Consider the following 144,179-nt stretch of genomic DNA (forward strand, 5'->3'; position numbering starts at 1 on the left):
ACCTTCCACGCGGGTGATGCCAACACCCTTAGAAACTAAATGGATGCACAGTTGCACACATTAATACTCCATTAGACAGTGTAATACATCAACACGTCTCACACGTGTTTGTTTGTTTGCTTCGTGTGCCTTATTTCCAATCTAAATCCAAATATTAAAAATATCAATTATACTACTAATTGATGTTATTTGAAATAGAAATATGGTTACGTGTCAACTAATTAATTCATCTTATAAAAAACGTGATTTGCATTGCAAGGTTACAAACATGTGATTAGATAATATAATTGACATGCTTATATTGTTGTATATGCTTTTAAATAATTATTTAAAAAACGTACATCCAACATATAATATGACCAAGTGTTTATTTTCACTTATTTTAACATACAAGTATATAACATACGAGCATGGTACCCGCGCAATACGGCGACGATAATGGGTACGATGGTCTAGTATTGTCAGTAACGGTATTATTTCTGGTGGTGGTCTAGTTTCAAATGGTGCAAGTTGATGTATTTAAAAAGTTAATGGCTTAAATTATTACTTATTCAAATCAATGTCAAGAGCAATTATGATATTTCAAAGACATAAAATACCAAAAATAAAAAAGGTTATGTTGCTTTATAAAGGAGTAAAAATAAAGATATTGGTTTGATAAACATGGGTTTTTTTTATAGAAAAAATAATTAAAAAACTTTATATTAATCCTTATAGCATTATTAATGCCCACATGAATACATGCTAATACATGTGTCGTATCAATAAAAATTCTTCTCCATATATATCCATACAAATAATCTTTTCAAACATCTCTAATGCTATATTAAGACCCATCTTTAAATAATAATATACAATACAATTTGGTTAGATTAAGAAAAAAAAAATCAATACGTCCGTATTCTGTAACATTCCACCGTTGGCGGAAATATGAGGTGTCATGAAAAGTACAACACGACATGGAATTACATAGATACTGCTAAATGAAATAGAATATAATAAATATATTCCCAAAAACATGAGTTCAAAGTCATAACAGTGTTAAAATAGCTTATTACAACCAAGTCCATAAAAAGACAATCCAAGGCATGTAGCCTTAAAGTCTGACAATAAATAAAGGAGTACTAAACTCCGAAGTCCAAGCCTAGCATAGCAGTCTTTATCCCTGATTACCTGAAAAGTATACTAAAACGTGTCAACACAAAGGTTGGTGAGTTCGTAGGTTTTAGTCAAAAAGTCTAGTCAAAGAAATAAGTCTTTTGTCAATTCTTTTAAGTCTAAACAAGTAATAGTTCAATATATAACGAGCAGAGTTACGCCATAATAAGTCCAAAAGTCTCAAGTCTCAATGTCTCAAAGTCTGGTCTTACGGTACCTGCCTTAGTCCAAAGTCTCAAAGTCTCAAGTCTCCAATACACACAAAAAGCATGTCAGATAAGCACGACATAAAGCACAACAACACATAATCACACATATACAACAAGACAGAAGAACGTCAAATGACACAAGTAACTCTATATGCACAGGCTCAATATTGAACTTAAACAAAAATCGACAAAACTGTTTGAAATATCAGTATACTTTCCACCCCAAACTTGTAATAAAAAGGGGCTACGAAACTCACCTGAAAGCAGCACAGGTACAAGCACACTGGAATCAATGAACAAGAACACGAACAGTCAAGTACACCTGAAACACGTACACTATCTGTCCAAAAAGTCCTACACTGTCCACAAGTCACCCAATAAGTACTTACTTAATAGCACACGTCCAAATCCTATACTAATGTCTTAGGAAATGCCATTATGTCTTGTGTAATGTCGTATTATATATGTATATAATAGATTTGTTGGACTTGTAACCACTTGAAATGTCGATGGCTTAAAGTTTTATCCTTGACCACTGAAACAAGAACTTATACATACGTATATATATCGGAGAGTTTAACTTCTAACGAGTTTAGTCGAAAAAGTTTACGTTTTAGAGAGTTTAGTCTTTCAGAGTACTTAATAAACTCCATAGAACTTAAGTAGAGAGTTTAATTTAGAGAGTTTATAAGTTCTTCGTTAATTAAATATGACACGGAGTTTATATATTCAAAGAACTTAATCTTTTAAAGAATTTACTTTGAAGAACTTATTTCAGAGAACTTAATTTTAGAGAACTTATTTAAAGAACTTATTCCAGAGAGCTTAAACTCAAAGAACTTATGTCAGAGAAATTTATTCAGAGAAGTTATTGTGAAGAACTTGTTTAAAGAATTTATTTTGAAGAACTTGTGCATAGAATTTATTTGAAGAACTTAAATAGAGAATTTATTTTCCAGCGCTACTTATTCTTGGAGAACTTGTTCAGAGAGTTTATTTTAAGACTTTATGCAGAGAACTTGCATGGAGAATTTGTTTATATCATGGAGAGTTTATGGTTGTCGACTTTGCACAGAAGCAATATAACAGAGTTTATAGCAGAGAGTTTGTAACATAGAGTTTAAAACAGAGAGTTTAACTAGAGAACTTAAGTAGGGAATTTAATCAAAAACCATATTCATGAACGACTCAGGAAGGAAAAATCAACAAGGAGAATTTGTTTGGAGAATTTACTTGGAGAACTTATCCATAGAATTAACAAACCCCAATACAAACCCACAGCCAAAACTGAATTCAAGAAGAAAAACTTTGAATAATCCCGAGCCTCAATAACAAGTAAAATTGAATAGATCTTTAATAAAAAGAGCACATTCGGGTGATTTCTCCTATAAAAAATCAGTATATATATATAAATACATATATACATTCGTTTATATATATATACACACATAATCGTTTTCATATATATAAATATATCTATAATCGATTTTTCTTGTAAAATAGACATCTAAATGTTTAAATCAAATGATTACTTACCAAAACTTGAAGAAACAAGAAGGAATTGATGTTGTATGATGATGATCGAAATTGAGAGAAAAAGAGGCAAAAGTCACGGCCAAAAAGGAAGAAAGAAAAGGAAAAAATTTGTGAGAAGAGAACTTATTTTGGAGAACTTAGGGTTTATATAGTTCCCTCATAGCCTTGACCGAATTTTGACTTCTTTGACTTTTAATAAAACTCATTTGACTCGACAATTTAAGAAAGCCTAAGACTCATCAATTTACTTTATTGACATAATTATTTGTAACTTTTAAATAGCTTTCAAACGACTATAAGCACGACCACATTTGATAATTTAATCTTTAACTGTTTTAATTTTAAGTACTTCATCTAATTTGGCATTTCCACAAGACAACTAGTATTTCTCCTGTTCTCGAGTCCACGCATAATTTTTCCAAAGTCTAAATGCTTATAAAGCCCGAATCAAACATAAATTCATTTATTCCATGATAAAGTCTTAAGGTCTAACGACGTACTTAAACGAAACAAACTAAAAATGACTGGGAAAAGTACTTCAGGAAATACGCTCAGATGACAGTTGTCACATATTCTCCACTAGATTTGACTAGGGGTGAGTAAAAACCGAACCAGAAACCAAAAACCGAAAAAACCCGATAAAATCAAATCGAAAAAACCAAAAACCGAACGAAATCCATTGGTTTTGTTTTTATTTTCTAAAAACCGAACGGATCGGTTCGGGTTTCGGTTTTATATACCAAAAAACCGATTAAAAACCTAACCGAACTAAAGATATTTTAATTTATTTTATATTTATATCATATTACATTTATATTTATTACTTATAATTTATAAATATGTTAATATATTTAATCTTTTTATCTTTATAATGTACAAATTTATACAAATTGTATATTTTTAATAAAAAAGTGCAATAAAAACAATTCGTTTTATAAAAGTTATACAAATTTTAACACTTAAAAAATATAATTAGTTATTAAAAAGTTTCTTTGTATCAGAGTTTTTATATCATTTTTTTTTCTTAACAATTGAAAATTAAATTTATAATATAATACATAAAAAAAAATTTTAAAAAGTTTTGAAAAAAAACCGAAAAAAACCCGAAACCGATCTAAACCAAACCGGAAAACCGAGAAACCGAACCGAGCAAAAACCGAATCAAATGGTTTTGGTTTTATAAAAACCGAATGAATTAGTTCGAGTTTCGGTTTTAAGCAAAAACCGACCCATACTCACCCCTAGATTTGACCCAAAACACACATGTCTAAGTTCATTCTTATTCAACTTCAATACATGTCCGAGGCACTAGATGTTCATATAATCATATGTTTAATTGTTGTAAAATTTAAAAGAGAGCAACATATACATTTTATCCCTTAAAATCCCCTTGCACATATGACACACAACAAAATGAAAGCATGAGATGAAATGAGAAATATGAGTATGATTATTGACTACATATTGATATCTCTATGTATTAAAAGTTGAAGTAAATACAAATCGTAAAGATGATTTAAGAATACTCGGTAAGGTTAATCGAGTAAGACAATTTTGAAGAGAGCAACATTTATATTTTCAAAATGGAACATCAAACAATGATATATTTTAACCAACTTTAATATAAAAAAAATGTGGTCCAAAGTGAAAACTTAAAAACTTTAGGCATAAAGCATACAAGTAAACCAAACTTTAGGGACCATTACAACAATACATATCGTCGGTAGTTCCGTAACATCGACGAGACTATCCCTCCTAACTTGCTGACGTGGACAACACATCTTGTTACGGATTTCAAAACGGGGTTTCAATCCAGTTTTATTTTTATTTTTTAATTTAAATCTTAAAAATGAAATTTAATTGAAAATAAAATAATTATTAAATAAAATAAAAAGGCGGACTTGAAAATGGATTTCAATTCAATGATTTATTTATCTAGGAAACGAGTCACACCAAACAACAGCACCTCTTTAGCAAACACGAATCAACAATTGCCACGTGGATTGCAAATGGTACTCCTTAGTTTTCGAGGGTCCAGTTTTCTTGCCGCCCCCCGTACATAGCTCCGCCGCGTTTTTGGACGGCCTATTTTCTATATGAGAAAAATTGACTTATCTCCGATTACCAAATTAATTACAAGGGTTTTGCGTTTGAATTCTTGTGTTAATTTTAAGGAATGAAGAATCATGAATATTAATGAGATTGTACTATATAACTTAGTTGCCGAATAGATTTTTAATTTATAACCTCCGATTAGAAATTCTTATCACAACGAAATCTAAAAAAAACACCTTGAATATGTCTAGAATAATTCAAACTTGAGACATTTTATGAGGAAACAAACTCATTAGAAGTCTAAAATGATAATTTTCAAAAAAAAAAAAGGTCTAAAATGATATTCTTGTGTTATTAATATATATATATATATATATATATATATAAGGTAAAGTTATTTTGAAAACTCTTTTTTTTGCGAGAACCTTTGATAACTTTTCAAATCAAGTCCAACCGATAATTATTTTTTACATAAAAATTGTTTTTTTTTTATTGTTTATAAATAACTTATGTGTAATTTTGAAGTTTATAATTGTGTGGAGGCATGGATTATCATCCGTTATACAATTATGTGGAGATTTGAATTCTTTATCACATGTGCACGAATATTGCTATGATCACATGTATGCTAGTCGATCACATGTAATCATAGCAATATTCGTGCACATGTGATCTAATCCAAATCTCCACATAATTGTATAACGGATGATAATCCATGCATCCACACAATTATAAATTTCAAAATTACATATAAGTTATTCAGAAACAATCAAAAAACAATTTTCATGTAAAGAATAATCATCGGTTGGGCTTGATTTAAAAAGTTCTCAAATGTTCTCGCAAAAAAGGGTTATCAAAATAACTTTTCACTACATATATATATATATATATATATATGCTAGGTTTTTTACCCGTGCTAGTTAAAAAAGTTATTTTATGCATTAGTAAATAGTTATTCTATAGGTTTATTATGTAGAAATTGATTATGTTATAATTTACCTACTATAGTGATTAAATACCCCTCCTCATAACATTTAACCTAACATATTTTGATATCATGAAAAACATCATTTGTGTAGCCATAAATTGTGTATAAATTATTCAGTTGATAGATTAATACTATAACAACAACAATAGTGTCTAACTCGTACGTAAGTGGGGTCTTAGATCACTCGATAAATTAAGTATATACAATTATCTAATGATATAAGCAAATGAATTGTGCCAATGGGTTGGTGGCCTATTAGTAAGGTCTTTGACTTTGGAAAAAACCACCAGGGTTTGAATCTCATGTCCTACATTTGTAGGAGTGGATTATTTGGGGAGGGGGGGGGGTCGAGAGTCTTGGGTTTCATCCCAGACTTGCGTGGTTCGTGCACCGCATACTGCCTAATTGGATGTCACTGTGGTGTCTCGAATGCTAACCGCTAATTACTAACTACTAACTCGTTGTTAAAAAAAAGCAAATGAATTGAAATAAATTAGCGATCAATAATGTAGCATGCTATCTATTCGTCAACTGTAATTATATGTGCAAAACAAAAAACTAACATGACAACAATTTATTCATATAACATACACATAAATACAATACGAATAAGTAAAAGACCAACAAGATAAATAAGAGATAATCATTATAATTTTTACTTTCAATTATGCTGAAAGAGATGAAGAAAATACCTTATGTAGTGATGGGGAAAAAATAATCTCAAACACAATCAAGAAATAAAGTATTTTATCTCGGTCAATCAAAAACTCATTTATAAAACTCAATTAACTATTATTATCATTATATAATAGACTTTGTTTTGTGCTAGAATACATAACAACCAACTTTGGTTACTTTATTTTATATGTTTCGGCCAAGAAAACAAAGGACGGGAACAACAAAATTGTTTTGTTATATAATAATAATAATAATAATAATAATAATAATAATAATAATAATAATAATAATAATATTTTCAAATAATTGTTTTGTTATTTTTTTTTTCGTTTGGGAAACTTTGGAGTAAAAAATAGATTTAGATATAAATATTCATTTTTTCATATACGTGCTTCTTTATGATTTTTATAATCAATATAGAGGTATAAGATTTGATTTGATATTATTAATATTTTGTATTTTCCATGTACGGGATTTTCTTTTGAAATATAGGAGTATAAGATTTGATTCGTTATTATATTGTTTTTATTTAATATATTGTATTTAATTTATACAATTAATTAATTGATAAATATTGTCAAAAAATTATAGGGTTGCTACATAGGATAAATCCTACATGGTAATGTATAAAGATAGCTTTAGTTTTGATGAGTGCTTCAGAAAACTCGGTTAACTACTGTTTTAATATATATATATATATATAGATATATATATATATATATATATATAAACATGACTTATGGAATTTTTCACAAATATGTATAGGGTTAGTTTTTTTAAACGAGAAAATAACATAACTATCGCAAAATACGAAAAATATATCGATTTAATCAATTCATTTAGGCTTCTCATTAAATATTTAACAAGAATGAAAGCTATTTCTTGTGATTTTGAATATCTCAAAAATACTTGTGATTTCTAGATTCGTAGTGTGATTTTACAAAATTGTATGAAAAAACTTGCGGTTTTATAAGTATTTTATGAAACGTCTATATATAAATCGATAAAATTATTAAAATAAATTATTCTTTTTTGGTTCTTAATAAAATGAAAAATTATGAAATTCAATATTTTGATCGAAATATCTAACCTAAATGTTATCTTGTTAACACAAAGGATGTTTTATATAACCAAGTTAGTCGTGTTGAAACCATTTCGACACCATATGTACCATTCCAAAAAGCCCGAGTTGATCGATTTTTAAGGTGGCTCGCATTGAAGGTAGTCTTATGATCATTCATTTGATTTTGCTTATTTTGATACTAAAACGAGACCCGAGTAATGCGGCGTCGGTGGCGGCAATGCGAGTGTGGTGGTGGCGGCGGCTATTGGTGTAAGTATTTAAGTAAAATTAATTGATATAAACGGGTAATGAAGTTATTTTTGGTGATAAAAGGCTGACGGTATATATTAATTTATTAAGAATATAGTGGTTATTTTAATTTAACTTTTTTCAAAAGAGAGGTCACTACAAATATTTTAAGCAATTCGTAACTAACTTTTGTGCAACTTTTTTTTTAAAGTGTGAAAAACATTTTTAGTACTAAAGATAACAATAATAATGAGTAATAAATCTATAATTTATATATTCAATTGATGTGGATAATGGTGGGATAGCAAAGTATAATGTATTGGAGAATTGGGACACAATTAACCTCATTGTCTCCTTTAACCTATTGTTTATATGTTAATTAATTATTTTTTTTTTCAATTCATAAGTGGTTTATTGTAATTTGCTACTTTGTTGTATATATTATGTGTTTGAAGTTAAAATAAGTACTTAAAAATGTAACTAACTATAACCAAATGTCTATAGTATGAACGGACTAAGGTTTTAGACATTATATGTTAACAGCTTGATAAATTGTCCAAATTATGTAATATGACACACGTGACAACCCACATGAGCCGCCACATGCAAGTTTTTGATTGGTCAGCTCATGATTTCAACATTTTTACTAAGTTTTTAACATACAATATCCAATCTGATAGTTGGTTCCCACCATAGATATTTGATCATACTTAATTACATTTCGGCACACTTAACCTAAAAATTTAATAATAATATATCTAATTTTTGAATTTTACAATTTTGTAATTATAGTTTTTATTATAAACATTAATGATTTTTAAAATACATATACTTTTTTTCTCATACAGAAAAAAAATGTTATCAGAGAGTGGGGAGTGCATCCCTTCCCTCACCACCTTTTTACATTTTCTCTCCTCCTATCCCTTCTCCTCTCTCATGCAAGGAATGCCCATCCCTTCCCCTCCTTTCCCTTATACAAGGAATGCCTCTCACCTCCTTTCACTTCCATTTTGATGAAATCTGATCACTTTCATTCAATACTAAAATCACGACATAGACAGCGAGACCTCTATCCCCTTTCTTTTCCCCTCATCACGGTATCTATTACAAGGATTGGTGTTCACCTCCCCTCATCACGGTATCTCTCCCCTCATCGATGCACTCCCCACCCCCTCATACAATTATATTATACATCATACTTTTGTATGAGTATATATATATATATATATATATGTATGATGTAAAAAACAAGGACACGTATAGCTGTTAGTCATGGGTTTATTTCCTAACGGGCACATTATACATTTCACCGTATCAATCACTCATCAATAGCGTCACATTTAATCGTTGTTCTTATGAGATTGGACGCAAAACTCGTATACTAATAAACCTATTTCATATATATGATACTTTGTTTTGGCGGTTAAATATCAATATTTAGATTTATACTAGATTTTAGACCCGTGTCAAACATTGCACACGATGTTTACGATATTAAGAATATTAGATCTTTATACACTTAATTTATAAAACCTTATAATCTTGAAGATATACGGTTCTAAGTGTATATTTTGCAGGTTGTAATACAATAGTCACGGGTTCGTCACTGTCATTATTAGCTGAGACATATTGATGGAATTTGTCGTAGTCATCCCAGAAGGCACATGCTATAATAATTTCTCTATTATAGAAATTTTTGAAACTAGTTGTGCTCCTAATGTGATATTATTATGAAAGATAATTAAGAATTCGTGATCTTGTACTTGACATTCAAGTATATGTATTTGATCATGAAACAGACCCGTAACACGAATAAGTTTATTTTCAATCGCTTGTCGGTCCTATGTAGATTAGATAACAATTAGGATTGTTTTTCATATTCTTTTTGTCGTATTCAATCCAGAAGGCACATGCTATAATAATTTCTCTATTATATAAATTTTTGAAATCAGTTGTGCTCAAAATGTGATATTATTATGAAAGTTAATTAAGAATTAAAGTATAAAATACTCGTGATCCTGTACTTGACATCCAAGTATATGTATTTGATCATGAAACAAACCCATAACACGAATAGGTTTATTTTCAATCATTTGTCATATGTTAATTAGATAACAATTAGGATTGTTTTTCATATTCTTTGATAATACTTAGAACTCTTGATTTGAGTGACAATTATAACTTTAAACATTAATGCGCAAAATTAATATATAAAAAAGGAGAAAAGCATGTACCTTTTTTTTATTGTGAGATAGAATGAATATTGAATGAAGTTCATATTGATTTGAATTTAGTATTCAAGTAACCCTCTGTTGTAAATCGTGCTTTGTTCTTTAATCGGCCTATGCAGCCCATGTTGAAACTGATTCCTATTTTGAAATTGAGCGGAGCAATTCAATTAGTTAATATATCATTAGGTTTTGAAATAGTTTTTTATAGACAATATTTCATATGTTGAAATTATTTTAATTAATTAAATGATTGTAAATTTTAAAAAACTTTTCTCAGATGGCTTAAAAAAATATAACTTAAAAATTCCGGGCTAAAAAGTGTAAATAATTGATGAAAAACAAAAAAGTGTAAATTAATGAGACTTTTTCTACAAATTAATATAATAATATATTTGGATAATGATTATTAGGATTTTGAATTTACAGTTAATCTAAATGATGACATAAGCGAAAGTCAATAGCGATTTAATTGGTTAATAAGTCATTAGTTCAATTGTCTTATAATATATATTAAGATTAAGATTAAGATGCTCTTATGGAATTTGTTTTTTTTTTATAAAAAAAACTTACGAAAGGACTTATATATTTTTGATAAGTAGAATATAAATATGGCCAGCCTTTTTGTTTGGTTCTAAATATAAACTTGTAAACTAGGTCATACTTTAGTGGTCCTAGTCAAGAAAACTCTTCTATCTATCTATAAACCCTTATAAAGGGTATTGGGATTAAGTTTTAAGCACTTTTTTTTATTCCCATTATATCCTCCTTAATTACATTGTATTTTAAACATCCTTTTCCAAATTTCGAAATTACCCCTATCAAAATTTAAACAAAAAAAAAACCATATCAAAAAAAAAAAAACACATCACTTTTTCCAGTTGATCTCCCTATCGCAACCCTTGCCATCAATTCATCACCATCAACAACTAAATCACAACCCCTCTCTCTCTCCGGATTCACCGCCCCCAACCACCGTCGTCGGATTCCTCACCATCAACAAGGGTTTTTCTAATATTGACAGTTGTCTTCCAGCCGCCGCAACGCGCGGACACCAGGCTAGGACAATTATGTGTTGACATTTTTGAGTGTAACGAAATGCCACCAAATATAGAAATTTCTTAAATCATGGTAATTTACGTTTTCAATTGAGAATAGAACGGGTCTCTAACAAGTAACAATTGTAGTAATGGTTGATCTTCCCATCTACCAGTAAAAAAGATCAACTTTGAGGATTAGAACATATGTTCCAGTTAGTTGTATTGTAACCAAATCAAAGACAGCTTATTCACATTAGTTAAGATGATTCTACAACTAAGAGGTTGTGTATTGATCGATGTATTGTTGAAGAATGAAGACAAATGCGTAAATATTTGTTGATATTTGCAAATGCCGTTTATATAAACAGAGAGGGATCTCCGTTTCGAGTATCTAGATGAAATCAAGAATTTAGCACTAACATCTTAAATGTAGACGTCCTAACCGATATTCTTATGACTGTTTTCTAGACTTTTTCTTTAACTTCCAATGATGTTTATTCTGTGAGGTTCAGGACTTGTTTCTAAGTATGTTAGCCGCAACTATAAATGGAAAAGAAAGGAACACTACTACGAATTATTAAACCCTCCAAATCTTGTACATACATGCGATCATCCCCTCATGTCTCTTTAGTTTAGATCTCATTTGTTTAACATTAGATAGATATCGTTATCTCTAATTTGTTAGTTTAATGATCAAAGACCAAAAGTTTTCTGTTGGCCGGTTAACAACAATATGTTATGCTTAGTGCACTAAATTAATATATGACAAATTATGTTAAAAACCAATTCAACGGTCAATGATAATATAAACTAAAACAGATGTCTAATTTTAATATTAGAACTAAACGTGTCCTTAAAGCAGGCTAATTAAGAATGTTCCCAGTTTTGTTGCATGTCCCAATCTCATTGCACATTGATATGATATTTATTAATCCATCTAGGCAAAGTTATCATCTTAGCTGGCTTTTCATATTTATATTCATGTATAATAATAAAAAAATGATAAATCTTCATAAATTTAATTTAAAAATCATTCTAAAACTATAAGAATGTGACATGTGTTATTCATTAATTATTTTTTTTAATTTTACCCCTAACTTTGCCACATATATTCATCTAATAGTTAAAAGGATTTTTAGGCCATTATATTAGAAAAATTAATCATATCATTTTCCATAATAATAATAATACTATAGAATTGGGAATAAATTATTGAAAATACATTGTGTCTTCGTTCTCAACTACAATGGACATGGGTGATAGTGTAAAACCCAATTCCAGTTGACTTTGAAATATTCAGTCAATGGTTAGGCTTATAAGAAACATACTTTCTTAATTTTGGCTAACAATTATTTTCTATATGTAATTGTATTATTAGAGCATTTACCCACTTTTTTAACCTGCTAATATATCTATTTATATATATTATAAAAAAAAAATCCTTTTTGTTGAAAGTAAAATAAAAAAATTGTCTAAAATGCCCAAATATTAAGTTATACTATTAATCATTTATCTTTTAAAATATCTACATTAACTCTTTACATTAATTATTTTTACATCAATTATCTACACCACTTGTCGCCGCTTCTACCACCAACAGTCGCCCCATGCATCACCATACCGTCGTTGTCATAACCATCGCCGCATTGTGCGTGTGTCGTGCTAGTAGTTATGTAATGTTTAGATAAATTATTATATCTTTCACTCTTTCAGAGTGTATTATTTTAAAATGACAACTTATTATTAGTTTTTGTATGATGTGAATTACTCGTGAATATTAAAAAGTTTATCATACATTGTCATAACTGAGCCCTCATTAGAGTGTCCATTCGACGAATAGATCCTCAATTTATTTGCATTCATTTATGAATGACATATGTGTAGGATGATTTGTATGATGAAATAAAATGTTTTTTATTATTAACATTAACATGCAAACCCACAAAATATATGATGTTATATTTGTCTCGACCTCTACAATTCGGTAAAGCGGCTTCGCCTCCTCGCTTTTGTTCAATTATAAATAAATAACCACTTTAATGGAGATTTATAGCATCATTCAAGTAAATGTAGTTTACGAAGTGCTTGATTCCAAAGTTTAAGTCATCATAGCGTATTTCAACTGATTTAAACTTTGTTCGTTGTATGTGAATATTTTGTTTTTTTGTCGAATTTGTGTAGTGTTTTACCAAATATATAATTAGCTGGTTACGATATAATTTTTGTTATTGATTTTCCTAGGAAATTATGTTTCAAATTGTAATAAACCATGCTCAAGTATGCATTGTGTGTAATAAACTATATGCATAATGTTCATTGTGTGTGGAAACAACTGGGATTCAGTTCAGCCGGTTTATCATACCAATTAGTTAAAAATAGCATGCCTACAATGAACATTTATAGTTGGTTATACACTTGATTTTTATTTAAACTTTATTTCGAATAGTATTACGTTTATATACTTGATTTTTGTTTAAACTCTATTTTGAATGCTTTAAAGTTAAAACTCAATTTGGATTAAAACATCCTCTTTTATTGTTATGTGTAGACGTATATTGTATGGATGTGTAGAACTGTATGTAGATGTATATTGTATGGATGTGTAGAATTGTAGATTCCATATGAAACATATTAAAATTAGTATTAGTTTAATCTTATTTATGTTTCATTATATTAAAAGTAATACATTAATGGTCACCCAGTTACTTTAATAACAAAACATGAAAGCAAATCAGGCATGGGTAGACAATAATATAATTGCAAGATAAGGTTGAATAATATTTTGGACATCAAGAATTAGGTCATTCAAATTATATATGTTCCTATGAATCTAAATTTATGTCATGCCAACGTGCCCCAAACAACATGGTGTTATGGGTTACTTACTAAATTAGCTTAGGCCCAAGGACTTGAACCATAACGTAATATGTTACAAACATGTTGTCATGTTGATTTGATTTTGGAAGTTAAATTTGCATACATGTTGATAAATTCGCCTTAAAATGTTTTTATAAAATTTATCTAAGAAGAAGTTTCTTTTTTTTTTTAAACAAAAAAATAACCAAATGAGTAGATTAAAGAGACAATATATATTTTTAAGCTTTCTGTAAACATCAGAAAGTTGAATTGTGGCCATTGTTAGTTTTACTAATGACGTTTTTGTAATTGTTAATACATATACAAATTACATATGACATAGACAAAGTAAATCTATTTTTTTATATCAATAATGTTACAGGTTTCAAAACATAAATGTATAATATAGTTACATTACTTTCAAGCGTCTTGATGATGAAAAGATAAATTAAATCATGAGTAGGTAATTGTCAAAATCAACTTTCAATCTTTCATGTAATATCTTACAAAATGCATATTAACACAAGTTCCACTAAAAGACTGTTTTTCTAAGCTATGGGTTATCTTAAGAAAAAACAATCTTTTTAATACTCAATTGACCAACGAGACCTTAAATTTTTTGATTAACCAAACATAAAGACTTAATTTACATAAAGAAAATATTAATGACAACTCTATGGCCCCTCATTAATTGTTAATTAGTTGCATAAAAACTAATGCTTTATACATCAAACCCCCTTTAAATTTCCGCATATCAAAGTGCAAATTGTAGGATTATTCAGACGTTTATTGTGTGTGATAATATATAAAATTTATAACATGTTTAAATGATCATTTTATACATCATTTAAATGTCATGGAGATTAGACAATGTTAGTGATTTGTCACTGAATTGTAGCTATCATACAACATAAAAGTGGAAGAAATCGATTAGAAAACCCAAAAATTTACAACATACTACGTAATATTTAAAACCTGAAAACAATATATCCGAGTTTATATATTCTTTAAATACATGTATACGAAAAAGGTAAATAACATGGACTACCTATACGTAAAACTCTTACTTGTATCAATAATTTATATCGACATATAGATATTTAAATTTATCGGTAGAGATGGCTGTTAAAAAAAAAAATTAAAAAAAAGAAATTGAATACATAACCCAAAAAATAATAATTTTTTTTTTTTAGAAAGCTACATTTTAAAAAACTTATTTAAAATCAATTTACAAAAACTTAAACTCATTTTATAAAAAACTTATCTGCAACAAGTTGTTAGACAATTTATATAAATAAAATTAAGATTAAATATAATTATAAATATGCACAGTTTTTATTTAAGCCATATCTGATAGAAGGATTCAAAATTAAAAAATATATATGCAATGTAAAATATCACTATTATGAAAGATAATTCCAAAAATTATACAGTCGTTATTTTAACTTAACCATGTGTACAAATGAGATTAAAAATCTAACTATGTATCAAACATTTTGTTTATCTTTCAATTATTCGAGAATATTCCTATAATAACTTTTTATCTTATTCATATTCAACTATTTTACATTGATTGACATTTAGGGTAATTAAACGATTAAAAAGTAACTTGTGGTTTATACAAACTAAGTAAACACTTTCAATATGGTCCTATTACTAAAAAACATTACACTAAAAATGTAATTTGACGAAATAATATTACAAGACACTGGTTGTTCTAAACTTTGTAACGTTGATATAAAGTTGCATCAAAGTTATAGCCCATTTCATTCTTAGTTCACCTTTAGGTCCAAGGATTTAAGAAACTATCTATTTAAGACATTTTGGATCTAATATTGAGCTCATTATTCTCCAAAAGAAAAATTATTAGCCCGTTATCGGGTAGTGATAGCCTTATAATCCAAGTTTCTTCACGGCCCCTTCCCCCGTATATAAATTGTCCTATTAACTTTTTTATTTTATTTTTCTTTCTCAAAATATGTATATTAACTAGTTTTAATGCTCGTACGATGTACGGTAGCTATATAGATTGTATAACAAACAAATTTGAATATGTCTCATATATGATTCGTAAGTATTAAATAAATTGTGGTTAAAATAAATCGAAGATCGAAACTAAATTATAAGAATCTCACTTCCTACATTTGTAGGAGTGGATAATTAGGAGGGGGGTCGAGAGTCTTGGGTTCATCCCAGGCATGCGTGATTCATGCATCGCATACTGTCCAATTGGATGTTACTATGGTGTCTCGAATGCTAACTAATAATTACTAACTACTAACTCGTTGTTCAATAAATAAATAAATAAATAAAAATAAACAATAATGATAAATATAATATATGTTTAGTTAGAAAGGTTTAGATTTACCTTAAATTCTTATAACCACGTCAAAATCATAACTTGTAAGCATGAAGGATGATGCTAAATAGTCTTGTGATTTCGGAACGCGAATTCAAAATTTTGAAGTCTTTGTGTTAATAACTTATTATAATTAATAGAAGTAATAGAAGTTGAAGAATTGAGAAAGAAAAAGAGACAATTTATTAAAGAGAAAAACAATCAATAAAATAAGGTTATAATGTTTTTTGTATAAATAAGTCAAGAGTTATAGTTTAATTCTAAGTTTAATAAGAAATTTGAATTTATATACAACTAAAAAAATTAATTTAATAAAATAAATTAATTAAAATGACACGTGTCGATTATGGATCACACCACATGCCGCTTTAAGAACATGCCAATCATGTTTTAGTCTATTGGTAGATTAACATGATTGGTTGGGTCTTGACCCTCCTAGAGTCCTGGGTGTTTGACTTTCAAATGGTGAAATATATATATTTTTTTCTTCGGAGATAATAACTTTGTTAGTTATGTTTAAATTTTATTATAAATATAATAAATAAAATATTGATTAAAATCCAAACAAACCCACTTACAACCTAGATGATCACATTACCTTTTGTAAAATTTGATAATCTTTAAGAAAATCATACGATATAACATGATTATATTCGTATCAAAACTTTATATATATTGAAACACAACTGACCTAATAGCTTATTGACCAATCATAACTTTTGATTTTATCAAATTGAAAATTAATGATGTCATAATTAATAATTATTAAACTTAAAGGTATTTATATATTTAAGCCCAACTAAGGCTCAACTATTGAACAAAATAACGATTTACAGATATAAAATAATCAAGTGAATTACGGATGTATAAAATATACATGTACATAAATCTTAGGGCAAATGACATAAAAATTCGAATTTTTATCCATTTTTAAATCAACGTACTATTTTTATATTTTCTAATTAAAAGACAATTTTGTTTTTCTTTTTCTAAAAGGGACTTTCGTAAGTTATTAAGTTATTGACTGGTCAATCACAAAATTTATACGAAACGCTACATATTTTGAGCTCCTAATCATGGATTAGAAGTTATAAATATCCTCACACATGCAGGATACGAAGGGAGATTTCATAAATATCCCCAGATTGAGGATAACATAATTAGGAGACCATGTGATTGAATCGGAAGTGAACCTGGCAATAACACTGGGTCCAAAATTCGTATTGCAATAATGAAGCTAATAACTTCTAAAAGAATACCGTTCAGGTTTCATAGAAGACAATTCACGTTGGTGGTTTATTTCACAATGACAATTAACAAAAGTCAAGACCAATCTTTATCAATTGTTGATTTGTATTTATAACGTCCATTTTTCACCCAAGGACATTTGTATATTATGATAACTCGAGTTAAGTTGAAAAAGGGTTTCAATGTACTGATATATAACAAAGATGAGAAGATAAAAAACACTACAAAAATGGTGTTCATAAAAAAGTATTGTAATTAATGAAGGAAGAATCATGTTATTTAATGTTCAAACTATCGGCACAACTTTGTTTTTAATTTTAATTACATTTTTATAATTTGAACTTTTAGAATTGTTTGTTGCCTAAAATTTTCCTTTTAAATTTATAAGACTTTTATTCTTGCATATAATTAAATTTTGTTAATAATCCAATGTATATAATATCATAAACCTGTTTATTTGATATGGGTCTAAAATCTAGTTAAAGATTAAATGATTTAAAATTTATAACCTAATTTAACCTTATTCCTTTTCATTAATATTCGTAGTATATTGAGCTCTTGATTCTAATACTTGTAGAATTTTTTTTTTTTATATCTTATGTGAAATCTTTAGTAACATCTGTTACAAAATAACAACTTAATATCATTATTTAAATTACATCCGATATAATTGTTTGCCTGATTATATAATAAACATTTGTTATTATTATTTTATATTAAAAATAAATTATGTAGAAACTTTGTTTCACATAATTTTTAAATAATAAAAATAAAAAAATATAATAATTATTAAATTATATTAAATAGGCCCAATCAACATAGGGCCAAAGTTAACTTAATATTGTTGGTAGTTGTGATTGGGACCCACTTTCGATGGGTTCAAAGGAAGTGGAAAACATTGCACTTTCCACAACCTCTTCTTTTTATGTACTAAAAATTAAAGCCCTAATTCCCAATATAATTACAATTTTTTATATCCATGATAACAATCCATGCAAGTTTAATTTCTCAAAATTAACTTCCAATTCATGAAATTAATCAAGAGTTAAAGCTAATTGTTCGAAAAAGGTATTCAATTTGCTCTAATTTTAATAATTTTTTGTTTAATTATATGCATTTTAGTTTTCTATGCAGTTAATTATATTAATTCATTGATAAAGTTGTTCAATTTATAAATGCTAGTTGATTTAATTAAGTTTTGCATTAAAGTTAAAACTGGGTTTGTTGTTGTATCAGTTTTGAGATTTTATTTTATTTTATTTTTTTTACTTTTTAGTAGTCTTTTATACAGTAAAATATATTAATTTCTGATAAAGCTGTTAAATTTATAAATATTTGATTTAATGAGTTTTTGTGTTAAAATTATAACTGGGCTTTTTTGTTATTTTTGGAAAATTAAGAAAGAAGTTTAATTTAGAGCAGATCTTGAATAAAAAGGTTTAATTTGGGTGTTTTCTTTTTATATAATTAGAAGTGATTTGATTTTGTCTGATTGGGTAACTAACCAAATTTAACATACAAGTAAATATTTACGACATTGGTATGGTGCTGAAGTATCTCATTTTTTAATCCCAAAAAAATGTAAAAAAGGTAAAATAACTTACTGCTATATATGGTGAATGCTGAAAATTAGCTAATGAGAATCTGTAGTTAAAAAGGGTAAGTTTCTTTACTACATTTAGGAATAGGAAAATTGATGGAAGATGTGACAAAATATGTTTGTTTTGATTTTTAAAGTTGAAGTGTACTGAATCTAGCATTTTAACACAAAATGTGTATGCTTTATTTGAGCTTTATATTTATAAGTTCGAGTACGGCTCCAATAAAAGCTATTGTTTTATTAGTTTGAGGAGGTGAAAACTTAATATTTGTACGCGTGAAAGTTTGTTAAAATTTTTGGTCAGAATGAGCTCGTCGTGTTTGGTGAGTCGAAAGAGTAGAGTTTTAATGAGATAGAAAGCTCTATAGTAAGTTTTCTTATGATCATAAAATGAGGTATATGAGTTCGAGCTGTGAGATGAATTTATCAAGAATGAACTCGTACAGAAGCAACTTGAGCTAGAAAAATAGTTGGCTGAACCGCTGAACCTTTTTATAATAACTAAATGAGCATTGAGCTCAAGCTCGAACAACTTTGAAACGTTCAGGATCGATCTCAAACACATTTATGAAAAGTTGTCAGATAGGAGTTATTAAACGGATTGAGCCCAGATCATGCTACTTGATTCGACTTGTTAACTTTTCTAATTAGGGTCCCCTAGACTATTATAATGCTAAATAGTTTTCAGAATTTTTATAGCTGGAATTGATGTGATCACAGTTTTATTACTGTTTGGGTATTTAGGAAAGTTAGGATTTTTACTCTTTTTTCCAAGAAAATAACATGGAGCTTTAATGCAGGAGCTTTAATGCAGTAAATAAGACTGAGGCTATAACTATATGTTGGCTGTTTAGTCAGTTATGCTCTTCACTTCTTTAGAAGCTTTGTTGAGTATAAACTGATATAAAAAGCCAACGGAAACTGACCGTCATGTCTTACAATAAAGTAGAAGCTCTTCGAGAAAAATCAGACGCTGAAAAATTGATTCTTTCAAATGACTACATTTCTGCCAGAACAAAACTAAAGAAAGCCCAACAGCTTTTTCCTGCACTTGATCATGTTACTCCGATGCTAACTGTTTGTGAGATTCTATCTGCTTCCTCAACCATAATCCCGGGTTATAAAATCGATTACTATTGGGTTCTTCAGCTTATGCCTTCATCCACTTTCACTGATATTACTTGTCAATATCAGAAACTTATGTCCCTTTTACAACCGATTAAATATAAGTTCCCTGCCACTGAATTGGCTCTTAAGCTTCTACAAGAGGCATATTCTGTTCTCTCCGACAAGAAAAAGCGTGTGACATTTGATATCAAACGAGGTACAAGTTGGGCGAATTATGAATCTTTTGAAAGCAACACTGAAAATAATGGGATTCTTGGCCCTAGTGGGGTAGCTGATAACAATAATGAGAAAACTCCTGTCAATAACATGAGCTTACAAGAGTCAGGTTCTTCTTCTTCTGATGTAATTGAAGGGTATAAAGGTCAAGATGCAGATATTAACTCGGCATCAGGTGCGCATAAGCAGGATTTTTATGGTTTTGATAGTTTCAGGACTCCCGAGTGTATTGAAATAAAGGATATATGGGCAGTTCATTGTTATATAACTGACTCTTGCATTGGCGGAAAATATGCACAAATTTGCAATAAATCGGGAGGTGAAGTTGAAGTCACGTGGTTGAAACCGATTCCTGTTACCGAAGGTGAACGAAGATGGTTTGATGCGGGGTTACCTGTTGCGTGTGGATCTTTTTGTTTGGATACAGAAACAAGGGAACCGATTTCGTCGAAAGGGTTATTTTCATACAAATGCTCGTGGGACTCCGGAGTTACAGAAGAATTATTTGAGATTTACCCAAAAAAAGGTGAAGTTTGGGCGGTTTATGACAATTTTGATCTCGAAGAATGGTCTTACGACCCTGATATCATTAAAGGTTGTTCTTTCAGGCTTGTTGAAATCATCTCTGATTATTCCATTTATAACGGGGTAGAGTGTGGTCAATTGGTGAAAGTCAATGGATTCAATAGCATATTTGAGCGAGAAACCGGTGAAACCATTAATCTTGGTCCACGAGACTTGTACATGCTGGCTCACAATGTGCCGGCATATAGGTTCACGGGTGATGAGATTGATGGGGTTCATGATGGCATGTTTGAGCTTGATCAGTTGGCCCTAAGAAATCGGAGTCTAGAATCGGACAATCAAACAGTGGTTAAAGACCAAGAGAACGAAGCAGATGTCTTGGTTCCCATACTGAATCCAGGGCGTTCAGTTTTGGGGCCTAATTGGTCCCCAAATGACTTCACAACGGGCCAGGTCTGGGCTGCATACACCGGTAAAGACTCGATGCCTCGCCAATATGTTCTCATAAAAACCATGATCTCACCAACTCAATTATCTGCAACGTTCCTGGAACCTGAACCAATTACAGAGATAGAAACAAGCTGGAAAAACCAAAACTTTCCTATTGTATGCGGAATGTTCAGAGCAAAAGATGTCATAGTCAACATCGAGATAAGTCAATTCTCACATCCGGTAAACTGTTTTAAAAGTACCATCACTTCTGTCTACAAGATTTTCCCGCTAAAAGGTGAGGTTTGGGCAGTCTACAGAAACTGGAAATCGGGATGGAAGGGGGTCAACTATGATAACTACAAGTGTTGGTTAGTTGAGATTTTGTCCGACTTTTCTGATGGGGAAAAGATGATGGTTGCTAGACTGGTAGAAGTCAAGGGCTGTTTAACCTTTTTCCAACGCCTGCAAGGCGATGATGGGTTTGAAATGGTTCGTGGGTTTTCGAGGAGAGACATGTTGTGTTTTTCCCACCGGATCCCGGCTTTTCGAGTACCCGGAATCAGCGGGCACGGGATTCCTGAAAGTTCTTGGCATTTAGAGCCGGTTGCTTTGCCACCAAACAATGGATGGTGACCATTAACAGTAGGATAGTTTTTAGGGTTTTCGTCTTTAGTTTTTAAAGCAATTGTTGTAAACTTATTGTTGTATCAAGCTCAATAATAATTTAAAGATAGTACATAGTGAGGAACAATAAAGTTAAAACATTTGCAATTTGTAGGAATGAGCAAATAAACCATTATTGGTTAATTTGCTTCTATTTTAGTTTCGACTTCTTATATACATGTTTTCTTGTTGGTTCAATTCATATTCTTGGCTGCATTATTCAGTTCAGTATGTTTTTGGTTCGACCAAAACAGTTATCTTGATGCAGATTGTGATAGGTATGGGGATATGCTGCAAAAGTTTTGCTGGAAAATGACAAAGAGGGGCGTTAACTATCTCAAATCTTTATTAACAGTAGATGCCTGTATCAGTTCCTGCTTAGTATGGCGAGAGGTAAGATTTGAGTTTACCTTCCTACAGTATTTTGTAGAGCCATAAGATTTGCCGTCTCGTTTCATTTTGTGTTTGTATCTCGTATGCTTCACATGAATATTATAGACCAGATGATTGTCTATACCTTCATGCAAGAAATCCAAATTGGGATATTTCTGGTGGATAGTTTAACGGGTCAAAAATTGTTACTAAAGCTATATAAATAGTTAGGCAAGTAATAAGCATTAAGCAAAAGCTATAAAACACACAAATTTCATATTAGTATTATTTATAGCAAAATTAGCAATTTTTTTTGTGTGTGTTTAAAATACCTTTATTTAAGATTTGTTTTATGGGCAAAACATAATAATATAAACTTTTTTGGGTCAAACTCGTAATGGAAGAAATTTTTGAAGAAAAAACAAAGGACAGAGGTTTGAAGTTTTTAAAAGCGATGAAGTTATAGCAGCTCAATACAGTTTGGGCAAAGTTTGGTATTTGACCCGTTAAGCTGAAGCTAAGGTATTTTGTTTTACATATCTAAATGTTGGAGGTAAAGTATACAATAGTAGACCCACTGCTAGGTAAATGAATTGAGATTAGTTCTCTTATACATGATTTAGTTGATAGTCAATGAATCTTTAAGCTATGAGTAGTTTTTGTGTCAATAATCAAACAATCACTTGTAGAATATCAATGCAGAAATAGATAGTCGTCCCTAATGAGCATAAAACTGCATGCAAAGACTAGAACTTTATGTCTTTGTTTCATTACCACAATGGTCTAAAGAAAATTGAATTGAAATAGGAAGTTTACAAGAAAAATCTTCTATTCTCCACTGCCTTCTGTTATAATTTATCAACGATTTTCGTTAAGGCCTCCGAAATCTTGTTAAGAGCAGATATCAAGCTGTCATTGTAGTCTTTTCTTTTGTCCCTGTCCAACTGAGAATTTATGTTATCTGCTTCAAGTCGCGCGTTCAACATGTTGGTACTATTTGTAAGAACGTCAATTAACCGATCATCAAAGTTTTTGTCATGGTCTTCATTTGTGGATACCCTTCTCCTCTTACAGCCTTCCTGAGACATGCATTGTTTCCTTGAAGCAGCATTTGTCTGCGGTTCCTTTGTAGTACCTGCTAGAATTTAGCAAAATGCTATAGAATGTTAACCCTCACATTGGGTGTGGAAGTCACAAAACTGGGCAGGCTGGTTGAGTTTGGTAATGGGTCAAGATTGGACAATTTATCGGTACAAGTTTACATCTGGTTGAATTTAGATGCTTTTGACTTGTTTGACCCATTTCCCTCGAAGCTACCTTTTCATTTCACTTGTTAAAGATGAGACATAATCTCAATAGGCTCTTCCAAGAAAAATGAGTTTAAATTGCTGCCTCTAATTCGTTGATGTAGGAAATAGAAGTAGACAAATGACTAGCCCAGGTAACGGGTCAAAATGGGTAATCTTGTAATTCAGGAACAAGACGGGTTAATCCATCATGGCCTCTACTTTTTGTCCATCGTTCTTTGTTATAGTTGTTATAATAATAAAGCAATTTAGGAGGTTGTAAATATATGAGTATACTTTTGAAGACGTTTAATTGTTTCAGATTTAGCTGTTATTTGGCGTTGGAGAGAAAATACATCCCAAATTGACCCCTTTTTAGGTTAAATTATGTCAAAACTGCTACATGTGATAAAATGGTATGATAAAAGAAATTTGCCAAGATGTCGATGCTATTAATAATGTTTTACCTTGGGTGTACTCCAGGTGATATGGTTGATATCTCTTCTCTGTTAGACAAAGTCGGATATTAGCATTATACGTTTGTATAGTACCTTCTATAATTTCTAGATATATGTATGTAAAACGTCAGCACATGGAAAAAACACTACACAAATATTAAGCAAGGCCATAGATCATTATCACCTGATATAGGCATCGGGTCATGGATCTTTGTTGGATCATCATCATCACCATTGCCATTTTCATCCTCTTCCAATTTGTCAGAATCTTGAAAAAGACCATCATCTGACGTCGCATGCCGACCACTATCAAAAACAACATCCGGCTCCACAGCAGCATTCATGTCATCCTCTTCTTCCTCCTCAGCCACCACAACCACCTCATTTTCATCTTTTGTATCTGAACTTACTGTCACTAATGCCAGTTTATAAGCAGCCATTGTAACTGCTTTCCCATCTAACACATCAAATACTTCCCTATCGAAAAAACCAGGCAACTTATTTTCTTTCCTTAAATCATTCCTCATCACCCAATAAGAATCAGATTCATGTTTCACTTGTGACTCCCATGCTTTTATTTTCTTGAAATCACCCACGATATTACTCCATCTTTTTCTACACTGAACCGGTCCACGGTTCACAGCATGTTGTTTACAATACGATGCAACCGAATCCCATTTGGGTTCAATCTGGTCTGACCCAAAAACTGAACTGGATCTTCGTCCCCTTCGACCTCTATTCTCAGCAATTTTCTTGCCTTCTATAAGAGTAAGTGTTTCTTGCCTTGTCCAACGAGGATGTCGTGGCGATTTGTTCTTATCGTCCACGCCTTCAACTACTAACGATGGTGGTTGCTGATCATCAACCACCATCTTACTTGCCTCTTCCGTCTCTAAGGCCATGGAAAACTTACAAAAGTGATGAATATTTTTGGCCTAATTTGTATAGGTTCTTTTATTAGGTACCCAATGGAAGGTGCATTATACATTTAATAAAATATACATGTATCATTAAAGGTTTTGACCTTGTAAGTAATAATGTCATAACTTTCTTTGTTTTGGAATAGAATTAAATGGGCTTTTATGTCCATATTACATGGTACTTAAATGGCACTAATTGTATCTTTAAGGCGTATATATTGCCTTTATATGGGTAAGACATGATCTCCAATATCTCTTATATTTCTTTTTGAACATCAAAAGATAGAAATTTATTGAATGCTAAATGGGTCTTATTGGTGGTCAATATCTCAATTACCCTTTGTTGCCTTACGTTTTTGGGAGTAAAAGATTTGGTATTATAGGACAATATTTTCTGGTCTAACCTTGTGACTGTAGATAAGTGTAAGCTTCAATGTCTTACTATCTTCGTAGTAATTGGTAGTATTATTGAATGTTGAATTTGACAAAGAAAAATAGACACGAGGCTAAAGAGCCCGTTATTTTTTAGGGTTAAAATAAGCCTTTTCTTACATTAGTTTAGTTTAACATTCTGGTGCTTATTATTGAAGATGCACTTACGGCACATGTTAAGTGCATCTTGAGTGGTATCCTTTCCAAAGCTTCGACGACTCTATCACACAACGAACACTATATTATGTCTTGCGATTATCAATTGAGGTGCCAATATATCTAGCATACAAAAATTAGCACACACACAACATGTGAATATGTCATTGTTGTGAACCACTAATTATTGTAGTGAGAATGTTATTACTTTCGAATGATAGTCAACACGTTTTTTTTTTTTTTTTTTTTCCTTTCTTTTTTCTCTTTTGAAGAATAACCATGTGGTCCTTGTGATTATTATCACTAGTTGTAAAGAGGAGTTCATCGTGACGATCATATGATGTTTATGTGGGTTCTATCATTGTCGAGAGAGGGATTCCTGTGATGATATTCGAAGTCGAAGGAGAGAGAGGAAGGGGTAGATGGTGTTAGTCATTTTACCTTATTTTTTATTTTTAGATTTATATTGGTGACATAATTATTTTAGTGGTGCCAATTTAAGTATTTAAGATGCATTTAATTCAACTAGATTTTTGAAAAAGAACTTGAGAAATTACATTTAATTTGTATTTACGATATTTTTTTAGTGTTTGGAAGACATTAGTTGATAAAATCTTGAAAGAACATTTTGTTAACGTAGTTGAGAATACTAAATTGCATTTTGGCTAATCTTTAATGATAAAAGAGGAGCTCCTTACTTCATTGTGATGATGAATTGATGCATTTAGTTCAAATGTTCAAGATGCATTTAATTCAATTTTATTTAGAAAAATTAAAAAATTAAGAAATTGCATTGACAATGAAGGTTAGATCAATTATATTTGATTTTACTTTAGGTCATGAGTTCGATTCTATAGGGTGACATGTTCTCGAGGTTTTTCTTGAATCACCTATAACGACTTATGATCTACATCTTATAGTCTAAGGTATGTGCAGGGGTTCACCATTATACGGTGAGATGCCCCTGATGACGAATACCGACCGACTTATAGTCTACATCTTATGATTTGTCCAATTTCACTTTCATCTTATACCCATCAAACTTGTTTTTTTGTAAAGATGAAACAAACTGGAATTGGAATTTCAAATTTATTAGCATTTGATATAAATTGCATTTGTTTTGGAGATAAAATATACAACAAATACATAAATCATGATGTAATTTTTGATTAATTATATAGTTACGTTAAAGAACACTTCACTATATAAGAGTTCATTAACATTTTTAAGAAAAAATAACTCATAAACTTGTCACTCTATAAAATTAAATTCAAACTTTATGGTTAAAAATCATGGATAAACCAATTGATAATTGGGGAAAAGTTAAGTAAAACATACAGTACTTATCTTAGGTAAAACAGAGGGATTATGTAAAATTTAGGGGAAGTTATGTAAAATTTAGGGAGGAAGGGACTATGTATGTTTATCAAATTCAAAGGTTTAATTTGTAACTTTTTTTAAAGTGACAGTACCTAAGTTTAGGTAAAGTCTGCAGTACGGATCATTTTCCCTTGATAATTTTTATAAATATCTTCTAAAATGTTTAATTTTAGTTTCACTTAAAATTATAACATGGATAACTTTTCCTGGGATGAAATGCATTTTAACTTGGGTATATTACACTTTCCGTCCCTAAAATTTGCACGTCTTTCACTTTTTGTCCTTTAAGTGAAAAAGTATCAATTTGTTACTTTAAAGTCGGCAACATTTTGCAATCAAGGTCCTTCCCCTAGACAACGTTCGTTTTTGGTCGTTATCATATGCACATGCTAAACACGTGAGGGTATTAATGTCATTTACCCGTTAAACCCGAGGGACGAAAGGTTGAGAAACGTGTCAACTTCAGGGACGAAAAATGTAATTTACTTTATATTTTTGTTTTTATAATATATAAAAATTAAAATTAAAATAATAAATATATTTTTTTCTTCAATCTTTCCCTGCAATTTGAATCATCATTCCCAAAAACATAGATCTTATTTTACCTCAACACACACATATATATCATTTATATATATGTATATATGTATATGTATGACATTTGCAAGCTTTGTTTAACATAAGAATAAGAATAAAAATCAAACCTTTTTATTCTTTTAATCTACTATTTCTTAATCACCGCTCCACTATTCCGACCACCACTTATGCACAACTAGCCTGCCACCATAACTGCAACCACCAACTGACCGCCACCACGATTCTGACCACCATTCTTTTCAACATTCATTTCCAACATCTTCTCATTTACCATCAGGCCCGAAAATCCATTTCAGATTTGAAAACCCTTTGAAGACCAAGAAAGAATCCAGATTTGTCGGGTTTGAGTAACGATAGTAGTGGTGGTCGGTTTTTGTGTGCACATAGATACAAGAAATACCTAGTATTATTTAAGAACCCAGGTTTGATTTTTTCCTTTTATATTCTTTATGAAATTAATGTTAATTGTATATATATGTTTTTTGTATGAATTTTGTTGTTATTTGCTGATTTTTGAGGTTGTTTAATGGTGAATGAAGAAAAGGGTGTGTGAAGATTTTGATCAAGTGCATGAATGTGAACCAAAAAGAGCAAAAGTTCGAGACCTCGAATCGGATTCAAATTGCAAGGAAATATTGAATTTTTTTTTTTATTGTTTATATTTACTTTTATTTTATATATTTTTAATAAAAATGTAAAGTAAATTACATTTTTCGTCATTGAGATTGACACGTTTTTCACTTTTCGTCCCTCGGGTGCAACAAGCAAATGACATTAATACCCTCACGTGTTTAGCACGTGCATACGTTAACGGTCAATAACAAACGCCGTTTAAGGGAAGAACCTCGATTGCAAAATGTTTCCAACTTTGAAATAAAAATTTATATTTTAAACGAAAAACGTGTCAAACTTAAGATTTGAAAAATGTAATTTACTCTTTTGACTTTGAGTAATGTAATACTCAAACATTTTTAGGTAAACTTGACCGACTGACAAATAACAGTTTTGAGTTTAAACGATGTTTGCATATTCGATGGAATAAAAGAACAAAACTATAATACATCTTTGGCGCGAAATCCACCATTTCATTTACATCAAAACCTAGGGTTTGCTATCAAAATTCTTAGAACCCTAAAATATCAGCAGAAATTAAATTAAATTGAATCAAATCGAATCGAATGAATCCAATTGAAGACGGCGGTTACATCGGAAGCGAAGAGGACAGAGCAGAAGAAGATGAAGAAATCACTAATCATCTCCGTGATCGTTTTCGCCTTTCCACTATCTCAATTGCTCAATCTGAAGGTATATATACATATGTATATATATATAATTTTATTTATATTTAGTTGAATACATTTTGTTTTTTTTTTTTGAATAAAGTAATTGATTACTAATTGTGTGTGTGTGTGTGTTTGGATACAGCTAAACAGAATAACATGGAGATATCGCAATCGGTTATCATTTGCATATCGGATTTAGCCTTCAAGTTTGCCGGTATTGCTTCCTTTCGATCTTTTATTCTCTTTGTTTGATCAGACGCGTTACTTGTTGAAATGAGTTTGTATGAATTATCATTAGTTATGTGAAATGAAGTTTGTATTTATAGTTAGGAACAAAATTGTTTAGTGTTGCGATTGTACTAACTATATTGATTTGAGGTAGATTGGCGATGTATTAAATCGCAAATGTTAATGCTTATCGATCATTTCTTTGAAGATCGGAAGCAGTATTATATGAGCAGTATTTGGGGGTTATCGGTTTTGGTAGCTGCAAGAGAAATGAGCATTTCAAATCATTGTACTTTGCTCGTTTTATTACACATATGTTGGTTCATTTGACATGAGGTGTGGAAGAAAATGAAATAACTTATGAAAACCAAAAATAGATATTTGCCAAGTTATCCATTTAAAGTGGCATAATTGTCTTCTTTCTGTAGTTCTGTTTTATAGCATTAGGAATGTAGTTTCAGTTTGACTTGAAAAGTATGAATAGTTCTGTTTTATAGCGTTAGGAATGTAGTTTCAGTTTACTTAAAAAGTATGAACAATTAATCCCAGACCTGGAGTAACCATCATGAACAGTCTACTCATGACCAAAACTTGCTTCTAAGTTTACTTGTCAGGTTATTTAGTGTGTGGCAACAAATACTAAACCATACATTAGGCGGTTTACTCTTTTTCTCTGTGAATTGATAGCTTGTCGACTTGGCTGCTGGATATAAGTGATCTCAAGTGTTTTTGAAACCTTTTTGTTGTTTTTTCTTATTGTAATGTACTTTCTGATAGGATCGACAGAACTCCATCACTTTTATAAGGATTTTTTTAAACTGATATCCCTGAATTATGTGTCTACTTTTCGCATCAGTGTAGGCCCGATGAGTTTGTCTTTTTAAGTGATTAATATGTTAACCTGGGTAGACAAGAAATGATACATTGTGAGTTTTACCCTATTATTGTTTTCATATGAATGCATATGATCTTGTGCTGGAGGATCAATTTCCTGCTGTGTATATTTTGCGGTTACTTGTAACTTCATTAGTTATGGTTTTAACACTTAAGCTCATTAAAACCTTGTTCTGGTAATCTGTGATTAAGATAGCTTGAATGATGCATGAGAAATCCTGAAGTTATTGGAGTTCTATCGGCATCTGTATCTCTTACCAATTTATTACCAGGAATCCAGGATAGTATTTTAGGTGCAGGTAAAAATGGGTGGGTCAGTAATAGGTAATTTCGATAGGCCCCAAACTGGTCGGGTTGGGTTGACCCGTCAACATATGATTGTCCAAAATGGGCAGTTTGAGTGCCCACAGCTGGTTGGGTTGGCTTGCTTCAATTTTCCTGAATTTTATATATAATCAGTGTGCTCAATACTTCAAAAAATAAATTATGTTGTTAACGTATTAATAATTAATACCTTCTATATCTAATAGAGATCCAGCCGCTGTAAAATGCAAACCCGATCAGCCTATTTCTAAGTAAACACGCCACCTCATAGCTTTTACTCTTGATATTTGCTGTGAAAGATTAACAATGAGTGTTTTTCGTAACCACAGAACAGTTGGCAGAGGATCTTGAGCTGTTTGCACATCATGCTGGCCGAAAGTCTGTGAATATGAATGATGTCATAATTTCTGGTATGTCTATCAAATCTCTAAAGCCTTTAGTACATTTTTGTTTAATGGAACTCTAAATGCAGATTTAGTTTGACTGGAATTACATTATTTGTTTCCAGCACATAGGAACAAGCATTTGGCTGATTCGTTGAGGCTGTTTTCATGCAATCTAAAAGCTAAAGAACCCCAGTCCGAGAAGAAGAGGAAGAAAAGTTCCCACAAGGAAGACAGAGCTCCGCCTCCGGTACTTCACATTGATACATAACACCAGCAGGCAACAGCCATAGATCTCTACATCTTGGAATAGTGAATACTCTCTGCTTACATGAGATGCTTGTTCTGAGGCTTGACTTCTTGTTTTCAATGTCAATATGGAAGGCCTTTTAAAATTTCTCTAGTGAAGTAGATATTGATTACAGTTTTGTTGTTGACATGTGAACACAAACTAACCAGATCCTTCATAGATAAGACTACAAATGTCTGTCTCTACCAATTGATTGATCATAGATCAACTGGTTTCCCTTAGGTCCTCTATGTGAAGGCTTTAAGCGAGGGTTCAATTTTTGCGAGCCTCATACCTGGGGGATTTGTGGTAAGTAGGTGTTTCACTGGCACAGTAGCAATATGGATTGTGAGTAGGTGTCGTTAACATATGATCTGAGGGTCCCCTCCTACTTTTTTTCCTTCTCAAATGTCTCTCACATACCCACATTAAGGTGTGTGAGAACGAATGTGTTCTTTTTTACGACATTCAGTTAGTTTGATCAGTTATATATGCACTACGCCTAATGACATATTATACGAGATATTGTAAACAAATCCATGACATGATCATATAGACTTGCTGCAACAAGACTCGATCTCACTGGTGTGGTGTATCTAGAGGTATATATCTTTGCAAACGTATCATTATTGGCAAATGGCGAGCACATGAGTGATTTGAGAGTTTAAATCAAATTAATTTGGTAAAACATATTTGGGTAAAGTATCATTTCAAACCATACATACATTTTTGTTAACACAAATAGTTACAGTATTTCTATGTTATTGCCATATTAATATTATGTTATTACTATCAATTTCTATAAGGAGTAATGATCATAAAAAAATTGGTTGAAATCATCTAGAATGACACTCAAGTCGATAAAAGAAATATTGAATAGCAGAAACGATGTTTATGCTTTCTTTAGGTTCATCCGTGACCACTTCAGATAATGTTTATGCTTTTTTTAAGTTCATCCGTGACCACTTAAGATGCTCGTAAAGTGGATGGGTATTTTGAAAATATATAGATTTGTCAAGGGGGTTGCTAATTGAAAACTCCTCTTTGCGATTTTGCAAATTGACGAGTGGAAGTTTGTGAAAGATATTACAACCCGAGCAAAATATCGACTAAAATATTGTATTAAAATAAAAGCCATAAATAAAATGTAACGTACACAAAACACAGCCGCTGCAGTTTAACATACATACCCCAATAAATATAAGGTAAATAAGAAATCGCCACCAAACAAACAAACCAACCAATATCGGAAAACATGGATTCCGGCGATGAAAAAACAGATAGAGAGGAACAAGAAGAAGCATTGATAGCTTTGATCGAACATCGCGCCAAAGAAGTTGATCACCTCCGTACACGTGTCGCTTATTACACCTCTGAGGTTTTGTTACTCACTCTTCTCATCTTCATTTCCAATCATTTTTATTTATAATATGTATATGTAATCATTTCTATTTGTCTTATAGCTAGAAATTTGTTGTTAGTTATTAGTAGAAAAAAAATACAAAATAAATTGATGACGTTATAGTGGAATCTTGAGTGTAGGTTATAATCAAATTAGGAGGCTTTTTTGTTTCGGCTATAGATGAGACGGAAATATATGAGAATTCATGATTTTTTTTAGATGAAATCGTATAATTTTAGCTCATTGCAAATGGCTTATGCTCACTAGCTTAAAATCTTATTAAGCTTGTTTGAAAACTATTTTAAGTTTGGCTTCCCAAGTACGGGGTTTTTAGCCGAAAAAGCTAAAAGGCTATTGTCAACGAAAGGGCCTTATTGCATCTAGATAACACGTACCTAAAAAGTATATGCAAATACTAAGTGGACTTTAGGGTGTAGCTTAGTTGATTCCGGACATGGCAGCATTTGGAAAGTATTCCGGATTCAATCCCTATCAGATATTAACGATGATATCTGAAGAATTCTTTGGTGAAGGTGGATCGGGTAAAGCTTGATTTACCACTCATGTAATGGTTGCTTGGAGGTTGTTGGAAGATCAACCTTTTAAATAAATTAAGTTTCTTTTACCATTTTAGTAAGTGAATATTAATGGTTAAGTAGCTCTGGTATAATGTTGTACAAAAATGTTGTTCAACAAATAGTGTTGCACTAGACTTTTAGTGCTTTTTCTAAGTGAGAGACGACAGTAAACAGTGATGACATGCTTGTGGAAATTGTTAATGTAGTTTAATCAGGGAAAATAAAATCAACCTGTGAAATTTTCACATATTGGAAATAAATTTTTAAGAAGCTGTGTTTTGCTTGTTCAGGAAGTGAATTTCGATCATTATTTCGATGGTTAATTAGGTTTGTAAATTTTTGTAATTGCTATGTGATATCTTGCACTACACTTTGTGTTTCTTAGTATTACGTAGAACTCGAGTAGTGTATTGATATCCTTTATAATTATTTTTAGCTTAATATGCATATGGGTATGTCACATGGTTCCTAGATTAGACGGTAATCATAAGGAAATACTTCAACCTGTTAATGTGCAATAAATTTTATTTACTATGTTGGGGAATAAAACTATAAAAGCTAATATTTTTTTGGAGAAGGTATGCAGCTTAAAGAATCTGAAAAGAGATTAGAGGAAACACAACGAAAGTTGGCACGCCTTAGAGGTCGAGGCAATGCTGTAGAATCTACAAATGTATCCCAAAATGGTGTAAAAGTTAAAGAAGAGAGGAGATCTAGTAGTCCTGTAAGGATCAGTCAACATACTTTATCAAATCATGGCGAGAGAGATAGTGGGAACTCCTCGAAAAGCTACATACCAGATCATCATAGAAATGCAAAACACGAAAATCGACCAAAGCTTGTAATTCCTGCGATAAAACCAAAATCATCCGCACCTATCAAGATGGCAGAAAGCGGCAGTAAATCAGTTTCAAAATATGACAGAAGCATTGTGACAGAAAAAGGAAATAGAATTCCACCCGAACTGGAAAATGTTGATGCTCAATCCAGAGGAACAAAAAGGAAATTTGGTAATAGTTGCAACCTTATTTTATTGGTTTAGCATAGAGGGGCAAAATACGTGTGCTGGATGGGTTGAACAAATGGGTCAAAACAGGTTCAGGTTGAAACGAGTCGACCTGCAAACACTTTTCTTCCGTTTTTTTTATTTTGGTTCTTCATAAATAGTTGCTTTATTTATGATTTTGCAATAACATCATTATTTTTATAATTAATTATAAACCACATCTTTATATAAAATGGGATTAGGAGGATATATGCATTAAGAATAGATTTTGGATGACTTTATAACTGGCTTGACCCATTTGACCCTCTCTACTTTTAGCTAGATGACCCACTTAAGTCATTTGAGATAAAGACGATCCAAATCGTCTTATTCATAACTGGGTCGAATTTGTTACCTCTAGCACAATAATCTCATCCATCGGTGTAAAAAGGCTTGCATTTGCAGTAGCGTTCTGCTTGTGAATTCTGTCGTCGATCTATCATCTTTTTGCATACTTGTTTTGTTTACTGGAGGCTTACCTTATGCCAAAATAATTTATATTTTGCAGAGCAGCGAGAACATAAAGATCTAATTCAGATGGTATGTAATTCATCTTCATCACATACAATCAATTGCCAGACATCCAACCATATCCCATCTCAGCATAAGAGAAAGTTGAGAAGTCTTGCCTTGTGTCCTACAAATGACCAGCTTTTTGTAACTAGGTACTAAAAGTATAAATTATTTTTACTCTGTTATCGTTTTTCGTTAAAACATGAATCAGCCGAATGAAGATGGTAGCTTCGTTAATTTTATTTCAACCACTTTTGTCTAATTAATCCTCATCTTTATATACTTCACTCTCTGTGAAGTTTTAATTTCAGCTCTATTAAAACTTACACTGTATCGTTCTTAATTTGTTAGGTAACTTGGCTATATTCTTTTCAATTACAAATACTAGAGTGAAGTAACATTTGACATCGCATATCATGAAAAAATATACATCTTCTCTGATGAGAGATTCTACCTTGATTTACGATGATATATATTTAGTATGAAGTGTTCTTACACTATTTGCATTAAAGGATAGGATGTTGACTAAGCTTTGGAATGTTTTGCAGTGCTCTGGATGGACTGGTCAATCTATGGGAAATTAATGCTAGAGGGTATGTTTTATATCATGCATCAACGTCAAAATTTATTCCACATATGCGTTGTATTCTTGAAAAGCTTCCGATACTTTTTATACTTTTTATTTATCGAGATCAAAGTACATTCATGAATATATCAAGTGTTAATAAGAAACCACTATAAAATACTCTTTTTTGATGATATACTGATGCTAATATCATATTATAGTGCCCCTTTATGTAACAAAGATGATATGTAGACACTTTTTGATGGCCAAGTTGGTAAGGTGGATAAACTTTTCTTCTTGGTGTTTAAATCACCATAATTTTGTCCGAAAAAGAGAGATATTATGTCATAACCATAAAAAGCTGAGTGATTATACAGATCATGGACACAAAAAACAGATCTTATCATTTAGCGTTTAGTATAGCATTGTCTTATATGCATATATCTATGGTGCTTTAGGTAAAAGGAACCCAAATGTCGATCCTTTTTTGCTTCACTTAGGGTCGTTTTTGGGTTTTATTGTAATGCCTTCCAGAACTTTAGCTAGAGTTGTGATCACACATTGATGTTGTCGTATCTAGTTACTATTTGACCAAGCTATATATTCCTGTCATTATGATTTACCTAAATTTGTTCTTGTGTGTAACTTGGGGCAAATAACAACAGTATTTCAAGGGTATTTGCGTTACAAAATATAAACCCTATAATCTCATCATACCACAGTATTGCTATCCGACTCATTGAACAAATTCAAGCTGGCAGCGTTTAGTGTCTTTTGGGGATACTTGTAGCTTTTGCTTTTCTGGAACACTAGAAAACCATATAACTCTTCTATTTAGCAAAGTTTATAATTTGGGCCTTTTTGTTTCCATAGGGACAGATCAAGTGCAACTCTGCTTAGTACAGCTGATTGTGGATCTGATAAGAATAGAAGATGGCCAGAAGATATAGCCTGGCATCCTCATGGTGGCAGCTTGTTCTCTGTCTACAGTGCTGATGGTGGGGATTCTCAGATAGGAGTCCTTAACCTTAATAAAGGAAAAAAGGTAAAACTCATGGTTATTGCAAGTAGAGATGACAGAGGTGGGTTGGTTGGACTACGGATCAATATAGGTTCTGTTTAAAACAGGTCATTTTGGGGACGGGTCAAAGCTGTCGGGGAGGATTGGCCCACAAACCCTTTTTTTAACAACTTATATAATTGACCAATGCGTTAAACAATATTATTACGATAATTATCCAATTTCGGATAGATTATCTTATGTGTTTATATACAGTAGAAATAGATATTGACTGACTTTCATACCGTTCAACCCATATGACCCATTTTCCTCTTGGCTATATTTGTTGATCTGACCAAAATTCACCTTTTTGGGGTTAAACACTACTAAAGTTAACTTATCCATAAGTAAATGAGTCGAAATTTCCATTTATAATCGCAAGCTAGCTATATGTACTTTCTACCATTATTTCTAGATAGTTAATCATTTTATTACTTTGATTGCATCTACTCCAAAGAAAAATCGTGTAACTTTCCTTGAAGATAAACCACACATTAAGGGTATTATCAACAACATAGCGTTCATGCCGTGGGAAGATGTTTGTTTTGTTACTGGTGGAAGTGATCATGCTGTTGTTCAATGGACTGACAAACATGGTGAGGATTATTGGAAACCTAAAGTATTGCATAGAAGTATGCATTCTTCAGCTGTAATGGGAGTTGCCGGGATGCAGCAAAAGCAGATGGTGGTATCTGTTGGTGCAGACAAGAGGATTATTGGATTTGATCTACAAACTGGAAGAGCCGACTACAAGCATCAGATAGAAAGCAAGTGTATGAGTGTTCTACCAAATCCTTGTGACTTCAATCTTTTCATGGTCCAGACCAGGTAAAACACTGTTGGTCGTTTTATTTTATTACTAGGGTTCCTGGAGTTAATGTTTTCGTTAAGAGTAACTGTGTCGTTTCCATCTCCACATATCCATGTTTGGTCAAATTAGATTAAAGTATAAAACTATAAATATCTACAGCGACATGCAAGGGTAAAAATGAATAACATAGAGTAGCTTACCATCTACTGTCTTAAACTCCACAGATGTGGATAATCCTTGTTAAGCTACATCAAATATCTAGACACCCATATCAACATGTATAGATTGTATGTGTATTTATGTATAAATTGAGTAATTTTATTCTATATCACGTACTTTGTAACTTTTGTTTTAAAGAGAATAACTTCTCTGTACGCTCCTTTCAAATGTAAAAGGTGGACTCTTTTACTCAGAACAAAGGAGTATAATACAAAAAACTTACCAACTAATTAAAATTTTTTATTTGCAAGTCTTTTTTCGCTTTTACTCACCAACTCTGTTTAATATTTTGGCAATGTTATGTTATATTTGCAGCACTCCAGAAAGGCAACTCCGATTATTTGATATCAGATTAAGGCAGACAGAAATCCACGAGTTCGGTTGGAAGCAAGAAAGTAGCGAGTCGCAATCCGCCTTGATCAACCAGGCATGGTCGCCAGATGGTTTCTACCTGACCTCTGGTTCAGCAGATCCTATGTTTCACATTTTTGACATAAGGTTTAATGCTAACAAACCCTCCCAATCAATCAAAGCTCACCAAAAACGAGTGTTCAAAGCTGCGTGGCATCACACTCTCCCTCTTCTCATTTCCATATCCTCTGATCTTAACATTGGTCTGCACAAAATCGCATAAAACCAAAAGCCGATGCCCCTAATTTCATTTTGCTCCCCACATTCGTGATTTTTGACCACAAACTGCTCTGTTTTCTGCGGCTTTCCCATCTTCTTGCTAAGATGTTTGTTAGGACCTTGTGTTGTTGGTTCTTAACTGTTTAGTTAGGAAAGTTTTGGTTTCCAGAATGTTATTTTGAAGTAGTTTTGGTAGTGGAAGAGTGAAAAAATCCACATGTGACACGAGAAGAGCACATTTTTGTTATCTGAGCTTGTAAATGTTATGCTTGTGCTAAATGATGGCATTCACAACTGTCTGAGTGTTGTAGTATTCGAGCCAAAACCAAATGCTTACAGCATTTGCTGCACATATCATATGCAGTGTAGTATGTTGGATACTCTTAAATATGTTATCCGGCGCATGAATTACATAATTATCTTATTAATTTGATTCTAATCTGATTCTAAAATGACAAGCATATACCAATTTTGTACGACGTTTGGAACTCAAAAAGTTTGGGCGTGTACGCGACTATGCCTGAAGTATGTAAATGGGTGAACGGTGGAGATGTATTATCTTGAAATGTTGCCATGGTGACATGTGATCATCACATAGCTCCTCTCCTATTATAGCTCCTCCACTATTATGTAGGCGCCATAAATGACAGGCATTTCTTCTTTTGGTTATTTTGGGTCTGAGTGGGTGGGTCTTTGACTAATATGCATGTGGTCTAATCGGGATTTTCGAACTCAAAGTACTATAAAATCAACTTATGTTACGCAAGATTGACTCATCAGCTCTAGCTAAAGATTAACTTTTTGACACAACTTTTTGTATCAAAGTACTATAATATTAACTTATCTTACGCAAGTTTGACACATTAACACTAGTTAAAGATTTACAACATTGAAAAAACAAGCTTAAATTTACAAACGTTTGCAAAACAAAAGATCAATGACTAGTAATTTTTTTGAATTTTTTATTCTTATCTCTTTTGTGGATAGTAATTTATTTATTCTTTAACATTTTCAAAGAAGATTAGTAGTAGAAAAAAATGCAAAGATATGTACCGATGGGCGATGGAAGGAGTGAATATTGGAAAACACACGTTAAAAAAAAATAAATGAAAATAAAACATAAAACCAAATATAAGAATATGAAAAAAAAAAGTAAGACATTTCGGCAGGGAAAGCATGCCGAGAACATTAACGTGTTGCGTCCACAACCTCGTCACTGCAAGCTTTGACTTTTTCATTTTCATTTTCAAGCATCTTTTTGAAATTTGTATATATTCTATGTTTTTAAGATTACGATGGGTATATAGATAATAGGGAGGAAGATTCCTTTAAGTTTTCCAACTTGATTAGTCAAGTTGAGAAGATCTTTATTCTTGGATGAAAATCAAGGATGAAGATCCTTCCAACTTGACAAAGTTGGGGAAACTTGAGGGAATCTCATTTCAGATAACAGGGAGTTGGGTATTGTAAAACAAGTATTAAAGTAAAATAAATAAGACAAGATCTTGACCTTTAGATCATGGTTAAATTGATGCACAAAAATTCACGAAACAATCGATACACAATGATTTTCATGATGCACGGTAAATTTCAGTTAAAAGAAAACTATTGTTTTATTTGTTTTACATTAATACTTGTTTTATTTTACATAAAACCTAGATAATAGATTACTAAGAATTTTTATGTTTCGTATATCTTTTATGCATCGATAGATCGTCTATTAAAATTTTAAATATTATCCATATACGATTGATTGTATTACTATTACACGACCATTTTTGGTTATTTTTATTTTCTTACCTCTTTTATGATTTATTTTTCTTTACAAAGAAAGAAAAGAAAAAAATTGGTCACTGCCGCCTTTTGTGAGTTTTGAGCCCAATATCTCGATGATGTATGAAAGAGGTTAAGATGTAGACAGACTTTACCTCTATTTACGTAAAGAGGCCGCTTCTACGTTCTACCTAAATGGTAGAGTAAGATCTCTTGCCTTTGCATGGAATGATGATTTCACCCTTAACCATTGTCTTTAAAGACCAAAGTGTTTACTATTGATCCAAACCATACTGTTAACATAAGAGTAAATAATAACATTTTTATATAAAATGTGATACCTTAACCCTATAGTTTATTTTCATTTTAAATCTTATGCCTTTTGCCTAACATACAAATCAAAGATTCATTTTTCACTCATTACCGTACATACATACATAGGTATTAAAATTTACTAATTAATTAAGATACTAATTTTGATTGCGAGAGAAAAAAAGACTCGTTTAAGTTGAATTTTTTGCCGATGAATCAAATATGATTTATTGGAGATTCTGTAAAGCGCATAGTCCTACTTTTCATAATGTAATTGCTAATTTTCATAGAGGATCAAACGACTCGTGCAATGAATGTAATAATTACCTTTTATTTAAGTATTTATTTATATTTATTTTTAGAAAAGTTTAAAGACTTGTTTTGGAGATGAAACTTTAACAATATAATTTTTATGTTTCATAGAGTTCAAGAAAAGCAGAAACAATTGTCTTCTTAACCCGTTTGATATAAATTAGTCTCTTAACTTTTTCCTTTTATTAATCATGTTTTTTTTTAAAAGGTGAATTTCGTTTGAAACTTCATGTCATGATTCGACAACAGAAGATCTAACATACACTATTTTAACCGGGTTTGTGCTAAAGAGCTCCCTCGAAGTTGAAATACCTAATTCAAATACCCGATGGAAAAAAATGTCATACTAATCCACCCGAATACACGGCAGTTAATATGGGTAGATTCTGCCCCTCAAACTTGAACTCGGGTAAACTAACCCAAGCCAACTCTCATAGAGGGATGTTCACCTCAAGACTTAAACACAAAACCTCTTAAATGGGTGGAAGTCATTTCAATCACCGAACTAATGCTCAAGGACAATTATAGTATAATTAGTTAAATTCATAATAATTATTTGGGTTTATTTCATAACTTCTATGCATTTTTTATTTTGTTCCGTTCAAATTCTTCGAAATCTTATTTCTTTTAAGTAAATTAATTGGATTTTTTTTTTACATTAATTAGGTTTCTTTTACTGATCTTTTACATCTATCTTCTCCTCTTTGTTCTAAGGTTGACTGAATATATATATATATATATATGGAAAATAGAATATAAGGCTATCCGGCTCCTAAGCTTAGGTGTGGAACCCTTCACATATTAATATTTTATTATTTCTTGTTTAATGAATATATGCATGGGCCCCCATGATTTTTATGGATTTAAAAAACAATATGTGAGTGTTCCACATATAAGCTTAGATACCCGACAACCTTATATTCCCATCCCTTGTATATATATATATATATATGTACGTATATCATTGGAAAGCAGCCATGAAACATGATCTTTATTCGTTTCCTTAACCCAATAAGTATTCTCGGTCTTACCCTTAAAAAACAGAACCCTTCCCAGTCTAGCCAGAGACCGAACCAGACCGCCCAAGAGACTTTTGGGTCGGGCTGCAGTTCAACTTTTCTTGCCAACTCGGGCTTCGGGTCAAGCCAGGCCGGTCTGATTTTTTGATTCATGCTCATGTCTACTCTCTAACCATTAAAACTTTTTAAATTTAATCTTATTAACCAACACAATATTATCTTCACTTCTTTAGAAAAGGTGTGCATTCAAAAGTAATTAATCAGTCAGGTCCTTTTCTCAAAAAAATTTGATAATCAGTTGGATAATCTATATCTATACCCCTTGTAAAAGAAATTGGCACCCCCTCCTTAAACTTTTAATAACCTATATGTCTAATTTACTCTCTATCTTAATACATTCTTATTTTTATTCTATACACTGTGACTAAGATACTCTTACAAAAATTTCAGACTTTATCTCTCACTCACACACAAACACATAGCAAAAACTCTAATTGATAATTCGCCCCCGCTCGCTTCACATCCCACCTTGAAAGTTGTCACAACATCGGTGTAACGCGCGGACACCCATCTATAATAAAAAAATATAAAGTGACGTTTGTTTGATCAACAATAGAGATAGAGATGTGTCGACTAAAAATCAATTTTGAAAAGAATGAGATAAAACGGATGCTGAAAAAAAGTGACATAGTCCTAACTAAGAGTCAAACACCAAGTATACAAGTTAAGTCGAGTTTGACTTTTCATGGCATGTAGCATCGATCAGCTGCTTGCATGATCGAACATCTCTGTACACTTGTCAACTACACATACAGAATTAAGCCGTATTTTGTGACTCTTTCAAAGTCTTCTTTTTCACACTTATATATATATATATATATATAATATCATATAGTAATCACAATCATCATTATATCATCGATCATATAGATATAAACCTTAGTGTTAATGTATAGTCCAGTAACCAACTAATTCATTTATACATTATATATGTATATAGACTAATTAATTACAAACGTACGTAGATACAATGATGAAAAGTAATGTTGGTGGTGGAGGTGGGCGGTGGAGAATTGAAGGTCGTCGGCACCTTTTGAAAATGTGAATTCGAAACCATGAATAAGTCGCGCAGAGACATGTTTAGCTTCTCAGGTAAGTCATTATAATTAAATTTTTATTTTTATTTTTTTCCTCATTTATTCTATCTCAGCTCTTTCTTTCTTTATTAATTACTAATAACTTGCCTCTTCTTATTAATATTTTTATATCAAGAAATTTTTGCCATAAAATGCATGTGTAACGTCTACCTGAGTTTTCTTGCCGGGAAAAGTCATATTGTAATTTTTTGCATATTGCCTGCCGTCATATTGTTATTAGTTAATCAATTTATGAGATCTAATTAATAATTTCTCAATGTTACTTTGTCTTCGGACCATGTTTCATATACCTACTGTAATGCCGATCGATTACCTTACCGGCCGCCGGAGTGCTAATATATATAACAAACCATGCATAATGTTTCAAGTAATGGAAAATGATTAGCATATCATGAGACAAATTATACACCATGCGTACGTATGTGTGCACAATATGTTACGGTATATTAGTACCACCGCAACTTAACTATTGACTTTTTTTTTTTTTTCTAACTTTAAGCTAAAATAATTTTGTTTTTTTTATAAATGAGTAATAATATTTTTGTTGCAAATGTTTTGGGTAGGTAGCTTCCCGACGGATTTTGTCCGTCAAAATATCTCAATATTTTAGTAATGAAAATATATCAAAGGGAAATACTTTTTAAAGCTTAATCTATACATGTGTCTTACATTAAATATTATATAACATAAATAAAAATATTTATGATTAAAGTTGAATATGAAGATTCAACAAGTCAAGCTAAAACATTTAAAATGGATCGATCAAAAGTCTACGTTAAAAACTAGCTAGCAATAGTTCTTTGGTGGACATAGTAATGTTGTGACTTGTGAGGTAGAAATCTTTTCCTTTAAATAAAAATAGAGAGCGATAAGAGTGTAAGATACATATGTACGTTGATCTATGGTGAAAAAAAAAATTCGAACGAGAATACAATTATTTGATCAGGTTAATTAGGACATACACAAATATATGGGTGTTCACTTTTAAAAAAAATTCATATTTAACGGCTTATCTGCGAAGCTTAGTCACCTTCTACTTCACTCACGGTATAAAATTAATAATTAGGGTGTATTTGGTTCAAAAGAATGTTTTTTAAAGAAATAAAATCTATCAAAGAAATTAAATGTTAGAAAGAATAAAATTTGACGAAATGTTTTTATTTTTTTGAAAATTCAAGTAACGGAATGAATGAAATTCTCCATCCCCAAGGAATGGAAATGAAATACGGAATGAAATTCCTCTATCTTTAAACAACAAAATATACTAAAGAATTAATGAAATTCAGTTCCAACTCCATAGATCAAATTGTATCAAATTCTGTGAACCAAACGCGATCTAACTTCTTATTTGCTCCCAACGTAATATATCTCTAATTAAATATCCGTGTTTTTTTGTATATGTTGATATGTTCATAATATTGTTCTTGTCCGGCCAATTAATAGAGAGTGTTTTGCAGTGTGCATACTTAAAAAAGTGTAAAAGTTGAAAAATCCTTCAACCTACATAAGTACCTACGTTTCATTTCCTATATATTTACGTCTTTACGGGGATGAATGAAATGTTCATTTCGTGTGAACTTATAAATAGATCACAATGCTTACATACATGTATCGATCCCTTGTCAACATGAGTGAGCTACAATAATATTCTTCATTAATTCAAGAGGAGGCCGGGTTGTAGGAATACCTACTATACGTACCTACAAAGATAATTGATCGAACATAACAAGATTATGTGCCTTGCTAGTGGACTTTATTAAAAATTTACATTTTATTTTTAAATTACTTACTGATATAGAAAATTTATATGATACCATTTAATAAAACTTTATGCATTTTTATTTATAAGCGCATAAATTAGAGTGTATATACAAATAACTTAATTATATATAGGATCAAATGTCACGAAAAGATTATATAAGGCACGTACATTCATAATTACGAGTATATTAGAAGATAAATATTTATTACCACTACTAGCTATGATTGAAAAACAAAAGTCTGATCAAGCATTTACAATGATATATATTGCAAACATGTCTTCATCCAGTGAAGAAAATCATGAAATCAAAAAGTACGTAGTGATTAAAGTTTCACATACAAATATATAATAAATTAACTTGCTTGAAATACAATGAAACACCGGCCAGTTTAAATGAAAATTAACTTGGAAAATTCTCTTAATACTTTTAAGCAACTGATCATGATCTTCCACCATCTACTTAATTAATTAGATGCGCATATATATGATGATGATCATATCATACATATATAATACTAATATTGATCTCTTGAATAATCCTTTGGATCAAAATCTTGCCAATATTGTGACAGGTCATGAACACTTGATGAACTTCCCATATCACTCGAATTAGCTGATGAAGTAGTAGTATTCAAAACATTTGTACCGTGTTCATTAGCACCGTGAAGAAAATGCGTATAATCAAGAAGATTAGGGTACGTGCTTTGAGGGGGAGGTCGAGGAGGAGGAGGCGTGAGAGAATTATTTGGTACGAAATTACTAGTAGTAGTAGTAGACATTTGTAATTGGGGATGACTGAATAAATAACTCAACTCAGTTCTCCCTTGAACTCTTTCAGGAAAATTGAGCTTGGCTTTGGTTCCCTTAAATTTGAGAGCCGCCTCGTCGTAAGCAAGTGCAGCTGCCTCGGCCGTCTCAAAGGTACCGAGCCACACCCTTGCAGCCTTTTGTGGATCACGTATTTCCGCGGCCCATTTCCCCCATGGTCTTTGCCTCACTCCTCTATAATGTCTCCTCCTTTGGTTCATCATCCCTTTATCCAGCAATCAAATTCAAATCAGCTTAAATTTCATAGCAAATTAAGTACTTATTCAAGACTTACTTAAGATATCCTACTAGCTAGTGATTATGAACCTCAAATCAAGTCAAGATCATAATTAAAGTTGAATTGCTTAATTCTATGATTTCCAAATGCTTATACACTAGAATTAGTTAGCTAGATATATAGTACACATAATATATAGAACCATATATCTAAAGGCTTCCTCGATCTAACAATACTACGTACTTTGTTATAAAATTGTAAATCATCTGGCTTCCTTTATCATACTATCTTGATACAAGTTTTTGAAGATTGAAATATACATATATGAAAAGTCTTTTAAGTGATGCAAGTACGATCGATACAATTAGTTAATTACATACATACATACATACATACATACATACATACATACATACATACATACATACATACATACATGTGTAGTACGTAATAGGCCGGTACATAAATAAAAAAGATCGAAGAAAATAATGAATGAAGTTGTAATGTCTGATCACTGTATATAAGAAAGCAGGTTTTCTTGTAGTATTGTCTTCCTATATATATAGAACCCGGCCGGTTCATCTGGTCCATTATATCGATCCCTTGACAATTAGAACCCTAGCTAGCTTGCTACGTTTAAAAAGTGAGATGGTAGCTAACAAAATAATTAGATTTAATGTGTCACATATGTATGCTGTTAGCTAAAATGAGGCCGTGTTACCGATCTAGCTACCCAATCGGCCGGTCTAGACTATTGGAAACCCGACTTATTCCCAAACGACGTACCTTTCTTTACTATATATTCCATCCAAATAGAGTGGAAAAATTTCACTAGGGTTTGTACTTGATGATACTATGTTATCATATTATACAACCATATTTCCCCAAAAGTTGTAGATTATTGGCAGAGACATTCTTGACCTGGACTGGCCGGAGTAACTTTTTGGCACTAGCTAGCTAGCTAGCTTGCCATTATATATATTGTGTGCTTATTTGTATTTCAGGTGTGGGTATATATAGATCATATATATGTACGTACTAATTAGTTATATAGATCGATATAATATTATATATATATATATATACCTGGCTCTTGACGACTATGTGGTTGATTGCTAGGGGTGGAAGAAGAAGAAGTCGAAAAGGGAGTATCATTATTGCCCCCACCGGGGCTGGTGGTGCCGATAACTTGAGAAAGAGCGGACACGATTGCAGACATATCTTGTTGGGATCTAGGCGAGTAAACTGACGGGAATAATAATTGTTGTTCTAATTCATCATCTATATTATTAGCATTTTGTTGGTATAGTAGTTCTTCCGATTCTTCATCGGCTGGAAGGGCCCTCTTCCCATGTCTCCGGTGATCCATCTTGACCTACCTACCTAGCTTAATTATTCCTTGATTTAGAGAGAAATTAAGTTATATAAATGAGAAGACCAGCAGATTAAGTTCTCACTTTGAAAAAATGGGTGGAGAACATGCGCTTCTTGAGAGAGACAAAGAGAGAGAGAAATGTAAATATAGGGTTTTGGAACAATAATATATATATATATATATATATAGTCCTAGTTATGACCGAGACACATTTTTTCTACATAGCCTTTTCTATAAGTTAAAAATCTGCAATTTCACTCAATTATCTATAACACCTTGTAATGCAGAAGACTACCATTAAACATTCCATCTTTGAAATATTATTTTTACCCTTAAAATTATAGTTACTCATATCAAATGAGTATTGTTATACCAAAAATACCTTAATAAATTTTTCTTTAACTATATAAGGAAATATCATATACCATAATATTTTATTTTCACGAGTGTCTGTTCTCATTAACTATAATATTCTTTTAGATCACTTGTCTTTACATTAATAACCACACCATTAACGCCACAATCAGTCGTCGTCGCCGTTCTTCTGCCACATTACGCGGGTAACCCTCTCGTATATTAATATATATATATATATACACACATTGTTACACTAAGAATTCAATACATATTGTCTTTTTCAATATGTGAATTGAGCTTCCGAATACTCAATATTATTGTTGGACTTTATAACTAATTACTTCGGTTATTAGGTAATTAAAGCATCTTATTATTCTTTACTAATTATTTATTCACGTACATATAATTGTACTTACACATATATCTATATTTGTTTGATGAGATATAATGTACGTACGTGATATGATATAAATACATTTGGTATATAAATTCTTGACCAAGTACATATGTTAGTTAAAGCTAGCTAGCATTTTGATTGATAAAGTTAGATAGTCGTACACGATCGATGTTCACGCATGCACCTAACTTTACTTTACTAGTGGTTTCTTGTTCGATAAGAAGATCATTTTATCGATATATATCCGGCCAAACTAGAGGAACCAATAATGTGGTGTACGTACACTGTGATTAATTAATTTGTTGCGATTTAGTAATAATTCATCGACCAATTTTAATATCTAAAGAAACCAGCATACAAGACAAATAATAGAGACAAGGTTAAGTTTTGAATGATATAATTAAGCATGTACGTAAAAACTAAATTAATATCAAGTTTGTTTCCGTTTTAGGTTAAGATTTGAATGATACAGTTAACTTAATTAGCGAGTAATATAGTTCTATTTAATTTGATTTGATTTTATTTCATCTTTTAGAGTATCTACTATCTTTATATTTAATTAAGTAACTTTAATTAAATGTAGCTAAGATCATAAACTGAACCATTGAATGCCTTAGGTGGGGTTTAATTTGGCAGACCTAAACCTAGCTAGTTTAAAGGCATTATTTTACTAATTATCTAATTAATCTTTCCTATTGTAAAGAACTCATATGAGCCTCCCATTGTCAAATCACGACACGAAGTTTTCAGCGAAATTCACCTTTAAAGAAAAAGTTCAAAGGCAATTATCCATATGTACATGTTTATTAAGACTAATAATTATTTTGTTTAATCGTTAATGTTCATCTCCTAAATTGCTTCTTAATTCACAACCATTAACAACGTGTAAACCTTAACCATCTCTTTAAGGGTGAGGAACGTTCACGTTATAGCTTATATAATTGTACAAAATAAATATGAGTACGGGTTTGGATGTACAATAAATAAGTTTCTAGATACGTATTTAGAGGATCTTCAAGGGTGCATTAAGTGGCGGTGACCCTTTACGAGCGGACACCATAATATATCACAAATTAACGGGATATATACGTATTGGGATGGCGCCTAGTACTTGTTAAGTGTAGGTGTTTATAATTATATATTGAATTGAAATTCTCAAGGTGTATAGCCAACATGGCAACATCATGAAGCTCAAATTAATACAAGTTTATAATAGCATGAATCGATCGAGTATAATTATAATAAACATATTATACTAGCTAGCTAGTGCATATATCATATCCTCTCATATTTAAACGGCTTCGGCATTGTATACATACATACACATGCTTGGTTCATTGTTAAATGAAACCCTCTAAGTATTTGATGATGGAATAAACAAATTACAGTATATATATATATATAAGAACCTATAATCATGACATGAAAACTAAAGTGAAAAAAGTTGAGGGGCTTGGGATGGAGGATACATTGAATCATGTTGAATTTAACACATTGAATATCACCTGAAACTTTTGTGTGTGTGCAATTTTGATGACATGTTTGTTTTTTAATGCCTTATATTTTGTTTACCTTTTTGTGCGTGTTTTGTGTAACAAGATGGCTTTAAAGGTAATTAGACTCCTTATTCTTCCTGACTATAAAGTGTGCAGGATTAATCCACACAAATTGGCTTTAATTTACATTTTAATAAAAATTAAGATGGATATATTATATATAGATGGATTATATATAATGTTTGTACACTTGTACGGCACTTCTTTTACAACATTCTTGTTAATTAATTGATTATTTGATTTAATTAAGTACATGGTTTCAGACCTAAAAGGATCTAGCTAGGACACTCTATATATCTCAGGTGGCTACCTAGGTGATCGAGTTTGGGTCTAGCTAGATGACTAACATATATAATAATGAGGCTTTTTTTTTTTTTTTTTTTTTTTTTTTTGCCTTTTGACATTCTAAAGTGTATAAAATATGGTTTTTTCTTGTCCTTTAAGGTGTAAACATATGGAGTATATAATTGGTTTGCATATATGTTATTGTCTCTAACGCGTTTGTAATAGATGCTAAAGCCAAGAGTCACAATGGAACATTATGAGTTATTATGAATTATGATATAAGACAATCTTTATATACACCAATTATCGATCGATATGATTACATTTAACTCCTCGTGTTAAGATGGTATATTAATCATGATGAATTGAAGGAAAAGAGAGACGAAGGTTCCTAGATTTAACGTGGAGAGCATGAGACTAAGATAACTTTTTTGTGTGTGTATAAACTAAAGTAACAAGACATGACCCCTAAATGTAGGAATTAAGAAGCGTAATTAATCATTTAATCCTGCCAAACATTTTACTCCGTGTGTGTGTGTATGTCTCTTTAATACTTTAAAGCATGTGGTGATTTTAGTTTTATGGATAGCCTAACTACATTTATTGTAAGGATAAAAAAAGAAAGTTTGAGGAGCTAGAAGATGGTTTAGTATCAATTGAGAAATCAATGCAAACTATGACTAATATTGTATGATACCTAGAAGATGGTTTAGTTTTTTCCAAGTTCGTAATTAAGCGTCAATGTTTCAATTTGAAAATTTTCCAAAAAAAAGGCAAAACCTCGCACTTTTTTTTTTTTTTTTTTTTCTGAACTATATATTAGACTAAAGGCTCATTGCTTTACCAATTACTTATATATGCATCTATTTTTCATTTATTTCCATTTTCATCAACCTTTTCAATTTTTTACCCAGTGTACGTTGATAAATAGTGATGGGTGACAAGGAATGATTGGATCAATTTGGATCACTTGAAACAAGTCCAAAAAGGGACGGGTTGGAGTGTTATTGCACTTGAGTTTATTGTATCGAAAAATAATGTTTTTTTTTTTTTTTTTTTGGGGGGGGGGGGGGGGGGGGTTTCAATTTTTGAGTTTCTGAACTTATTATATAATATTAAAGATTTCGTTAACGTGCATTAAATAGTTGTACACTTACCATAAAAATCAGGGGGTGAGCTTTTGATATGAAAATATAAAACTTTTTTATGCACGTTAAATTAAGCCCTAAACATTTTTTCTATAATGTTTGATATAAGTTATACGAATTGATTGAGTTTTAAATGTATACTTTAGTTGTATAATTTTTATTAAAATAATATATAACACAAATCAAAATATTTAAGGTCAAAGTTTATAAAGAAAGACTTTGAAAATTCAAAATAGCACACATTTAATGGGACGGATCTAGTTAAAACTAAAATAACACGTATATACTATCTGACATTCCATGACAAAAATGAAATAATTAATACGTTTTCTTTTGTAAAAAAATTGTGTTATTTACAAATGGCTCATTGGCTCAATCGAGAAATCCAAATATTCGAACTTTTAAAGCTAATTTTAAGATTGGGTTGGGCTATATCTTAATATCAAGTTTGGCCCGTTTACGTGTAAAAAGCTTTTACAGTAATACACGGCCTTTAGTTTAGTCTCATTTTTTTAATGGAAAAAAAAAAAAAAGAATAAACAAAGCATTCCTCTGTCAAAAGGATCGAACACGGGTTTCTGCTCAGCAATCTCTAGCCATCAAATAAATTTCACGAATTGCCACTATAATAAAATAGGTATGTTATTTTATTATTACTAATTTACCGGAGTATTACTATAATTGTAACATAAAGCAAACATCATTTGTATATGTTTTTTTTTCGTATTTCTGACAGTCATACAAAGAGTGAGGTTCATTACAGGGTAGACGTTGTTGTCGTCCGGGAGTGGCTTCATTTTTCAGGTGTGTTCATTAGTTGGCCTTGCTTTCTGTATATATATGTTTAAATTACCAGTTACTATCGTGTGTTTTAATATGCAACTATGTTTCTTTAGGCCTCGTGATATGTGACATTTTACACAGTCTTTAAACTCAGAATAACATAACAAATGGGGGTTATAAAAGATGGGTCTATTTCTGGAATTTTACCAAGCAAAAGCAAGGTCTTTGCGGTTAACTATCCGGGTTACCCGTCGTCTATGGACCGTGCCCTGGTGACTCTCGGTGGACCCGAAAATATTGCCAAGGTATGCATATCCTGCATTTATTTGTATCGACAATTGCTGCTTATATATATGTGTATATATTGTTTATCTCATAAGTCTAGCATAGTCAATATTTGGTCATGTTCATTGATATCTTGTAGTAAGTAATTTACACATTTTAGGCAAATGACTTGTAGGCTAGAGAGACACCATCAAACAGTTTAGAACTTCGTTTCCGCCCTGAAGATCCATACTCACATCCTGTAGTAGGGAAGCTTTCACATTGTAATAGCTTTTTGTTAAAGATATCGAAACATGATAATACTAATGCAGCCCATGATACTGGCTGCTCTAATAATGCGGTTACTCGTTCAAGGGAAGACGAGGCACATATATCAGAAGAAGGATCTGAAGATAAGCTTTGCGCGGATATCGTTGGTCATGTATCGGAAGCATATTATTTTGATGGTTAGTAGGATTTCTAACCTCTTAAGAATCTATCTTCATCTTATACTGATAGCTAAACGTGACATTTCCGACCACTTAACTTATGGAAGGGTTGATAAATATAATTAGTAAAAAATGAAATGGGTCGGAAGTCATTCAAATGGTGTTTTAAATGCATGCATCATTACATCCTTCTAAATTTTCGGTATGGAAAAATATAGGCTATTATTATTGTGAGTTTGTGACAATTTAGTGCTGCTAATCATATTTAACACGCTAATGATTTATTAGAAGTTGATTTAAACAGAAATACTTTTTCAAAGCTTATAAAAGCTATATATATTGATGTGTAACCTATCCCACCCGTCCCTCCCGTTCACCATCTCTACTGATTTTATTTGGTTGGCTTCTTCTCCGCCATGGTTGTACTTTGGATCATACAGGAATGGTAGACTACCAGCACGTTCTTGCTGTTCATGCTGATGCTGCAAGGAAAAAAAAGAGAAATTGGGCAGACGTGGAACCTCTTTCTGGTTTGGTCCTCATTCCTCTGTGTGTGTGTGTGTTATAGTTTAATTAATCAAGCGTTGGATAACTTAGTTATGTTTATGCCATCCTGCAGAAAAACGTGGCCTTATCGATGCAGATCAAGAAGATTTGATGATATTGTTGCCACCCGTTTTCTCACTGAAGAACATACCGAAGAATTTGGTGTATGTTTATTTATACTATCACAAAATGTCTTGGTTTCATTTATATCCATTCTATGCCAAAAACTTGAAAATTTATCTTATGCATACAAGGTTGGCACCACCGACGTGTGACAGCCAGAAAAAGAAACAAGACGGAGTGGAACAACAGCATTCTGGGGTATGATCAGTCAGTTTCATCAATGTCTTTCTGATTTTGTTATGTTTATATTGTCAGCCGAGAGGCCCGTTTATAATTTTCTGATTTTTTTATGTTTATGTTATGTGTTAAAGCAGATGGATTTAGAGCCAAGCCTTCAAATCAATTTTGACATCAAAGATATCCTAATTGTTGATACCTTTACATGTGCCTATTTTACTCTCGTTATCTGCTTTCTACGGGTCATTCATATTTACCAATAGTTGGGCTTATTATGCTATAAACTGTCATACATTTTGAAATTCATTTAATATTGAACTAAATTTTGTCTGTAGTGTTTGGCTGCAAAGAGTAAAATTCGAAACAACCCTGGCGACCTACAGTGATGAATCTAAAAAACAGTTTATTAAACCCGATGATGGGTGTGCAGTTTTACATTTATCTTAAGTTTAAATGCACGTTGAACTGCATGCTTCCACTATTTATGGTATTTTTAGTTGTTCCTTAACATTCACACATGTTCCTAAGAAAGTAAACTGGGAAAGTTTCATAAAAGAAGGTACAGATGAATGGAAGTACCAAATGGCGATATGTAAGTTGTTTGATGAGCGTCCTGTATGGGTCAGACAGTCTTTATCTGAGCATTTGTCTAGTAAAGGTCTAAGACCTGGCAGCAGTATCTTTAAAAGGTGTGTTTACAAGCTCTATTGCATTTATTCATTTTCATATGCCCAGTAAAGACAGTTCCATTATTCAGGTTGAAAATATGTTCCCACTTTGTTTCATATTATTTTCGTTATTTTATGTTTGGATTTAACTTTATCAACTGTGGCCAAATCAGATTGAAATAGAAGTCTCAAGATGAATAACTGAGTTTGTTTTCACAGGATTCTCTCCAGGGCAGCTTATTATTTTTCAAAAGGGCCTTTTCAAAGGTTTTGGATCAGAAAAGGATATGATCCACGCAAAGATCCCGAATCTCGCATGTGAGAATCTTATTACACCAGACTCAAGCTATTTGTTGCTACATGTTAATGTCAATTCTTACTTTTTGGACTACAGGTTGGGTAATGAGCCAAAAGGGGCACCTTGTAGCCCACCCACACTTTTTTGTTCATTTTGTGTGTAGATACTTGATGTATTAATTTTATTGAAATAAAGTGATTTGCACATTTGAATACACATTAGGAAGCTTCTGATCTTTTCGACCTATTTGACCTTTTAAAATTCAAGTTAATTTTGTACATTTAATCTGTTACTTATAAACGCAGATTGACTTTTGTTCACATACAGGGCTTGCAATCGCCACATCTAGTATTTTTTTTTCTCACCTTTTTATACTCTATAGTTTGGATCTGTTTTGTGCTTGGTTTTTGTTTTACTTTTGTTGCACATTTCATCTCAAGATTAAATTTGTCAAAGAAGCTGAAAAGGATAACATTTCTTTCTTTTTCTAAAAAAAAAACTTATATGCATAGGTAGTGGCGTAAAAGCTGTCTTCTTTGTCAACTCTATCTCTGTGCTCACATATTGGAGTTTTGCTAACAGATATCAGAGGATCGACTTCAGAGTACCACGACCCTTACCAAACCCTACTGGCATAGTATCTGGGTAACACATTTCTAAAATTTCATCTTTTGTGTCTATCAACTGTTTACGATCTTCAGAGTACCACGACCCTTACCAAACCCTACTGATTATGTTGTGCACTTCATTACAAAATATAAAGAGGAATCTAGTTTACGATCTCAAAAGGAGTTTAAAACGATCTTTTCAGGGCATAATTACTAATACACAAAATATTTTTAGGAAATGTATTGGTAACATGGTGTCATTGACTTTATCTTAAAGTTATACTTCGAAACTGTATTTTTCATTCTTTTTCTATGCAGGTTGGAGCACAAATGGGATGATATATGTGCTTTTCGGGTTTTCCCATACCAAGGTCAAACTTCCCTTCAGCTTTTTGAACTTGCCGATGATTACATTCAACAAGAAATTAGAAAACCTACTACTCAAACGATTTGCACTGTAAGTTCTTCACAAAAAATAGCAAAATGGATGGGTCGGGCAGACTGGTCAATGGGTCAGGCTCTAAGGGGCAATTTTGCCACAGCTGAAGGAATTTTTGTTAAAAATGTTTTAACAATATAAAATATGGTCTTAGATATGAATTATGACAAGCAAAAATGCATTATTTTAATAATAATAATTTGTCTTCTGAATAAAATGATTTCATCATGTTTTTGTTATAAAAATAGATTTTGGGCAACATTTGACCAGTTTAGAGGTTTTCTTGTATGCTGTATACTTTTGTACCTGGTTGACATGTTAGAGATAAGCATAACCTAAACCTGCCCATTCTAATATTTCGGGATACCATCTTTGACGTGCTCACTTAGATTTACATATTTTAAAAGTAAAACACCTTTTTATCTGAAACTGTTATGTTGCAGTTAACAACAGGTTGGTTTCCTCCACACATTCATGAGATGTTTAGATTACATATCAAAATGAAGTTCCTATCAGTACATCCAAGCCCTGAGGCAGCATCGTTGGTTAAAAAAATAATATCAAGTTTTGAAAAGTTAAAAAGAACAAGAACAACAGTCCAAGAACATATAGTTACTCAAGATAAGCACCGAGTCAATGAAGGTGCAGATTTACCATTTCACATACTTCCACAGCCTGTTTTTGCAATCTTATATATTTATTTTGCAGTAAAAGTGTGAATAGTTTGACATTGACCATACTTAACCATGCACAGATGAGGTAAATATTGAAGAAAACGAGTCGAATAATGATGAAGATGATGGTGCTACTGATGACGAAGCCGAAGATGATATGGAGGATGAGGAATTTGATGCATACGAGGGATTGGATGATATGGTATGTGTTATTGTGTTCTCTAATTTGTGTGGTTTCCATAATGCATTTATTAACTTTCATCCATCCATGATTTCATCTGATGTTTCTTTTTTGTGTTTATTGTTTTCTAGGAACGTGACATGGCCAATTTTATACCAGAACCATCTTGTATCCTTGACATTATCAAAATTTCATTTCTGTTAACGTTTCTATGGGTATTGCATATTAATGGTATATATAAACATTTGATCCAATTTCTGCTTTGGCTTAAAAGCCATCAAACTTTGTATATATACCCAAGGTAATCTTAACGGGTTACGGGGTTACCTTATATGTAGGTAGCATGACCATACTAATTTACCTTGATTTCACCAGCTTTTTGTTTATTATGTTCTGAGATGAGATTTCCTATATGGTGTAAAGATATAAACCAAGATAATATTTCGAAGAACTACTTACAAGAACTCTTTGGTAGTTTTCCAAATAATGGAGGCAGCCAAGATGCTGAAAACAGCGATGGAGAGTATCAAATATACGATCAAGACAGTGATGATAACGACTCCGAAGATGACTATTAACGAATATTTTTCAGTCCATATGAATTTTCTTTGAGGTTTGAGTATTCCAACTATTACTCGTTTTCTTTTTCAATTGCAGTATCACATATTTCTTAGATTGGAAATTTTAAAGGTAATTCCATCTAGCATTATATTGGAGATCATGACTTTTATAACCTCATATTGCACCTTTTGTTTCAAATAAAACCATGTTGTGAAACGTAGGACGCTCGATAGTTGAGCCATAAATCATCAACTAAATGCTTTTTCATTTGCAGCCATATTTCGACAATCAGTTCAATAATATAATTTCATGCACACAGTGACAACTTTTAGCATTATCACAGATTTAATGATTAGTTTTCAACAAGTAACCAACAAATAGTTTCAACTTTCAAGCCAAGGTTGCAGTTTTCAACTTTTCATACATATATTCTGATATATAGTTCTTATTTTCGTAATAAAAAAGGGGATTTCAAATAAAAAGAAGATTATAAGAGAGTGCAGTCTCCACTCTTTTTTCTTTCTTTTTTTTTAACAAGTTAGTAATTAGTAGTTAATAGTTAGTATTCAAGACACTACAGTGACATCCAATTGGGCAGTATGCGATGCTCGAACCACGCATGCCTGGGATAAAACCTAGGACTCTTGAAAACCCCCCTAATAATCCACTCCTACAAATGTAGGAAGTGAGATTCGAACCCTGGTGGATTTACCAATACCTAGTGTTCATTTAGTCTCGGATAGGAAAATTAATGGTTGTCAAGTGAGCATTTCAAAGAAAGAACAAATACATCCTGAGATATTAAATTAAAGATACCATAATGATCCAATATATCTATAGGATCTTCAATTTTTCGGAACTTGAATTATGTTTAAGAATCTCAATAATAATCTTGTATGGACAAAACTGAGTGTGTGCATGCGTTGTCTTTTGTGTTTGTTTGCTTGCACGCTCTTAGTTCATGACTTACTTAAACACCTCTAAACATGAAGAGTTGTGGTAAGATTATAGTTGATTTGAATAAGTTAATCTATAACACTAGATCATTGTTGTATTGAATGTTGATAACCAACACAAAAGATCTGAAATTTAAGGAGAAATTTTAATAAACAAATACATTTACAAAAGTTACATGAACTATAAAAAATTCGAGCCAGATATTGATTACTTAAAGTTACATGAACTATAAAAGAACACCTTATCAAACAGAAACACAATCATTATATTCAAAGTCTCTTGTTGTGAGCTTCAAAACGTGAATCTCAACCTAGAGAATAGGAATTATATTCAAATATCCACACTTACAAAATACTAATAACTTGTGTGTATTTAAGAAAACAAAAACCACCAGAAAATCACGCCAAATTGCCAAAAGTATATCAAATGGTTTCCTCTCTTGCAAGTGCCCGAAACAGATTCACAAAAGCACATGGTCAACCACCTATGGCTTAAAATTGTGTTTGGGGTTAATGAATTGCAGATGCACCAACATTTTTCCATGTCGCCATTTGTATAACCATGATCTGCTTGGATTTGGTGGCATATTTATCATGGGCCCGCAAAACATGTTTAGATCACGGTGATACAAGATTAAGACATAAAAGGAAAGACACATGGTCCCATTTGGCACCATGGAATGTGATAGTGAGAGAAGATTGTACAAAAATACGAAGAGGAGTTAGTTTTACTATGTTGTTGCTAAATTCGTTTTTGGTTGAATGCCATTGTTTCTCATGTAGGTTAAGAATTGTGAAGGTAGTTCTGCCAAAAGCGATTGAACAACTGACATTTCTCCACCTGCAAATAAGAAAACCCTAATATTAAGCAAACTTGATATAATGGTTGTATTCAGGATCACATCTACATTACAGAATATGAGTTTGGTAAAGACCTGATACATAGCACAAACGGTTGACATAGTGAACCTATATGGCTATATGGGACCTGTGGCATAGCTTACTTCTTACAGAGGTGGAAAATCGGTGGATGGATGGGGTAATATGCCAAAACAGAGAGTTTCTAGTACACGGCGGGTTTGCTTGACCCAAAAAATTTTCTCCAAATGTTTTACGATATATAATTAAGACATGCTATGTACAATAAAGAGCAGAATTTCATATAATAATCTAACTTTGTAAGATAAAACGATTTAAAAGATTTATGCACTAAGAATACAACTTAGGCGACTTTCAACCCCACTGACTCGTTTCCTTTTATGCTAACTATATATTTTTGCGACATAACCCAAATCCGCCCATTTATAAGCAAATGCGTCAAAGTTGCCACCTCGACATGAATACATTAAAATTAGGATGCTCAAAAAAACTACTAGTACTCACGGAAACTCTCTCACACACGTAATGTGTTTGATATCAGAGCATGAAAAAAAGAGGCCACATATTACCTTGTACATCCCTAAATGGAACAAACTGGACAATATCACGTGATGCAACACGTCCAGTTGAACTTTGAAGTTTCACGCCTTTATCGGCATCCAAAATCTGCACACATACATAAACAAGCACATATTGATATTTGCAAAGCTTTGGTATCAAACTCATAAAGATCTAAGCCATACAAGAAGGTCATAAGAGCAACGTTGATACCTCCATCTCCTTGAAGTCGGCTCCACCAACACCAACAATGAGGATTGACAGTGGCAGATCCGATGCCTTCACAAGGGCATCCATTGTTTCTTGCAAATCAGTTATCACTCCATCCTGTGATGTTGCCAGTGAGTTGTAGCAATATGAGGATTAGTCAAAACACATTTTGTACAAAATTAAGAAATCTTTATTAATGTGTCAAATAATAAAACTTTATAATACATTTAACCGACTACAATCCAAAAGTTTTTGAAATTAATATAATATTAATTTCTTAATACATCACAACCATTCATCTACAGACACCTCATTACTTTTCAAACTCATTACTTTTAATTTCAACCATCTCCCAACTATTTACGCTTTCAACCTATATCACACATAATTTTAACACTATAAATAAAACAATTCACAAAACGAAACAAGTCTTGCCCGTCATTATTTGTTGTCAACCCACGAAGTGGTCCATCCCGCCACATTGCACGGCTACATGCTAGTGACTACAAAATCATATAACTCAAGAGTAATATAATCTTCTCAACAACATTATTTTGGAGGTTTTATACATTAAAATTACATTTTGGGACTTTTGACTCAATTCCTGGGTTTCACCCATTGAACCTGTTAAGAGGTAAAATATAACCTGAATGGAACCATTCATAAGTAGATAAGTACATGTGTCACAATTGACACATCTATCAATCAAACTTGCAGGAAGAAGGAAAAAACTTCTTTTTAAATCTGAAGTATATTGATGCATACCGTGATGATCAATAGAACAAAATACTTGTGTTCATTGGCTGCCACTGAATGGCTGGCTATATTTGCTGCAGCTGTAATTACAGGTCCAAATAGGGTTGGACCTGCAAGTGAAACATTAGAAAGGGCACTTTGGTATGCTGTCATAATCCCTTCAATCCCTGCAACCTGGCAAAGAAAAACGAAAGAATCAAATAACGGCATCACCAAAAACAGTCTAAAGGAAAACACAAACACAGAAGATACCATAAACTTTATCCCATAAATGAAAAATTCATTTGGTATCTTTAGCACCAGTACTATTTATAGATGACAATGCAAACCTTATATAATATGTTTGCTGGTTGACATGGCTCATTTTGACACGTACTAAAAATTTAGCCTTTCTGACCTTAACGGCTTAACCCCAGCCTGACTGAACCGTTCATTATTTTATCTCTAATTTGACTAAACTTTATAAGTCCAGTTTGACTTTGGTTTTAAAGTTAATAGTTGAGTAAACTTATAGTTGTAAGAAATTTAAAAGAGAAAGCTAGAGGCTTTGGAAAACTATAAAATCATTAGTGTGGTAAAAAAAAATCACCGTTGGGTTGTAGCCGCTACTTCCATTTAGATTGAAACAATGATTGACAGGACCATCAATCGGCCGTGCTCCAAATCCCCATGCAGGAAACTGCTTGTCATGATCATAAAACTGCAGTACCTCTCCGACCTCTTGTATTGCCTAAAAGAAGGGGAACACAATTAGCATGTCTTTTAGAAGTGTAAATAAGAAATAACAAGCTTGCTTCTCACTTTCTGATATGCATTTGGACGTCCAGAATAGTCAATATAATGTAACGAATCCGGCAGCCGGGGATTTCCATTTGAAGCTACATACAGAATTTAAAGGTTAACCAGAATAAGTTTTTTTTCCTAATTACAAGATATAAAGAGAGAGGCAGACAAACATGATGATAGCACCACATATTTAAATACATGATAACATACCCATGACAAAGTATATCCAGATACCTGTAAAATCTATGGCTACCATGAAGTTCAACTCACATCCACCAAAGAAATAGTCCAGGAAGGTATGATGAACACTTTCAGAATACTTTTCCACAAAAAGTTGACTCTTCAATATCTGTATAATATTCATACTTAAGGGTAACAATATACAAGACAAAAGGTAACACGATGGGCACGTTGGGTGAGGTTCAATTGTTCAAAACAGGTTCGAGTTTATAACGGATCAAGTTCTGCTGTGAATCGGAATAGGCAGGGTCAGATTGGGTAAAACCAGAAACACTTTTTGACATTTTATAACTTTTCTATAGCTAAATATTTGTACCTACTGAAATTACACAAAAGAAAACTATTGGAATAGTGATCTTAATGAATGAGAAAAATAAGAGGTTGTATACATTAAATAAACTCGGGACGTCTGATAAACTTTTTATGTTTAGAAAGGCAACTACACAATCCACATAAATTCTACACATGTACAAAGTGTCCACCATGGGACGTGGACCCACAACCTATAGGTTGATGGGTCATCACACATACCACAAGAGCCGACCTATAGATATATCAACCTATTTGACCCATTCCCACCTAGCAATTTATTTGTTTTCGCTTGTTTGAGATTAAAAAAACTGCCAAATCAACCCGTTTAAAGGTAAATAGGTAAAATTGCTACCAGTAGTTCATAAGAATACATGCATGGAGATATGGAAGTGCAGTTAGGACCTTTGTTTGATGGTCTTTCCCAACAATAATGGGTTTGAAAAAGTTCTCTCCCTGCCTAATAGAAGATAAATTTTCTAACTCGGCAAGTGACTTTTGAACTTTTCTGAACGAATACAAAAAAAAATGGATTAGATATGTAAAGCCAAATTCAACAATTAGTATTAAAATAAAACGACATCCAAGATAACAGTGCAGTCTTACCCAAGCAAATCATGCTTTCCACTGCTATTAAAATTAAAGCACTCAATAATCAGAGGGCTATCCTGCATAAATTCAATTAATGATCAGGATGACTTTAGTGTTCGATCTTGATATGAGACTGCAAGATATAATGTTTGTACCTTGCTACCAACTTGTGAAAGGTTTAAAACTATTGGTTTCCACTCAGGTTTTAGATTGTTTTTCAAAACCTCCGTTCTGCAAATTGGAACAGTAGCCCCACTCTCTACAACTTTTGAAATTAGCAGAAAAGGGTCCTACAAAAAAGATTCAAAATGAGTCAATGTATTTGTAATAACCCAAAAAAAGAATAAGTGATCAGACGGTCCTTACACTTTTGGAGAAAAAATCTTTATTATCTAAATCTGAACACCTAAATGTTAACTCTGCTGCAGTCTTGGAGACAATTTCTACTTCAGCATGAACAGTGAGCTGTCCAAGTTTTTTTAGACCACTTGCCTCTGTAGAATCTGCAATCCTCACGAGATTTGTGGTCCATAAGCGCTTTGGATCAGCGACTATCTGCATGGATACATAATCGTTCCCTAAAGTTTAACTACAGTATTCAGAATGTTTAAAATAAATGATTTAGAAGTTTGTACACATCAGAAGTAGACTGACGACTTTCATAAAACCAATTTGTGATTACACAATTCTAAATCCGCCATCCATTAGTCAGTTTTAAATTGGTGATTCTTAACCTATAATTATTGTTCTAGTGAATTATTCAAACCAAGACATGGGGACTGTAAAATCAGTAGCAGATTCAAGCCAATCTTCCAACCGAAAATTGGACAAACTCATTGACAATAAACAATAAACAAACATAATTGTAAGCTTTCAAAAGATGCTTTCACGCAAAACCTAATGACCCAATATCTTTTATAGCTGAGCAAACTTTCCATAAACAGCCATTACTAACATATAGAGTTGTAAAGAAGGCAATTATAACCACTTACTCTATGAACAGATTGATTTAGTTATATGTTATATTTAAAAGGTCAAAGGCATAGAAGAGAAATAGCATACAAGGATACAGGTGAAAGTGTAATTCTTAGGAATAAAGCCTCCTCTTTAAAAAGATTATTCCGTAAGTTATTATTGACCAACTATTTTAGGTGAATCACTTTTGACGCATTTATTATTTATAAAAACAATGGATCAAGTTTGTATCGGTCAACACAACCCGTATAAAAAATCACCCATTCTGACCCACACCCGTTTTGACTAATTAACCAGCCTGCCCAACCTGCCCATTTTACAACCAGTAATCATCATTTACAACGAAACTGACAAGGATAGCAGATAGAAACTCAATACCTGAGACAGCTTACAAGTACACTCGCCTAAATATTGCTGATCATCCAGCTTAAGTGCCTGTAGGACAAACAAATATAAATCTCATTACAGTACTAGAAGACAAACTGCGTAGATGTTTTGTGTTCAGTTAAACAAGTAACATTTACTCTGTACACCCATTAAGTTGAACACAGAAACTTAATCTGCATTCTATAAATATTTCTAAATGATATTCCTATCCTTTTTTGGTAGGCGCCAAAATAATTATACAAATCATATGAAAAACAGTTAGACAGGCATACTAGATCCGAGCATAACAATGGGGTCGATGATAAACAGTAACATTCAACTTTTAGTGGTTCATTGTGAGGTATTTAGCTAGAAGTGACTAGGCTGTTCGGAGTACCCTCATTTTAGTAGGCACCAAAAACAACCATTCAAATCATATGAAAGACATGCATATTAGACGAGGGCAAAAATATCCAGTCAACAATAAATCGTGCCTTTCTCAACAACTACAAGTGATTCATTGTAAGGTACAAAACTTGAAGTGACTGGGTTTTTTGGCAGTTCTGCCAGTAAATGGACGCTCACTTAGAGAAAGATCTATGGTAAGCACAAGCATGTTGTGTAAGTTGAAACCTTCATCTAACCTAAAAATGGATTGTAAGTTTGTAGCATATACTTTCACTCAAAGCTAAAGCTGCTAAACTATCACTGAATGTGGTTAAGTACAGTGCAAAAGAACTTGCCAAGTAACAATTCACTTATTAATTAACTCCCACAGTTGAATTCAAAATAACCATATCGTTCTGGCCTATCAACTATTCAGATTAACATTACCTACTGATCCGGAGTTTCAAGTACATAATAAACTGATGTAACTGACATATTATGTGGCATACCTTCAGTTCTGGGCCATGCAATTGAGTATCAACATCATACACACGAAACCTGTGATGTGAGATAAATTAAATTGAATTGATACAAGGATGTTTGTCTATATGAGAATATACATATAGATGTATATGAATATATAACCTACTAGCACTTACACTAGTGTCTGAACTGTCTCAAAAAAGTAAGCAACTTTTACTTTCGTAATCCACTGAGGATTTAATGAATTCATAACAACTTCTGTGCGGCCAAGCTCCTGCAACGAACCATCCTTTCCTTTGGTATATACAACTGCCATGGGATCACTCTTCAAAAACAGAGCACACATGTAAGATACTGGGATATCAACCGGCAAAAGAAAAGGCAAAAAACTTGATCTCCTCAAAAGCATTGGAATTGAGCCACATTAACACATGACATGAATACAGAACATGACAAAAATAATATCAATAATTCCAAAATCTACCACAAGTATGTAGGCATCTTTGTAGAATCTCACTGAACAGTTGTGTCAAATTTATTTCATTTCTTCTCTTTCGGTTTGATTGTGTTTATAAAACAAAGTTTTTCTCAAAAAGTGGTATTAAAGCCACCTTAGTGTTTTGAACTCATAGGATAAACTATACAGTGAAAATGTTGTCTTCATCTAACACACAATATGATGCGGAGAAATTCAGAGATGATCTAGTTTCAGTTTGTGGAGATTAGGATAAGACCGTATGTTGTTTTATAAGGGACTAGGGAGGTGGTTCATGAGGATGACTTTACAAGAGACTGTTCAAAGTTAATAGAGACAAAAGGAAGACTTCAGCGTTTTGTCAAGCATTATCATGACATTGTATCAAAGTGCATAAATATAAAAAAAAAAATATCTTCACATGATAATCCACCTAATATGATGACAATGGTGATCTCAGATAACAAGTCTAGGCACGGAGTAGACTTGCTTAGTGCAAGAAACACTCAAAAGGTACCCTTGTGAGGGCTCTAAAGCAGACAGAGTAGTAACATTCTTGCTGATGAGTAGAAACCAAGAAACTAAGGGACAGGTAAGTTTTTTTGCCTTAACACATGAAATTAGGTGAATTAAAGAACGTAATGCAATGGAGTGATTATAAAAAATTATTCTGTGAAGCCGATTGTAGGCTAGTTTGGTTTGAAAACATTTTGGGTTGTTTTACAGTACTGCAAATTGTAAACGGGGTTTGTTTATTAGTTCATTTCATCTCAATTCACAGTGATATCTCTCTCCACTCCTGCCAACTACGGGCCAAGACATAGGCATCTTGGCTGAATCCCACTGAATCCATACATAAACACTTCCCTCCCTCTCTTCTTTTATGTGTGAAATGTGAATGTGTATTTAACAAAACAACTATCTCAACACATGTGTCAAGTAAGAAGGTCCAAAATTACCATGGTGACAACCAGTATAGAGACAATAAAACTTACCTTGGAAAGCACATCCCTGTCACGCAAGTTCGAAGCAGATAAAGATAGCTGCAAAGAATTTGTTATCAAATCAGTGTGATGAAGGCTTATTAATCAACTACATTAAGATTACAACATTCTAAAAACGTAATACTACTTAACATGAAGATAGAGATAAGGGGCCATGATTACAAATTTTACCATTCAATTAAATTACGATGGATGATGATAATCTATTTAGCTAGACAATCTGTAAATCTAGTGATGCTAAGCAACAACTAAAAGACAGCTAACTAAAGCTATCTCACTAGAAGGGGGCAGGGCATATTTGTAAGAAAGAAGTAAAGAGTACGTTTAGCTGCTACTGGAAGCAGTACACTTGTATCTCCTCGATACACAAGGCCTCCGGCTATTAACAAAACAGCCAGAATTTTAAAATCAATTTTGAAATATGGTCAAAATATATCAGTCTGTTGCCTGGACCAAGTATAAAACTCCTGATGCTGCAAGCCTTCCATAACATGCATAACCTGATTGTTCTCTTAGACCATTTGTAATGAAGTGGTGGACATCCGGGACCACCTACGGGGGACTCAGTGATGGGTTACGGGACCTAGGTGGTGGTCGGTAATGAGAGCTTCGGTGGAAGCCATCACAGATTTAGGTCAACAATATGTTCTATTATTGATAAAGCATGTCACACCAAAACACCATTCTAGTACTGGTAACTAATGTCAATATGCATTTGGTCCCACAATGACATGCAACATAAAAGCGGACATCAACGGTTCAAATCTCATCCCATGTTCCTTTAACCATAGTGTTACGCGATTTACCTGCCTCGCGTTTGTCACTCGGCCGTTGGACGGGTCGGTGAAGGACAGATAATGGGTTGGTTATCCATCAACAAGCATTCGGAATTCTTATCTACTAATGAACCAAGATCCAAATCATTCTTTCAGAGTTTCGGGATAAATGATAAATCTGATTGTGCAACCGTGTAAGATCTCCCCAATGCCTAGTTATTGAGTGCTAACAGTTACCCTTAGCAATTTCACCACATATTCCTATGAAAATGTTTACTTCAATTGAAGTGTATGAAAATATATCTAATTTCTCACGTATTACGATTATGTGTCATATTTTCAAAACCTCTTCAGTATCCATTGAAACATTTTCCTTTCTATTATATGTTCTAAACCGAAGAGGGATCCGTATTCAGGCTATCCACAGTATGTATGACGAGCCTTTGACTCTATTGAACGTGGCCTAATCGGCATTCCCATGGCTATTTCTATTATATGACTATAAAGGCATATCAGCGTACAGGGGCTGCCATGTCAGCAAACCGAAACTTACAAAAATTTATAAAATTACCGGTTACTACAATAGCAAAAACTTAAAAGCAGCCTGATAGATTAATGACAACAAACTTAACATGCATACAAAACAAAATTCAAATATAACCAACAATAATAAACAAATCCACTGGCATTAGTTTAGTGATAAATATATTATTAACTATTAATGAAAAAATAAAAAAACAACTAAAATATTCAGCTAACAAATTTATCTTAATATTAACAAAGACAATTGTCCTAAAAGTCAATGAGACTATGATTTTTTAACTAACCAATTAAAAGCTTAGTTTACCTAAAAGTAACTCAACAATTTGTTGAACTTAAATTAAAACCAATTTGCCAAAATTTGGAATTCCGTATCTGAAATATATCTACAGCTCATTAGATTAGATTTAACTTATATAAAATTAAAATAAGATTGAACAGAATATGGATATAACAATTTTTATTTAAGTCTTTAGATATAGTAACTTGGAAAGCTTTAAAAAAACAACAGCTAAAATCTAGGAAAAACACATTTTACAGCACTAGAAATTTACTAAGTAATGTCAATATGCAAAATATGCATCAGAAAATCATGTGACAATCTGAATTGCGATATTAAAAATTCTGTAATAATCGTAGAACACAAAATAGATAAAAATACAGATATATAGATATAGGACCTCGATCTGATAAAAGAGGCCTTGATAGCCACGAGATTTGAAGAAATTGTCAACAGCCTCGTTAGCGCCACGAGTATCGGGGACAGCAGAAGTACCGCCGACGGCTAAGTGGCCGGCGCCGGGGCCGGAGAAGCAATTGCCCATGGAATTCGCCGGAGACAAGTGGAAGTAGTAGTTGATTGACAGAGAAGGAAATTGAATTGAAACTGCGAAGAGTCAAAGAGTGTGAGTTGTTTTTTGTTTGCTGTGTGTGTGAGAGAGAAAGAAGGGGATATTAATGAGCGGGGCCCAGAATATGCGAAGATACAGGTAATCTATTATACAGGTTGTACATCATACTAGACCCCAAAATAAAAATCTTTACCAATGTTTTAAATACCGGTAAATACCGGCCGGCGATATTTACAGGTATTACTAGTACTGGAGACTATGCCGGTATTTTAAATCCGGTATTTTTTCGGTATTTTTACTATTCAATACCGGCCGGTATGGTATTTTCAAAAAATAAATTTTGATTTTAAAAAAAAATTATTTTTATGATACTTTAATGTTATTTTTTGTTACTTGTGAACTTTAAACCTATATTTTGTTATGAAATACATATTTGGTATTATTTTTGAGTAAATTATAATTGCATTCTGACTATTTTTGTTAAATTGTAATAAGTTTTGTAAGATTTTTACACAAAAAAATATAATAAATTAAAAATAGTCGTACCGTCCGGTATTACCGATAATACCGGTAATACCGAAAAATTTTTCCACGCCGGTATAACTAAAATACCAGTTTTTAAAACATTGATCTTCACACATGTCCTTCGGTCTTCAAAATCGAGCCGCTACGAACGGTGTGTCACAGCGTCACGGTGTAATATTCTTGGTAGCGTCGTGTCATGAAATAAGATTTCTTTTTGAAAAACAAGCGAAAGACGAAGTCAAAATTATCTCTGATCTTTTATTTTGTTTTTGTGTTTGTGTTTCAAATGCTTTTTTTTTTAAAGGTGAATTTCGCTTGAGAACTTCGTGTCGCGATTCGACAGCGGGAGGTCTAACATACGTTGTCTTAACCGGGTCCGCATTAGAGAGCTCCCTCAAAGTAGAAATGTCTATTTCAAATACCCGATGGGGGAAAAAACCCCTACTAATCCGCCCAAAAGCACGACGATCAATAGAGGTAAACTCTGACTCCTCAGACTTGAACCTGGGTATAGCCAAGTCAAACCTTCATAGAAAGACTTCCTATGTACTTCTTAAGTCTTGAACCCAAAACCTCCTGCTTATAAGGCAGGTGCTCAACTACTTAAGCTAACTAAGAAGTACTTCAAATGCTTCTTTTTAACAATATTATTTTTATACTATGATATTATTTGTGCAATTCAAAATGCTCATTTGTTCGTTTGTAGAGTTGACAAAACACTGTCATATTATTTATCTCAATATTGATATATACATCTCATGCATATATCTCCATATATAGTTTGTCTCATCTAATATATTTTAATGATATCTGTAGTTATTTTTTTTTAAAGAGTTCTAGTACAAAATTTACTACAATGTTTAAAAAAAAACAAACAAACTCAATCACCCATTAATAATATGTGGACAAACATACTTGAAACTTCGTTTTCATCACCTGCTAATTCTTCATTTGCAGTTTTGCACCACAAACAAGTAACTCATCGCCAAGCGGTTTTGCGTCTTTCTCAATGTAATGTTTTTTTTAATTAATGTAATGTATTGTTTTTTAATAACATGTTTATGTTTTATTTGTATGTTTCATTTAATTAAAAATAATGAAATATTGAGGAAGAACTAAAAAAGTAAGGAAGAAATGAAGAAGAGATATTGTTAGCAAGATTCTGTCATGAGATTGAATTGTAACAAATAGATAACATGACGAGGATGTGACTACAAGAAAAAAAGTAAGAAGAAGTTCACTGTTGAAAAATTTCTAATGAATCACTAGCCTCTTGTCATTAAAGATTAGATCCTTTCTTTTCAAAAACAAAATTAAGGTTCGATCCTCATTTTTATGGTAAGTACTAAGTAAGTTCAATGGTGACAAAGTTTGATATTGGTTTGTTACTGTCATGTCGATGGTGTTGGTAGATGGTAGTAACACTAATGTTGGTAGATAGTCGTGACACTAAGGTCGAAGTAAAAAAAAAGTAAAACATTTATCCATGCTAAAATTTTCGAATTAAAGAAAGAACATAAACAAGTAAACAACCGTCGTCAAATATGGTGGATCACGACCCTATTTCACTTGATTCGTGCATTGGAACATAATATGGTCGAATGACTTGAGGAAATTGATTAGGTGACCTTTTAAATAGGATACGATTAGAGAGTTTGTTAGCAAAATGTAAAGATAATGTAATCACAACAATTAAAACTAATGATATACTTGTTTTTAGACGCTATGACTATAATCTTCGTAAATTAGAAGGGATAGTTAAACGAAAAGGACAAATCAACCTATTAAGCTTTGTTTATTGGGTAATTACGTGATTATGAGATCCCTTTTTAAGTACAAGTCAATTGTCCCTTAAAAGTATCAAATGAATTATTGACCATTTGTATCGTTTGTGTAAGTTTTGTCTATTCACGCATTAGGAAAATTTGGATTATGATCTCTCTTTGTCTATGTAGTTAAATGGTGAAAGGGCATCCCTCCATTCAAGAAATCTTGTGTTCAAGCTTTGAGAAAGACCATAGAAAGTTCCTTTATGGGGTTTAGTTTGGTATACCCGACCAGTTTCAAGTATGAGGGTCAGAGCTTACCCCTATTAATAGTTGTGCCTTCAAACAGGTTAGTATGGGGTTTTCCCTCCATCGGGTATTTGAAATAGGCATTTCTACTTCAAGGGAGTTCTCTAGCGAGTTTGCTTTTATTTATTTCATAAATTACTTATATGTCAAATACAGTTATAAAAGTCATAAATATGAACCGATTCAACTATTTTTAAAACATATTTTCTAACGGTCTAACAATAACTGTTTGTACAGCCAATTGAGGTTTACAGAAAAGCGGTGATTGGTGGTTTAATAATGATTCCCTGTTGGTAGGAGATGACTCCTTTGTACGCCGATCGAGGGATGATTCTAGTTGTTTTTAGGGTTTTTTCCTTGTTTTTCTCCTTTTTTTTTTCATTTATATAGCAAATTTCCTTGGAGGATAAGCTTTGGAGACGCAGTTAGGTCTTCCGCAATCTTGGCAATGATTCCTTTATTTAAGGAATAGATATTGTCATATACTATTTGTGCTTATCTCTTTTGGACGAAAGCTTCCTGTAATATGCGTGGCATCCTGGGGGTCGTCTCCGTTTGAAGTCCTCCATGGGGTTATCTCCGTTTAGGATTCTTATGCGTAGTGGTAGATACATCATCACGCCCCCCAGACTAATGATATGAGCTGCCAAGATCATGTCATTAGTCTTCTTTTAAAATTATTCTTGCGTGTCCCTAGAGGTGAGCTATCTTCTGGAAGGTCTTGAAAGGGGTAAAAGTGACTATAATACATATTCATCGGGCCTTCTTGTAAATTAATAATAATTGCTCTCGTATCTCGATATAATTGAATGGTAGATCTGGCTTTTGTTGTTGAAGACCTATCTTTATATTAGCCGCTTTCTTAACTTTCCTTTGAAGTTTTTGATTCATTTCTAATGAAGTGGGGCCATTATAAAAAAAAAGGGTACCTTTTGTAAGCATAGACGAATAAACACTATCGGCCAGAAATTCAAGATCTGGTTCATACTTTGATATGATAAAAATACGTCGCTTGGAATCAGATCTGAAGGCGTTGAGGCAGCGTTTTAAAGATGTCAATCGTCTCCAAGATCCTGTAGTTGAGTCGGGTGTGTAGAGCTATTTTTCTCATCTTCGAAAAATTTGAGGGTTGTCTTGTAATTAAAGATATATAATTGCAGGTAGTTCGAGATGGTATGTTGGAGAGAGAAAATCACTTGCAGTTGCTTCGTTCTAAGTTGTCTCTTCTTCAAGCTAAGTATAGAAAAGTACTAACCGATGTAATTCCTTTTGTCCATCTAACTGTTGTGAATCCTCGAGCAGGTAAATCTCTTGTTGATCAAGCTGCTAGGGAAGATTTTGCTATTGATAAATTGCGCCCGAATTCTTCATCCAGGCGTTAAATTCATCCGGACGTTAAATATTGGCTATTATCGGTGTTGCATGATTGTTGTTGTGTTGTTTGTATATATATATATATGGGTTGGGTATAGTGAAACAAGTATTAAAGTAAAACAAATAGGACAAGATCTTGACCCTTAGATTATGATTAAATTGATGCACGAAGATTCACGAAGCAATTGCACGATGATTTTCATGATATACGGTGACTTTCAGTAAAAGAAAACCTATTGTTTATTTGTTTTTTTTTTACTTTAATACTTGTTTTATTTTACCTAAAACCTTTATATATATATATATATATATTATGGGAAATGATAATGACAGCCCTTAACAACTTATTACATGCTTAAAAACTTGTACATTATATATTAAAAACCGCCCCCTGATTTTCCTAACAGCAAGGTACAAATTTTAATGCACCCAATTAGTTTTTACTGACAACCCTAAGGGCTGTCACTAACAAATCCCATATATTATTTTAGAAGTTGTGTTTTACTATTCACGTCTTAACCTGAAGGAATTAATTTCAACTTTAAAATAAAGCAACATGACCATGTTGTTTAATGACCCCACTACCCCTCATCATTCAATTCATTGCCATATAAAAACCCTTCATACACCCCGTTTATTTGTTGATCGAGTGTGTGTGAAAACTAGATTGATACACAATTAAGATGATGAACAAAGCTAGCCTTGCCCTTCTTACTCTTGCATTTGGCCTTCTTGGTATAGTACATATACTACCTCTCTTGTTTGTACAGCCAATTGAGGTTTACAGAAAATGGGTGATTGGTGGTTTGATGGCGATTCCCTGATGGTAAGAGATGACTCCTTGATCGAGGGATGATTCAAGTTGTTTTAGCGTTTTTTCCTTGTTTTTCTCTTCCTCCCCTTTTTTCCTTTATATAGCAAATTTCCTTAGAGGATAAGCTTTGGAGACGCGGTTAGGTCTTCCGCAATCTTGGCAACGATTCCTTTATTTAAGGAAAAGATATGGTCATATGCTATTTGTGCTTATCTCTTTTGGACGGAAGCTTCGTGTAGTCTGTGTGGCATCCTGAGAGTCGTCTCCATTTGAGGTCCTCCTGGGGGTTATCTCCCTCTAAGATTCTTTTGCGTAGTGGTGGGTACGTCATCAATAACTATAAAAGATATGTCAGCTATGTGTATGAATACAACAAGATTCAATTCATGACCATTGAGTTGTAAGGTGGAGTCCTGTTGTCTTGTTGATACGGCACGCATAGCTAATGCCGGTTGGTGACAACTAAAGTACGTTAAACAGCTTCTAAATCGAGTTGTCTGGCTAAACATTTAAGTTTTATCTAACAACTTTCATGTAATACTATTTATCTCAGTAATTGATCGTAATTATTGAAAGATAGCAACTTCGTACAAATCCAAGCATTCATCCATCATTATCATAAAAAAACTATGAAATTATAGTTCATTGGTAGCAACTAAAAAACATGATTTCATATTTTCAAACTTGCTCTATTCACTTGTAACCTTGCATAAAATAAGAGATTTACCTTTTATACAGGGAAACTTGGTTTTTAGTTACAGGAGGAGATGAGCCCAATGGGAGGAAGGACTTCAAGGAGTGTGTATTCACTTTCCCGTAGGCTCTTGTTTTAGGTATGAGAGTGATGGATTGTTTTCCCCTTGTTGGTTTGTGGTGTTTGGTACTGGTTCCTAATGGAAGAAGTTCTTTTGGTCCGAATGGGCTCTCAGGTTGTTGGCGTATACGTTTCTTTTTCAGTAGTTCCCATAGCAATTTGTCCTCTTTAGTTTGATCCTCCGGAGGTGTTAATAACTGGATCAGGGGCGAACAATGATTAATAAATGAAAATCAATATACATCAAAGGTGACATGTTCGACTCATTTACCTAAAGATGATTCGATTTGGGTTTATAAAAGGTCAAGTGGGTCTAAAGAGTCGAAGGTACAAGTATTTGAAAATGCTTATAAACTCATAAATTACTAATTAAAATAAGATAGCTATTTATATACTATAGTTCTGTTACTATCTTTAACACGTCAACTATATTTGCAAAAATTTGAAAAGAAAAACATTATTCAACAAGTTCTGAAAATTTACTGGTTACCATGTGAACTATGAGATTGTTATGCAGAAATTCAGATTCCAAATCTCTACCTTTTGGCTACTTTGTTTTTCTTAGGTTCTCTAATGCTGATTGGTAAGCAGATACTGGTAGCAGTAAGGATTGGGTCAAGCTATAGGGAAGAATTGATCAAGGGTGACAGTTAACTCTATCGATAAAAGTATAAAGTGAGCATAAACGAAAGTGGCAAAATGTAGGACTCACTTTGTTCTCGGCAGAATGAGTAGCAGATTCCTTTTTGTCATTGATGAACAAATTCAAGTACTGTTTCATTTTCTTTATGCGTTCTTCTGATTCTTTCAGCATGCTCAATGCTTCAAGCTTCCTTTCTTCTGCAACTTTAACTTGTTTTCTTGCTTGTTCCAATTCCACTCTCCCATCCCTTGCCACTCCTCTCATATCCTCCAATGCAACCAATAAACGAGGGCATGTGCCAGTTGTCATTTCAGACTTAAAGGTTTTAACATACTCAATCATCGGCTGACACATTTGTTCAGTTAACTTGTTGATGAGATTGTCCACCCCACCCTCCACCGAGCTGAGAACGTTACAGACATGATCATAAATAGCTTTTAGGACCTTAAGTGTAATATTAAACGCTTGACCATCATGGCTTGATTGTTGAATAACAGATACATAAGTGACAACTTGTTTAAAAAAAGTGTGGATATGGTCCCTGTGGTCATCAATGGTCTGAAACATGTTTTTCTGACTTGAATTGACACAACTCTCAACTTGTTTGAGAAGCTGAACTAGTTGTATAAGCTGTGATTTTTGTTTGAGGATGAGCTCTTTCCCTGCCATGAGCGCACTATTTGCATAGTCTTCCTGCAGCTTTCAGACAATAATTCATATACATAGAACATTATGGTCAACTAAAGAAAAAAACGATAGCAGAGCATTAAGATGCAAAAGCAGTAAAACGCCTTAAGAAAGAAAAGAAAACATTTTAATAAATGCATTTCAGGATGTCTGCTTGCCAAATGATACAGATCATAACAAAACAGGCACTCATAACAAAATCTTTCGAGAGACCATTTTTTAAAGAAAAAGCAAGGAATTAGAAAAAAATATCTACTAAGTTTAAAATCTAAAATGGGTGTATAATTGCCTAGACGTCAACTGACTCCATAATCTGCAATAGATTCTACTCTGGTATGTTCCATATCACCATCAACAATTCATTCTTCTGGAAAATTTTCAAGCCATGCTAATGTACGTTCATTATCATTACTACAATTTATGAGTTGTATTAGATTAGGGCCAGAAACGTACTCCTACCTTTCATTTCTTACGAATATATTTACATATTCGAATAAAAGACAACACACATTCCAACCATCGCAAACTTTAGTGTGTGCTGTGGATAAGTACAGGTCAATAAAGTTATGCACAGATTACAACCTTTTGCTGGTAACTCCCTAAAATCAATAGCATGAAAACAGACCTTTCTGGGAGTAACCTGGGTTCGAATCTTGCCAGAGGCAAAAATTGAATTTAAGTAGTTGAATTACCTTGACACTATCCTTGCCGGGGGTTATGCGGGTACCAATTCGGTACACGGGATCAAGCGGTTCCTATCAATCTACTGTTTAAAAACAGACCTATCGCAGTATGTCACATATCAATCTATGTTGAAGTAGAAAGAATAGCAACTGAATGCATATAGAAGAAAAAGACAGGCGACACTTAGGGTGTTAATCCCTACTTCCCTCGACAGGAGTTCACCTTACAATCTAGAAATAACTTTAAACTCGTTTTTGCTTTGCAGCGTTTTACATATAACTCCAAACACCATCAACAAGAAATCTAAAATGAATTAAACTATTATAGTTCACCCATATTCCATTAGTATTATTAATGAGATGCTGACAAAAATCAGGATGTGCAACATAACACAATTCTGAATCAGATTTGAGTAGTAAGAATTGAACAAAGGTACCTCCAATCTACGAATATCAGATTCCCTCTCAGCAGGTGACAATGACGTACGCATGTCCACTCTAGTCATATCTTCAAATTCACTCTATATGATCCACAAGAAACAACAATGCAATTAACATAAAAATTTCTGATATACACACATCAATACAATAATGAGAAAGTGAAACGCAACTTCAATATACATCTAATCCTGATAACAACACCTCTATAATCTTAGGATCACTCCCACAACACCTCTATAATCTTAGGATCACTCCCACAACATCAATTATATAGCTCATCATAGATCAATACGAGGCAAAACACAATTGCAGAGTTTTACAAATTCTGACAGCATCCCCTGAATAAACTTGGACTTACTCTCACAAAATGAATTATACAGCTGATCATATATCAACAAAAAGATAGTACTCGAAACACCAATTTGCAGAAGGATACTAATACTGATTGTAGCACCTCAATAAACTCAGGCTAACTCACACAAAACAAATAATATAACTCATCATGCATGGACACATTATTGTCAAATGCACTACTTAAGCATATGCAAAATTAATAGTAACAAAATGATTATATAACTCGTCATCCCAAAACGCATACATAAATTATTGTCACAATTGTCAATTTTTACAAATCCTGATTGTACACCTAGGCTCAAAAAACTTAGGTTGGCTAACACGAAACAGACTATACAACTCAGCATACTGAAACACATACACTTCATACCTGTTATATACATTACTTTTTTTTGACAAGTTGTTATATACATTACTTAAGCATGAAAACAGAGTTAATGACTGCAGTACCTCAATTAAGCTAGGCTAACTTACACAAAACAAAGTGTATAACTCCAACATATCCAAATACATACATTATTGCCAAATGCATTACTTAAGAATGGATAATAACACAATAACAAAGTCCTATCAATCCTGATTGCAAAACAACTCAATCAATCTAAATTGAACTCTTGCAAAACGAATCATATCACATATGAAAACACACTTGTAAAGTGATTCCAACGCCTCGTTAAACGTAGATTAAACTCTCATGAAACAAGTTATTAACTCATAATACCGAAACACGTACACTTATTACTGTCACACTCATTACTCAAGCATGGAACACAACTAGATCAGCTAATTCTAATTACAGCACCTAAATAAACCTAGAGTAAAACTCACGGAAATGATTATTATATATACATACATTTTGAATAAACACAAACAGGTAGCAAATTGAAAAACATTACTTGAGGCGGCGAGCTGATCTTCATACAAATAGTGCTTGATCGTCCTTCTTCCGCCATTTCAGCGGTTTTCAAACCTACTAGTTTTATCAACGGAACCGCCAACGAACTGAATACATCTTCAGCCTAGTAATTAAAATATCAAAAGTTAGTGAAGGATCTTTTAGGTATCTGAAATCTTATTGAATTAATATTATATATAATACACACACACACACACACACACATATAGGTATTACCTCGAGTAAACCGAATTTGATTTGAGATTTGAGGTGATTGAATGAAATTTTGAGCTGATCTTGACGAGAAATGATGCGTGCGAGCTTCAACTGAAGTTTCGCCATTGACGGATGAAGGTTTTGAGATCTGGTGGTTTTGGAACTACGATGATAAGTCATGTTTTTGATTATCCGTTGTGGCGGGAAATGGTGGAAATTGTGTGCATCTCTACTCATCCATGGAGTAACATTTTATCATTGTCTCTGATTTTTTTTTTAAAATTTGTCATAAGAAAATTACCACCTTCCGTTTTCACCTACTATTATCATGAGCATATACGAGTGCATATCATCCCAAATCTATATTTTTTTCTTTTGGATAATATTTTTTCCGTCAATGTCATATTTTAATATTTTGAGTCTCTCTTGTTTATTTTTGACTATCAATAATTTTGTTATGGTGTATAACAGTTGATGTAAAAAATATAAATGGATAGAATTTTAAATGTATTCTATATTAACTAGTCTGGTGTCCACGTGTTGCAGCGGAACCCGTTAAAAAGCAGTTGTTAAAAGCGATGACTGGGTTATGTGTTTTTTATGATGTGTGTGTTTTTGTTTGTAAATATGTGTTTCTAGGATGTGTGAGTTTTTCGTTTGTGTGGAAGGGTAATTTTGAATTTTCAAGGATAAGGTAAGGGTATTTTGAGGGGAAAAAAATATGTTTAATGTCTTAATATTATCCTCTTTATAAGGAGTATAGATATAAGAAAACTATTTACGATTAAAGTTGTGAAAGAAAGACTTAACAAGTTAAAATATGATATTTAAATTAGGACAAAGAGAGTAGTTTTTAAACAGACCGTGGTGGAAATAATATACCAAAAAACTTATAATTTTATCATAAACTTTGAGGTGGTCTTTTAATATAAAAAATACAATTTCTTTATCCACGTTAACATCAGTTTTTTCATATGAAAAAGTATAATATTTTTATATACGCTAATGTCTAGTTAGGATTTGCCTTAAATTATTAACAAACTAAAATAAAATATTTATTTTATCAGAGGTAACAATCTAACCTCAAAAACTATTTATATAACATCATCGTCATAGTCCATAAACCATGATCTTAATCTCAAGTCGAAACCATCTAGAGTCACTCTAGCTACTTGTCATGACAACATATTAGAAATTAAAAACTTGAGTTAAATATAATATTTCCCTCAACTTTACACAAAAAAGTAAAAAGGCATTATGAAAACCAACACGGTAAAAGTTTACAAGAAAATAAAATGAAGGTTACTCACATTGTTAGTAAATGGGTAAATGGATAAGATAATAAATGAGATTTTTCCTTTTCAGTTACTCGGATAAGATGAGTCTTTTGACTCAAATGTAATCAACATAACAAGGAGTAGGGTTGTGAAAATCAATCGACATAGCCAGTTTCTCGGAATTGGATCGTGTATGGGCCAGGTCACGATCCAAGTTTGTTTTATTCGGACTAAAAATTGGTCAGCATTGAGGCTTGGTCAACTCTGGTCAAGAATTGAGTGTATAGGATCGGGTCAATATAAAGTCAAACTTTTCTTTTTAAGTTTTGATGAGTTATGTTATTATATCTATACAATTATGTTTAAGTTAAAGGATTAGGTTATGTTTATGTTTGAAGTTTTATATATATTTTTAATTTTATATTATCTATTACATATAATTTCAGAATTACATATCCATAAAAAAACCCGACACTACTTTTTTTGCCCAATCCGATTCGATTTTAAAGGAATCCTCATTTCCTCCCTCGCCGATTTGATCCCGATTTCCGAGTTCCGCAAACTTGAGAAGGAGAATTTTTTCCAAGACGTATTACTAAGGTTGTCAGACCAACATTGTCAATCTTTTTCTTACAACAGTTAAATACTACACCAAACATATTCTACTCTTAAAACTACCTCAAAACTCTCTACCAAAATACCACATTGGCAACATTGTCGATCTTTGATCTAAAACAAAGTCACAGACCACAAACGTTGTCCTATCTGCAACAATAAGACAAACCACCAATATTCATAGTACTACATATACACAAGTTCTATAGACATTCAGAATATCAGATAAATCAAAAACATTTATCCGGATCGACTAACATGAGAACGTGATAGCGGACGCATATCAACTTCATCAATAGATCAAAAACTATACTTTGAACATTAAATAGAAAGATTGAATGTTACATTGCATAGCTATACATATTGTAGGTAATTCTAACACATGTAGTTATTCTTGAAGAACAAAAGAACCTTCTATCCCTTTACCTATAGAAAGAGGGGGGAAATTTAAAGGAGATACTATATCAACAGAAGTAGATGCAGGTCCAGGCCCAGGTGCAGGCTTGAATTCATAAGGACCATTCTTCACTCCCCAAACCTGCAATCTGATATATTAGGGCACTTTCCACTTATTTATGTAAAAACTCATCAATTCAGATTGTATTATACTGAAACGAGATCAAACGGTTTAAAACTTACATGTGGTAAAAGTAACAACCTTCTATTAAAAAACTGAGTTGTTTTAACTTCTAAGCATTTTGTGTAGTCTTATAATAGATATTGAACAAGTATAACCTGGAAAATATATATAACAAGTGTTGGCAGGTCAACCCATTTCAACCCGCCCTAAAAGTTTACCCCGTTGGCACAAAACCGTACTTAACTCATTATACATTGCCCCATTTTGACCAAGCATATCATAAATTGCATAACACTCCGTAATTTGTTCAAACTATAAGAAAATATTTGTCTGCAAGGCATTACAATAGTATCGCAAACTCACCTGTTTTCCTTCCTCGTCATACCCCCTATCCCATGTATGGATCTCATTATTCTTCAAGACAGCAAGTTCCGAGGTACAATACGACGCACCATTCTGCTAAGGAGAATTTTAAACATCTTTACAGACGGAAAAACGCTTATACTTTAACACATAATAGAATATACAGGTATATGAATATGCTGCTCGGTTTGAAACTTTAAGATCATCAGATATTTAGTAATTACAAATTTTTAGTAATCTACAGAATCGACAAATACAACGTCCCAAAATTTTCAAAAAATACACATTATGTGAAATAGAATCGAAATTCCAATTTGGGTTAGAAGAAAGAGTAAAGGGATATTTTACGGTTAGATAATCAGCCTTGTTGCAGCTGGTACAAAACTTAATATCCCAAAATTGACTGAGATCATAATCACTTCCAAAACGCAAACCCAAACAACCCATATGTTGAAGAGAAAACAAAAAGGAATATATAATTAAGTACCCATGAATTTGGGAAGCCATCAGGTGGTGTTGAACCCTCATACAGACACCGTTTCCCTCGTTCACAGCGCTTGAGGTATATGGTGGTTAGGTGTTCCGCTACATCCTGCATTGTTAATAAGATTATGAGCTAACAGAACATACATCTATATTCATATAGTAGCTCACTCTTTGACATAGCAGCTAGTTTAGGCTCCAATTTAGAATAAAATAAGAATAAATAATTAAAGAAAATGTCTACGATTGTAAAACAAAAAATTAAGTAGTGTTCTTTTAAATTTCCAGGTATCTTTTTGATGGTTGTTTTTAAACCTGCATCCCCTTTTCATTTAAACTTCATTCATAACCTCCAATTGTCACCTGACACTGAATTTTTATGCTATCTACTTTTAGTCATAAGATTTTATCTGGTCCATAAAATTTAACGATTCTGCCATTATCAAATAATAATTTTGACATTTAAAAGCTTTATTAACATGACCATTTTCCTACCTAGAATTGCCTGCTTCAGTGCTTCTGAAACCAACGAAAGCAATCTCACAAAATTCAGTGAACCTAAACTTTGGAGGAAAGATGACAACGCCATTGGGGATATGATACATTCCATAGTGGTATTCATTTCCCGGAATGGAGAAGAGCAGACCAAAGTAACATCAATCATTAGTTCTAAATTATAATAACCAGCCCATTTTTATTGCCAAACCACTACTGGAGTTACAACTAAATCACAGAAGTACCCTCATATCTCCTAGAATCCCATAAATAAGTTCCTAAAATGACGCCTGGTGTTTCAAAAATATACGAAAGGGCAATAGATCTGAACTGAAACTTACCCCTATTACTTCTTCAGGTTGCGGACGCTGGTTCCTAGGGCGATCACAGAAGTTTTTATACTCCTCTGCATCTCGAATGGCATATGTACTCAACTGTACAGAATATACAATAGTTGATGGCTGTTAGCATCAAAATTTAAGACCTTTCAAAAGCAACATCTTTGTGCTTATCTCATACAAGGTTTTCAAAATTTCATTATACTACAGGAGTAAAAAAAAATTAAGTGCTAACAGAGTTGGAGAATTTAAGGCATAAGAGGTTAGGTTATAAGCTCTACAACCAAACTTTGTAACTATGCCTACATTGGACAATCAAGTATCAACAATCTAAGTAAGAACATACTTATATGTATCACCTTTGATAGTCTAATGTTAAACTAGTAGTCATATATCTAAAATACCCTCAATAATGACACCATGTGAGCTAAAATAATGACTTATAAAGAAAGAGTAAACTTTCAACTGAGACACTTTCTAACAAGCTAAGTTTAGCATTTAACCTTATTAAAATTTTCTGAAATTAGCACTACATAACCATGTTAACCCGTGATTAAGTTATATTCCACTTCGCCAGAAACAGAAATCTTGTATTTATAATGAGCATCCTAGACAAGAAACACTTAATTTTGGAACAAAGCTAACTGTGAGGAACTAAAAAGAAAATATTGAATACCTCAACATCACATTTCATCTCCTTCGGGCAAGGCTTCACCATAGAAAACCTCTGCAATGAGACAGCTGAAAGATATTAACACTAGCAGAGATCTATATCCAGATACACATTATGTACTTTCATTCAGGTAAGAATTTCTTTTGTGCTAGCATACAATTCATAGAAAATGAAGCATGAAACAAAGAACATGACAACAAAATGAAAACATGGATCCTGTTACAAACTCTAAATAAAAATCGGTGCTTGGTGTAAGTGTCACTTTTAACAGCTGTCTCAACTTAGATGAGAACCGATAACCTATTCGTTGACGGGTCACACATACTAATTTTCTAGTGCAATTAAAATTACTCCTAGTCTTAAAAATGCATATATATGACGGACGAAAAACATATTCTCTTGCAACATATTCTTTGTTTAGGTACATATTATTAATTTGATTTTATATTATATTATCTTGAGTTCTTGACAACAGAAAATGTGATAAACAAACATGTCAGACAAGCAGCATAGTTGTCTGAACCTAATGGCACAACGATAACAAAATCTAGTAGGAATTCGATCAATAATGTACCTGTCTAAATGGCTTATGAGGAGTTCTCCAAAATGCCTGAAAGAAAGCAAATGAAGACAATCAAATATTGTATGCAGAAAAGTTAAATAAACTTTCAGAAAAGACATATGCAGTAAATGATGTGTAAAACACTAACTTGCTCGAAATATAGAACTTTCGATCCATCTACCATATCCGCAGCCGGACAAGAAAGCCATCTAACAAAATCCATTAAAGTAAACCACATTAATAATAATCTTTCGACTTTCCAAACAATTTTCCAGCAACCTCAACAGTCTCATGCCAGACCGACATAGGTAAATGAAACTCAATTAGCAGTCCATTCTGATGGTGGCCTGATACAAATTCTGATCTATTAATATCTAATGACCAAAGACCCAGAATTATGCATGTGTATTCTAGAAGGAACCAGAAGGGAACTCAGGAAGTTGGCTATTAATTTACTTTAATGAAGTGAGAGAGAGTGAGGTGTATAAAATGGAATGGGTAGGGACATTGTAGACAGGTTAAATATTTTCTCTATGTATTGGCTCTTAGCTTTGCTTTGAGAGAGGGATTCATCCCTGGGACCTTTTGGTTTTCCTATTATCTTCATTAATAAAAAACCTTCCCTATTTCATCTCTATTTCTTCCTTTTACTATTTGTTTTTGGTTCTGAATCTCCATCATTGGTCCGACCTGCCGTTTTTCTTCTTGTTTATTTGTTTACAATGGAAACTCGATCTGTTCAAAGCCGTTTGGAACAACAGGAGGAACAAATTCAACGTCTTCAATCTGATGTTGTAGAAATCAAGTTATCACTGAAAACCTTAGAGAATGATAAGGCTGAATCCGCTGAATTTCGTAAGGTAATGTTGGGATGGATGAAAAAACAGGGCAAACCGCCCCCATCTAAGGATGGAAGTGGTGGATCTGGATTTAGTTATGTTGTCAATTCTAGTGAGGATATCCTCCCAAATCTGGTGAAGATGAGGGGTTTCTTGATGGTGGGCCTACTCCTCCCAACTCTTCCGCGGGATTGCCTTGGGCAGTCAAAAAAATCAAATTACCAGATTTTTATGGATTCGATCCTCAGGGTTGGATTCAAAAAGCAAAACTGTATTTTGCCATCCATGGTACGTCTTCTCATTTACGTATCCATTTGGCTCAACTTAGTATGACTGGTGTTGCTCAACACTGGTTCTCTGTTTTACAACAAGTCCATGATTCATTAACTTGGGATCAATTTGAATTAGAGTTGTTACAGAGATTTAGTGGGCTAGAGATCCAAAATCCTTATAAACAGTTGGCTACAATTAAACAAACTTCATCAATTCATGTTTATCGATGATTTTGAATACCTTTTGTCGCTAGTTCCTCGTTTACCTGAATCTCAGGCGTTAGGCTATTTTGTTGCTGGTCTACATGATGAGGTTAAGCGTTGGGTTCGATTACATAGACCTTCTTCTCGTTTGGATGCCATGTATTTGGCCAAGGATGTGGAGGAGATGCTCCGTCCTTCATCCGCCGGTATTTCTCAGTTTCGTTTTCGTTATCAACAACAGGGGGGTCGCCTAATTTTCATTATGTTGATCGTTTACTGGGTCACAATGAGTCTCGTGGGCCGCTGTCGCCTAAAATGGGAACTGGGCCTGTTCGGATGGAGCCCAATCGTGCCCTCAACCCTCGTCCACAAGGTTCTAACTCTGTTAAGATCTCAAATGTCCTTAGTCGTGATCGGGGAGTTAGATCACTTACACGAACAGAATGGGAGGAACGTAGAAAAAAGGGTTTGTGTTTCCGCTGTGGACAGCAATTTGGTCCTGCACACAAATGTCCAGAGGGTAAATTACGAGTTCTACTGTTGGGTGATGATGAGTACAATGACGATAGTGGCACTCAGTATCACGTAGAAGAGGTTCAAGTTCGGGCAGAGTTGTTGGAATCACCTCAAATTGCTCAAGGGTCCTGTTCGGTGTTGGAGTATTTTGGGGCTCATGTTTCAGTTTCTGGTGGAAAGACATTAAAGCTTGAGGGCTTTGTGGCTCACATTCTGGTGTTGATTTTGGTTGACAGTGGTGCCACCCACAACTTTATCTCACGCAAACTGGTCCATTCATTAGGACTGCGTATTACATCATTCCAAGGTATTCACATTTAACTTGGAGATGGTTATAAAGTTTTAATTACGCAGCAGTGTTGCAATGTTTTAGTTTCGGTGGGAACTTGTTCCTTTTTCATTAATGCGTTAGTATTTGACACTGGAGATCTGGATGTGGTGTTGGGTATGGATTGGTTGAAGTCATTAGGGGAAGTGACTCACAATTGGCAGGATTTGTGGATGCGTTTTGTACATAATGGTGAATGGGTTACTCTTAATGGAGTTGGTTCTTCCCTTCATCAAGTTGCTTTCCATCAATGGTTATCTTGTCCTGATCAGGTTCATTCAGGCAGTTTCTCTCACTCTTTGTTGACAGCTGTGTCGGTTGGGTTGTCGTTATCACAAGAGCAAGAATTACAAAATGTTTGAATAGTTGCAGGGCTGTTTTCAAGGCGTTGTCAGGAATGCCCCCAATTCGTTCTCATGATCATAGTATTGTACTTTTGAATCCTAATGAACCCATTTGTGTGCGCCCATATCGGTATCCTCATGCTCAAAAGGCCGAGATTGAGAACAAGTTCAGGAGCTTCTTTCTTTGGGCATGATTCGTCCCAGCAAAAGTGCTTTTTCTAGTCCTGTAATTTTGGTTCGAAAGAAAGATCAAACTTGGAGGATGTGCGTTGATTATCGAGCTCTTAACAAAGCTACCGTTCCTGATAAATTTCCAATTCCAGTGGTGGAGGAACTTTTAGACGAGTTACACGGAGCACGATTTTTCTCTAAGTTAGACCTGAAATCAGGTTCTAATCAGATTCGTATGCACCCTGAAAGCATTGAGAGAATTGCGTTTCGTACACATGATGGCCGCTATGAATACTTAGTAATGCCTTTTGGACTTATGAACGCACCTGCTACATTCCAAGCTGTTATGAATGATATCTTTCGTCCATTGTTACGTCAAAAGGTAGTCATCTTCTTCGATGATATCTTAATTTACAGCCCGAGTTGGGAAACCCATCTGAAAGATTTGCAGCAGGTTCTTGAAATTTTATTACAACATCAATTCGTGGTTAATCAAAAGAAGTGTTATTTCGGTCAGACTTCGGTGGAATACCTTGGTCACATAATTTCTGAGGACCGGGTGTCAATGGATTCAAGTAAAGTTACTGCAGTTATGGATTGGCCTGTTCCGAAACAAATTAAAGAACTTCGTGGCTTTCTTGGTCTTAGGGGATACTATCGAAAATTTGTGAAAAATTATGGTAGTATTGCCCGACCATTAACTGATTTAACAAAAAAAGATGTTTTCCATTGGAATGATGACGCTCAACAAGCCTTTGAGGCTTTAAAACAAGCCTTGAGTTCAGCCCCTGTTTTGGCTTTACCAGATTTCAGTCTTCCTTTTGTTGTTGAATGTGATGCATCGGGCCGTGGAATTGGAGTTGTTTTAATGCAACACGGAAAACCTATTGCTTATTATAGTAAAGCTTTAAGTGACCAGAACCTTACTAAATCGGCTTATGAACGGGAGATAATGGCATTGGTCTTGGCGGTGCAACACTGGCGTTCATATTTGTTGGGCACCACATTTGTGGTATATACCGATTATAAAAGCTTAAAGTATTTGTTACAGCAGCGAATTACTACCCCAGACCAACAGAATTGGGTAGCAAAGTTGCTTGGCTACAACTTTGACATTCTCTATAAGCCAGGAAGGGAAAATAGGGTAGCGGATACGTTATCACGCAAAGCAGATTCTGGGGAATTTTCAACACTTGTGTCAGAACCTTTATGGTTGCAAGGAGCCCAAATGGTGGAAGAAGCCCAGAAGGATGCAGAGATTGAAACACTTATGCAGGCCTGTTTGGAAGGAACTAAGGTACCTCTTGGTTTCTCGCTACATCAGGGGGTCTTATATTATAAGAATAGATTGGTAATTGCTCGTACTTCTAAATTTATTCCTGCTTTGTTGCGAGAGTTTCATACTTGCTTCGGGAGGACATTCTGGCTATTACCGCACTTATCGAAGGCTAGCAGCCAATCTCTATTGGCCAGGAATGTTAAAGGATGTCAAGAAATTTGTGCGGAAATGTGACATATGTCAACGTTGCAAAACAAGTTCCACCGCTCCTGGTGGGCTTTTACAACCCTTAGACATCCCAGAAGCAATTTGGGAGCATCTTTCTATGGATTTTATTTTGGGGCTGCCTAAGTCAAAGGGGTACGATGCTTTGTTAGTAGTGGTTGATAGACTTTCAAAGTATAGCCATTTTGTGTTGCTTAAACATCCGTACACAGCAAAGACAGTGGCTGAAATTTTCGTGAAAGAAATTGTGCGTCACCATGGAATTCCCAAGTCGATAATTAGTGATCGTGACCCATTGTTTATCAGTAGATTTTGGCAAGAGATCTTTCGTGCCCAGGGAACAGAGTTACACATGAGTTCTGCTTATCATCCGGAAACGGATGGTCAAACTGAGGTGATTAATCATTGTTTAGAGACATACTTAAGATGCTTTGCTACTGACCATCCCCGTAATTGGTCAGCTTGGATCACTTGGGCATAGTTCTGGTATAATTCAACATTTCATGGTTCTACCGGAGTAACCCCTTTTGAAATCGTGTATGGACGGAAACCCCCATCTGTTATACATTTTATTCCGGGAGAGGTACGAGTTCAGACAGTTGCTCAAGAGTTGCAAGACCGGGATGAAGCTTTAAAGCAATTAAAGCAACATCTCTTGCATGCTCAATCTACAATGAAAGCACAGGCTGATAAGAAGAGGAGAGATGTCAATTTTTGGTTGGGAATGGGTTTATGTTAAGCTGAAACCTTATCGCCAAACTTCTGTTGCAAGTCGCATTCATCAGAAGCTATCTGCTAAGTTTTTTGGCCCTTTCAAGATCATAGACAAGCTTGGACCCGTGGCTTACAAGTTGGATCTTCCTCCCACATCGAAAATTCATCCCGTCTTCCATGTATCACTTCTTAAGAAGGCTATCTCCGTACCTGTTGAACAGAGTCTACCACCAGAATTGGAGTTGGGTGCTTCTGATCTGTTGACTCCTTTGGCAGTTTTAGCACGACGTTCTATCAAGACTTTTCAAGAACCAATGGAGCAGTGGTTAATTCATTGGAAGGGACAATCAAAAGAAGAAGCTACTTGGGAAGATGCTACAACTATTAAGAGTCAATTTCCTAATGCAAGTCTTGAGGACAAGACTTTGTTAGAAGGCGGGAGTAATGATACAAATTCTGATCTATTAGTATCTAATGACCAAAGACCCAGAATTATGCATGTGTATTCTAGAAGGAACCAGAAGGGAACTCAGGAAGTTGGCTATTAATTTACTTTAATGAAGTGAGAGAGAGTGAGGTGTATAAAATGGAATGGGTAGGGACATTGTAGACAGGTTAAATATTTTCTCTATGTATTGGCTCTTAGCTTTGCTTTGAGAGAGGGATTCATCCCTGGGACCTTTTGGTTTTCCTATTATCTTCATTAATAAAAAACCTTCCCTATTTCATCTCTATTTCTTCCTTTTACTATTTGTTTTTGGTTCTGAATCTCCATCATGGCCCAAACTACCTATCCAGTTTCACCGACTGTTGAATCAAGTTCTGGGACTTGCCCCATAACTCTTATCAAATGCCCACATCTCCAAAACTAACTCTCCACAATGGGGGCGCCTAGTTTCTCATTTACGTTTCGTTTAACACTTTAACTTAAGTTGTTACTTACTCAATTTAGCATAATGGTATTCAACACAGTTTCCCAAAGATATACAACTATAATGAGGAGGTTTTCCCTGTTCAAATTATAGGGATATGTATGTAGCCTAACCAATTAAAAAGTCAAAATAACAAAGTAATAATACCTTAAATTAAAGAAATTATCAGGATCTCTAGATGCTTGTTCCTTTGAAAACTGCATAATTAATTAAGCACAAAAAATTCACAAAAACTAAAAAACCAAAATATATAGCAAAATTTCAGCTAAGCATAAAATATAAATAAAAATTCCCAAAAATGTGATAACTTTTGCACCTTTTCGCCTGTGAGGGATTGAGAAACGATACGAGCATGGTCCCAACGAGTGGTTGACTTGGTCAAACGTTTAATCAAAAGAGCACCACCGATTAAAATCAGTGTTTTTACTACTAATCCTCGAGCTATGCTCCACCCATTTGGTGGTCCCATACACATACCACTAGTGTGTATGTATATGTGTATATATGTGTGTGTGCAGTAGTGGTGAATGTTTTTAGGGTTTGAATAGGGGGATTAGATTGAATTTGCAGGCGTGTGGATTTGTTTATTTATTTTCTGAGTTGCTTTCCGTGTTCAGATTTTTTTACTTGTGTGTGTGTGAGTAAATAGTCTGGTTTTCTGATAGCTTCCAAAAATTAGTGTGAACTTTCGGGAAAAGGTTTTACACTTTTATCAATCCTTTCATTTTTATTCGTTTTTTCCTCTAATTTATCAGAACAAAATAAAAACTTATCTTAGGTGTTTTTAGTATTTGGGTAGTATTTTCCGATGATGATGTATTTTGCTGCGTTTTATGAAAAAAACATAGTTGTTGGTATATGCCAAATTAGGTATCTAGTATATACTATAAGACAGTTATACTAATGACTTATTAACCAATCAAATCGCTCAATTTCATAAAATTGGCTCTCGTTTATGTCATTACTTAGATTAACTATAAATTAAAAATCCTAATAATCATTATCTAAATATATTATTATATTGTATTTTTATTAATATTTGTATAAAAAGTCTCATAATTTAAAGTTTTTTGTTTTCCAATAATAATTTACACTTTTTACCCTTTAATTAATTTTTTTTTTTTTTGCCATCAACTTGAGATGAATTTTTTTTAAAATTTTAATCATTTATCTAATAAAAAATATTTCGACGTATGAAATATTGTTCACAAAAAATTATTTCAAAGATGAAATACAATATATGTTTTCAATGTTCTAGAAATATATATTTTTTTAAATTTGTTTATATAACTCAAATTAAAAGTCCTAATTGTTATCAAATAATATGAAAACAAACCTAATTGTTATTTAATTACCATATGACAGATGATTGAAAATAAATTTATTCATGTTATGGGCCAACATCATGATTAAAGACATATACTTGAATGTCAATTACAATATCACAAGTATGTTTATATTTTAGTTCTTAATTATCTTTCAAAATAATAACACATTATGAGTACAATTAGTTTCAAAATATTCTATAGTAATGGAATTATTGTAGCATGTGCCTTGTGAAATGACTAAGGCAAACAATGTAACAACCGTCTTAGAAATGTAGTAAATAAGTTTCTCAAATTTTATCTAAGTTCTTGACATGTTTTAGACTTAAGATATGTGCTCACATGAAGGTCAATTTGATCTTAAACCTTGAATTATAAGACTAGTTTATGGTTTATTATGATAAAATACTAGGTTTCGAGTCATAAACGATCGTATTTATGAAAGTTCTAGTCCGAAAATATTCACAAATAGTCCCTACATTTATTAAGTTCATTTAATATTGAAAAACTATAAATAGAATAACTTAGAGAGAGAAACTCATTCCTTCATATTCTTCATCTCACCTCTCTCTCTCTAAAACACACACTTGCAGCCACCATAAACACACACAAAAATCACCTTTTGATTTTGGGTTGTTAAACCAAAATTATTGATACTTTTAGCTTCCTTGTGATAATCAAAACATATTTCTAGCATCAAATTTCAGGTAACAACAACAAATTTTGAGTTTTTTTTTTTATCAAATTAAAAGTGTACGTTTTCAAGTTTATGTTCTTGATGATTTGGTCCAATTTTGATATGAAAAACGTGTTAATAGTTAATGGGTTTATGTCTAAATGTGTTTAGTAACATTTTTATGAACAAATTTGGGTCATAACATGCTTTGATCTACAAAACCCATTTTTGAAAATGAGGGAAAACTTGTTCTTGATGTGCCACACCTTGTTCATGTTATAGATGGTCTTGAAATCGTTAAAAGTGTTAATGGTTAGTGTTATTATGTATATATGTGCTAGTTTGATGTTCTAACAAGTCCCGGAATCGATCTAGACCTTCGTATTATGATCATTTGTTGTTTCAGCCCGTCTTGTATGTGGGACGATCTCAGTGGGACGATCTTGGTCCCCAAGATCGTCCTGGGCAGCCTATTGATACCATGAGTTTGCTCGTTCGATCTTGTGTGGTGTTGTGATGTATTGGAACGTTTAATGGGTAATCGATCCTTTGGATTGGTTTAGCTCAAACACTTGTTCATAAAACGATCTTGTATACTTGTCCTCATACTTGGAAGCTAGGACGGTATTGGCTAGGGTCTGCTAGGACGACCTTGAGTTCTTAAGCCCTAATACGATCTTGGATCCTTGATACACTTGAAACGATCTAGACGTAGAGACACCTAGGACGATCTTGTACATCAAAACAATGAGACGATTTTGACCTAGCCTAAGGTTAGTAGGACGGTCTTGAACTAGGGTCTGCTAGGACGATCTTGTAGCTTAAGGCTAGGACGATCTTGCACCAGAAACAATAGGACGATCTTGAAGCTCATCCAAAGGGACGATCTTGAAACCCTAACCCTAAAATGACTTTGTGAAATTCAAAAACAACACGAACTAGTTCTCGAACATACTACACTTAATCATTTAACACCAAACCAAGTTCATAACATCATTATCTTCCGATTAAAAACATTAAAGGCTACTTATTAACATCGAGCTAGTTCAAGAGTCGATCTAAAACAACGTACAAAGTGCAAACCCTAATTGAGTACGCTTAAGGCAATGTTCTATCTAAATCATTAAAGTACGAATTCAATAAACAACTAAATTAAGTTCTAAGGCTAAAGTTCATTACTAAAGTCATGTTCAACTCATTAACACGATAAGTATTTAGGTGTGAGTTCAAAGACGTTCATTTCGAGTCTAGTTCATGTATTTAAAGTGCATTTAAAACACTTTTGAGTCAAGATGTTCAAAGAATCTTCAACGGACCAAATCATCAGTTCATCAAGGACAAGTCAGTGAATAAGTAATCACAAGAACTAATACATGTATTCATCTATGCTCAATGACTTGTGATTAGGTTGACATCAAGACATACTTGGATTCAAATAGATATATCTTACTTATATCTGTGCTTGTTCTATGTGCTTGTAAACTACGCTGTACCGGACCACTGTGAGTCTTCGTAGCCCCTTTTTCTATTATTTATGTTTTGGGGTGAAAGGAATACTACATATGCTTTTATGTATGCCATAACTGTTTCATTATGCTATGGTTGTTTGACTACTTTGTGACATATTAGCCGGTCATGTGGATGACTGTGAGTGCTCGATTGATACATATTAGCCGGTCATGTGGATGACTGTGAGTGCTCGATTGATACATATTAGCCGGTCATGTGGATGAATGTGAGTGCTATTACTTTTGCAAACTGATATGTAATTCATTAACAACTACGGAATTTGCAAATTTCATACGAAACTATGAAAGGAGAAAAATCTGCCTTTTCAGAAAGATTTATAAGGTATAGCTTTATGTATAGTTTTAGATATTAGATATTACATTATTTACTGATATTCTTATATTATTAGTTTGAAGATCTAAATTAATATATTACTATATTAATAATATTATAAATATACGGGAGTAATAGTTAAAATTTGGTTGCCAAAATTTGGGATTTGTATACATATGCAATTGATATAATACCCATGATATAAAAAAATTGATTTAATATTGCTATTTTAATATTTCATAGATTGTTACTTTGATCAAAAATATGCACATTAGACTATTATTATATTGATATTTTATAATAGTTTTTATTAGTATATATAAATGATAATAAAAAATAAATATTGTGAGGAAAAACATGGAGATGTCACATAGAAAAAATCATATGTGGCAATGTTTAATAATAGTTTTGAAGTGAAGTGGATGTCTTTAAAACGTCAGGATAATAAGATATATATATATATATATAACAGACTATACAAATTAGTAATGTATTAGTTGTGATAAAATATCAAAACAAATGGTACAATTATTATTTCCCTATAGAAAAATAATCATGTCATTATAGAAAAACGAATCAAAATCCTTTAAATTGAAATTTATAGAATTGTTAATCATCAATCACAAAGTAGTAAATGCAAATTTGGATCCACGGCTAACCGAAAATAATAACACGTTATTTTCTTTCACCTCACAATCTTTTGGATTCAACAAATTGATATAACTTTAGAAAATCTTCTTAGAAAATTTATTTCTCATACGACATTTGATCCCAAAACAATCATTTTCTCTAACTACCCAAGATGTTTACGTAAGAAAGTTTCTGAATTGAAACTTTTTATTAGCAAACATGATGTTTACCATTAAGTCATTTTGGCATTGGTTCTCTAATTAACTCCTTAAATATGTTTTTTTTTCATTTATCAATGACAGAAATCTAGATTCTATAAATGATAAAATATGATGCTAATCACATAAACTCAATGGTTGATCAATTAAGGTTCTATATATGACATTTGATATATGTATGTGGAGTCAAATGAGGAAATATGATATTAATTAAACATTAGTTCATGTTGAATCTTACACCATTAGGCATTTGAATTTTATGTCGCCAACAATGTGACATGATATATGAACAAACTTTCAAACATCAGACTATGCCTATATCAATCATAAAATAGAATCAAGAGTATTAATATGTAAATGTCTTGGCCGTATCCAATCAATTTCTCTACACCATTTATACATACGTGGATCGTTTGAAGCTTCTATCAAATTCAAATTTATTTTATCTCTTATAAAGCATATTATTTTTTCTCCACATTTTAGCACGAGTAATCAAAATGTCTAAATTACCCGGTATCATACCCTAGACCTACTGCTTAAAAAGAGTACAATAACTAACTCTTCCAATAAGTAGTTTTTGCTCTTTTTTCCTTCATTAATCTCTATAGGTTATACGAAAACTGTCTGTAAGATGTAAACATAAAAACAATACAAACAATAATGTCTATAATTAAAAACCTCCTATTAATTTATTGATCCATTTCATAATAACTAAAATGTATGACTATTGTTTTAAGACTATGCGATTGATCTAGAGGCTCTGCATTATTTTCCTCAAATGCTAGATTTCACTTTTCCAATGGTATGATTATAATATCTTAATTTAATTGATTCATTTCATAAAAACTGAAATGTATAACTATAATTCGAGGACTATGCTATTGATTTAGAGGCTTTAGTTTCCCCAGAAACCAGATTTTACTTTTCTAATAGTGCGATTATAAGATCTCAATTCAGGGTATAAGAATTTTAGGTTGTAATGTATTATACTAAGTGAACAACCCCATATAGACTTGACCATTTTATATATATATATATATATATATACTTGGAAGATATAGACCATTTTCCGCTCAAAAATCAAAGTTTACCATTTTGAAAAGTAATAAATGCAACATTATTAATATGTTGATATAAGTCTGATGTATGATTTTCAGGTTCCAAAAAAATCTAACGAAGTCTCAACAAAAAGTTAGTGAAAATGACAGAAGCTGACGGTCGTTGTGTCTGCAAATACCGTTAACATCGACCATCAAGTTGGCAAAGACCATTAACATCAATTTCGTATATTTTAACACTTTAAACAATCATTAACTCTAAACGATTTGGGCGTGGACCGTTAGGCTAACCGCCCACTCTTGGCCTAAGGGTGAGGCACTCCCCCCACCCCTCCCTGCTTTTGCTCATCCTCCTCGCCCGCTTCCTAATTGCACGGAATGCTTCCCCGCCACTCCCCGCCCCTCTTTATTTATTTATGTATTTTAAAACTATTTTTCATTAAATTAAATTAGAAGTAAAAAATATTTTTTCATAAAATTAAATTAAAAGTTAATACAAATTACTAAATTAAAAAAAGACCAAAATTAAAACCTTTAAACCAATCTAAAGTAGTTGTAATACTACAAATAACTATAATAATAATAGTAATACTAATTTATACAAAACAAAAAGAAAAAAACCAACTAATTTAATAAATAGTTTAAACTTCGGGGTGTAAAATTTAAATATATAACACTTTTTATCTTTTTGAAATATTGGGCGGCTGCTTCTTCTTCAACACACACACCTGCACCACTTTTATCTCTAATATTTATTAAAACAGAAATTTTAAATAGCAACATAAAATAATCTTGACCCTCCATTAAATTTTCATCTTTATTTACCGCTTTTAGATCATATTGCTTAAGTCATATTTGAGTAAGCTTTTAAACAAAGACAATATTAGTCCTCCAGCTTAAGATAAATTGCTTAAAATAAAACACAATATTAATTATACTTTTTTTCTATCTATCTAACTTTTTATTTATCAAATTTTTTTCAGAATGATAATATTCATCTTATTGTATTCTTAACAATTCGATTCTTTTTCTTAAGCCTTTTCAATCGTGAGCTCATGTCACAAAAGTATCTTCAAAAGTATATTTACAGATGAGAATTTTTATAGTTTGGAGATTGATATTCTAAAACTATATAGTTTTGTGTATGATGATTGGATAATGTTATGAAAGTTGTCAATAGAATCATGATCTCGTGTTATATATAAATTTTGTATATATGTTACTTAGTGTAATTTGCTCCAAGGATTGACTAATATATATTTACTTTATAATATTAAAATACAAGATATTTACAAATTTTTTTGAAAACTATGTTACATATATACTTGAAGGTGATCAAAGAAAAATTATAATGTTGATGGAATTTATCTTTACTGCATTATAAAACATTTGTTTCCTCCAAATTTTCTCAACTTTTCAACAATTCACATCTACTAATGCATAATGTACAATACATCTATATACATCTCAATCACTCATTTTTTCCTCTCTTCAAATTTCAACCACTCATTTTTTTTCTGTTCACCATAAATCATTTTATTCTTTTAATTCATTCAAAATCTTTTATTCCAAAAACCGTACATCAATAAATTATAAAAATTATATAGGTATTATTAAAATTTCATGTTTTTTCATTAGAGATGTCATTCGCTATATTTTTGACGAATTTTTAAATCCGAGGGCGGAGCACGTAGGCTAAAACATTTGGCTATCACAATCTATGACATATCACCTTCTATAATCTATCACACTCTATGACCTATCACCCCACCATCTTACCGCTGCAACGCGCGAGTACATTGTCTCGTAGTTTTTTCAAAGCAAATGAAGATGTAGAAAGATATTTATGTTTTCATTATTAGTTTGTGTAATTGTTTTTATTTTATTTTTTTCCAATTTTTTAAACCTCTAATATTTTTTTCTATTATGTCAAATTTTTATATTTATAAATATATATTTTTATATGGTTCTCTCGCGTTTTACACGTGTTATAATCTAGTGTATATATATAAAATAATATATATATATATATATATATATATCAATGCAATGCAAAAATTATTAAAAGAAAAAAGAAAAAACCACAGTAACGGTCGAAAAACGGATAGTTAGGTGGTGAGAGACCCGGGGACGACCTTTCCTACTCTTCTTCCCACCCAACTGGTACTTATTCGCTACTTATGACACTCTGTACACCCTAAATTATGTTGACGATATATTAACTTAAAAAAATACATTTGTGTAAAATAATGATAGATATTCATTAAATTCTAAGATTGCTATTTATAGGGTAAAAATATAAAAATTGTAATTGTTGTTGTGTATACACAAATCGGGTAGAAACAAGGTTCGTGGTGAACACGTGAAACAAGATTATTCTTATTGGAGTGAATTTTACCCTAAATAAATAAATCTGACCGTCGATCTTAAATTTCACTGCAAACCAAATCGAGCCATGACATACAATCCTACGTGTCATTTTTCCATTGGCTATCTCAACGTGTCGCTCGATTTAATTGGTCACACCAACTCAACACAACTTCTTTCTCTCAGATCTCAATATATATCCCATCCATAAATTCAAGTTTAAAAGCACACAAACACAGTCTCCTTTTCTCTCATTTTTTTAGATGCTTCTCCTCTAGATCAACCAATCGATACATACACAGATCGATAGATACCGATTAAGCCTATAGATACAGATAGAAGCATCATGAAGATGAGTTCGTTGAATTTATGTTGTTTTCTGCTGATCGGCTGTTTGATTTCACAGATTTATGCTTCTTCTGACGCTGTAAGTTAACCTAATTTGGTTTTGTATTATAGATCTGTAATTATATCTGAATTTTAAGTTTAATTTGTAACTGATGTATATATATATATATACATATATATTGTGTAGATATTTTATGAGTCGTTTGATGAACCGTTCGAGGGGAGCTGGATCGTGTCCGAGAAGGAGGAATATTCCGGTATGATCTGTTAATTCCGATCTGTTTATTTTCTGTATGTATTTTTTTGTATCTATAGGTTTTAGTTAGGGTTTAAGTGGACATTTGAACTGGTTTGAATTTAATATGACTTCTAGCTTGTTGTTTAGGAGGTGCAGCTTTGTACTTTACATTAGCACTAAGCACTTGCTTGTAATTTTAGGTTTGACTTATATATTATAATGTATGTATATATATATGTGTGTATATATATATACATACACACACAGGCACACAGTTACACACATGTGTATTATATATTGTGTTTATTTTATATACATATACGTAGATGTCTATATGTCTAGAAAATCGACTAGTGTATTGGCTTTGCAGTGGTTTTAATGTTTTTGGCTTAGCTTTGAGATTGATGCGAAGTTGATTCAGTTTTGTTGCTAAGTTTACTAACGAATGCTTTGACATTGTATGATATTAGTTGTATGATCAATGAATGATTAATCGTTGTATTTAATGGCGATTTGTTTGATGGTGAACTTAAATTGGTGTTACTGAGACGTGTCATACAGTTATTTTCCTTCTTAGACTTTAGTTTGATGCGGCTAACGTTTTAGGAAGATATAGTTTTATTTGAACAACTATTAATTGACCCCAGACCATCAATATTGTGGATACTTAAAATATATTTTTTCAACAAATAAAGTATCACGAACATCACCCATGGTATGGTGGTTCTCCTGATCCTGGCTTGCATTCTTGCGGATATATTATATTTCACGTAACAAACATATGCCTTCACTTTTGTACTAATAAGTTTTTATTTTTGAAGTTTACAGCTGAATGCATGCATGCTTTTATGTAGTCTTGCAATTATACTGGGCTTTGCAAATCTATGCGTTTTCTTGAGTATGACTCATATATGTCTCAGGATAATCTTCTATATCTCTTTGTATTGTACTATTGTATGTATTTGCCATGGAATGACTAATTGTATGGAAACTGTGAATGTTTTTCTGTGCTGAAATTGTCTGATTAAGAAGATTTCTGAGGCGTAATTAAATCATTTGTGGTCTTTAGGTGTATGGAAACACTCAAAGAGCGAGGGACATGAAGATTTTGGGCTTCTTGTGAGCGAGAAGGCTAGAAAGCACGCAATTGTCAAGGAGCTAGAAAAACCTGTTGTGCTCAAGGATGGCACAATTGTTCTCCAATTTGAAGTTCGTCTTCAGAATGGTCTTGAGTGTGGTGGTGCATATTTGAAATATCTTCGACCACAAGAGGCTGGCTGGACTGCCAAGGGATTTGATAACGACTCACCTTACTCCATTATGTTTGGCCCTGACAAATGTGGTGCTACAAACAAGGTTCACTTTATCTTCAAACACAAGAACCCGAAAAGTGGAGAGTATGTTGAGCACCATCTCAAATTCCCCCCATCTGTACCTTCAGATAAATTGACTCATGTGTACACTGCCATTTTAAAGCCAGACAATGAGGTCATCATAATGGTTGATGGTGAAGAGAAAAAGAAGGCTAATTTCTTATCCTCTGATGACTTTGAACCAGCACTTATCCCTCCAAAAACTATTCCCGACCCAGAAGATCAAAAACCCGAAGATTGGGATGAGCGTGCTCAAATCCCTGACCCAGAAGCCAAAAAGCCTGAGGATTGGGATGAGGATGCACCTATGGAGATCTTGGATGAGGAAGCTGAGAAACCTGAAGGCTGGCTAGAAGATGAGCCTGAGGAAGTTGATGACCCTGAGGCAGTGAAGCCTGAGGATTGGGATGATGAAGAGGATGGTGAATGGGAAGCTCCTAAAATCGACAACCCAAAATGCGAGTCTGCACCTGGCTGTGGAGAATGGAGGAGACCATTGAAAAGGAACCCAGCTTACAAGGGTAAATGGAGTGCTCCTCTTATTGAAAACCCGGCTTACAAGGGTATCTGGGAGCCACGCCAGATCCCTAACCCTGATTACTTTGAACTCGAGAGCCCCGACTTCGAGCCAATCGCGGCTATTGGTATTGAGATCTGGACAATGCAAGATGGTATCTTGTTTGACAACATTTTGATAACAAATGACGAGAAAACAGCATTGACCATCAGGGAGACTACATGGAAGCCAAAGTTTAAGTTGGAAGAAGATAAACAAAAGGCAGAAGAACAGTCAGCTGGTTTAGATGGTCTCAAGGGAATCCAGGTACTTGCTGTAATAAGAGAAATACCGTAATGTTCTTTTCCCTGGCTCCAGTAGAATTTTCTAATTGTATTACTTGATATTTTTGCAGAAAGCTGTGTTTGATGTCCTTTACAAGATTGCGAATCTACCTTTCTTGGGCGACCACCAGGAAAAGATCATGGTAAATCATTGTACATTACAATAGTTAAATCCAAAGAAAAGTGTTGTATTGTTCTCTTATGTATTAAAAACTTGTTTGCTGTTATCATAGGAACTTATTGAGAAGGCGGAAAAGCAACCAAACATCACAATTGGCGTCATAGTTTCTATTGCTGTTGTGATCTTTAGCATTTTGTTGAAGTTGCTGTTTGGTGGGAAGAAAGCGGTAAGTAGCAAACCATGCCTAATTCTTTCCTCCTTAGAGCTGGCAAGATAAACTAGATTGCTTGTCTATACGAGTGTGTTATACTAGTCTGTTTATACAGATCCGGGACGGGTTGCCCTCCAAAACACGTTTTTTGTCAAAAAAATTTAAATAATTGATGCATTAATTATGATTTCAGTAATAACTTGATTTGTTGAATAAAACAATTATAGGAGGTTGTCTAAGTTTGATATATATTTGATGCAAATGTATAAAATTGAGCTGGTCGGTATAAAATCAGCCTGGTTCAATCTCAATACATCAATTTGATAAAATCTCAATATACGTCACATTTCTGAAACTTGTTAATGATTTTACAGAAGAAGGCGGTGACTGTGGCTCCACAAAAGGAGGACGAAGGTGAGGCCTCCAACACCGCGGCAGCAGCAGAAGGTGAAGAGGAAGAAAAGAAAGAAGAGCAGAATGACCCCCCACGTAGAAGGACAAGACGTGACAACTGATTGTTGAAGATTAAGGAGTGCAATTGTTGAAGTCGGTGAGATTAGGTTCATATCTGGTAAAATCTAGTGTTTAGTGGTTATTCTCATCTAATTACATGTTTCTATATCTTCTTTTTTTTGGTTAAAATACATTTGAAGTTTTTGTCGTTTAGAACGAAACGAAAAGCTTGTATGACGTTGTAAATGAGAGATTTTTAATCTAGAGCCAGGGTGTGTTCCAGTTTGGTTTTCCTTGTCTCTGTTGTAGTGAATGATCTATTTCTTCTTATTATTGGTTGCATGTAAAAAAGTATGGCTATAAGAATGGGACATCAAATGTGTAACTTCAGTTTAGTGCTACATTACATGCCAAACGCTAATCGGCGAAGGGTCAGGCGGATTTGAGTATGTTAAAACTTACCGCATATGGTTTTGTTTTATCATTTATTGTCTATAATTATAACAGAGGCGGGCTATCATCTCATAGCATAGGTTTGCGTTTCCCAGAAATATAAATTTTATTGAATTCAAAGTACCAAGTGCCCAGTGTGGAACTTTTGCGTTGTCGTTGCATTGTCCAAAACACACCTCCCTCTATCGTGTGCAAACTTAGACTTATCTTTCCTCTCTACATATGGATAAAAGTTGATGGACATGAATCAATTCTATCCAAAGCCTCTCGGGAAGGAGCAAAGCCAATCCCAAGATAGTGTGCTTTACAGGGTCTTCTTGTCCAGGTGTGGTTACATACTTCTAAAATAATAGATGACAATGACCTCCCCTGAGCACTGAGCAAGGCACACTTTTCATTGGTCTGATAGAAACATTGATGCGCTCCTGGGTCGGGATATATATAAAAATCCCTCCCCTTTTCATTCGCCCTTCGTCCTTTTTTGTCCGTTACTCCTAAGACACCGTCAGGTCACCATTTTTTAGATTAGTTCAACTATTCCCATGGATATGGTAAATGAAAGTGATAGAACCTTAAACCATTTTTTTTTTTAATATCAACTTTTATTCACAAAACCCACCGCCAAGTGTAGGCCGTTCAAAAAACTATACATCATTTAAGTTACATCAATCTATCCAAGCAATATTGTTATCTCTTGATCTATTTCTATACCAAAGGAACCCAGGCGTCTAAATGTCTTGCATGATTTTTTCGGTTCAAACATCCTTTCCTGTGAATCTTTTATTATTTCTTGCTTTCCAAATTTCCCAACTAGCCATCCCTATTATTCCTTTTATGATCTTCTGCACTTTGCTTCCTAATCTCGTGTGAGCTTCCATCAGCCCTTGAACAGAGAAGCAGCAAGTCTCGCACCACTCACTGAACCTTTGCCAAATTACTGTCCTGTTTGGGAAGGGTGGTCTCCAAGTACAAGGTATAAAACCCCAAAGAGATGATAATAATTTAATATTCACCCTCCGAAACTAAAATAGAAGATATAAATAAACTTCAATAGCTACAGCAATTGTCCCTAAATTACAGCTACTGATTTACCCACTAGCCGTGTCTTTCGGTAACTGTTTTGACACAGCCTTGGAATCGCATCAGAAAGGCCAGATTCATTTAACTTATCTACCTGCTGTGATAAAAGACTGAAGAAAACTACAACATGAGAGATATTTGGATCAAAGTTTAACCCAAACATTCTTAACATACAAAAGCAGACAAAAAAAAATCCGACTTGGACCTAACGATGATTCAAAGACGTGCTATACATGAGTGACAAGTTACGTCGTTTCTTCAAGTTCAACCCTTTATACATCATTATCAGTTTGTCACCTACAACTTAGCAAAGATTACATGCACGAATACATGCATATTTGGTCAATTTTGGAAATGCAACTCCCCAAACAACTCAGTCTGTTACTGTAGTTATAGATCCATAATACCGGGCAGAACGATGGATGGACAAAATTAAAATTTCAAGGCATAAATCAAACTCAAAAATGATATTCAAAAACTTCATCCACGAATGGCGTGATGACCGTTGGTTTCATCAACCGCAAGTCCGCAACTATGAAAAAATATGAAAAATTGAAAACTTTTAGATAGAAGGCTAAATTAGTCATTTTAGTGTTCTTAAAAATTCAAAATCTAAGAGAACCTTCAAATGCTTCATAAATGAGTATCGAACTACCAATATAGATATAGATATAGATACATATAGCATCAAAAGAGACCTAGATATGGGACATGTAGCAACAAAGCTAAACTCCCCGCTACAACAAGCACAAAGGAATAGACACACAGAATATGATACATTAACCTTTAAGAATCCTTGGAGGAATCATTGCCTTGGGTGGATTTGGGATCGCATCATCTGGACCAAGATTGTCTATAGGTGGTCGCTGTTTATGATGATTGGTGACACTTTGGTATGCCATAGTCAATGCCAGCGCCTACAATATCAACAACGTCGTTAGTTTTTTTATCAGTGTAGCACGTACACATCCGTATATATTTTTTTACACTATTCTGTGGTAGATCAGCACACTCCATAACCTAGATCATAGACTTTATAAGTAAATGGGTTGGTACTGAGACAACTGCTTATTACAGAATTGGTAAAAATAAGAAAATGATGACCACTCAGACCAACCTCTTCCCTTCATTGGTTTAGACTTCAGAAATAATAAGTGAATATGTTTTTTTTTGAGAAATAGTTGGATTCCATTGTTTGAAGATGAAACTCAACAAGCAATTGAAAATCAAAAAAGGCATAGAGAACTTACTATGTGATCATGGTCAGGAGGAGCATAAATGCCTGTTGTCACAGTAGTCTTTCTTCGAGTGTCATTGGTAGGTGGATCCTGGATCTTTTTAAAACCAACAGGAACAACCATTACTGGCATCCCAACAAGATTACCGACACAAACTTTTTCCCAATCTGTTACGTTTCCCACGAATGCATCGACCGTAAAACCATCCCCTACTTCTTGAATTAGCTTTCCACGTGCTCTTTGCGCCTTTTTACCATTGGTCATGGATATTAGGTACAAACAACATATATGAAAGATGAGTTCATGGATAATGGGTCAATTCATGTTCTACCATATTGCTAACGGGTCAACTGGGTAAATATAAAAAGACACATAAAACGACAATGAGTTGCACGGTCATACAGTTCTTTTAAACATCTTTCAAGTCGTTAAGCCATTTTTTTTTAACTTAGGAAACAAATAAAGTAACTGTTTGCAACGTAGCCCAACCCGATAAGTCTTACTCTTGACCCACAATTAAACATCTAACTTTTACATAAACCCATTTTGACCTGTCACTCGACCTGCCCATTTTGCCACTTCTAGTAGATGATGTACCTGCACGTAATCTACAGCTGGTATGATGCGTGCACGATGAAGTTCTGTCGGCCACTGATCTTGGGCCTCAAACTCATCGTCTTTCCCAGACCTTTGCCAGTTGTCAAAGTGAGCAAGCATGTCAACATCCATTGTGAAATTTAATATACCTTGAGCAGATTTGACAGTATAATTGAGCTTAAACGGTACCATTTTAACACCCTTAGATATAAGAACATCAACAACCTATCAATCCAACATTACCAAAAACCCATCATTTGCAACTCATTTTAGTGTTATTGATGCAAAGACTATTAGAAACAGAAAGAAGTAACATCGAATACTACTCTTCTATATGTCAATACTCTCACCTCCATCTCAGCATCATCAAGATATCCAACAGTAAGTTTCGTGATGTCCACAGAAAACGGGTCTTCAACAAAAATCTTTCTTGATGCCATGTCATCTGGATCCTTACCACGTATTAGGTCTAGAACAATCGCACAATCAACAGCACTTCTACATAAAGGACCAAGTTTGTCCTTTTCAAGATGTAAATATCTCATCAGTGATGGAACATATAGGTGAAAATTTTGACCCATTTAGGGGTCAATGAGTATACTTAGGGTTTACTCTATTTTTTTTTTCCCTTTTTACTCGGTAAACCAGTGTTTCTTCACAGTTTTACTATATCTAAAATGATAACGGGTAAAACAATTCGAATTCAAAAGCTTCCGAATTCATTTATAGTTGAGGTTACGCATTTTAATTTTTATATTATCATAAACGGAAACTCGGAAAGACAAGAAAACTCTCAATATTTATCCCACACCAACACACATCTACCTGCTCTTAAATTTGCCTACCCGTTTTGCCTTGTTATTGCAATCAACATCCCCCATTCGTCCACATATAACAAAATATAAAGCTACAAGAAAAAAGAATCACTACTACCAAGCTCTCAGACAAGCTCAGTACACCGGTTCGACCAACAGCTCCAAAAGTTGGCCTTAATGCAGTCACACCACATCGTGCAGCGGGATAAGTTATTGAACCAGCTGTTTCAGAGCCAATTGCAAAAGGAACCAAACCTGCCGAGGTGCAGGCAGCAGGACCAGCAGATGATCCAGTAGTAAACTCCTCAATGTTCCATGGGTTTCTGGTTCGACCCCCGAACCAGATATCATCATATGCCAATGACCCTGTAACCAGTTTCCCCACCAGAACTGCCCCTGCAGACTTCAACCTGCATGCACATATACACCAAAGACAGCAACTCGGATCATGTACGACAAAATAAAACACCATGTGGTACAATTGAGCCCCTACCTTTTATAAACCCAAGCCTCGATGTCAAGGACTTGATTTTTAAATGTAGTCGAACCCCAAGTGGTTTTATATTCAGGAACCGAAATGATGTCCTTTAGCCCATATGGTATTCCATGAAGAGGACCTGTCCTTTGAAAACAAACTTGTTCAAAACCTAGTTCTCAGAAATGATAAAAGTATACATATTGAATCCCTTTAACTTTGAAGTAGTTGATTCACATTACGTTTCATCTCCAATGGGTCGGGCAATAGTTACTACATTAAGCCTTCTAAGCAATAATATTCCATAACATTACTAATACTAATTATACTACATATAATTATTCAATTCATATTCGACACACTGGTATCTAAAAAAAACTGGGTAAAAGTTTGGACTAGAACTCTCTCATGTAATGGTGACCCAACGAGAAAAAAATCACACGAAAAATTACTGAGTTTGACCCGTTAAATAAGCCACCGTTTTTCATATCCAACAAATGATACTAGAATTTTTTTCCCACAGTGCACATTGTAGCAAGTCTTTTTGGTCATTTTGTGCTGTACCTAAGTCGACACCTTGTGCAAGTAGTTGATCAGCCTGTTCTGCCTGCTTGTGCGCAAGATCTTCAGTGATGGTAATAACCGCTTCCAACACTGGATTGTACCTGATGGATTATCAAAGCACAAATGAAGCAGTATTTTCCCAATGCGAGTTCAGTTTGATAACTATTCGGATGTTCTACTGCGTGAAATTACCTTTTTAGCCTCTTTAAAAAGATCTCAACAAGCTCCACTGAAGAGACTTGTTTTGTTCTTATAAGGTGGCCTAGTTCAAGAATCTACCATCCCACAAATTCCACAAAACCAGAAATGAGAAACACGCTTAGCATCATATAATGCAGCCAAATGGATATACTAAAGTGATGAGAAACTTACAGACATGAAAGCAATATCTTCTTCATTTTTAGGCCTCGTAACATCAGTAGCTGAGGGATAACTAAATCTCTTAGTGTCATCCTGTGCTTCTTCGTGTTTCCACTTGGAATGAAAAACTAATGGAGAATGGTAACGTAATCCCCCATTGATGGTAGCGACTGCTTTCCTATTCGCTTTCATAATAGGAATATTGAGCTCTTCGGCACCCTTCTTGATTTCAAGCATCTGAATTCGACAAAATAGTAGATGTTTTATATAAGAAATAACTAGAAAATCTATATAACATAGACTAATCCACCAACTGACTTTAACAGAACGATATAATTACCTTCGAGTCATTGAAGAATCCTGCATCCAACATACTGAAAGCACGTTTAAGACGTGAAGCATCATCTGCTTTTTTGGAGCTTTTCTCATGATGGCTAGACAAATCAGGACTCACACTGTCCTGATTGAAAGATGAGCACATTTAGAGAGACGTGTAAAAATAATATTATAACTGCAGTCAGTCAGCGTTGTAGCCACCTACTGGATTTATTTGTTACCTGGACATAATGGTCCTAGAAAGACTTGGAACTTTCGGAAACAACATTTTTCCGGTTTTATTATATGTACTCACCTGCTTTGCAAACGTTAGAGTAGAGTAACGCATCTTGTTTCAAAACCAAAATAAATGTTGTATAAAGATAGGCATACACGTTCTTTTTTCTACCAAAAACTGGTCATTTTCAGCAAAAATATCTTAGCGAGACAAAGGACACTGCATATATGTGGCTAATTCACTGACAAACGGTACATTGCAAACTCTACAAGATCAAATCCAACACCATCACACGAAATGTAATACTGTATAATACTATAACAAAACCATTGATTTACATTACACGGTTCACAATACATGATATTTAGTGATGTTGATGCACTGAAAAAAGAGTATAAAATAACTAATCTGATTGATCTAATCAGTATCTCTGTAACTACTAAACTTGTTGATGCACTTAAAGGTGCCAATCACTTTTATCCGATATGTAATTGTAAAACCTACTTTAAAATCCCTAAAACTATCCTTTCAAGTAGTCTAAGGGGTGAGTTAGAGAATATGGAGGATGGAGAAAACAACTCCTCCCTTAGATGCCTTTTGTTTTAACTAGTAAATTTTGAGTCCCGCAACAATTTTCGCTTTGAAATGGTTGTGTTGTTTTCTATGTAGTCAATTTCGGTGGTATACCAGTGGTATACCGGTGGTATTTCAGTTTTCGGTCCTCCACTTATACCAGTAAAGATTTTTGTCAAAAATTTCGGTACCGAGATTTTCGGTGAAATTTACCGAAATCTCACCGAAATCGGTGAAATTTCGGTCCAAATTTCGGTGGTATACCAGTTTTTCAGATTTTTTTATATTTTTTATTAAATTATTTTTGTCTAAACTGACAAACAACATAAGAAACACTAAATTTTTCAAGCATTAACACTAATCTATCAAAAATTGACACTTTTAAGCTTGACTTTGATATTTAGATTGAGTATTAACTTAATATAATTGCTATTTGTGTGTATAATTGCAATCTTTTTGGTATATATATAATTAGATATAATATTTTTTATAATATTATGATTACCGAAATACCACTGAAATAATCGATATTTCAAATACCAGTCCTTGACCGAAACACCGAAATTTTGGTCCTTAACTACTTAGGTTGTTTTATGTACTTGCGTTAAACCTCCAACCGCCTAATTAAAAATCATTCTGTCACGGATAAACTTTTTTCAAATGTATATTCATTTAATGTCAAAACCACATTAGCTTCCGTCTGAGCATTCCGAAGTTTCAAATATTGTGATTAAATTTTGTTACTTATGATATGTAGTTATACATGTTAGCTTCAAACTTTTTGCATATGAAATAGATACTTATTTAAAGCAATACCACAAACGCATCTAAAAGTTTATAGTATGGAATACATATATTTAATATGCACAAAGAAAAAGGTCGAATGAAAGTTTTCAATATATCAGTCAAAACCACATATAAGAAAGTGTGCAAAAACCAAATAAGGTACATAACATTATGGGATATGACCATCAAAAAATTGTGATATACTCTTTGGAAAACTCAAACAGAAAAAAAATGTGAAAAAAACCAATAAGTAGCCCGTAATAGAAAGCTCAAACATGATGCGATGTGACAAACTCCAAATAATGGTAATGATACGGGATATAGCCACAAAAAAGTTGCAATATATTGTTTGAGAACTCAAAAGGAAAAAAAAGTATGCAAAAAACCAATAAATAACCCGTAATAAAAAGATCGGACGGGATACGATTTGGCAAAATTTTACAGGCTGTTACGTGGACGAATAGTAACTCGCCACGCAGGCGAGTACTTTTCATCCGTTCATTCCCCTTAATATTATGTATAATAGGAAACTAGAGACTTTAAGGTTTAGTTATTTGGGTCATGGACTTTCCATGTTTGGGCCTAAATAAAGCCCATGATTCAATAAGGCTCGGGTCATGTTTATGTTTGGACTTTGTCAGAAGCCTTCATGGAGCAGAAGTGCTCAAGTTAGGAGGCTTCGTCATAGGAACCTCTATGGAGCAGCCGTTCTAAAGTCCAAAGACTTCATGAGGAGCCTCCATTGACCAGCAATGCTCAAGTCCGGAGGCTATATGAGGGATGGAGCCTAGTAGCCTCCACAAGGTAGAATAGATATATTAATCCTAAGCGATTAGGGAGGTGCTACACCACTAAGCCTCCCAACTTAGCGTTGCATTGCGAGTAATGGAGCATTAGGCTTTTAGGTTATCTCTCCATTCAAATCCAGGATGCTTCGTCAAGACCCTCCATGGAGGGTCTATGTTCAATTCTGGAGGGAGCCTACTTGAAGTAGTTGTACGTATTCAAGTCAGGAGGCTACGTTAGGAGCTTCCATGCACCATTTATGTTTAACTTCGAAGTCTTATGTAAGAAGCAGCCTCAATTGTATTCAACTATGGAGGCTTCGTCAGTGATGGAGCCTTGTAGCCTCCATCGGGTAGGAAAAATGTTACTATTCCTAAGTCATTAGAAAGGTGGTACACTATTACTAAGTTAATGTAATAAAGGGACAAAGTCACTAGACTTATAAACAGGTTTAGAGGTAACGGAGTATAAACCGCGATATCTTGCACCCAAATTGTAGGCTTAAAGGTTGTGGTTCATAATATTGAAGCCCAGGCAGCCAATAACCACAATCGTTGAGTCACCCCATAACATATATATGAGTGAGTTCCCACATCCCACATTAAACCCACAGTTATCAACTTTTGTCAAAAACTAGGCGGTTTTAAATGTGGCTTAGTAGCACAAAAAAAAAATTTAACAAGTCTTGTAACCGTGGGACTTATTATTATAAGAGAAGCAAAACTCATGACATCTACCGACCCAAAAGATTTATATAGATATATATTATACGGTAAAAGTTAATTTATGGACACTTCTCAATCATTCATTTTTCACCATCTCCGAGCACCACCACCACCACCCTCATCTCCGACCACAACCATGATCCTCCGGCGACGTCGACTACTGCCACCACGACTTACACATGTGTAAGTTATACAACCACCATCACCATCAACACCACCACCACCATCATCATCTCCGACCACCACCATGATCTTCCGACGACGCCACCACCGACACCACGAATTACAGATGTGTAACTTACATGTCCCTAATAATCCCTAATTTTAAGATGTCCTTAAATTAACCCACCCTATATTATAAAGTATATTATACGGAGTGTATATATATATATATGTTGAAAAAGAGAAATGTAAGCTTACCATGTTACTCCTTGAGTACAGTCGAAGGACGATATATTATGTTGTTGTTGTGGAGTAGTAGTAAAAGATGATGATGGACTACACACCAAAAACATACTACTTATGATGACGATGACAAACAACAACCCAGATACGCCACGTGTCCACCGGTAACGACACCTAAGGGCCATGTTTCCCTGCCACGTGGTTATCGAAGGTGATTACACATACACACTTACACTTCCACTTCCACTTTTATTTGTTTCGATCGATAAACAGGACGGGATCGATGTTTCTATTTTTTCCGCTCAGATTCAAGAAAATGTTTCATACGTTGTTTATTTTTTTTTCTTTTATATATTTGTTTAGACTTTAGATCCATTGCCGTCTTGGTGGACTGACTTTATCTATTCTTTGTTATCACTTCTTTATTTCATTTTTTTAATCATGATTTGAATTTTCTATCTCCATACGTTGCGTTAATAATAAGCTCTACAATCCCTATATAATTTTTTTATATATACTTTCAAGAACATCGTAATTTTATTCTTTTAGGTCATTAAAAATTGTAAAAATTGTCTCATTCATTTTTGAAACTTGATTGATCATAAATGGTGTTATATTTGGTCATTGGCCGGAGATAACAAAAAATAATTGTTTTACTACTTGAAAAGAATGTTAATCTGCTAACCGACAAACAAAGGGAAAAAAAAATGAAATGACGTCAGTTTTTAAAAGCGTTTGGGTTTATGAGGGAGGTTATGAAAACCACAATTTTATGGCGGTAAAAAGTATTAAAAACCAAATTAAAAAAAAATGTATATACTAAAACCATAAAATTAAAAAGAGAACAAAAGAAAAAACAAAAAAAAATACGAAAACCAAATGAAAATTTATTAAAAAAAAAAGACAAGTGGTACATGTAAAAAAGGTATAAAAACCAAATGTTTAAAAAATACAAACGAATATATAATCCAACAAAGAAAACAAAAAAAATGGATAAGAAGCAAAATTATAGCATTAAAACTTACAAAAGAACCAAATGTAAAGTGTTCAAAAAGATATAAAAAAAACAAATGTTAAATAAGATTTTAAAAGAATCCCACAAATTATATAAGGTTAGAAATAATAAAAAGCAAATAGGAGGGGTAGAAAAGAAAAACAAGAAAATATGAGGGAGCAGAAAAGAATAGAGAAAAAAAAGGGGGAAAAAAAAACAAAAAGAAGAGGGTGCAAAGTGTAAAACAACAAAAAATTTTATAAAAAAAAGGGGGAAAAAAAAACAAAAAGAAGAGGGTGCAAAGTGTAAAACAACAAAAAATTTTATAAAAAAAAAACAAGAAGGGAAGGGGGGAGGGTTTTGAACCCGTGACCTCCCACTCAGAAGGGCAACACTCAAACGACTGGACCAAGCATAAATTCTGTTTTATATTTGGCAAATCATATATTCATGTGTAAACGGAAGAAGATAACAAAAAACCACTGTTTAAGTAGGTTATAATATAATGACATGTTTATCATTCGAGGTGACATGGAGTTGTACAATTCAGGTAACATTACTTATGTGACATTTACTTAAAAATGACCTGTAAAGATGTTTCAAGGTGTTATACTGTATAATAATGTGAAAAATGCATGTTTAATGAGATATAACTCAAAAAAGTGATATACGATCACCACAAATGTCATTAAAATTTAAATAGTTATGAGTCTGTAACAACTAGAATAATAGCCACATCATCATAGTCAACAGAATTTGAAAACTGAATGACTTTTATGAGATAATTTTACTACTTTAATCGACCTAGAAGGAAATAAAAATGTACGTTGACCTAAATGGGATAAGCAGAAAAGTTCATAAGGGTTTTAGACGGAAAAAAAAACAAAAACCATTGATAATATATTATAATAGCTGATAAAAGTTATATCAATGAAATATAAAATTAAAACTTATTCTATTTATATACTCATATTTTATATCAAGTGTTAGTATAACGTAAACAAAAATATATAAAATTAAATAAAAGACTAAAAAAACTAAAACAAAATATTTATAATGAGACGGAAATAGTACATAGGGATCGAAATACACAGGCAATTACCAAGTTTATCCTAGCAAAACTTTGGTTTACTACACGTAGGCCAACGACAATAATTATAAAGTTTATTTTTCGACGTATTATTTTTAAACATTATTATGTTAGATTAAAAATATGAAGGACATTGTAACCCATCTTATAAACACTTTTTATCTTTAAAAATGAAATTTACGGTTCAATTCCTAACAAAAAACGTAATTGAACACCTTTTTCTCTTTTCAAAATGAAAAAGTACTTCGTGTCATGTTTACATTCTACAAACTATGACACCGAATATTTATTCTGTATTCTGATATTTCAATTTTGAATTAAAAGCCCAAGTTCCATGGGGAATAGAACCATAAGTAGATGAGAAGTTTTGCTTATGGGTTTATCCAAAAATCAGGAAACTTTTCATGATTGTTTCCAACCAAATTTCACAACATCCTACAAGTAATTATATAAATGCACCAATATAACTCAAAATCTTGCAATTTTCAATCAAATAGATGCAACCAACATATATATTACAAGGCTGTATACATACAGTTACTAATCCTAAAATCTTATACCTATTAACAGTGTCACAAAATGTAATAATAAATTGAACGAATAAGCTATGATGTCTAGAGCAACTCTTGTTGTTTTGTAATGCACAACAAAAGGTCACGAGATATATATGAAGTCCAAACACATTTTATTTATTGACATTTATATTGTCTAATAAAGTTAGAAATTCTCCTTATGAAAGTCAAATTTTGTAGATGTCTTGTGAGAAAAGTCAGAAGCAAGTTGTTTCAACTCTTTGACTGGCGCTGGTGCTCCACAATAGAATACCCCTACATAATTTTTGTCAAAAAGCGCGTTAGAAAAATATGACATTTTTATAGTAAGTTTACGTATATGTTTTGATCGGTGTATATATACGTTGATCAAAACAAGTATTATGGAATAAGATAAAAAGATACTTACCAATACGTTGACCAGTGTGAGTAAGAGCGATACGCTTATAAACGCTCCTCCAGTTGGGCTTTGCAAAATGAGATTTGACTCGAGTACCCGAGACAACGTCGACGCCATTTTTGGCATGATTTAGTGACTGAAGCATGGTGATCAAAGCAGACCGAGCATCACCTTCTTCATAAACACTTGTGCAATAATTATGCATCTCTATCACACCGTCCTGATCTGTTTCTGCAACCTCATTCATAACACCTTTGAACCACTCAAATGAGCCTTGTTCTCTTGTGACCCAATAGAAGTAAGCTTTTGTTGTGTTGAAGTTGTTGGAGGTGTTCTTCTTTGATAGCAGCGAAGGTGGAGGCAATGAGGTGTTGCCGCCACTTTCCAAGGCCCCCTCTTCTTCTTGTTTGGTTTTCATGTTGTTCACGATGTCTTTGACGATACTAATCATAGGGGTTGCTCCAATGCCTAATCCCACTAGCAACACCACATCGTATTTCTTGTAGTCTTGCGCCGGTGCACCATATGGCCCGTCAATTAGTACTTTTGGGAAACTGTTGAAATATTTGTTCAAAATAGTTACGAATTCTGTCGGGTGTTTTATATATGATCAATCATGATATTCTTGTTGTATTGTAATTATAACAAAAAATCAATCACTTACTTTGGGTTGTCCCCCTGGAAATCGGCTCTTAGCAGTCCACTTTTGCCATTAACGGGTGGTTGACATACCTGAAAACAACCCAATTTGGTTTAGCTTATAGAGTCAAGAGTCAAGACATCTTAAAAACTTTTGAACCAAGAAAACATACCTGGGAGAAGACGGTTTTTAGTTGCCTGGTCCAATCACCAAGTGTTCGAATATGCACACTTAGATAGTCATCTCCAGGTGCAGAAGTTATTGAAAATGGATGCCTGAACAATTGTGAAATCAGTATATACTTTTATATGATATTCTTATGGTAAAAATAGTGTTTTTTTATGCACGGGACATACCATTCGAATGGGGAAACCGCCTTGCAGTTCACAAACATGTATTGCCCACTTTTGTATTTAAATCCTTGGGGCTTCGACATGTGAAGTGCCAACACGTTTCCAGGGTAAACAGCCACCTACATAAGAAGAAAATAAAGGCAGTGAAAAACTACACGAATCACAAATAATAGTAGATTTTACTATTTCAACATGTCAATTAAATATCTTAAGAAACGGTCCGGGTTGAAAGTGTACTTTTCAACTTTTGATGCATCCTAAATCTTTTTTTATCAAAAAATTGAGTTATCGTTGAAATAACATAACTCTTGTTATCAAATTGATACTCGCTAACTAGAAATATGATGATAAATGTCAAGGGTCAGCCCAAAATGCTACTCGTACTTAATATTGACCCGTTACCCAACCTGCCAATTTCCAAGGCCTCAACAAAATTCAAAAGAATTAAAGCCATATGGTGATAATTACCTTCAACATCGTAACTGGCTTGACACTAGACCTTAAAGCCCTGGTCAATCTCTCGCAGGCATAAAGCAACATTGGAACCGCCAAGTACATCCAAGTCTGCCATTACCAAAACAAAAACCGAAAAACTTCAGTTCTATGTTCCCGAAACATTCATAAAAATCTTACAAAGTTACTACTCACCGTTTTCTTGTACCATTCCTTCGAGAGGTAAATTTTGATACTGTGGACTATGAGCATAGCATAAACGATCACAAAAAGGTGATGGGAGTACCAAAAGGCATTAAAGCCTGTAAACCTTTTTAGAGGTTTGGGTAAGTTGAGTCTACCACGCCTTAGCCATGGCGTTGCCAATGTAAAAGCTATTGCCATTAGAACAATCATTACGATCCCGGTCCATCCAGCAGGTTCCTTCACAAAATGCCAATAGCTACCGGGTTGCTCCCCAAAATATTGTTCCATTGGCTCATACTCCTCCTCTGTTGCACTAAGAAGTCGAGGGAAATCACATGCTAAATGCGATATAGCGTGTAAGCCGACTCCAATTGTGATTCCAACAGCAATAACCTGGTAATACACATAAAAGTATAAAATGTCATTTAATTTACAAACAAGATAAATACTGGAACTTTTTGGAAGAAATCCATAAACTTTGGGTATAAGCACATGGATAAAAGTTTGTAATCTACTGTTAATACCCATAAGATTGAGGATCGAGATGCTTACTTTGTGAAAGTTCAGATTATCATCAAACGGTACCGCGACACCAAGTTTTGTCTTGTTTCTAAGCCAAGTGATGGTGTTCCGGCAGACAGGTAACAAAATTATAGCCATGTTTAACTTAAGTGTCTCTGCTGCGCCTTTGGCAATACAAACACACTCTCCCATTACATCATAGGCTGCCCGATTCTTATACTGAATATACTTATAAGCAAACAAACCAGCCATCACTCCAATCCAAAGTGTAAGCACCCAAATTCTTTGCCAATTATCATCGAAAAAGTACTTCAAACCATCATAACCGCGTTGTATAATGTTCCTACCGCTCTCATTTCTAAGTTTTTTGCTCAACGCTACACTTAGATTTTTGCTTTCTCCTCTTACTGTTTGTGTAGGGGATTGCAACAGAAGTGCCTCCAAGTTTTCAATCTGTTTTCCAGAATGCAAAATTTTAAGTTGACTATATCTTTTTTTTTTTTTAAAACCAAAAGATCCTAGATGTGATTAATAAAGTTGTACCATGATATAACCGAGATTGTCTGGGTCCAATTCTTCCATGATCAATGCCGCATACTCATCTGCTTGTTTTTGAATATTCGATAACTTGTTTGCCGAAGCACTCAAGGTGATAATCTGAAATATATATGTAAACTTTAAGTATTAGATATGATCAAAAGTTGTTATTAGAATAATTATCTACAGTCTAATTGTCTAAGAGGTTATAAACATCTTAAATGTTAAATATGCTACAAACAATTATTACATATAGCTCAACTTGTATCCAATTTTACCTCTCGGACTTCATCTTCACTGATCCGGCCATCGGCATCTTTATCAACCCTGCATATATGTACTTGAATTAGTAAAAGTGTACTTGAACTTGGATCAACTAAGTATCATGATATATAACAAAAAGGACTTTTTATAGCAATTACTCACATATCAAAGAACGTTTGAAGCCTTGAATCAAAACTTTGATCAACAATTTGGTCCCAAAACTCTTTTAGTTGTTGTTTGTTTATCAAGTCACCTGTGATATTCCGTCTTCGACTAAGTGCATCAAACAATTCCCCCGCAAAATCCTTTGAATCTTTGTTCATCCCTACAATGATTTTCAAAACAAAAATAAGCACAACTTAACTTAAAATATGCATTTAAAATTGTTTAGATTGCATACATTATCTACTACTTATTTCAGAACTAATAAACACTTTTCACTAAACAATCTTATTGCAACTAATATAATAAATTCCAATATGCAACTCTGTTTAAGGAAAAATTAATTAGATACATTCATACACATATCAAAGAAGCGAATTCATATCAATTAATAAGCAAGTTTTACCTATGCACTCTCCGAAAAGTGCGCGTGGAAGTAACCCGGTGGTGTTTTTAGTAAGTTCATCAAACCGGGCTTCAAGGGCGGCCCAAGCGGCCGCCCCATCGGTTTTACTAATAAACTTCAATCCTTTCAAAGCATGCGTCGCGGCGGACTTCGTCCTGTCATACGGACCAGCCGTAGGCCGTCGTTGAAACGACGTAAGCTTCCTCAACTCTTCCGACACTTGTCTGATTCTCGCCGAAGCATTTCTAACCACCGTCGTCCCTAACGACGCCCTTTTCTCCAACCCTCTAGTCAACAAAGTCAACTCCTGGTCTTCCACGTCAGCTCCACCAGCTGTTTTCACGCTGTGAACCGCCACGGTGTCATCACCAACATCCAACGTGATCTCTACATAATCTTCATTATTGTTTCTAGAATTCATACTTCCACTAGCACTGCTGACGTCATCGGGGATATTGAACCTTGCACTTTTACGTGTACCGCGTTTGTTTAACGGTCCACTAAATGCTTTCCTGTCAGCACCGTAAACCTCCGTGTCGGAATGTCGGTTTATTTCCGGCAGCCCATCTCCGGCACCCATTTTTTGCATTTGCATTAAACTAGCTTGGATCAGGATTATAAATCTTAAAACTATATACTACTTACTATATATGGAAGTTGTATTAATTAGGTGATGAAAAGTGTATGTATATGATATAAGATATCGAAGAAGATTTGGGGATGGAAAGAATTGAAGTATGAAAGATTTTGAAAAATGAAAAAGGTTATAAATAATGGGGGGTTTGTTTTTTGGGTCTATAAAAGGCAGCCTATATATGCGTGTTATATGTTTGGTGAACAAGAACAAGAGAAGAAAGGAATGAATGAATGAATTTATCGGTAGTGTGTGTATGAGAATGAGTCAACGATGTTGACCAAAGCACTTTGATCATGTCAAGTTGACAATGTTTTACATAACGGTAATTAATTAATTTGGGATTTGTAAACAAAAAAAAAAGCATTTTTTGGATGATTAATTAATGATTTGTAGAGGACCTAAATTTGTTTGTACTATGGTATGATTGAAAGTTCATAATATTAATAGTTAGTTAAAGATGGCTAATTTTGGTATAATATGATAGAAGTCAAATAAGAACGGCTAATGTTCTGTTAAAATTTATTTTAGCTTTTAGATTATGTATAGTATGAGAGTAAAGAGAAAAAGGTTTTTTTTTTTTTTAAGAATAACTTAAAATGTATTTTTTGGTTGTTTTTGATTTTATAGTATTTGTTATTTGGTTGTTTCGATGGCTTTCAGTTGCTAACTTTGTCTTTAATTTTCATAATCAATATTAAGTACATGCGTTTTATTTTGATGACGATTCGAAAAATTTAAGTGTTGGAATATTGGTTTTACTCTCCGACGATGGTATCATACTATCATTTTCTTTTGACATAAAGAATTAACATGTGGATGTTTAACGTGTATAATATATATTTATAAGTCGATTTCAATCAATTAATGCATCCTTTCTTTTTCTTGACAACTGTTTGAGCAGCAAACATAATCTAGTATGAATACTCGGCTAGGGGTTTATCCATGGACAGATAGTTGAGACTTTATACATGGTTTATTTTCGATTTCTTGAAGATAGTTTCAAGTTAATTAAGGTTGTGTATGAACATAGACGGCTCTATCATGTATAGGGGCTAAGCAATCGCTTTAGGCCCTAAAAATCTAAAATCTCAATTTTTTATATAGTAGGCTTAGTGTTTGAACTTTGAGTTAAGTATCATTATATGATTTTCATTGCAGTAACACGTTTATTGGGTTATACATCAACATCTATACGTTTTTTTTAATAGTAGTTCAACATAAGTTGAGGTATTTTTTCTTGTTTACTCTTGTTACTTTATTAGTATGTTAATGAACTAAGCCCCAAAATTTGATTTCGCTTTAAGTCATTAAAAACCTTGAGCCGCCAATGTGTGTGAATTGGCACCGGTTGTGATCGTGTGGAATAATGAGGGAGACCTCTCGTCCTTTCTGCTTTTATACGAGAGGTTTATCTTGAAGAGACAGCTAAAGTTTTTTAAGCTCCTCAATGATTTTGATATATTAATACCGTATATATTTGATTTAGTTGTCATCTATATCCTTAATAATTGAGCTATGATTTATTATATTTTAGGAAAGAATTTGGATCTATCATTTAATTGTCTAACCACCTCTGAACTTTAGGTCATTCGTATGTAGGCTTCATAGGCATTGCTTTTCGTTAGCCATTCGGAGGGGTATATCATCAATACTAACAATATTATTGCTATATGATATATAAGATAAGATGCATAAGATAATTAAACTTTTACGTTTGGAATTAATTACAAAATACTCAAAAGATGACTAATTCTCTAACAATAACGGAATAGAGGAATGAACTTATTCATAAATGAAATGTACACATTATTTATGCAAATTATTGATAATTGTCAAAACTGACAATAGATATAAGGTTTTGTTATTAGAAATTGTAATATATCTAATCCACCAATCATAGGTTATCGTCACCATGCCTCTTTATTTGGTCCAAAACAACTTGTAAGACTGATTTATCAGAAAACGATAAATCATCTTAAAACCTAAAAATCTTCTTAAACTATAAGAAAGTAATATGTGGTATATACTAATTTTTTTTTTTAATTTTGTCCCTTAATTTTTTCACATGTCATCATCTTATGGTAAAGATTTTTAAGCTATATAATTAAGAAGATTAATATTTTTTTTATCCAATGCTAATTTAAAAGTCGTGTACCTAACTTCACGCAGTGTAGCTTTCCCTAAAGAAAAACTTTTTTTTCTTCTCATTAATAAAATCGGGAAGGAAATATGAGTTTTTTAGGCATCCAAGTTGGGTGAAAAAATCACATACTTTTTTTTAATTCATAAAAATTATGGGGAACCAAACATTTATTCAAAATATTAAAATATTAATATGTGATGGGTTTTTTACCCAAGTTTGATGCATAACAGTCCCATATTCACTTTTCTATAATTAAATTTTAACACACTGTAAAATATATATATATATATATATGAAAAAAGTGAGTACGAGGCTGTTATGCATCCAATTTGGGTGAAAAACCCCTCACATACCAACATTTTTATATTTTGAATAAATGTTTGACCCCATGATTTTTATGGTTTAAAAAAAGGTATGTGAGAGATTTTTCACCCACCTAGGTGTCTAAAAGCTTCATATTCTCTCCCATATATATATATATATATAAACCGTACAGTCGTACAGATATGCTTACAAATCTAGAAGAAAAGTTAACAGATCGTTTTCAAAGAGAATTAATATAAAAATAATTAGCAGAAAAAACTGTGTAGTTGCTGCTTGCATGACTCGATCGTTGTTAACTAAATTTCAAGGAATCTAATCGCTATCTTTGACTGCATAAATACCCAACTTTGTCAAATGCATGTGCCTGTGCCACTTGCTTCTGATTGTACAAGTTTCCAACCTTTATGTACAACCATCGGCGGTACATTAAAACATTTCTCAATTAACTATTTAATTGTTATTTCTTGGAAGCACTGATTGAACACACGTTTAAGATATGAATTCGACATATATATTGGGTTAAAAAAAATAAAAAGTTCTATTGCATATTTGTATGTATATTTATAAACACATACATAGGGTCCTTTTCAGAAATGTAATCAAAAGTTTTTTTTTACATTTTTTTTCCCGAACATTCACTCGGTATACGACATCGGAGAAAACTCACCGTATAATGATGAAACATTGCACGTACTCTAGACAACGAATGTTGACCATGAGCCGTTACTAGTATTCAGAGGGAAAAACCCCAAGGTTTTACCATTCCTAAGGATCAAACTCAAGACCTTAGATAAAATCGGAAGTGTCTTTCACCAGTTGGACTGACCTTCGTTCACTTTCCTTTACATCTTCTTCAACTTATTCTTTTTAGGTAATAAATACTAATAATGTTGTATTTGAGATCGAGGTGTCTTCATCAATTTATATCCTTTTCCAAATTAAAGTTTTTATTTTAAAGTTTTGTTTTTATATCAACAATAATATAAAATAATGTTTTAATGTGTTTAAAATTTGATTTACAAATACAGTATTCATTTCAAGATCTTGGATAAGGTTGGAACTTTGGGAGTCGGGAACCACCAAAAAGCCCGACATTTCATGCGTCAATACAAAATAATTAGGATAATGGAACATGCATCACGATTTTTATGTACGTACTTTTTTAAAAATTTATTGTTAAAATGGTGACATTTTAATTTGATAATCAGTTGTCTAATTTCGAACTTATTATAATTTAACAATTAGTTATTTAAACTAGAACTCATTTCGATGCCAAAGTGAAAAACATATTAGGCTCAACTTTCTTAACAACTGAAAATTAATAGTACGTGTATGAGAAAATATAAACCCGATAACGAGTTATACATGTTAATCTTTTATGTTTTAGAAATCAAAAGCTAATAGGCATATTTAAACTTAGATATATTATTACAACTACGTGCATAGTCATTTTACTTATATTTGTGTCAATGTATAACACATATATTATAAGTTAGGTAAGGAAGATGCAACACGTACTACTTTATGTTCTAGTAGATTATATATATATATTTGAAATACTGGAACCAATTGCTTAGCTTAGCTATAAGGCGGCCGACATATCTTCTATATCCAAGCCCATGCGGGCCATCGATCAGCCCTACCTACAACTACTGGCTCACCCGGTGATCACTTTATTTTCATGTATGCAGCAGCCCACGTTACGTCTCTCTACGATCCAAGTGTGTTTATTTTATCATGTATGTAATTAATATGTATATTTTACTAGCTAGTACGTACTCTAATGATCGAGTATTTTACTTTACGTTAAAACAAGGAGTGCAACGTAATTTATCTCAATTATTATTATCGCTCGATCAGCTCGTTCTTGACATAACTCAATTATATACTATTGCTTATTCTAACCTTGGTGGTTTTGATTCGCTGGTGATCTTAATTTCGAGAGCTAGCTAATCGAGATCTATGGGGAGCCTGTATCGAAATTTCGATTGGATTAGTCATAATGTAGGTTATGTGGCGTTCCATTCCCTCAAGGCCGCTATATAATTAGGAAAATGAGATATCCCCCTAAATAATCATATTAAAAATTATTTCTAACTATGTTATCATGACACGATTAAATCTTATCAATAAGTTAGATTAGGAAAATAATTAAGCTAACTATTAGATGTATATATCATTTTCCATATAATTAATTAAGGTAATGCTTTTGGTGTTTTCATACGTGATCCAAATCGGTTCATTATATATCTCATCTGATAGACTATAAAGCAAGAAACTTTTGCCTTAATAATTACCTAATTAAACTTTTCTCGATCTTCTTTTTTTTTTAACGTAATAGTAGTACGTCAATATAAACTTTATGTATTAATTATAAAAGAATTTGACATGTAAATTAAAATAGTACGTAGAAAGACAAACGATACCATAGTAGTTGGGACATAGAAAAGTTGGCACACAATGACTATAATTTTCAAATTTTTGTCGCGGAATTGATCCGAGCGGTATTGCGATTTTGACCGATCCACTTACAAACTAATTCCTAATTAAATAGCGTTTAATAAAGAAAAAGATAATAACCAGGTTTATTTGTTATATTCAAATCATTAGAAAAAGACGAGTATTTTTAACGTGGTGGTTATATATCCCGTTTCCCGGTTTCCGTGATCATTTTCCTAAATTTTCTTAACTACCTTAATTAATGATGAATGATTGTATCTAACGGGACTTGAACTTAATTAATTATTACATGGGGATGTCTAATATGTTATTGTCCTCACATTCAGAGGATGATTATTGATTTAACATGTGACAAACAGATGAGATGTTTATGAGAAAAGAATTAATGCTATTAACAACATTTAATATTTCCCTTAATAAATACATACCATACCACCACTAATTGAAGGTGGTTTGAAAATTGTAATCAGAAAAAAACTAGCAAGTATAAAAGTAGTTGAAAATAAAAACAAAGACTTTTTTAGAATACATTCCAGGTATGAAAATGTGAAATTAAGACTTGTTGCCATATATACACACGCAAAAAAAGGAAAGAATCTCAAATCCTTTCTACCTAATGTTTCTTCTTCGTGTGGATACGTAATAATACTACGGGTATCTACTATTATAATACAATGGAGGGCGCGGACCTATGACAAAATATTATGTGAACAATCTTTTGTAACATTAAAGATAAAGATGTAATGAAATAATATTTATAAGTCAAAGTATCTGGATCATGTGAATTTAAAAAAGTAAAACTTTTCAAAAGATTTACACAAGTATATAGACGGTGTAGTTGAGTAGTTCACTGAACCTCAATGGCTCGAACCATATTGACCCTTACAAGTTCGGCAAAAAGAAGTTATATATAGTTAATTTGTTTAGATATGTATAAATAATTAATGCTATGATATTTATACGTAACTTAAACAAATTAGTATGTTTAATGAACAATATTTTTTATACATATCCCTAATAAATTAAACATAGCCATAAAAAGTAGTATATATATTATTTTCCATTAATTATTAGCCTTTGAAAATAGTATATTTGGCAGTTTAATTACTCCTAACAACCAATTCATATTCGTGAATAGTGGTTTGTATACCGAAAATATATATGTTTATTAATTTTAAATGGGTTTCGCTAAACAAAGCCTTAAGGGTTTCGTTAAGATGCATTTGATAAAAGTATAATCTTATTCATTAAATTAGTTTAGTGTTCTTATTGTATGATTAGATTATTGCATGACTTGGCAAGCCAATTTAAGATGGAGAAGGGTTGAAGCTGTAAAAGTCCAGATAGCATAAGGATAAGTCGGTGTATAAGTTAAGGGACCAAATGTGTCAAAAGAGAGAAGATGGAGCTCGAGTATAAAACGAAAAATATTACCCTAATTTCATTATCAATCCATCATTTTTCCTTATACATATTCTGCTGCTCTCTCTCGATATATAGATATAGATATATATTCAATATTCATATTTTTGTAATAGCACATTCAATAATTAGTTGGATGATTATCACTTAATTAACAGGTAATGATATTGTTCTGATTGATTATATTTCTGTGAGTGTTGTTATTTGATTTTAATGATCTAATTGAGATTAGATCTTGATATATTATTCTTGAGAGGATAATAAGAGATTATTAATAATAATAATAATATTTTGTTCAGCATTAATTAGTTGTACACTTATCATAAAAATTAGGAATCGACATTTAATATAGAATTGTACAACCTTTTTATGCACGTTAAGTGAAATCTTAGGAGCTTCATTTAACATTTTCTTTAATATATGTTTCGGTTTATACATTGCTACCTAGATTCTTTTTTAATATGACACACTACAACGACAACATTACCTTTAAAAAAAAACCTGATTTGTGTGAACATCGCATATATAACATCACAAGATGCCACTAGAGAAAGCAGACAAAGTGATTTTATAGTTTCAATATTATTATTATTAGTCAATATATATCGTACACGTACGTGACAAAAGTAATAATCATGAAGAATTGAAGACAAACATGTCATACATCACATGTAGTTACGCTCGACTACGACATTGTTCAGCGTGGAATGATATAATTCATACATGTAAACGTGTGTTAATAACGAGATAACGAGTTATCGAGTTCTGAAAAATTCCTTTTGTGATGTTAAGTGTGACGTGATTTCTTAAATCGATTTGAAGTTGTAATTGAGACTTTGAGATATATATATGTTTGAGCCTGGAGACACACCAATATCCTGTTTGTGTCAACAATCACTACAAACAATATTGCATTTGTTCACACTTTTAGTGAATATAAACAAATTAAAATTTTTGTCACGCTTTTCTGTGTGTAAAAATATATAGAAATAAAAGTGTGTATAAATTTCTCCACATTAAAGAGGGTGTAGAATCAAAAGTTCAAACTTTTAATGTGAAGTTTCATAATTATTTTGTAACACTTCATAATTATTTTAGTGTGAAGAAATTTATACACTTTCATTTCTATATATTTTTATACAAAAAAAAGTGTGATAAAATTTTTAATTTGTTCACCTTCACTAAAAGTAGATAAATTTACATGTTGACATGTCCTAGTCTTTTATCAAGTCAATATAACAATTGAGTTTGTAACTCGATCAATAAAGTAATTCTAGCCGAGAGTCATTAATTAGAATTTCTGAGAGTACTTTTATGATAGAACATCAATTGTTAGTTGAGGACAAAATTGGATTTTTAAACTAATTAAACAAAGTAAATTAGTACAGTAATATTACTTTTAAGCATTTAAATGGTCATTAATCACAATCAGTACAGTAATATTACTTTTAAGCATCTAAATGGTCATTAGTCACAACCACATGTATTTTTTTTAATGTATATACATGAGGAGTGGGACATTTTAATTTTGACCCACGTATCTTTTTAATATTAGTCATTATCCATCAAAGAATAACTAAGTTTTTAAACGAACTGAGAGAACACGTACAAATAGAATGTTGTTTTTATTTGTTCGTCTAACTTAGTGGATGGTGATAAACAAACATAGTGTTGTGTTTATAAATGGATAAACAAACATAATATCATAGGAATATACTTGAATGATGAATTAATGTTTTGTATGCCATATTATATATTTCTGGATCTATATTTCTTACTATGGTGTATCTTACGATACGAGTCACGGATCAAAAATTAGGAAAACGAATCGACACACGATACACGATTTGACAACTATGTTACTAACACAAACAAACATACCGATAAACGAATAGCAATGAACAAACAAATAGTTATAAATATTAAACATCAAATTCAAAATTACAAAATATTCATTGGTAGTTTACTCAACATTTCTACTTAATTAAGATATGAAACACCATTTATCTGATAAAAAAAAAAAAGTTTATATCCTCTCATTTCCAAAAAAACAGGGCTAAAAACTTTAAACTTCAAGCCCAATATTATATGATACATGCTTAATGTTTTTACAATCCAGTCATCGTCTTGAAATAATTAAATACTATTCGTAATAATTTAATATATTAAAAAGTATATATATGATATAAATGAAATTTTATATATAAAATTACATTTTAATGTATAACTGATTAAGTATTAATATATGTAAAAGTGTATAAACGAACACATTATCGGACGTTCATGAACATAAATGAATGAATGAGAGCTTTATTCATGTTGGTTCATTAGACTAAACGAATAAATTTTGTGTTCATGCTTGTTCATCTAACTAAACAAACGAATACGAACGAGAAGTTACTGTCAATCGGTTCATGAACTTAGTTCTTTTACAGCTCTAGTAATTAATAACAAGATATGCATTCTTACGATGCCACATATATATTGCTTGATAGGTCTGACTTAAACTTAACTATTATCAATTGATGTTTTCTTTTAACAGCAAATCTTATTACACTTTGTAAACTCCAAAAAACAACATTGACATGATTTGAATCTTCGTTTATTTAGAAAGTTAAAACTTTTACCAACTAGGCAAACTCCACGTTGATATTATGCTTAATTGATTTTTACATTGCAATAACCAATAACCTTTAAAATCTTTAATAATGTAGTATAAAATTTTTCAAGGTTTTTTTTATTTGTAAGCTCGAATACATTATACATAAGCCTTTTAGCTTGTTAAGTTCATAATGATTTTTAAGTTGAATGAGACTCGTAATGCCTGCACATCTATATCAATATCCATACTGAGTGGAAATAACCTTGTGGAAAGTTACATGAGCAAATTGTCCAAAATATCCCTAATGATTAAATTATATAATTCATCCTTTATCTTATAAAATATCTTCATTAATCCTTTACATCAATTGTCTATACTACTCGACGTCACCTCTATCACCAACAGTCTCCCCACCATCACACTGTCGTCACCATGACCACCGTCGTGCTAGTATAATCTAATTTTTGTTCACTATATTTCTTTATAACATAATTACGAATAAAAATCTTTTGTTTGCGTGTGAAACAAATTTTAGCAATTAAAAGAAAAAGTCTTTTACCTTCAGTTGATTTGTATGGTCAAATGCGGAAAAGACATATTTACACTATCACAATAATCACAACATGTGCTTCCATGAATAAACAAGATCTACTAGCCTATTATAAATAACTACGATATATTTGACATTTTTGTCATAGCTATTTGGTGTACCTAAAAACGCGACACTTGCATAATTGCATGCAACTTTTATAAAATACCTAAAAAAAGAATGGGCCCATGTTGATTTTTGAAATTTGGACCCATGTTATATTAATAGACTAATCACTAATCTATATGACTTTGGCCCATCGTTAGTCTTCTAACCTCATAGCCCATATTTGGATTTATTAGGCTTAGTTTTACACATGTAACCACATTGCAAAATGCCAAAATCCCCCATACTTTTGTTGATTTTTTGGCTTAGCCATTCCAAATCTTGTTTGAAAAGCAAAAAATGGAATACAAAGTTTCCAAACCACAAAAAACTCATGCAAAAAGAACTATCATGAAAGTTCACAAAAAATTCATACAATACAAATTAAGTTTCCAAACCACAAAAAACTCATGCAGATATGCAATACAAAGTTATCAAACCATGATATGATTAAAAAGTGAAAATTACATATGGACAAATACAGAAACAACCCACTATCCCATTCTAAATTTAAGTTAACAATACTCTTTACTTACTGGTCTATACTTTTGTTAAAGCAAAAAGTTTATTTATAACTAATATCTCTGAATTGTTAATATAGAATTTTATCATTTTCAACTTATAACATACAATGATACAATAGGGAAAATGATTGTTACCATTCAATTAGCTCTAATTTTATTGATTGCGAGAGGAGGTCAATGATGTTTAGCGGCTAGAGTTTAGCGAGAGGAGGTCATTTCAAATTGAAGTAAAACAACTAGACGTACCGATAGTTTTTCTCCCTTTTCCAACACCTATTGCCACATGGGATCTATACATGGGAATTGACTCACTCGGGTATTTGGTTCATGAAATTCTTAGTAATTCCTTAGAATTAGAATGTTGAATTCCATTTATGAGGATGTTTGGTTAGTAAAATGATGTAATTGGAATTCAAAACTTTCCATTGAATTCCTTAAAATAGAGAATCTACAATTCCATCAATAACTTGATGGAATGTTTAACATTCCATGGAATTCATACTTCTTTACCAAAATACCCTCTCATAATTTAATACCAAAACAAAAAACTCTTCCCTTTTGATGTACTACTGATGTTTGCTGCTGCCGTCTTTAAACCACCATCACCATTAGGGGTGTAAACGAGCCGAGTCAAGCCGATACAGTGCCAAGCTTGAGCTCGACTACAAAACTCGAAGCTCGAAGCTCGAAACTCGACTCGAGCTCGACCGAGCTTTAATTTTGAAGCTCGAACTCGAGCTCGCCTTATGTATCGACACTTTCGAGCTCGACTCGATTAAGTATTAAACTTAAGTTTTAAGCCAAATTAGTCCTTTAAGCTCGACAATTTCAAACTCGACTCGATTAAAAACAGCTCGGTAGGATAGTAATTATGTAAAAATATATAATATTCAAGGGTAAAATTGTAAATAAGTACAAGCTCGGTTAAGTTCGCGAGCTTTTCGAGTAAGTTATTTTGAGGCTCGAGCTCGACTCGAAAGTCTACTCGAGTAGCTCGAGCTCAAGCTCAGCTCGACTCAGACCGAGTCGATTTCAAATAATTTGCGAGTCGATTTCGAGTAGCTCGCAAACTGTCTCATCTCGTTTACGCCCCTAATCACCGTCACAATCCACCACTTGATGTTCCACTAATGTTGCTGGCTTGCTGTCGGATTTTGACAGCCATCATCATCTGCCATCATTGTTGACTACTTGATTATAGAAGTAGGAGATCTATGTGTATATGTTGTTGTTATTATTATTATTATTATTATTATTATTATTATTATTATTATTATTATGAAAATGAATAATGGATAAAAGATAAACAAAGTTGAATGATAGAGTAAAGCTGCCGATGATGGTGTGTACACTGTAAACCAAGATAAACAAAATGGAGTTCATGTGATAAAATTTGTGTTTGTGTGGTTGTATGGTAGGTGTGTACAGTGTAAACCAACTCAGATTTATCATCAATTAATTTGTTTATTATTATTATATTTTTTTTATAATTATTAACAAGACATATACAATAATATACTCGTATATGTGAATAGAGTAATTCTAGACCTACAAACATTTTATAAACAAATTTTACAAACATAATTTCTATCAATCAAATCATGTTTATGTGTCCTCTCTCCTCTTTCTCTCTCTTTGTTGATTGGACCAACTTCATACCACATATGTTTGTAGATTTTTTATTTATAAAAAATTTGTCACCCTAGCATTGCTCATGTGAATAATAATAAAACACAACACAAAGGTTAGTTTTGTCAATTTATATAGCTTATGCTTAAATTCTTTTAACTGAATTCAATTAAATTCTGCAAACCAAACATAACACAAATATTAAAAGTTTCAGATTCCAATTCCATCAAATTCCAATTCCTTTACCAAATTCCAATTCCCTCAAAAACAATCTGCGAACCAAACGCCCCTAAGGCTGTGTTTGATAACACTAAATGATTTAGCACTAAATGATTCTAAATCCTGAATAGTTTAAAGGCTCTAAATGAATTTGTTTATAAACGAAAATGATATGTTTGATATTTGTTCTGAATGAATAATCTGAATGATAGAAAAATGCAATTTGTAGTTCTATGATTATTCCTAATCCAACTTGAACAACACTCCAATTTCAATACCAACCATAGTTTCAAAGACTCTCCAACATGATCCATTCCTAAATATATTCGAGATATATACTAGCCGTCATGAAAGAAATATTTTTCGAAATAAATAATAGAAATGGTTTAGTGGTTTTTTTGGTTCATTCAGTATTCAGAAGGGGTAGCAAACAATCAAAATGTTAACTGATTCAGCATTAAGGTTTTTTTTTTGAACGGCTAAACCTACTCTATCATAAATCTAATACTCCAAATTATACACCAATTGCTCCAAATGGAGCTCGAACCTACGTTTGCACCACCAGAGGCATAATGCCTACCAGCCACTAATGTGAAACTGGCGATTCAACATTAAGTGTTGAACTATTTCATTCAGTTGAAATCAAACACAACCTAAGCTATTCCCATTGGCATGTATAATGCCCAAATAAATCGGTTATCTTAGTTAACACGTCAGCAAATTATATTATTTCAATAATTTGAAATTATTTTGACTCTAATCCAACATACTGAAAAGCTGAAATTCAATATACTTATGATACATCATTATCCATATAAAATTCATCTTTAAAAAAATATATACATAAACACACAGTGAAAAATTACCTACTATAATAAAGAAGTAGGATGTGAACAGTGTTTTTTTTGTCTTTACATGTAGTTTTAATATAAATAATAGAATTAGCAATTATAACAACAAAAGTGGATTTGGTAGAGTGGTTGGTCTCTATGGCTTAGGAGGTGGAGGTCATGTGTTCAAGCCTTCTCCTCTTATTTTTTTGTTTTTGTTTTTTTTAATAGTAAAGTATTTGTATTTTAGCCCCTGGTTTTTTCGCTTTTTACTTTTCAGTCCCTCCTGTTTCTCTTTTATTACTTTAACTACCTAACTTTATATAATTTGAATTTTTTTTAATCTTTTGCAACATTTTGTTTTTTTTATACCTTTATCACATTTAACATTTTTTTTATAACTTTTTAAAATGCTATATCTTTTGTTATTTACTATGTTTTTTTTGTTTTTTCTAAAAAATTTTTTGTTGCGTTGTATTTCTTTTGTACTCTTTTAAACATTTCGTTTTTATACCTTTTTCACATGTAACATTTGTTTTTTATATATAACTTATTCATCTAGTTTTCAATTTTTTTTGTTTTTTTGTTCTCTTTTTTATTTTTTGGTTTAGTATATTCCTTTTGTAATTTTTTTAAATTGCGTTTCAATATTTTTTGTCTTCCATAAATTTGTGATTTTTGTAACCCCACCCATAAACGCAAACGTTTTCAAAAACTTACGCCCATTGGACGCCATGAAATTCCTAGTTAAAAATATCACAACGGTATATAATAATAATAATAATAATAATAATAATAATAATAATAATAATAATAATAATAATAATAATAATAATAAAAGTGAAGTTGACTTTACAAACTCAATATGTCTTTAGTTTGTTTGAGACCAAATTGTTTAACTTGTATTCAATTTGTCAAGTCAAATAAACTGATTGTAAACGATCCATTGGCCATACTCAATATTTTTCAAAAATATGTTAAAAATTCATCTCAATTTGTCCATTTAAGTAATAAACCCACAAGACTTTACACACATAAAAAAAAATATTAATACATTCAAAATAAAAATAATTACAATACATTACAAATTGTAACATATTAAACGAATAAGTAGTTCAACTCTTGTGGTTTTGTATATACCAACGCAGATCACTAGATATATGGGGTCCAAATCAATTGATTTTTGCATCATTTTAACAAGTTTAGATAAAGTTTATATGACATTTTTACTTTCTAAAGTTAGAAGTTCTCCTTGTGAAAGTCAAATTTTGTAGTTCTGTTGTGAGAAAAATAAGAAGCATGTTGTTTCAACTCTTTGACCAGTCCTGGTGCTCCACAATAGAACACCCCTGCATATTTTTTTAAGAAAAATGTAAGTTTCTTATAATAAGTTTGCATATAGAATATGGGTTACGGACATGGGAGAACCTAAAAAATATTTAACAATTATACAAATCTTGTGTCGTTTTAATTATATGTGATTAACTTTGTAAAAAGTAATGTTGTTCAAGTGAGACACATAAATATGTTACATGTTCTGCACAAATCAAATCCATATGTGAATTAAAAGGGTAGATTTTAATCCATTAAATGAATTTTATTTTAAGTGAATTAATATAAATTTTGATAGTTCTCGCGGTTCTTGACATATTTTAGATTCTTTCCAAATTTTTTCATGATGCTATATAATAGAAAGAAACTTACCAATACGTCGTTGATCAGGGTGATTACGAGCGATACGCTCATAAACACTCTTCCAGTTCGGCTTTGCAAAATGAGACTTGACCCGACTACCTGAGACAACGTCCAGGCCGTTTTTGGCATATGCAAGTGACTGAAGCATGGCAATGAAAGCGGACCGAGCATCACCTTCATGAAAAACACTAGTGCAATAATTATGCATCTCAATCACACCTTGTTGATCTGTTTCAGCCACGTCGTTCATAACCCCTTTGAACCACTCTAGCGAGTTTTGTTCTCGTGTGACCCAATAAAAGTAAGCTTTCCTCGTGTTGAAGTCGTTAGAGGTATTTTTCTTTAATAGTGGCGCAGGTGTGCCTAGTGAGCTTGATGTGCCATTTTCCATTGCCTCGTCTTCCTTTTGTTTGGCTTTCATGTTGTTCACGATATCTTTAACGATGCTGATCATAGGCGTTGCTCCAATGCCTAATCCCACTAGCAACACCACGTCGTATTTCTTGTAGTCCTGGGCTGGAGCACCATATGGCCCATCTATCTTAACATTTGGGCAACTATTGGTACATTTGATCAAGAAAGTTAGGAACTGGGTCTAGATGATTATATATAACGAAAATCTGACGACTTACTTTAGGTTGTCTCCCGTGAAATCGGCTCTTAGCTGTTTCTTTTTGCCATCAACTGAAGGTTGACATGCCTGCAAACAACCCAGATTGGGTTAGCGGGTATACAACTATATACTAATATGAATGGTTCAATTCGGGTTATCTTGGGTCTGTAACGGGTCAAATGGATAAGGATCAAAATACTTGGCTTTAAAGAAACAACTAGGTAAAGTTGCCTAAATAATCAACAAAATGTACCTCATTGATGACCTTTTTTATTTGTCTGGTCCAGTCACCGGCTTCCCGAATATGCACGCTTAGATAGTCATCCCCAGGTGCAGAAGTTATCGAAAATGGGTGCCTGCAAAAGAAATTAAGTTAGTTTATATACGAGCTCTATGTACAACATTTTTGTTGCAAAAGAAGCCTTTCTATAGATGAGACTCGCCATTCGAATGGAGAAACCGCCTTGCAGTTTACAAACATGTATTGTCCACTTTTGTATCTAAATTTGTCAGGCTTTGACATTTGAAGTGCCAGCATGTCAGGGTGAATACCCACCTGCAAAACCAAAAATAAAATGTCCGTTAAAGACCACACGAATGGCGACTTCCTAACAGGCTATATGTTTGATCACTAGTAAGTTAAAAAATAGTAACTAAAAGAAGGGATCAAAAGGGTTTAGAGACTCTTAAGTTGACCCAACCCTGTACCAAATTACTATCAATTTGTACTCATCATCCAACCCGCGGATTTGTACCTATAACCCAATCCGAAGGATTCAGGTCATCTTTTGATATTTACCTTCAACATTTTGACGGATTCGACACTAGACCTTAATGTCCTGGTCAATCTCTCGCCGGCATAAAGCAAGACTGGAACTGCTAAGTACATCCAAGTCTGTCATAACCAAAGTAAACGTTCAGTTCTACATTCCCAAAACATTCATACAAAAAACCTTATAGAACTTCCACTCACCGTTTTTTTGTACCATTCTTTGGTGAGGTAAAGTTTGATCCCATGGACTATGAGCAAGCCATAAACAATCACAAATAGGTGATGGGAGTACCAGAATGCGTTAAAACCTGTCAATTTCTTTATAGGTTTCGTTAGAAGTTCCTTTAGAGGTTTGGGTAGGTTTAGTCTACTACGTCTTAGCCATGGGGATGCTAGTGTAAACGCTATTGCCATTAGAACCACCATAACGATCCCAGTCCATCCTTCGGTTCCCTTCACAAAATGCCAATAGCTATCAGGTTGTTCCCCAAAATATTGTACCATCGGCTCATACTCCTCCTTGGTTGCACTAAGAAGTCGAGGGAAATCACATGTTAAATGTGTGATAGCATGGAGCCCAACTCCAATCATGATTCCGACAGCAATCACCTGAAAGCACATAAGTTTATCACAAATGTTGGCAATTAAACAAACTACACACACATCTTGTCTATGGGATCCACAAATTTTTTTGGAAGAATTTATTCATAAATATAATATTCAAAATGCTAAGGTTCAAGCTGCTTACTTTGTGAAAATTAAAATTATCATCAAAGGGAACCACCACACCAAGTTTGGTCTTGTTCCTGAGCCATGTGATGGTGTTTCGACACACTGGTAACAAAACTAGAGACATGTTTAACTTCAATGTCTCGGCTGAGCCTTTAGCAATACTAACACACTGTCCCATTACATCATAGGCGGCTCGGTTCTTGTATTGAATATACTTATAAGTAAACAAACCAGCCATCACCCCAATCCATAGTGCTATCACCCAAATTCTTTGCCACTGATCTTCTACAAAATTCTTGAAACCATCATACCCTTGTCGAATCATGTTCCTAGCTTTCTCCTTTCCGTGCTCTTTGTTATGCTCCCCGTTTGGATCTCTGCTTTCGCCTGCCACATTTTGTGACGAGGCTCGCAACAAAAGTGTCTTTAAGTCATCAATCTGTTTTTTAGAACGAAAATCCGTAAATTGAAATGAAACATTCTATAACAATGTAGAACTAATGATGTCACACTAAAATATCCATGATGATTAATAAAGTGTACCATGATGTAACCGAAATTGTCTGGGTCCAATTCTTCCATGACCAATGCTGCATATTCACCTGCTTGTTCCTTAATGTTCGATAACTTGTTTGCAGACGCACTTGAGCTGATAATCTGTATTGCATAAATATGAACATACGACCGATGATCAAAAACTGTTACCAAATTAATCCAAAATAATAAATATACTGCAACCAAATGTAACATATATATAGTTCAAGTTGTATCAGATTGTACCTCCCGAAGTTCATCTTCACTGATCTGCCCATTGCCATCTTTATCAATCCTGTATACATGATCTTAAATTAGTAAATGTATACTCAAATTAATCAAAGATTTTAAATAAACTAAGTATTATATATAATATATATAAAAACCACATTTAATTATAGAAACTAACATATCAAAGAAAATTTGAAGCCTTGAATCAAAACTTTGGTCAGCAATTTGTTCACAAAAGTCGTCAAATTCTTCTTTGTTAATCGAGTCACTAGTGATGTTTCGACGACGTTTAAGTGTATCAAACAATTCTTCCGCGAACTCTTTTGACTCTTTGTTCATCCCTACCATAGATATGTTACAAAGCCAAAAAAAATAAGCAAAAATAACATGGCTCAATTTGATAAAAATGAAATTTATAAGCTCAGTTTGATAAAAGAGTGTTTAATATGCAAATACATACACATATATGTATATACCTATGGATTTCCAAAAATCTGCGCGCGCAAGTAACCCGTTGGTGTCCTTGGTTAGCTCATTAAACAAATTATCCTGCGCAGTCGTCCCATTAGTAAACTTCAACCCTTTCAAAGCATGTGTCTTGATGGACTTGGTCCGGCTATACAAAGTGCCCGGATACCCCCGTGAAAATATTGTCACCCTTTTGAACTCCTTGGACACTTTACGGATTTTTGCAGAGGTATCTGTACCACCTGCAGACTCCCCTAAAGACGACGATTTTTTCTCCAACTGATCTCTAGCCAACAAAGTCGACTCGGGGTCTTTCACATCATCACTTTTCACGTCCGGAAATGCCACGGTCTCATCAATAACACCTAACGTCGTCATTTCCACATGATCTTCATTGTTTCTTGAGTTGTTCATGCTTCCACGGGCACTGCTAGCTACTATTAACAACGTTTTTTGCGATATTACTTAAATCATACACATTATAACAATAGATACAAGATATAGATATATTTATATAGACAAGACAACTAATACTAACTAATAATTAATGTTTCTAACAAACTAAGATAACTAAGCAACTTTAACAAACATATGTTCACACTATCATACTTAATTAATTAAATGAGTATTTGGATAATCTACAACTGTATAAATAATTGATTTGTTAAAGATCGTTCTACTTAAATATTTGCTAGTATGTTACATGCATAAAGCGACAACGGTGACACCAAAGACGGTGTTGTGGTAGTGGCGACCTGTATTATAGTTAATTGATGTAAAGGTAATTGTTCTTAATGGGATAACAGAAATATTTTAGAATATAAGAGATTGGTGGTATAATTAATTCATTGAGATATAATGATCATTTAGCATTTAACTCTTTCCAATTAGGGTTCATTAAATGTATTTTGGTCAACTCATAACTAACTTTTTTTTAATTCTTATTGAAAATGTGAGGTGGAAAATTTTTATACGAGTATATGGTAGTAAAGAAAAAGAATGAAATAACCAAATACAAAAATTAATGTACATCTTAGAAACACTTATACTCCTTTTTTTTGGAACGCGTAAAATTTTTGCACCTAAAAACAAAATTGATTGATGCCCACGGATACATCGGTAATTGTGGTAACAACAACGGTGAATAATATAAATTATATATCTAAATTAGGTTAGTGTAGTTATTTTATAAGTTGAACAACAGATGAAAGAGTATTGATTATATAAGGGCAATTTAGGTTGAAGGGTTCACCTTTTGAAAAATGAAATAGTCATTTACTTATAATACATACATAACGACCACAAAGAATACGAAGTTCATTCAAATACAACATTTATGAATTACATGCTCTTACAGCAAGTCGTACAAAATGAGATTAATTTTTGAGAATGTAGGGGGAGGGAGTCAAACGCGAGTTGAAGTGTGAGATGGAGAGGGTTGCAGCGAGTTGGTGGAGCTTCGGGTGCCACGATCGCGAGCTTCAAGCTCGCACGAGGTTGAAGACAAGATGAAAAGGCAGGGGCTAAAAGTGACAGGTTTGGAAACTGAGATGTAACCGTTACTGGGACTATAAGTGCAAGCTAACAGGCGCCAGGGACCAAATGTGTAAAGGTGTTGAAACCTTTTTTTATTATTATTTTCTTATATCATATATATATATAGGGTAAAGTTATTTTGAGAAATTTTTTTTGTGAGAACCTTTGAAAACTTTTCAAATCAAGCCCAACCGATAATTGTTCTTTACATAAAAATTGTTTTTTGATTGTTTTCTGAATAACTTATGTGTAATTTTGAATTTTATAATTGTGTGGAGCATGGATTATCATCCGTTATACAGTTATGTGAAGATTTGGATTCTTGATCACAAGTGCATGAATATTGCTATGATCACATGTATGCAAGTCGATCACATGTAATCATAGCAATATTCGTGCACATGTGATCAAGAATCCAAATCTCCACATAATTGTGTAACGGATGATAATCAATGCCTCCACACAATTATAAACTTCAAAATTACACATAAATTATTCTATAAACAATCAAAAAATAATTTTCATGTAAAAAATAATCATCGGTTGGACTTGATTTGAAAAGTTCTCAAAGGTTCTAAAAAAAAGGGGGTTCTCAAAATAACTTTTCACTATATATATATATATAGTGAAAAGTTATTTTGAGAACCCTTTTTTTTTTAATTCCTAAAATACCATTTTGTTTATAAAAAAATTACTTAAAACTAATTGCGGTGAAGATAAAACCATCGAAAATGCCAGACGGCCGAAACATGACCAATGGTGGCTCGACCTAAACGCTCACTAGGGCATCAGAAGTATGTCACTAGAGAATCGTCCTCAGTAGTTATGTTTTTTTTTTAAGTTATGCATTGTGTGTTTTTATTATGTACGGTGAAGTTTAACTATGTACGGTGAAGTTTAACTATTTATTGTTTTTTACTTTTAATATGTAATGTGTTTTAAGTATTATGTAATGTGTTTTGTTATTAATAAAACATATAAATTAAAAAAGGGTTACTTATGTAAAGTTTATAAATGTTAAGAATGAATTATTGAAATATGAAGAAAAGGTTGGGAGTGATGGTTGCCACTAAAAAAAGGTTGGAGAGTTGAAATGAAGTGTAGTAATTTGATTGGATAGTTGAAGGGAGATGAGAGAGATGAAAGGGATCACTCCAATGACATTTGACATGGATCAATAAGTTTTAAAGTGTCACATCTAGTTCGAGCTAAATCTTTTTACCAGAAATACACGATAACATTTGAAGCACTTAATTACCCATGTTAACACATTAACACACATCATTAAAGCATATAACACCTCATGCACATACACTCATAGTGCTACTTTCTTTTAATTGGATTATATAAGAGACAAAAACTGTGAGTATACTTTTAGCTCGTTAGATTGAAGGATCAATCCATTCTCTTGTTAATTATACTATGTAACTTTTATCTTCTAGCATCTTGATACAATATACAATAGATATTGCATTGATATGATGTTCAAAATAAATAAATCATCTAAAGACTTAAAGAAAGCAAAGTGTTAACTTATTAACGACTCAAATCAACCGTAAAACGAAAAGTTTAAGATGTTTCAACTCTATTACATCACCATCTTTAGAACCTATATACATTTGGTTTTGACTATTCTTATCCATTTCATTATACATAACATTTCTAAATATATTATATTTTTGTCATCGTTACGTATTACATTCAATAACATTTAAAGAATTACACCATATTACATCACCGTGATTAGTGTGTTATGTGTACTAATATAATATTGTTTGATTTGTGCTATTGTTACATGTTTTATTGTCTTTTTTTATTTTTTTTTATTTTGATTCGAAATTTTGACATGAATGTACACGTATTACACTAAAACTATTATACGTTATTTCTATATAAAGCTTTTTAATATAAAAAATATGTTACTTAACAACACACCAGTATAACAAGTAGTGTTAAACTGTTAACTAGAAACTATCATGCTATTCCGAAAAAATAAAAAATGCAAAAACCGAGTATCATAAAATTGACAAGACGAAACGTTGTATTAAAAGTCAACTTGATCTTTAGTATATAATAAAACCGTATTATTGCGATGAAAAACTAAATATAGAATTAACATCGTGGCACTCATGAATTTATTAAAAAGTATATAGCTACGACAGGTGACCTGTTAGATGTTAATTTTAAAAGATATTCAAAATTTCTGACAATCATTGACATTCGAAATCCGAAATTTAATATATCCTGAAATTTTTAAAAACATTTAATTCAGAACTTCATTTAACATACATAAAAACTTTTTATATTTTCATATTAAAATTTTACATTTTGAATTTTATGCTAAGTATACAACTAATTGATACATCTTAACGAAAGATCTTAGGACCTCGTTTAACAAAACTCTTTAATTTTAAGTAAGAATTTTTAAAATAAATTATATGAAGTCAATATATTTTATACAGTTAAAATTCTTTTATCTTAAAATAATAAATGTGAGGTTAATGATCTAATTCTTTTAGTTATAATTTTAATTAGAAATCATAATTTATTTAACGTTTTATAACATGTACTTAATGGACACATATTTTAAAAATGAAAATTGTTGAATACGACACTTATAGTTGTAATTAATGTGTATAAAATAATTATATTTTTTATATATCGAAAGCCCATTTAACGTGTATGACATGGTTCTCCAATATTAAATGAATGGTCAAGCGATCCAACGATGATGGTGTTAGTGACAGGGTCGAGTGGTGTTGGTCGGCGAGACGGTGGTGGTGATGAATGACAATGATTAGTGCAAGTTATTGATGTAAATGTAACTGATAGAAACATGTATATTATATTTATTTTGGAAGTTAATAGATGATGTAAATAACACGTTAGAGCAATAGACCATATATATCTATATCTATACTACTTTATAAAGCAACTACCCTTTTTCCATTTAAGTAATTAAGACTTTGAAATGACCATATTATCTCTCTTCTTTATTATATATCTTCATCTATTTACCTATAATACCCTTAATGAAATAAATTACAACATAGATCCTCCAACCCTTAAATAACCATATTAACTCATCTTACATCAATTAATTTACATTCACCACCACGTCATTACTACCGCCACCGCCGCACATCTCCGCCACCACTGCCTCCGTCACCACATCTTTGTCGCTACCATCATCGTCGTTGCATCGCACGGACATCCTTCTAGTTAATTGTTAATGTTGATAGAATAAGGATATTATAAACATATTAATTCCTTGTGGCTTAAAATAGGAAAAGAAAAAGTAAAAACTTGCTTCTAGTCTTATCACAATAGATTTATTATTAGTTTATTAACAACTATCTGAGAAGATATGTATTGGCTCCTTGAAAACTCCTGTACTATTGATATCATATATATATATATATATATCCAATACAAGCCGTGTATCACACCCCACATACATAACCCTACATACATAAAATGGACTGTGCCCTACTAATAAGATATGGGCCAAGCGGGCCTAGCTATACAACTATACATACGAAATATATGTCAGCTATTACTCCCCCGCAGTTTGAGCGGGAGATCGTCGAACACTCAAACTGGAGCGAAAATCTGAAAAAAGATGATATGAAAGTCCCTTGGTGAAAATATCGGCATACTGATAGCGGGAGGGAACATGAAGAACACGAACATGACCAGCTGCCACTTTATCACGAACAAAGTGGATGTCAACCTCTATGTGCTTCGTGCGTTGATGTTGTACAGGATTGGAAGACATGTAGACTGCACTAACATTATCACAAAATACCAGGGTGGCGGCCTGCAAAGGATTGTGTAGTTCACGAAGAAGGTTGCGAATCCATGCTGTTTCGGCAACTGCATTAGCGACCCCACGATACTCGGCTTCAGCGCTAGAACGAGATAAGGTATTCGGTCATTTAGATGACCATGACAGAATGTTGTCTCCAAGGAAAACACAATAACCGGAGGTCGAGCGTCTCGTAGAAGGACACCCAGCCCAATCGGCGTCAGAATAAGTAGTCAACTGTTGAGCAGGGGACCTGTAAAGCTGTAGACCAAAATCAATAGTACCACGAACATATCGAAGAACACGTTTGAGAGCATTAAGGTGCGGCTCACGAGGATCATGCATATAAAGACAAAGCTGCTGAGTTGCATAAGATAGGTCTGGGCGGGTAAAAGTGAGATATTGAAGAGCACCTGCAAGACTACGATATAAAGTGGGGTCCACAACAGGAGTGCCATCTGGGCCAAGCTTTGCCTCAGTATCAACAGGTGTCCGACACGAGTTACAATTAAGCATGTGAGCCCGCTCAAGTATTTCAGTTGCATATTTGGTCTGAGAAAGAAATAAGCCTGATATTGTCCGCTTAGCAGAGATGCCTAAAAAATAGTTGAGCGGGCCAGGGTTAGTCATGGCAAATTCTCCATGTAAAGAATTGATGATGCGTTGTAGTAAAGCCGAAGAGGAAGCTGTAAGAATGATGTCATCAACATATAAAAGCAAATAGGCTATCTCCGTCCCACGTCGAAAGATAAACAAAGATGTGTCGGTTTTGCTGTGCTGAAAACCCACATGTAGAGCATAAGCTGTAAAACGCTGAAACCAAGCTCGAGGGGCCTGTTTAAGGCCATAGAGAGACTTCTTAAGATGGCAAACATAGTCAGGACGGGTTGGATGAGTAAAACTCGGTGGTTGATACATATAGACAGTCTCGGGAAGATATCCATTAAGAAAAGCGTTCTTTACATCAAGCTGGTGAATGGGCCATTCCCGTGAAACTACAATACTAAGAACCGTCCGTATAGGAGCTGGTTTAACCACTGGGCTAAAAGTCTCGACACAATCAATGCCTTGACGCTGATTACGTCCATTGGCTACAAGGCGAGCTTTGTACCTGTTAAGAGAGCCATCTGCATGAAATTTATGTTTAAAAAGCCACATGGAACGAACCACATTGACATTAGGTGGTCGCGGAACAAGGACCCATGTACCATTTTTAACTAAAGCATTATATTCATCTTGCATAGCACCATACCAATGGGTTGATTTAAGCGCTTGAATGTGGGATTTAGGGATGGGAGAAAGGGCAGTAATATGTAGAGAGAGACGATCAATGGGTTTGGTGATTCCATCTTTAGAACGAGTGATCATGGGGTGTCGAGAGACGGGTGTAGGGGCTGTATTTGTGGGTTGAGATAGGTGTTGTTGGGAGGTGGTTGAAACAGGTGGATTTGGAGCTGGAGGTGGCTGCAAAGGGTTTGAGGTATGGCCTGGTGATGGAGAAGGTGATGTCGTGGTTGGTTGTGTGTTAGGGAGAGGATCAGACGAGTTTGGGGCAACATACGGAGTGGGTAAGGTAGAGGTAATTAGCCTTAAATTAGCTGGTGTGGGGCTGGTATTGTCGTCCAAAAATTGGTATGAGACAGTGTCATGTGATGTCGAGTAGGCAAAGGGGAATGATGTCTCGTCGAAGTTTACATGACGGGAAATGATTATTTTATTAGTGGAAAGATCAAGACATCGATAACCACGGTGATTTACTGGATATCCAAGGAAGACACATAGGGTAGATCGAGGTTGAAGTTTGTGTTTTGTATGGAGGTAGGGGTAGCATAAGCACCCAAAGATGCAAATGTGGTTATAAGTTGGCGATTTATTGAATAACTTGGTGTAGGGTATATGATTCTTTATTGTAGATGATGGTAGGATGTTAAGTAGATGAGTCGCCATAAAAAGAGCCTCGACCCAATATTGTGGTGAAAGACATGCCTGAAACAAAAGGGTGCGGATTAAATTGTTAATGGTGCGGATCATCCTTTCAGCTTTGCCATTTTGTTGAGATGTGTGTGGGCACGAAAAACGAAATTGGATGCCATTTTGTTGAAACATGTGGTGTTGTTTGGTGTTGTCGAACTCACCCCCATGATCACATTGGAAGGCTTTTATTTCCCTGTTAAATTGTGTTTTTACATAAGCACGAAATTGTAGGAACTTAGCAAAAGCATCTGATTTCCTTTTAAGAGGAAAAACCCATAAGAAATGAGAAAAATGGTCTAGAAAAAGAACATAATATTGAAAACCACTAACACTCGGAATTGGAGATGTCCATAAATCCGAGTGTATAATATCAAAAATGTTGTCAACAACCGAATTTGAAGCATAAAAGGGATGTCTAGTGTGCTTGCCAAGCTGACAAGCATGACACAAAGTCGAAGACTTTGGTTTATTACAAGCAATAAATTTATTGGAAACTAAAAAACGAAGCACTTCATCACTAGGATGCCCGAGTCTTTGGTGCAACGTTGAGTGAGTAGATGCTAAAAAGGCAGTTGGAGAGGCAGGAGAGGGGCGAAAAGGATAAAGATCCCCGGTGCTGTTACATCGGAGCAGAAGTTGTCGTGTCCAATAATCCTTCACAGAAAAACCAAATTCGTCAAATTCGACGCTACATTGATTATCACGAGTGAACCGGCGAACAAAAATAAGATTTTCAATGATATTGGGGGTGATAAAGACGTTCTGTAAATAAAGAGGTCGTTGGAAGGATGGTAGAGTGCTATGCCCAGTGCTAGTTACGAGGATTTTAGCCCCATTACCAACAATTATAGATGAATCAATGTGAGAGTTAAATTTGGAACTGAGTTTACCTGCATCCGCAGAGAGGTGAGAAGTAGCGCTACTATCCATGTACCATCCGTTGTCTTCATTGTTGGGTGCATACCGAAGAACATCAGTGTGATGTGCTTCTGGGATAGATGTTGCCTGATCAATATACTGACCATAATTCCAGTAGCCTGCTGGACCATTGCCTATAGGGCCGTAAAAAGATGGTGCTGGGCCAAGTATACCTGGGCCTGTCGGGCCATAAGCATGGGTACGAGTGGGTCCACCAGTGGGTGGTCCATACCATTGCGGACGAGTAGTAGGCCTCAAATGCTGAACTGGTTGGGTCCGCGTAGCCCATGACCACTTCTGGGCAAATTATGGAGGGGCAGATCCACGCCATGGACTATTTTGCATACCCTGAGAATTACCTTGCTGCTTATTGGATTTTGTATGAACGAACCTGCATTTTTCACCATATGTGCATTTGCCTCTTTGGTAATTCCTGCACACTTCCATAGAACCACGACTGTTAGAGCCCATCTGACCATTTGAACGACTGAAGTTATTACCTGCTAAAAGAACAGTGGGCGATGAAGTGTTGTCACGAGCAGCAGAGGACTTACTCTTGCGATTCAATCTCGATTCTTCAACTAAAAGCATTGACCGAGTTTCGAGAAGGGTTGGACGCTTACTGTTATGACGAATGATGCTTGTTACATGCTCGAACTTATCATCCAACCCATTAATTGCATACATAACCAAGGTCTTTTCCTCAATAGGAGAATCGATATTAGCCAAAAGATCAGAGATTACCTTGATTCGTTTAAAATATTCAGAGATGGACATGGAGCCAAGTTCCATGGAGCGTAACTCGTTCTCCAGTTCGAGGGCACGGGCTTCCTTATTGTCATGAAACAGCTCCTTAAGGTTGTCCCAGACACTGGAGGCGGTGGCATTCTTCTTCAAAACTGTCTGAAGAAGAGAGGTAGAGAGGGTACCGTAGATCCAAACTTTAACCAACGAATCAACCCTTTTCCATTCTGGGTTATCTGCTTTGCTGCTACTCTTCGTCCCTTCAATATGATTCATGAGACCGAAACTTTCAAGGTGAGACGTGAATAATTCGCTCCATGCATCATAGTTCAATTGGTCAAGATCAAGGACAAGAGGTACATGAGTTTTGATGTTGGTTACACCAAAGGGTTTGTCGGTGTTGGTGACTGGCGGTGGAGGATCATTAGCCATGAAAAAGTGTGTAGATAAATTAGGGTTATGTAAATGAAAGAGAGGCAATTGAAATAAGAAGATAAAAGAAACTAACGAGAAGAGGGGGGCTTATTCTTGATGTATCACAGCTCTGATACCATGAGAAGATATGTATTAGCTCCTTGAAAACTCATGTACTATTGATATCATATATATATCCAATACAAGCCGTGTACCACACCCCACATACATAAACCTACATATATAAAATGGACTGTGCCCTACCAATAAGATATGGGCCAAGCGGGCCTAGCTATACAACTATACATACGAAATATATGTCAGCTATTACTATCTTACTAGTATGTTAAGGGAGGATTAGAATAACATTAAAAAAACTTAAGTGACCAA

General features: G+C 33.2%; 13 protein-coding genes across 20 annotated transcripts; 5 read left to right on the plus strand and 8 right to left on the minus strand.

The window, feature by feature from the left end:
• Positions 1-18,638: 18,638 nt before the first annotated feature.
• LOC122578690 lies at positions 18,639-22,429 on the plus strand. The gene is made up of 2 exons (XM_043750709.1): positions 18,639-18,735; positions 20,068-22,429. Exon 2 carries the CDS (start codon positions 20,198-20,200, stop codon positions 22,199-22,201), a length of 2,004 nt encoding a protein of 667 aa, XP_043606644.1. The 5' UTR covers positions 18,639-18,735; positions 20,068-20,197; the 3' UTR covers positions 22,202-22,429.
• Positions 22,430-23,337: 908 nt separating this feature from the next.
• On the minus strand, positions 23,338-25,272 carry LOC122580272 (trihelix transcription factor ASR3-like). 2 transcript variants are annotated; one of them, XM_043752551.1, is made up of 3 exons: positions 24,532-25,272; positions 24,357-24,395; positions 23,338-23,738 (listed from the first exon to the last, which is right to left on the minus strand). In XM_043752551.1, exons 1-3 carry the CDS (start codon positions 25,247-25,249, stop codon positions 23,452-23,454), a joined length of 1,044 nt encoding a protein of 347 aa, XP_043608486.1. In that variant the 5' UTR covers positions 25,250-25,272; the 3' UTR covers positions 23,338-23,451. The 2 variants fall into 2 exon arrangements, with proteins under 2 accessions (XP_043608486.1, XP_043608485.1); XM_043752550.1 differs by having other exon boundaries at positions 23,338-23,741.
• A 3,593-nt stretch (positions 25,273-28,865) lies between these two features.
• Positions 28,866-31,603, plus strand: LOC122579925 (protein MHF1 homolog). The gene is made up of 4 exons (XM_043752188.1): positions 28,866-29,137; positions 29,258-29,329; positions 30,891-30,971; positions 31,070-31,603. The coding sequence occupies exons 1-4, from the start codon at positions 29,011-29,013 to the stop codon at positions 31,213-31,215; spliced, it is 426 nt and encodes a 141-aa protein (XP_043608123.1). The 5' UTR covers positions 28,866-29,010; the 3' UTR covers positions 31,216-31,603.
• An 837-nt stretch (positions 31,604-32,440) lies between these two features.
• On the plus strand, positions 32,441-38,351 carry LOC122579602 (U5 small nuclear ribonucleoprotein 40 kDa protein). 4 transcript variants are annotated; one of them, XM_043751799.1, is made up of 7 exons: positions 32,441-32,611; positions 33,800-34,223; positions 34,767-34,923; positions 35,320-35,364; positions 36,210-36,381; positions 36,854-37,224; positions 37,742-38,351. In XM_043751799.1, the coding sequence occupies exons 1-7, from the start codon at positions 32,489-32,491 to the stop codon at positions 38,058-38,060; spliced, it is 1,611 nt and encodes a 536-aa protein (XP_043607734.1). In that variant the 5' UTR covers positions 32,441-32,488; the 3' UTR covers positions 38,061-38,351. The 4 variants fall into 4 exon arrangements, with proteins under 4 accessions (XP_043607734.1, XP_043607735.1, XP_043607737.1 ...); XM_043751800.1 differs by having other exon boundaries at positions 36,216-36,381; XM_043751802.1 differs by having other exon boundaries at positions 32,597-32,611; positions 33,792-34,223.
• A 6,496-nt stretch (positions 38,352-44,847) lies between these two features.
• On the minus strand, positions 44,848-46,805 carry LOC122580469 (ethylene-responsive transcription factor ERF113-like). The gene is made up of 2 exons (XM_043752740.1): positions 46,523-46,805; positions 44,848-45,424 (listed from the first exon to the last, which is right to left on the minus strand). The coding sequence occupies exons 1-2, from the start codon at positions 46,803-46,805 to the stop codon at positions 44,907-44,909; spliced, it is 801 nt and encodes a 266-aa protein (XP_043608675.1). The 3' UTR covers positions 44,848-44,906.
• Positions 46,806-51,091: 4,286 nt separating this feature from the next.
• On the plus strand, positions 51,092-56,485 carry LOC122579041 (general transcription factor 3C polypeptide 5-like). 4 transcript variants are annotated; one of them, XM_043751127.1, is made up of 16 exons: positions 51,092-51,191; positions 51,291-51,358; positions 51,451-51,642; positions 51,798-52,068; positions 52,491-52,580; positions 52,670-52,760; positions 52,851-52,917; positions 53,031-53,076; positions 53,414-53,585; positions 53,784-53,882; positions 54,445-54,507; positions 54,789-54,927; positions 55,353-55,551; positions 55,664-55,785; positions 55,896-55,932; positions 56,188-56,485. In XM_043751127.1, the coding sequence occupies exons 3-16, from the start codon at positions 51,505-51,507 to the stop codon at positions 56,340-56,342; spliced, it is 1,689 nt and encodes a 562-aa protein (XP_043607062.1). In that variant the 5' UTR covers positions 51,092-51,191; positions 51,291-51,358; positions 51,451-51,504; the 3' UTR covers positions 56,343-56,485. The 4 variants fall into 4 exon arrangements, with proteins under 4 accessions (XP_043607062.1, XP_043607060.1, XP_043607064.1 ...); XM_043751125.1 differs by lacking the exon at positions 51,092-51,191 and having other exon boundaries at positions 51,256-51,358; positions 51,492-51,642; XM_043751129.1 differs by lacking the exon at positions 51,092-51,191 and having other exon boundaries at positions 51,269-51,358; positions 55,353-55,362.
• A 1,044-nt stretch (positions 56,486-57,529) lies between these two features.
• On the minus strand, positions 57,530-67,549 carry LOC122610285 (protein BONZAI 1). Its single transcript, XM_043783281.1, has 16 exons — positions 67,297-67,549; positions 65,292-65,339; positions 63,998-64,146; positions 63,848-63,896; positions 62,964-63,020; positions 61,977-62,165; positions 61,766-61,900; positions 61,626-61,687; positions 61,425-61,527; positions 60,705-60,819; positions 60,486-60,562; positions 60,274-60,414; positions 59,694-59,858; positions 58,932-59,045; positions 58,730-58,826; positions 57,530-58,122 (listed from the first exon to the last, which is right to left on the minus strand). Exons 1-16 carry the CDS (start codon positions 67,438-67,440, stop codon positions 58,013-58,015), a joined length of 1,755 nt encoding a protein of 584 aa, XP_043639216.1. The 5' UTR covers positions 67,441-67,549; the 3' UTR covers positions 57,530-58,012.
• Positions 67,550-72,843: 5,294 nt separating this feature from the next.
• LOC122579913 lies at positions 72,844-77,346 on the minus strand. Its single transcript, XM_043752171.1, has 5 exons — positions 77,010-77,346; positions 76,774-76,896; positions 75,520-75,603; positions 73,782-74,405; positions 72,844-73,266 (listed from the first exon to the last, which is right to left on the minus strand). The coding sequence occupies exons 1-5, from the start codon at positions 77,223-77,225 to the stop codon at positions 72,979-72,981; spliced, it is 1,335 nt and encodes a 444-aa protein (XP_043608106.1). The 5' UTR covers positions 77,226-77,346; the 3' UTR covers positions 72,844-72,978.
• A 1,832-nt stretch (positions 77,347-79,178) lies between these two features.
• Positions 79,179-88,840, minus strand: LOC122578512 (chromophore lyase CRL, chloroplastic). Its single transcript, XM_043750486.1, has 9 exons — positions 88,515-88,840; positions 88,346-88,395; positions 82,523-82,583; positions 82,387-82,422; positions 81,816-81,866; positions 81,143-81,235; positions 80,311-80,415; positions 79,824-79,916; positions 79,179-79,418 (listed from the first exon to the last, which is right to left on the minus strand). Exons 1-9 carry the CDS (start codon positions 88,671-88,673, stop codon positions 79,269-79,271), a joined length of 798 nt encoding a protein of 265 aa, XP_043606421.1. The 5' UTR covers positions 88,674-88,840; the 3' UTR covers positions 79,179-79,268.
• A 7,691-nt stretch (positions 88,841-96,531) lies between these two features.
• LOC122610041 (calnexin homolog) lies at positions 96,532-100,191 on the plus strand. Its single transcript, XM_043783019.1, has 6 exons — positions 96,532-96,741; positions 96,850-96,919; positions 97,970-99,096; positions 99,185-99,256; positions 99,347-99,460; positions 99,820-100,191. The coding sequence occupies exons 1-6, from the start codon at positions 96,661-96,663 to the stop codon at positions 99,958-99,960; spliced, it is 1,605 nt and encodes a 534-aa protein (XP_043638954.1). The 5' UTR covers positions 96,532-96,660; the 3' UTR covers positions 99,961-100,191.
• Positions 100,192-102,018: 1,827 nt separating this feature from the next.
• On the minus strand, positions 102,019-109,560 carry LOC122580024 (glutamyl-tRNA(Gln) amidotransferase subunit A). The gene is made up of 11 exons (XM_043752294.1): positions 109,324-109,560; positions 105,821-105,935; positions 105,493-105,717; positions 105,313-105,395; positions 105,121-105,221; positions 104,575-104,698; positions 104,200-104,491; positions 103,617-103,787; positions 103,267-103,491; positions 102,682-102,915; positions 102,019-102,348 (listed from the first exon to the last, which is right to left on the minus strand). The coding sequence occupies exons 1-11, from the start codon at positions 109,491-109,493 to the stop codon at positions 102,211-102,213; spliced, it is 1,878 nt and encodes a 625-aa protein (XP_043608229.1). The 5' UTR covers positions 109,494-109,560; the 3' UTR covers positions 102,019-102,210.
• Positions 109,561-112,056: 2,496 nt separating this feature from the next.
• On the minus strand, positions 112,057-116,661 carry LOC122609896 (respiratory burst oxidase homolog protein C-like). Its single transcript, XM_043782847.1, has 12 exons — positions 115,867-116,661; positions 115,461-115,623; positions 115,313-115,361; positions 115,041-115,154; positions 114,528-114,950; positions 113,985-114,368; positions 113,805-113,900; positions 113,340-113,455; positions 113,156-113,258; positions 113,008-113,075; positions 112,353-112,897; positions 112,057-112,219 (listed from the first exon to the last, which is right to left on the minus strand). The coding sequence occupies exons 1-12, from the start codon at positions 116,459-116,461 to the stop codon at positions 112,110-112,112; spliced, it is 2,766 nt and encodes a 921-aa protein (XP_043638782.1). The 5' UTR covers positions 116,462-116,661; the 3' UTR covers positions 112,057-112,109.
• A 13,928-nt stretch (positions 116,662-130,589) lies between these two features.
• LOC122578827 (respiratory burst oxidase homolog protein C-like) lies at positions 130,590-134,279 on the minus strand. Its single transcript, XM_043750873.1, has 10 exons — positions 134,106-134,279; positions 133,943-133,991; positions 133,706-133,819; positions 133,179-133,601; positions 132,632-133,039; positions 132,458-132,553; positions 132,102-132,214; positions 131,877-132,014; positions 131,055-131,602; positions 130,590-130,699 (listed from the first exon to the last, which is right to left on the minus strand). The coding sequence occupies exons 1-10, from the start codon at positions 134,273-134,275 to the stop codon at positions 130,590-130,592; spliced, it is 2,169 nt and encodes a 722-aa protein (XP_043606808.1). The 5' UTR covers positions 134,276-134,279.
• Between the last annotated feature and the right edge of the window lie 9,900 nt (positions 134,280-144,179).

This window comes from Erigeron canadensis, chromosome 8, assembly GCF_010389155.1.
Source record: "Erigeron canadensis isolate Cc75 chromosome 8, C_canadensis_v1, whole genome shotgun sequence".
NCBI lineage: Eukaryota > Viridiplantae > Streptophyta > Magnoliopsida > Asterales > Asteraceae > Erigeron > Erigeron canadensis.

What these genes read in the sequence shown, in the direction of transcription:
- LOC122578690 (XM_043750709.1), top strand. Translation starts at nt 20,198, where the DNA reads ATGTCTTACAATAAAGTAGAAGCTCTTCGAGAAAAATCAGACGCTGAA.
- LOC122580272 (XM_043752550.1), bottom strand. Translation starts at nt 25,249, where the DNA reads ATGGCCTTAGAGACGGAAGAGGCAAGTAAGATGGTGGTTGATGATCAG. An exon ending in TGACCCGATGCCTATATCAG is followed by an intron (nt 24,396 to 24,531) that starts GTGATAATGATC and finishes TTTGTCTAACAG; the next exon opens with AGAAGAGATATCAACCATAT. An exon ending in TCACCTGGAGTACACCCAAG is followed by an intron (nt 23,742 to 24,356) that starts GTAAAACATTAT and finishes GCTAAATTCTAG; the next exon opens with CAGGTACTACAAAGGAACCG.
- LOC122579925 (XM_043752188.1), top strand. Translation starts at nt 29,011, where the DNA reads ATGAATCCAATTGAAGACGGCGGTTACATCGGAAGCGAAGAGGACAGA. An exon ending in CTCAATTGCTCAATCTGAAG is followed by an intron (nt 29,138 to 29,257) that starts GTATATATACAT and finishes GTTTGGATACAG; the next exon opens with CTAAACAGAATAACATGGAG. An exon ending in GAATGATGTCATAATTTCTG is followed by an intron (nt 30,972 to 31,069) that starts GTATGTCTATCA and finishes ATTTGTTTCCAG; the next exon opens with CACATAGGAACAAGCATTTG.
- LOC122579602 (XM_043751799.1), top strand. Translation starts at nt 32,489, where the DNA reads ATGGATTCCGGCGATGAAAAAACAGATAGAGAGGAACAAGAAGAAGCA. An exon ending in ACCTTAATAAAGGAAAAAAG is followed by an intron (nt 36,382 to 36,853) that starts GTAAAACTCATG and finishes TCTACTCCAAAG; the next exon opens with AAAAATCGTGTAACTTTCCT. An exon ending in CTTTTCATGGTCCAGACCAG is followed by an intron (nt 37,225 to 37,741) that starts GTAAAACACTGT and finishes TTATATTTGCAG; the next exon opens with CACTCCAGAAAGGCAACTCC.
- LOC122580469 (XM_043752740.1), bottom strand. Translation starts at nt 46,805, where the DNA reads ATGGATCACCGGAGACATGGGAAGAGGGCCCTTCCAGCCGATGAAGAA. An exon ending in ACATAGTCGTCAAGAGCCAG is followed by an intron (nt 45,425 to 46,522) that starts GTATATATATAT and finishes TGCTGGATAAAG; the next exon opens with GGATGATGAACCAAAGGAGG.
- LOC122579041 (XM_043751127.1), top strand. Translation starts at nt 51,505, where the DNA reads ATGGGGGTTATAAAAGATGGGTCTATTTCTGGAATTTTACCAAGCAAA. An exon ending in GACCCGAAAATATTGCCAAG is followed by an intron (nt 51,643 to 51,797) that starts GTATGCATATCC and finishes AATGACTTGTAG; the next exon opens with GCTAGAGAGACACCATCAAA. An exon ending in GGCAGCAGTATCTTTAAAAG is followed by an intron (nt 53,586 to 53,783) that starts GTGTGTTTACAA and finishes TTGTTTTCACAG; the next exon opens with GATTCTCTCCAGGGCAGCTT.
- LOC122610285 (XM_043783281.1), bottom strand. Translation starts at nt 67,440, where the DNA reads ATGGGCAATTGCTTCTCCGGCCCCGGCGCCGGCCACTTAGCCGTCGGC. An exon ending in ACAGGGATGTGCTTTCCAAG is followed by an intron (nt 64,147 to 65,291) that starts GTAAGTTTTATT and finishes CTGTTTTTGAAG; the next exon opens with AGTGATCCCATGGCAGTTGT. An exon ending in GGAAAGACCATCAAACAAAG is followed by an intron (nt 60,820 to 61,424) that starts GTCCTAACTGCA and finishes AATATTATACAG; the next exon opens with ATATTGAAGAGTCAACTTTT.
- LOC122579913 (XM_043752171.1), bottom strand. Translation starts at nt 77,225, where the DNA reads ATGAGTAGAGATGCACACAATTTCCACCATTTCCCGCCACAACGGATA. An exon ending in TCAAATTCGGTTTACTCGAG is followed by an intron (nt 76,897 to 77,009) that starts GTAATACCTATA and finishes TTTAATTACTAG; the next exon opens with GCTGAAGATGTATTCAGTTC. An exon ending in CTGATATTCGTAGATTGGAG is followed by an intron (nt 74,406 to 75,519) that starts GTACCTTTGTTC and finishes TGAAAGCTGCAG; the next exon opens with GAAGACTATGCAAATAGTGC.
- LOC122578512 (XM_043750486.1), bottom strand. Translation starts at nt 88,673, where the DNA reads ATGTGTATGGGACCACCAAATGGGTGGAGCATAGCTCGAGGATTAGTA. An exon ending in CTCATAAGCCATTTAGACAG is followed by an intron (nt 81,867 to 82,386) that starts GTACATTATTGA and finishes GTCTCATTGCAG; the next exon opens with AGGTTTTCTATGGTGAAGCC. An exon ending in ATGGCTTCCCAAATTCATGG is followed by an intron (nt 79,917 to 80,310) that starts GTACTTAATTAT and finishes TCTCCTTAGCAG; the next exon opens with AATGGTGCGTCGTATTGTAC.
- LOC122610041 (XM_043783019.1), top strand. Translation starts at nt 96,661, where the DNA reads ATGAAGATGAGTTCGTTGAATTTATGTTGTTTTCTGCTGATCGGCTGT. An exon ending in CGAGAAGGAGGAATATTCCG is followed by an intron (nt 96,920 to 97,969) that starts GTATGATCTGTT and finishes TGTGGTCTTTAG; the next exon opens with GTGTATGGAAACACTCAAAG. An exon ending in ATGGTCTCAAGGGAATCCAG is followed by an intron (nt 99,097 to 99,184) that starts GTACTTGCTGTA and finishes ATATTTTTGCAG; the next exon opens with AAAGCTGTGTTTGATGTCCT.
- LOC122580024 (XM_043752294.1), bottom strand. Translation starts at nt 109,493, where the DNA reads ATGGCCCTTAGGTGTCGTTACCGGTGGACACGTGGCGTATCTGGGTTG. An exon ending in TGTACTCAAGGAGTAACATG is followed by an intron (nt 105,936 to 109,323) that starts GTAAGCTTACAT and finishes CAATCAGGACAG; the next exon opens with TGTGAGTCCTGATTTGTCTA. An exon ending in TGCACAAGGTGTCGACTTAG is followed by an intron (nt 104,699 to 105,120) that starts GTACAGCACAAA and finishes TTCAAAGGACAG; the next exon opens with GTCCTCTTCATGGAATACCA.
- LOC122609896 (XM_043782847.1), bottom strand. Translation starts at nt 116,461, where the DNA reads ATGCAAATGCAAAAAATGGGTGCCGGAGATGGGCTGCCGGAAATAAAC. An exon ending in ATAATCTGAACTTTCACAAA is followed by an intron (nt 114,369 to 114,527) that starts GTAAGCATCTCG and finishes GTGTATTACCAG; the next exon opens with GTTATTGCTGTTGGAATCAC. An exon ending in AGGAATGGTACAAGAAAACG is followed by an intron (nt 113,901 to 113,984) that starts GTGAGTAGTAAC and finishes TGGTAATGGCAG; the next exon opens with ACTTGGATGTACTTGGCGGT.
- LOC122578827 (XM_043750873.1), bottom strand. Translation starts at nt 134,275, where the DNA reads ATGGTAGGGATGAACAAAGAGTCAAAAGAGTTCGCGGAAGAATTGTTT. An exon ending in CTTCAAATTTTCTTTGATAT is followed by an intron (nt 133,992 to 134,105) that starts GTTAGTTTCTAT and finishes TCATGTATACAG; the next exon opens with GATTGATAAAGATGGCAATG. An exon ending in GCGGTTTCTCCATTCGAATG is followed by an intron (nt 132,015 to 132,101) that starts GCGAGTCTCATC and finishes TTTCTTTTGCAG; the next exon opens with GCACCCATTTTCGATAACTT.